This window comes from Capra hircus, chromosome 25 (assembly GCF_001704415.2).
Source record: "Capra hircus breed San Clemente chromosome 25, ASM170441v1, whole genome shotgun sequence".
In the NCBI taxonomy this organism is placed as follows: domain Eukaryota; kingdom Metazoa; phylum Chordata; class Mammalia; order Artiodactyla; family Bovidae; genus Capra; species Capra hircus.
In genome coordinates, this window is record NC_030832.1 from 24,629,144 (window position 1) to 24,772,736 (window position 143,593).

The window sequence follows — 143,593 nt, forward strand, 5'->3', positions numbered from 1 at the left end:
TCCAAAGAAATCCGCATCTCCTTCAGAATGGACTGTTTGGATCTCCTTGCAGTCCAAGGGACTCTCAAGAGTCTTCTCCAACACCACAGTTCAGAAGTATCAACTCTTCGGCACTCAGCCTTCTTCACAGTCCAACTCTCACAATCATACATGACCACTGGAAAAACCATAGCCTTGACTAGACGGACCTTAGTCGGCAAAGTAATGTCTCTGCTTTTGAATATGCTATCTAGGTTGGTCATAACTTTTCTTGAAAGGAGCAAGCGTCTTTTAATTTCATGGCTGCAGTCACCATCTGCAGTGATTTTGGAGCCCCCAAAATAAAGTCTGACACTGTTTCCCCATCTATTTCCCATGAAGTGATGGGCTCAGAAGCCATGATCTCAGTTTTCTGAATGTTGAGCTTTAAGCCAACTTTTTCACTCTCCTCTTTCACTTTCATCAAGAGGCTTTTTAGTTCCTCTTCACTTTCTGCCATAAGGGTGGTGTCATCTGCATATCTGAGGTTATTGATATTTCTCCCAGCAATCTTGATTCCAGCTTGTGTTTCTTCCAGTCCAGCGCTTCTCATTATGTACTCTACATATAAGTTAAATAAGCAGGGTGACAATATACAGCCTTGAGGTACTCCTTTTCCTATCTGGAACCAGTCAGTTGTTCCATGTCCGGTTCTAACTGTTGCTTCCTGACCTGCATACAGGTTTCTCAAGAGGCAGGTCAGGTGGTCTGATATTCCCATCTCTTTCAGAATTTTCCACAGTTTATTGTGATCCACACCATCAAAGGCTTTGATATAGTCAATAAAGAAGAAATAGATGTTTTTCTGGAACTCTCTTGCTTTTTCCATGATCCAGCAGATGTTGGTAATTTGATCTCTGGTTCCTCTGCCTTTTCTAAAACCAGCTTGAACATCTGGAAGTTCACAGTTCACGTATTGCTGAAGCCTGGTTTGGAGAATTTTGAGCATTACTTTGGTAGCATGTGAGATGAGTGCAATTGTGGGGTAGTTTGAGCATTCTTTGGCATTGCCTTTCTTTGGGATTGGAATGAAAACTGACCTTTTCCAGTCCTGGGCCACTGCTGAGTTTTCCAGATTTGGTGGCATATTGAGGGCAGCACTTTCACAGTATCATCTTTCAGGATTTGAAATAGCTCTACTGGAATTCCATCACCTCCACTAGCTTTGTTTGTAGTGAGACCATTCAGGTATGACCTAAATCAAATCCCTTACAATTATACAATAGAAGTGAGAAATAGATTTAAGGGACTAGATCTGATAGTCAGAGTGCCTGATGAACTATAGACGGAGATTTGTGGCATTGTACAGGAAACAGTGATCAAGACCATTCCCAAGAAAAAGTAATGCAAAAAAGCAAAATGGCTGTCTGAGGAGGCCTTAGAAATAGCTGTGAAAAGAAGAGAAGCAAAAAGCAAAGGAGAAAAGGAAAGATATAAGCATCTGAATGCAGAGTTCCAAAGAATAGCAAGGAGAGATAAGAAAGCCTTCCTCAGTGATCAATGCAAAGAAATAGAGGAAAACAGAATGGGAAAGACTAGAGATCTCTTCAAGAAAATTAGAGATACCAAGGGAACATTTCATGCAAAGATGGGCTCGATAAAGGACAGAAATGGTATGGACCTAACAGAATCAAAAGATATTAAGAAGAGGTGGCAAGAATACACAGAAAAACTGTACAAAAAAGATCTTCATGACCTAGATAATCATGATGGTGTGATCACTAATCTAGAGCCAGACATCCTGGAATGTGAAGTCAAGTGGGCCTTAGAAAGCATCACTACGAACAAAGCTAGTGGAGGTGATGGAATTCCAGTAGAGCTATTTCAAATCCTGAAAGATGATGCTGTGAAAGTGCTGCCCTCAATATGCCACCAAATCTGGAAAACTCAGCAGTGGCCCAGGACTGGAAAAGGTCAGTTTTCATTCCAATCCCAAAGAAAGGCAATGCCAAAGAATGCTCAAACTACCCCACAGTTGCACTCATCTCACATGCTAGTAAAGTAATTCTCGAAATTCTCCAAACCAGGCTTCAGCAATACGTGAACCGTGAACTTCCAGATGTTCAAGCTGGTTTTAGAAAAGGCAGAGGAACCAGAGATCAAATTACCAACATCTGCTGGATCATGGAAAAAAGCAAGAGAGTTCCAGAAAAACATCTATTTCTGCTTTATTGACTATATCAAAGCCTTTGACTGTGTGGGTCACAATAAACTGTGGAAAATTCTGAAAGAGATGAGAATACCAGACCACCTGACCCGCCTCTTGAGAAACCTGTATGCAGGTCAGGAAGCAACAGTTAGAACTGACCATGGAACAACAGACTGGTTCCAAATAGGAAAAGGAGTACCTCAAGGCTGTATATTGTCACCCTGCTTATTTAACTTATATGTAGAGTACATCATGAGAAGCGCTGGACTGGAAGAAACACAAGCTGGAATCAAGATTGCTGGGAGAAATATCAATAACCTCAGATATGCAGATGACATCACCTTTATGGCAGAAAGTGAAGAACTAAAAAGCCTCTTGATGAAAGTGAAAGAGGAGAGTGAAAAAGTTGGCTTAAAGCTCAACATTCAGAAAACTGAGATCATGGCTTCTGAGCCCATCACTTCATGGGAAATAGATGGGGAAACAGTGGGGAACAATGTCAGACTTTATTTTTGGGGGCTCCAAAATCACTGCAGATGGTGACTGCAACCATGAAATTAAAAGACGCTTACTCCTTGGCCAGAAAGTTATGACCAACCTAGACAGCATATTAAAAAGCAAAGACATTACTTTGCCAGCAAAGGTCTATCTAGTCAAGGCTGTGGTTTTTCCAGTAGTCATGTATGGATGTGAGAGTTGGACTATAAAGAAAGCTGAGCGCCAAAGAATTGATGCTTTTGAACTTTGGTGTTGGAGAAGACTCTTGAGAGTCCCTTGGACTGCAAGGAGATCCAACCAATCCATCCTAAAGGAAATCAGTCCTGAATATTCATTGGAAGGACTGATGTTGAAGCTGAAACTCCAATACTTTGGCCACCTGATGTGAAGAGCGGACTCATTTAAAAAGACCCTGATGCTGGGAAAGAGTGAAGGCAGGAGGAGAAGGGGATGACAGAGGATGAGATGATTGGATGGCATCACCAACTCAATGACCGTGAGTTAGAGTAAACTCCGGGAGTTGCTGATGGACAGGGAGGGCTGGTATGCTGCAGTTCATGGGGTTGCAAAGAGTCAGACACGACTGAGCAATTGAACTGAACTGAACTTGCCCACCCAGTTTTCCCCACATTCAGTCCCTTCCCTCAGGAAGTTTCCACAAGCCTCTTATTCTCATCTATCAGAGAGCAGACAGAATGAAGCCACAATCACAGAAAACTAACCAAACTGGTCACACGGATCACAACCTTGTCTAACGCAATGAAACTATGAGCCATGCTGTGTAGGGCCACCCTAGATGGACGGGTCTTGGTGGAGACAAAACATGGTCCACTAGAGAAGGAAATGGCAAACCACTTCAGCATTCTTGCCTTGAGAACCCCATGAACAGTATGAAAAGACTTAATGACTAAACAGCAACAATCAACCTGGTAACTTTCTTTTGGAGGAGCGTCATTCTCTCTGGAAGATCCAACGAGCATCTCCAAGGTCCCTAGGATGTAGACACACATACGGGCTTCCGGGGGGCACTAGTGGTAAATAATCTGCCTGCCAATGCAGGAGACATAAGAATATTTTTGATCCCTGGGTTGGGAAGTTTCCTTGGAGAAGGAAATGGCAACCCACTCCAGTATTCTTGCCTGGAGAATCCCATGGACAGAGGAACCTGGTGGGTTACAGTCCATAGGATCTCCAAGAGTCAGACATGACTGAAGCGACTTAGCATATACACACACACTCACACACCCATTGCCGTGACCATCCCTTAAGCAGTCCCGTCTGTTTTAAGCCTCGCTATCCTCAGAAAGACCGAATCCTCTTCTCCCTCCTCCCAGCGCCCCGCACTACTATCCGCCCTGGGCACTCATTCCAGACGCATTATTCATGGTGAATTCATTTGCCCCAAATGCAGATATAAGATGTAATTCCCGAAGAATTCAAATGTAATTTAAAGTTATTTTCCAATATCTAATTTGCCTTTTATTTATTTAGGGCAATATTTCAGCAGCCGCCTCCCAGCCAAAGTGCCAGGGTTCGTTTACAGTGTCAGGCCCGGCAATGGAGGGAAGCCACGTGCCCAAGACACAAACGTTACCAATTTAAAAAGTAATTACAACATTGAACACAGCCTTAGATAAAAGCGAAAAGGCCGGAGACAGGAGGGGAAGCAAAAGCATAAATTGGGAACAATGCCGTTTTCCCCAGACGTTTTGTCATATTTGCAGCCTGTCTGGAACTGGCGCCCTGCCTTGGATGCATCAGGCACAAACACAGCATCCGGCAAGGAGGGACAGGGTAGCTCCGTTCTGTAAAGAGGTGGAAAGACATTTCTAATTATGAGAAATCCTCTATCTGCCTGTCTGTCTTTTTGGGTAATATCTTTCTCTAGTGAGAACACTCTTACACCGGTTCTCAGGAGATAAATTAGTAAACTATACCATGAGAAGTGACCAAAACTCAGGCCAGCTCAAACGGACCTAATTAGAAAATGGGAGAAATGCAAATCAAAACCACAATGAGGTACCACTTCACACCAGTCAGAATGTCTGTGATCCAAAAATCTGCAAGCAATAAATGCTGGAGAGGGTGTGGAGAAAAGGGAACCCTCCTACACTGTTGGTGGGAATGCAAACTAGTACAGCCACTATGGAGAACAGTGTGGAGATTCCTTAAAAAACTGCAAATAGAACTACCTTATGACCCAGCAATCCCACTTCTGGGCATACACACCGAGGAAACCAGAATTGAAAGAGACACATGTACCCCAATGTTCATCGCAGCACTGTTTATAATAGCCAGGACATGGAAACAACCTAGATGTCCATCAGCAGATGAATGGATAAGAAAGCTGTGGTACATATACACAATGGAGTATTACTCAGCCGTAAAAAAGAATTCATTTGAATCAGTTCTGATGAGATGGACAAAACTGGAGCCGATTATACAGAGTGAAGTAAGCCAGAAAGAAAAACACCAATATAGTATACTAACACATATATATGGAATTTAGGAAGATGGCAATGATGACCCTGTATGCAAGACAGGGAAAGAGACACAGATGTGTATAATGGACTTTTGGACTCAGAGGGAGGGAGAGGGTGGGATGATTTGGGAAAATGACATTCTAACATGTATACTATCATGTAAGAATTGAATCGCCAGTCTATGTCTGATGCAGGATACAGCATGCTTGGAGCTGGTGCACGGGGATGACCCAGAGGGATGTTGTGGGGAGGGAGGTGGGAGGGGGGTTCATGTTTGGGAACGCATGTAAGAATTAAAGATTTTAAAATTTAAAAAATAAAAAAATAAATAAAAATTTAAAAAAAAAAAAAGAAAATGGGTATGTTCTGGCTCATGAAAGGACATCAGTATGAAGGAGAAGGGGATGACAGAGGATGAGCTGGTCGGATGGCATCACCGATTCAATGGACATGACTGAGCAAACTCCAGGAAGTGCTGAAGGACAGGGAAGCCTGGTGCGCAGAGTCGGACATGACTGAGCGAGTGAACCACACCAAGGGTTAGCTGCAGCTGCAGCTGGATCTAGGCCCTCCAAGTCTTCAAGAATCTCTTCATTTCATCTTTTGCCTCTGTTCCCTGCAGAGTTACTTCATTTTCAGTCAGGCTTTCTCCAGCCGGTGGCTGAGATAGTATCCCAACAGCTTCATGCTTACATCCTTTCAGCCTAGCTTTCTCAGCAGAGTGTGCTTCTCTTCCCACGGTTCTAGCGAAAATCTCAGGTCATGCTTTCACTGGTCGTCCCTGGGTCATCTGCTGATCCTGGAACCTGTCACGGTAGCTAGGGAGTTTCAGTGCTGTGACTGGCCAGGCCTGGGTCAGAGTCCTGCCCCTTGAGAACAGAGGAAGGACCAGTCTTGCCCAAACCACTTGGGCTGAGAGTGGGGAGGGAAGGGTGACTCCTGAAAGGGAAATTGGGGTCCTCGGAGAGTTGAAGAAGCAGGGGGACTCTGGACAGGCAAAGGCAGCTGGTTTCTACCACAGATATGAATGATTTCCATCTGTTTTTAACCCCTGAGCTCTTCCTACATCATCTCTGGACCATGTTTAGAGATATGTGAGTGTTGAAGAGGGTAATCTACGCTTCACTGTCAGGAGGATAACAGGACCATCCTGAAGAACATCATACCCCTAGTTTCCTCCCTCAATTTTACTTAAGTGAGTAAAAGTCGTTCAGTCACGTCCAACTCTTTCAACCCCATGGGCTATACAGTCCATGGAATTTTCCAGGCCAGAATACTGGAGTGTGTAGCCTTTCCCTTCTCCAGGGGATCCTCCCAACCCAGGGATCAAACCCAGGTCTCCCGCACTGCAGGGACATTCCTTACCAGCTGAGCCCCAAGCGAAGCCCCAACTTTACTTAAAGAAGCTGTCAATTACAGACAGCATGACTGGAACAGATGGCCTTTTGTGATCACTGAGCGTAGCCTGCAGCGTAAGGACAGGTACAAAACAAGTTGCCCTTGAAGTGGATTACCTTCAAGATGTAACAAGAGCTTTGAGGCTTGAATGCGCCAAATAATTGCTTGTTGTTGTTATTGTTCAGCTGCTAAGTTGTGTCCACCTCTTTGCGGCCCCATGGACTATAGCACACCGGGCTTCCCTGTCCTGTAGTACCTCCAGGAGTTTGCTCAAACTCATGGCCATGGGTTGGTGATGCCATCCAACTTCCTCATTCTCTGTTGCCCCTTCTCCTTTTTCCCTCAACCTTTCCCAACATCAGGGTCTTTTCCGATGAGTTGGCTCTTCTTCAAATAACCGCCAGTTGTCTCATAATTAGGTCAGAGGGGAAGCAGGATATAATGGTTATGAACTGACTCCAAACCAGTGACTGTGGGTCCATCTTTTACCCAAAGAGTGACTGTATATGTGAGGCAACTAAGTTGACCATAGAGCTGTAACCGCGGGGCCAAATATGTGTAATTCTCAGCCAAGCACAGCATTGAAGGAGTCAGATACCCAGAAACTAAACCCATGGTAACCACAGAACAGAGCATCCCCAAGACTGTGCAGAATTTCGCTTCAACAGCGACCCCTTTGGTAAGAAAAAGCAGCTGCAGCAGTGGGCCAACCAGACTCCTGCTCTTGCTATGAATGAACTGAAGGAAGACAAATTCCCTTGTGAACTAAGAAATTCTTTGAGGTTCAGAGAGCATGCAAGGGAGAGGTGGGCACCAGGAAAGAACCTTAACAGGACAGTGGTAAATGACCTACCAGTAAAGCAGGTGAGTGTTGAAATAATTGATCAGAAAGATGCAAGCAGTTATGTATGCCCCCACGGAGGTGGAACGCTCTTGCTGATGACACAAGAAATAGATAAGAGACTAAATCTAAGTGACCATTCCTGGTGTGTTTGTTGCTGTTTCGTTGTTGTGTCTGACTCTTGTGACCCCCATGGACTGTAGCCCCACCAGGCTCCTCTGTCCATGGGATTTCCCAGACAAGAATACCAGAGTGGGTTGCCATTTCCTTCTCCAGGGGATCTTCCTGATGCAGGGATCAAACCCTCATCTCCTGCTTGGCAGGCAGATTCTTTATCGTTGAGCCCCCAAGGGGGTCCTTCCTGGCACATAGTAAAGGCTATTATTGTCATTGTTGTCCAGGTACCATGGTCATCTTTCACTCAATACTACCTCATTTTCTTTAATCCTTTCAGACATTCTGTGAGGTAAGTCACCCTATTGCTATTCATCCTTACATTGAGTTCAGTTCAGTCGCTCAGTCATGTCTGACTCTTCGCGACCCCATGGACTGCAGCACGCCAGGCTTCCCTGTCCATCAGGAGTTCAGAAAGATGAGCAGAGATGCCCAAAGTCACATCATGGACTAAATCTGGACTTCTTACTTTCCACTCTAGTGCTTTCACTAACAGAAGTCTTTCTGTTTTTGAAGGGAGGGGACAAAAGGAGCCAGGAAACTTGTGTTTATCAGGCACTTATATTGCCTGGCCCTGTGCCCAGCACTTCCCCCCATTAGCCCATTTCGTCTTCCCCACAGTCCAGTGAGACCATTATATTATTTCAGCCCCATTTTAGGAATGGAAAGTGGAGACTCAGAGAAGTGAGGTACCTTTCCCTGCATTACTTTACCAGATTGGGCCTCTGGTGAGATTCAGCACTCGAAGAAACCTAGAAATTCTCTAGGAACAGAACTCCTCACTCACCAGGGCTGGCACAGCCTCGTCTCCACCCCAACTCCCAAGACATCACTGGGATGCCCTTGCTTCCCAAGAAACCAAGTCTGTGCACAACCCTGGGCCCACTAAAGAACCCCCCAGCTCTGCTAGCTGGGTGCATCCAAGAGGAGAGATGTCCAGGCTAACAGTGTGATGCCAGGCGATTCTAAGGTAAAGAGAGAGACACAGACAATCAGAGCCAGTGAGGATTGGCGGAGAACCAGGAAGAAGAGAGAAGAGGGGGATGTGGAAGCGAAAGGAGAGGAAGGAATTAAGAGGAGAGGAGGAGAATGAGGAATGGCAAAGTGGCAGAGGAGGAGGAGAAAGAGGAGGGGGCATCTGGGTGTAAACATACAGAGATTTTGTCATAAAGGAAAAAGGCAAGCTCTTTGTTAAACAGAGTCAACTCCTAACCTGTACCAACCATTGCCAAGATAAAGTCACCACTCTTGAGCGTGTAAATGAACAAGTGTAAGATGATGCACAATCGACGCTGTGATTGTGGAGGGACTCGATTCCCCTGGAGACGTGAAGTAAGTCTTCACTGAGCTGCTGACGGGGATGCCAAGAGCGTGGAGCAGTTTCCCATGTGGACAGGGGAAGAAAAGCATTCCAGACGATGGGAACAGCATAAGCAAAGATGCAAGGATGTAAGAGAGTGTGTGGAGTCCAGGAATGGCAAGGAGCTAGCGAAGGCTGCAGCAAAGAATGGAACAGGGCCCAGGAATGAGGCAGTGCCAGAACCTGCTAGAAACTGGGATTTTTATCTTAAGGACCGGTGTCTAAAGCTTTCATTAAAGAGTCCCTGAGAGCTGGCTGATTCACACTTAGGGATTTATGAGTGCCCAGCAAGAACCTGTAAAATGTTGGTGTGTTCACCGAACACTAGCAGGTTCTGATCATCTCCTTGGCAACCAGCATGGGATGTCAATGAACAGGTGATGTTTTTGTCTATGATCACTTTGAGGTCTAGTTACAATGTTTTAATTGTCCCAAGACTAAGGGAAAGGAACATAAATAGACCAGATACAGAAATGATGTGTTTGTAACAGATAAAAGCCAATGGATGGCTTGCCGTGACTATTAAAGGTTCTCAGAGAGAAAGGGTAGGAGAATTGAGTCTCCACTCCAAACGATAAAGGCAGCTGAACTCAAAAGAACCTTGGCTAGGACAGCAGTTCATCTTAGTAAGTGGCAGTTTAGTTTCACCAAAACGACATCACCTGTTTTATTAAGTAAATATACTAATTTGAATTTTATCACTTTCATTTGCACTTAGCTTCTCATTTTCTTTAGTCTTACAGCCATTTGTGAACTTTGTCATTGATTCTAAAACAACTATAAAATTGGGATGCATCTCAAAATTTAGAGCCTCTTACAATTACAATTGACAGCATTTTTCCCTCTTACTGCTACAAAAAGTAGTAACGTGTCTTCGTGCATTTTACTTTTTAAATTAATTTTTGGAGTATAGTATATATATAGTATATATATCAGAGTATAGTTGCTTTACAATGTTGTATTAGTTCCTACTGTACAGCAAAGTGAATCAGCTATACGCATACATATATCCCCTGTCTTTTGGATTTCCTTCCCATTTAGGTCACCCACAGAGCCAGAGTAGAGTTCCCTGAGCTATACAGTAGGTTCTCGTTAGTTTTTACATATTATCAATAGTGTGTATATGTCAAAACCAATCTCCCAATTCATCCCACTTCAGTGCATTTTAGATTCAATGAAGATAGCATTTGGGGAATGAGATCAAACTTAGTTTTGTTTGTAAATAACTAAGTAACATAAAAAATTTTAAGTCAATGTGGAGCCCATGGAATGTCTTCCATAAAAGCAATTTATATTGTTTTTATATAAATCAGTAGTCGATTTGGAATATCACTGATGACCATGAGGCAATAAGAAAAAGTTTTAATCACAGCAGTCAAATTCCCAGATTAGAAAGATGCCCTAGCACTGTGTTGGAGAGAAACAGGGAGGCCAGTTTTGCAGGAGACCAGCTGAGAAATTACGGAGACTCAGACTGAGAAAATATAAGGGAAGATGAGGACTTCACCTGAAAAGATATGCAGGAGGCAGAATTGATCAGATTAATGACTGATCAGATGTAGAAGGGTGAGGATGTGTGGAGAGGGAAAGAGGGAGAAGCCGTATCCAAGGATGAGAGGGAATCACATCCCCCGGCTGCAGAAAGGTCATGAAGGTTGGGCTGCTGCGCCTGTGCCAGTAATGACGCTGCTGCTGCCTGTCGTGTTGCAGGCTGCGGTGGTGATGGGGTGGCGACGGGCATGCCGAGAGTGAGGATGGAGGTGATGGAGGCGGTGATGTGACGGAGCTGACGGTGCGCTATTGATAAAACTGGCCTGGGTGGTGATGATAACGGTGCTGGTGCAGGTGGTGGTGGTGATAACGGTGGGGATGGTGATGATGATAGTGACGATGGAGATGATGGAGGCGGTGCTGTGACAGTGTTGATGGTGTGAAAAGTGAAAGTGAAGTCGCTCAGTCGTGTCCGACTCTTTGCTACCTCATAGACTGTAGCCTACTAGGCTCCTCCATCCGTGGGATTTTCCAGGCAAGAGTACCAGACTGGGTTCCCATTTCCTCCTCCAAGGGATCTTCCCAACCCAGGGATTGAACCTGGGTCTCCCACAGGTTGTGGGCGACGCTTAGCCCCCTGAGCTGCCAGGGAAGCTGATGGTGCGGTATTGATAAAACTGGCCTGGGTAGTGATAATGGTGAAGATGGTGGTGACGATAATGCTGATGGTGGTGGTGCTGGTGGTGCTGATGGGGATAAAACTGGTTAAAGAGGAGACCAAGGCTGTAGTGGTCGTGGTCATGGCAGCAGTGATGACGATGAGGACTATAGTAGAATCACAGTCAAGACGTTATATATGACCGTTGACCTCTCAGCTTCCCCATCGACACCAGGCACCTACTGGGGAAGAGGCTACCTTCTCCTGGCCTCATCCATGAAACAAAAATCACAGCTCTCTTTCCCCCATCACAAAGGTAGCTATCACTCTCCCGCTCTACTCACTCAACGATAAACAAATTAAAAGTGAGCCCTGGAACCAACGGATTCCCTCCACAGCAGGGAATATCCATTATTTACCCATAAAAATATTTCAAGGGTTATTAGCATGTAAACTGTGATTAATTAAATTCACAAAAATTGTTTCTCATGCATGCAAATGAGATGGTTCCTGCTGGGTGAGGCTGAGGTTTTACTCTATCTGCAGCTGCTAGCAGGTGGGGGGTGAGGTGGACTTTACTGAACTCGTCTCCCATTCCAGAAACCTCAGAAAAAGTAAAACTATAGGGTCCATCTTAAGTGAGGTTCCGCTCTGAGCTCTTCCCAGTCAGGTCTGCACAATTAAGGAGGAGATACATTCGGATGTTGGTTTCCCTATTTGGAAAATTATTCACACCCATGAATCTTGAAGGAGCCTGAAGGTCACGGAGCTTGAGGAAACCAGACGGAGAAAACCAGCTAGCATTGGTCCACTCTGACCACTGAGTCCAGGAAAAGGCCAAGACTAGCTCCAAGTTACATTGACTATTCTAGGGCTCTCTGTGTGTCTCCCTAAATTCTTATAGGATTTTCATGAACTCCTCAAGACCCTGACTGCATACCCAAATGAAACTGGCCCGGAATTTGTAGCCAGAAAAAAAAAGGGTGGGGGCAAAGGGAAATGGACAGACCAGATTGAGTTGAACTGCAGTGATCTCCAGCACCCAATGGGATTGTCCACTGTCTCAGTCTTTTAAGCCTCCAAGATCCACCTGGCTGTCTCTCTAGGCATTTGATGCCACAAAGGGCTCACGAGGGTTTCAGTTATCCAAGAATTCATCCAGGTCCCCAGCGCCCACCCTGGTACAGACAGTCCTCAGCAAAGGTTGCTCTTCCTGCAGCCTCCACGAGTTCAGTCTTCTTTTCTCCAACCCCAGCCATGCCCACCTCACCCAGACATCTGCCTGGGTCGGGATGTCTGGAGAAGAAACATACTGTGTGTGTCTGCATGGAAGTCACAGCGAGTCAGCACCTTGGGGACACTCCCTCTCCTGCTAGGACCCGCCCACATCCAGATGCGAGGAGGACTTGTCTACACCTATGGGAGGCCAGATGCTCTGATGTGTGCTTTCACTCACAGCCCTGCAAGTGATGCCATTACTCAGGTTTTCCTGATGAGGAAGTGGGGTCAGCCATGCCTGAGGGTACTAGAGGGTAGCCCCCGCTCACCACAACTAGAGAAAGCCAGTGGACAGCAACGAAGACCCAGCACGGCCAAAAATAGAAAAATTAAATTGTAGGTGGGAAAATAAACTGGTTTGGTATCCAAATCTCCCATGTTTTTTTTTTTTTTTCCCTGCTATTCACAAATAAAGGGATAAGTAAGAGATACAAATGGTAACCAGACTTAGGAGATGAGGGTTTGATCCCTGGGTCAGGAAGAATAGAAATGGCAACCCACTCCAGTATTCTTGCCTGGGAAATGCCATGGACAGAGGAGCCTGGTGGGCTACTGTCCATGGGGTCACAAAGAGTCGGGCATTTCTGAGCACAGAACAATTGAAGCAGTATCAGAGGGCGCAGAGTCAAAAGGTAATTTCCCCATCTAATCCAGTCACCCGTCCTCATTTTCAATCCCCACAAGCGACCACTGGAACAGTGTCAGGGGTATCCCTTCTAGGGAGGGTCGTGAATACACAAGCGGACATGAATACCTCCCTAGGCTTCTCCTCTCCCTTCCAGATAGAGACACGCCATCAAGACTCTCCCCATCTTGCTTTCTCCCCTTAATATTTATTGGAGACTATGCCATTACAATACATGCAAATCTGTCTCATAATTCTAAACAGCTATAGATAACCACAATTTATTTAATGAGTCCCCTTCTGAAGGGCCTTTAATAAATTATTAAATGCATCCCATTTAATCTTCACAATCACCTCTGAGACACATGTTATTCTTGTTGAACAATTCAGTGCAATTCAAAGGCCATCCTTGTACCATCTAAACTGATTAGGAGTCCTGAGATATTGTGATTATGATTTATAATAAGAAATATGTATATTTGGCTTTTGTCCCTGTTCCTAGCACAGAGCTCCTAAAACCCTTGGAATTTCCTGGGTGATAAGAGCAATAAAGGTGTCCTGATAATTATAACAAACCCCTTTTGATTGCATCTGAGTTTATGTTAATGAGATTACTTTTGGAAAGTACTTTTAAGGGGAACCAGCCACATGATTGGAGGGTTAGACCATTCAATCTGTCGACTTCAAAAAAGTATTCACAACCTAGAAGTTGAGAGTTATGTCTTATTTGGTGGGAATTTTTAGGACTTCAAGCCCGGGAGGCAGCATCTTAAGTAACCCTAAGAGAACTGCTCCAAGGAGGCAAGGAAGGGGAGAAGCCTGATTATATAGAAGCTTTGCATCAAAGCACAGGTAGTCTGAACATCAAAAGATTTACTGTTAGTTAAAGACAACCAGTGGAGAAGGCAATGGCACCCCACTCCAGTCCTCTTGCCTGGAAAATCCCATGGATGGCCTGGTAGGCTGCAGTCCATGGGGTCGCGAACAGTCGGACGCGACTGAGCGACTTCACTTTCACTTTTCACTTTCATGCATTGGAGAAGGAAATGGCAGCCCACTCCAGTGTCCTTGCCTGGAGAATCCCCGGGACGGGGGAGCCTGGTGGACTGCCGTCTATGGGGTCACACAGAGTCGGACACGACTGAAGCGACTTAGCAGCAAAGACAACCAGGTATCTCAAGTTAAGGAATTTAACACTTTCCTATGCATGGAAAGATGCAAGGGTCTGCGTCCTCTGAAATCAGTCCTCTCATATGCATGTTCCTATCTGGGGCCAGTACCCTGTGTTTCTCACATCGTAAGCTCCCTGGGGGCTCACCTTAGGGAGTGGCTGCAGGCTGGTGGCTATTAGAGCACAAGTATTCTTCTCCGTTCTCTGTGCCCTCAGGGTTTGCAGGGGTACAGTCCCGGTAGATCCAGGGTAATACGAAGTGGGGATGGAGTCAGCGTCCTAGGAATTACTTGCTTAATTAAAGATATAGAGGGAGATTAGAAAGAAATAGTGTAGTAGGAAAATTAGTGGAGAAAAAGAGGCTGAATAACTTGGTTTACGTGGGATACCAATAAAGCTTCGAGACAAGAAGCTTGCACCACCTATGTAGGCCACTGGCACCCACTTGAATATCGGAGGGTGCCCCGCCTTGGGCTCCCTCTCGCGTGGAACTTAAAAGCCAGGGCAAAATTAGCAGGCTTGGCGAGCACCCACGCTCCAGATGGGAATTCAGCCAGAAAAACGGAGAACAAGAAAGAACGACATGGGGGAATCAGTCTTCCCAGAAACTGATCCGTTTTCTTTATTTTCAGGTTTGCTTATATACCTTTTGTTACACATAGAGACAAATGGAAATTTTAAAGTCACAGGGGGGTCAGCAGTCCTGACCTTTATCAAATACAGGTGCTTCATATAAATGTATACAAAAAAGGTCTTAGGGGTTTTACATCATCTTATGGCCATGAGGCCTGCTGACATTTTATGATCCTTTCTTTGTGATAATTGTCAGTCAACCAAAAAACTTATTTTCCAGGGGCGATTTTCTTAAACCAGGCACCACCCTCCGAAAGTACCAAATAAAATTGCATTCCTATAGGGTGAAGGTGTAGTGGGTTACAATTTAAAAAGGAATTTACTTAGCCTAAGGTTAACATGATTAATCTTAAGGGTTAATACTTATTTCTTCTATATGTTAGTTATATTCATTATAAGGGTGGGGAATATGGAGACTTAGCAGCAAATATTGGCCCAACAAATGAAAAACCCTTCACCAATATAATTCCTAATCAACCCACTATACTAATAATTTCTAACTTCCTAAAAGAATCTGCCTTTATTAAGTCTAAAACATCTCGTGCCTCTCATGGTTGGGAGGCTGTAAACAATCACATGTGGCTAGACGAACCTGTACAGGCAGGCTAGGTAACCTTCAGAGGAGTTCGTAAGTCGAAACACTCTTGTCACACCCAGGAATTTTTATTAACTGGAGCTGTAGGTTAACTCCTTCTCCGAGAGAGGTGATGGGGGAGAGCCCCCCATAAAGTCAGAGGTGTAGGTGAGAGCATAAAACAGTAAAGTGGGCAGACTCTGGTTTTGGGGGTAGATGCTCGGGAACAGGGGGTTTCCTGAGGCTCGATCCCGCCTTTGAGTATGCCGAAGCCTCCTTTCTCATGACCTTTGCCATGGACAGAGTTCCTCATGCTGGCTCCCGGCAAGGGTTCACTGGCTCACCATTGGAGGGCTGCAATTGCTGATGACTGTGACATCCTTATTTATTGACAAGGCAGGAAATAATCCATTTCTCAAATCCCACCCCCTGACCTTCCAAGAAGGGAAAGGGGCTGGAAATTGAATCAGTCTCCAATTGTCACTGATGTAATCAATCGTGCTTATGTAGTGAAGCCTCCATAAATACCTGAAGACCTGGATTCAGAGAGCTCCCTGGTTGGTAAACACGTGGAGATTTGGGGAGAGAGGTGTGTTTCGGGAGAGCCTGGAAGCCTCACTTGCTTTCCTATGCCTTGCCTTGAGCATCTTTTCCACCAGGCTGTTGTTGAATTACACCCTTTTACAATAAGCCAGCAATCTATTAAATAGAATGTTTCTCTGAGTTCAGAGAGAGCTCCAGCAAATCTTTGAAACCTAAGGAGGGGATCTTGGGAAACTCTGACTTGTGCCCAGTCATTCAGAAACACAGGTGACAACTTGGATTTTGACTGGTATCTGTGGTTGGGCTGGTGTTGTAGGACTGAGTCTACCTCCAGGTAGATAGTGTGAGGACCAAACTGAACTGTAGGACACCCCACTGGTATTCAAGAATTGCTCAGTGTAGAGTTGGCATCAGAACCATAAATCCTCAGTCCTGGCTGGACCACAGAATTACCCAGGGAGCCAGGCTGCCCCAGAGGTTCTGGTCCTAAGGGGCCTATGCTCCACCCCATCCCTGGGCTCAGCTGCTGGATCCTGTGTGGGGCATGGTCCAGCTTTGTGATGATCAGTCCATCCATTTTTATTTGGTATTAAAGGTGCTATTCCTACTGACTGCCACTGTCACCAGGCTACTTCGGGACATTAACCTTTATGGCCAGCCCTCCTCTGCCGCTGTATCTTGGGTAGCATTTTACTCTTCTCAGGAGACCTGGAGACAAAGCAGCTGTGGCTACAGTAACTGGACAGTTAACCCTCCAGGGCCCTTGAAGGACTGCCCTTCCCAGCTGGGACTGGTGGCCTTTGGTTCTGTCCCCTACACAAATATAGTAAAAGAGCAGCTGAGAGGATGGAGACAAGATACCAAGGGAGGCAGAAAAACCGAGAGTTGTGCCCTTGCCTCAATTATACAACGGTGACTCGTATGAATTGGCTCAAGGGCATTTTAATATTTTTTTTAATCGTATATTCGTGTTTTGCTGTGCTGGGTCTTCGTTGCTGCGCTCAGCCTTTCTCTAGCTGTGGCGAGTTGGGGCTCCCCTCTAGCTGGGGTGTGCCGGCTTCTCACGGCAGCAGCTTCTCTTGTTGTGGAGCACGGGCTCTAGAGCACGCAGGCTTTAGCAGTTGTCACCTGCAGACTCTATAGAACACTGGCTCAGCAGTTGTTTCACAGCATGTGGGATCTTCCCGGACCGAAGATCAAACCCACGTACCCTGTACTGGCAGGCAGATTCTTAACCAGGGAAGTCACAACAGCATTTTAAATCAGATAAATCATCATTTATTAAGACACTACTATCAATAAAAAGCATTATTGGGAGTGCCCTACTGGATGCCAAAGGTAATACAGACATCACTTTGGGTTCTCTCTGAAATCCTACAAGGAGGTATTACTGCAAAGAAACTAGACTACAGCCCAGAGGATTAAGTGTCTTTACCCAAGTGCATCAGTCAGTGGAGACTAGGTCTTGCTGTGGTAACGAACAGTCCCCCACATCCCAGTGTCATGAAACACTAGCGAGCAGAAAGCTGGCTCCTGCTCAAGCTACGTGTCCAGCAAGGAATGGCAGTGACTTCACTCCATGTCACCTTCTTTTACGGACACTCTGCTTCATCCCCAAGACAGAGGATGAAGGGCCTAGTCCTCAGTAATGTCCTGGTACATGTGCAGTAACAGTTCTCTGGGAGAAAAAAAATACATAGATACACATACTTGTTATTTTGCTGATATCAAGACTGTATAGTATACAGTTTATATAAAATGATAAAATACGTAATATTCTTTATTGCAAATTCCATATAGCCCAATAATTCTCACAGAATGCTGTTGTTGGTTTTTACTGAACTCATACATCCACAACCTACCAACAGTAGCAATTCAACAATGATTTGACATATTTTTTACTATTCACAATGGAACAGCTACCCATAACACTTAGTCTGCTATTTTTTCCTATCACTTTCTCAAGTCTAGACAGTCAGCCAAACAAAAGACAACACCCTGACTGGTAGCATTTGCCAGTTTCGGTGAGATGGATTTCAAGCTGCTGAGGTCACTGAATGCAGAGCTGGAGTTGCGTGACAGGACAGCATGTAGTGTTTCCGCCGTCTGAAGATGTAAATCAGCTCAAGAGCTTCGGGAAAATAAAATGTAGCAAAGCAATTACTTCCTCAAGCGATGAGTTTTGAGTACTTATTACCTTTGTTTCTAATAAAAAGTATCTAACTATACACTTATGTAATTTAATTTTCAGTGAGGACTATATTTAATAACCGGCTCACCAAATTCCTGAGCATTTAATAATCGGTTCTCGTGGGCTGATAGAAGCCAGCTCCAGTGCATCGCTGTTATTCTCCAGCTGCTGGGAGCCCTGCCTTCCACCTGCAGCTGTCATTCCTCTCCAGGAATGGCTCTCAGCTGAGGAGCTCCATCTCCTCCAAGACTGCATCCCCTTCCTAAGGGTAACTTACATCCAGTGAGTGACTGACATGAGGTATGAAAGCTCAGACCATTGCCCCAATGTGGGACATGTCTGAAAGAATATCCCAGCTTCAGAGCTCTTTGCAGAGTCCAAATTCTCCATTTGCCCAACCTTACTTTATTTCTCTCACCCATGAGCATGGGCCCTGACAGCATCACTTCGAAACTTCATGCGGGTTATATACTTTTCAGAATCTGCTTCCCAGACAGCCCAGCCTTCTCTCTGAGGTCTGGGTTGGCAGATCAACACATCTGTAACATTTGTGTGGGTCATCATGGAAGAAGGAAAGAGACGTTTCTGAAGGGTGTCACTTCTGCTCACAACCCACTCACTGATCAGAGTTAGTCACATGATCCTATAACCATCCTATTTAGTTCCCCCCAAATGGGTGCTCCAGACTATTTGGCAAACAGCATTGGTGATTACTGCTGCACAGACACACAGCTGGGAAATAGAAGCTTTGGGATGGGACTCCATGTTTCTCTGGCCACAGAGCCTATGGTCCTTCCTCCAGAACCTTCAGCTCCTTCTTCCTCACTAGGTCCTGAGAATATGAAGATGAGTAATATCCATTCCCCACCCTGAACACCACTCTAAAGCACCCACAACATGAATGCTGATACATAGCTGTGTCAGGTCAGAAATTCACACACTGACTGGATCTTAGTACCCTCAAGAGACCCCAAGAGACCACCAGTTGAGGTGGGCAAATACACTCCATCCTCCCACCTCACATGATACATTGGTGACATCACTAGTCAATCGTGACACTTCCTCCCAATAAACGTGGATGTGGTGAGATCACCACTGATGGTTCCAGACAGACATTACTAATCAATCAGAAAGTGAAAGCGAAGTCACTCAGTCATGTCCAACTCTTTGCGGCCCCGTGGACTGTAGCCCACCAGGCTCCTCCATCCATGGGATTCTCTGGGCAAGAACACTGGAGTGGGTTGCCATTTCCTTCTCCAGGGGATCTTCCCAACCCAGGGATCGAACCCAGGTCTCCTGCACTGCAAGCAGACGCTTTAACCTCTGAGCCACCAGGGAAGCCCCAATCAATCAGAGGAAGCACATAATTTAAAACCACTTGCCATTCTGACATCCTCCGGAGAAGAAATGATTATAAACCACATCCATGATAAGTCTGTATGGCCACCCTGTCATTGCAGTGAAGACATATATCCTGGAAAGTCAGAGGACAGTCTGCCTGACATTTCCAGTCTCAGCCTACAGCTTTCTCCACTAATCCCCTTTGCTTGGTTGGTAATAACTAACAGCAAAAAAAAAAAAAAAAATGATGTTTGTCTTTTATTGGGCACATTCCCTGTGTGAGCCCCAATGGTAAGTCCTTGAAATGCACGAATCATTTCTCATCCTTACACCATCCCCAGGTTAGCCATAGGTAGCGTGATGTCTACCCATTTCGAAGATGGAGAAACTGAGACTTAGAGAGTGAAGGTCCTATCTCTCCTGCAGCGAGTGTTTGTTACACGGCAGATTCCACCTCTTTGGATCCTCAGAGCAGCCCTATGAAAGGGAGAGTATCACTCCCTATTTGGCAGACAGAGCACTGGGGCTCTGTGAGGTTGTGTCTGTGGCCTAAGGTCTGGGATCCAGAGAGTCTGACTCTATCATCCAGCTCACGGTGGTGCCTGTGTGCATGCTAAGTCGCTTCAGTCATGTCCGACTCTATGCGACCCTATGGGCTGTAGCCTGCCAGGCTCCTCTGTTCGTGGGATTCTCCAGGCAAGAATACTGGAGTGGGCAGCCATGCCCTCCTCCAGGGGATCTTCCTGACCCAGGGATCGAACCTGCGTCTCTTACATCTCCTGCATTGGCAGGCGGGTTCTTTACCACTAGTGCCACCTGGGAATCCCCTCCCATTGGTAGTGAATGAAGATAAACAGAGAAGTTAGGATCTGAACCCCCGGTTAGTCTGACGCCCTCAACCACTGAGCTTTACTGACTGCTCACTGCCCATCTGAGGGTGATGTTAAGGAGAGGCTTTGGGGCTGGATCTGGGGTGCAGAGACCTTGCAGTCTGCAGAGCAGGACAGGGCAAGAAAGTGGGATGGCCCACCCAAGGCAAGAGGTGACTGGCCAATAGGAAACTGATCCGGGCAACAGAGTGTTCTGATTGGCCAGATCTCCTGCCCACCACCACGCTATACATCCCCACTGCTCAGGGCAATGCCCGACCAAGATTAGGCACCCACGAAATACTCCTTGAGTGATTGTTTCAGTTTACTTTCGGTGCATAGAAACTACCCCTAGCTGCAGTGGCTTGAAACAACAATCACTTCATGTACACACTGGCTAACCAACAAGTTCCTACTATATAGCATAGGGAACTTTTCTCAATGTCATGTGGCAGCCTGGATGGGAGGGGAGTCTGAAGAAGAATGGATACATGGGTACGTATGGCTGAATCACTGTGCTGTGAGCCTGAAACTATCACAATACTGTTAATCGGCTATACATCAATATAAAATAAAAAGTTTAAAAACAGTCACTGCATTTAGCTCGTGGATTCAGCAGAGTTGCTGGGCAGGCTCACTGGAGGTGGATGGTCTGAAGAGGGTTCACGCACAAGTTAGCGGGCTGGTTCGCATCAGCCGGGCTGCTCAATTGAGTTTCGCGTCATCTCTGCTCATCCAGCAGGTCCGCCCAGGCTTCTCCACGTGGAGGGAACTAACAGCTGGCACTGCATTTGCCAGCATCCCATTGGCCAAAAGCCATCCCGTAACCAAGCTCAAATCTGCGATCTGGAGTAGAGTTCACTTCCTAGTGGACGAAATGCATCGCCAAGGGGCTGGATAATGGAAGAATTTTTGTTGCCACCTCACACAGTGATTAAATAAACAAAGTAGATGAGTAAATAGAAAGGCAGAAAGGAACTCACAAAAAGGTTATGTCCAGGTTGAGCCGCTGAATTCTGTCTGACCTCAGAAACTCTTATATTCCTCTGTCCATGGCAAGGAGCAGGGGGCAGAGCACCCACAGCTGTCCGATGGGATGAAGTGGCTGTGGAGAAGCCAGCAGGAGTGAGAAGCTGAGCAGGTCCAGGTGCTTGGCTGAGTCTGAGTTCCAGCAAACTCTCCTGTCCAGAGCCCAGGCCTCCTGCTAGCCCTGGGGAGGAGAAACGGGCTTGTGAGGTCACCAGGTCCCTGGGGACCATCCTCCCACCTTCCCCTGCCCCTCCCTGAAGTCCGCACCCCAGCCTCTTGTCCCAGCCACCCCTCTGCCCACCTGAGCATTCTTCCAAATCCCGCCGGTGCCCCGTGTGACGCACAGTGCAAAGGAGTGTAATTGCTGAAGTGATTACTTACAGCCATACCATTAAGTTTTAAAATGCTCCCTTCAAATTGAACAATGTTTTTTCAAAGTCAACAGCTGGTTCACAGCTTGAATGCAACCGTTAGTATAAATTAAATAAAAAGGGTAATAAAATCACAGCCTAAATTTAATTTCTGAAGAGTGCAGAGACTCAAAAAAAAAAAGGCATTTAAATAATGCCTTTAAAATACAGCCAGAAAAGCAGAAGTTAACTCACTCCCTGATTATGTCGGTTAATGGACACACTGTCACGATTAACAACAAAACTGCCCTGGTGTGGACAAAGTCCTGAACTCACTCTCAGGGTTCTGCTGTACAGCCCGCAGGGTCTTCGTGGGAAGGGGTTCTCAGAGAGGGGACTGTATATGCAGAGATCCCCACAAACTGGCTACCACAAACACACACCCACACACAGGTGAGCACATCATCTATAAGGGACCGACTGTCCCTTGAAACAAACTAACAGTGAAGGTAATGTACAAGGCAGGTCTCCACCCCAAAGCATCTTCCCATTACCTGCAGCTACCTGAGCCACCATCACCTGGCAGTATGGCTGGAGCCTCTTTGAATTTGCTTGTATGCAAGGTGCAAAATCCGGCTATAAAACCCTTTGGCTCTAAGACGCTGCAGAATATACCAGCCCAAAATATATCTCTTTGGCCTGAGGATTCTTTTGAGCTAAAGACAATTGAAAAAAAAAGGGGGGGATACAATAAAAGCTCTCCATCATCCCCCATTTGTCTAAAGGGAAGACATATATTCATAGAGGTGTCTCTCCTCTCTGCAAGAATGGACAGAGGTTCATCAGAGACAAGGCTAGACTCTCATCAGCATGGAAATGGCACCAGAGGAGGCCACAAAACAAACCTACTGACTAGCTCTCATCTGCCATTTTTGTTGTTCACTCAGTCGTGTCCGACTCCGTGTGACCCCAGGCACCCCTGCCCTTCACCATCTCCCGGAGCTTGCTCAGACTCATGTCCATCAAGTCAGTGATGCCATCCAACCATCTTGTCCTCTGTTGTCCCCTTCTCCTCCTGCCCTCTATCTTTTCCAGCATCAGGGTTTTTTTCCAGTGAGTCAGCTCTTTGCATAAGGTGGCCAAAGTATTGGAGCTTCAGCTTCAGCATCAGTCCTTCTAAGGAGTATTCAGGGTTGATTTCCATCTTCCATTAGTTTCCCCAAATAGTTACCTTCCCACTCTTTGCCATCCTGGATACTCAAAGTCCGTTTCCTTTTCCTGTCACTTCTCTAGCACTATCCTGTGCCTTCATTAAGACGCTATGTAAGGGCTTCTCTGTGGTTCAGTGGTTAAGAAACTGCCTGCAAATGCAGGGGACATGGGTTTGATCTCTGGTCCATGCACAGCAAGGGAATTCCCTGGTAGCTCATTTGGTAAAAAAAAAAAGTCTGCCTGCAGTGCAGGAGACCCAGAGTTCAACCCCTGGGGTTAGGAAGATCCCCTGGAGAAGGAAATGGCAATCCACTCCAGTATTCTTGCCTGGAAAATCCCATGCACAGAGGAGCCTGGCGGGCTACAGTCCATGGGTTTGCAAGAGTCAGACACGACTTAGCGACTAAACGACCACCATGCACACAGCAACAAAGACACAGCACAGCCAAAAATAAAGAAATAAATAAAAATAGAGAAATAAAAAAATTTTTTAATTTAAAAGATGCTATGGAAGCCCAAGCTCCAACCACCCCTTTGAGTTACATGACACTGTGTACTCTCCCGTGTGTATGCTGAACTTACATGTTAACTAACTTCTGTTTGCGTTCCTCTTGTGAATCTGGCTTCTGTGGGTCTAATTCACAGGGCCCCAGCCACTGAATCGAAGATGGGTCCAGGTTCGATCCCTGGTCAGGGAACTAGATCCCACATGTCACAATTAAGACCCAGCACAGCCAAATAAATTAATAAATATTTAAAATGAAAGAAAGAAAAGAAATCCCTGCTTGAAGGAACATAGATCCTAGCAGGCCAGACAAACAATGAAAATAAGCAGGAAGCAATATGCACAGACTGAGAGAAGGCAATTCGCGTCTGGGGAAAATAAGGAAGAGGAAGGAGGGGGAGTGGGCGTTGTAGTTTTAAACAAGGTGTTTGGGGAAGGTCCTACTGAGAGGGGGCAATTGGAGTAAAGCCTGAAGGAGGACAGGGAGCCAGCCACGTGGATATCAGCTGATGAGCATCCAGGCAGAGGGAGGAGAATTGCAAAGGTCCTGAGGCAGGAAGGAGGTTAGTGTGTCTGGAGCGGAGTGAGCAAGACAGTGGTAGCAAGTGACGTCAGAGAGCTGCCAGGGGAATAATAAGATCCAATGCAAAGGGCTAGTCCATTCATTTGATCAGTATTTAACACACACATCAGATAGGTTTGTTGTGAGAAGTAAATAAGATCAAGCAAGGGCAGTTCCGGGGGCTGACTAAGCTCTCGGTACATAGGAGACACTGACTGCAGAGAGGAGGACACCTGCATTCTGGGTCAGGGGAGGCAGACACACTGCTCAGGGCAGCCTGGGTCCTGGCTCTGCCCCCTGGTCAGGCTGTAGACTCACTCCCAGGGAACCTGGCTCCAGAGCCTGAAAGTGTAAACTGTCCTTTAATGGGCTGCCCAAGAGGTTGGGCTCCTCTGGTGCCTCAGACAGTAAAGAATCTGCCTGCAATGTGGGAGACCTGGGTTCGATCCCTGGGTTGGGAAGATCCCCCTGGAGAAGGGAACAGCTGCCCACGCCAGTATTCTGACCTGGAGAATTCCATGAACTGTATAGTCCATGGGGTCACAAAGAGTCGGACACGATTGAGTGGCTTTCACGTATACTTTTCAGGTGGCTGGGGGATTTCTCCCTGGCCTCTAGTCCAGGTATGGAAGGTCTGCATCACAGCAAGAACTCTGCTGTCCCCTCTGCCCTTAGAGGAGAGGGACACAGGAGCTGGTCCCATGGAGGGAACCAAGGGAGAGAGTGAGAAATCAAGAGAAGGTGCTCCTGCTCTGGAAACTGCCCTGCGCAGCCTTGGCTAAAGTGAGCGTGTGTGTGCGTGTGTGTGTGCGTGAGTGTGCGTGTGTGTGCGTGTGTGTGCGAGTGTGCATGTGTGTGCGTGTGTGTGCGAGTGTGCATGTGTGTGTGTGCGTGCGTGTGTGTGTGTGAGTGTGTAGGCAATCCACCTCTAGAGCACCCCTGCTACCCTGCGATTTTTCCCTCTTCCTTTACCTATTATGCCATCCAGCCTGGGCACCCAGGTTCACTCACTACCTGAGTTGGCCACAAGGGGGCTCTCAAGGTTCCCCTTTCCTCTCCCATGAAGGTTTCAGACCAAGCCCATCTCTCTCTCTCTCACACACACACACACACACACACACACACACACACACACACACACACACACACACACACACACACACACACACACACACACACACACACACACACACACACACACACACACACACACACACACACACACACACACACACACACACACACACACACACACACACACACACACACACACACACTTCCTTCTCCATCTTCTCTCAGTTCTTCCTCTTGAAAGTACTGGTCCCAGGGCTGGGCTGGTAAAGGGGAACTCAAGGTCTCCTCTGGCTTCTGAAGGACAGTCACCCTGGGATGGCCTGGTGGGTCACATGGATCAGAGTTCTACTGAAGCAGGGGGGCAATGGCCTCCTCTTTCCACTACTGTGCCCTAAGATGGTCTCTCCTCACCTGAGTGATATAAGACCTTAAAAAAAGAGCAGCCGATGCTTCCTCCTTTTAAGATGAAGATCCTAAAAGGATCTTTAGGTAAATGAGACTCCCGTAGGCCCCCACAACCTCCCAGCTTAGGCTGTGGCATAAAAAAGATTGTGCAGGGGAGTTTCACAAACACTTGGGCACCTATGGACTCCCTGGGCTTCTTGTGAAATTGCAGACCCTGACTCGGGAGTTCTGGGGAGGGGCCTGAGAATCAGCATTTATAACCAGCTCCTCCTGGACACTCTGATGCAGTCGGTCCAAGACCTCATGAGTGGAAAGGATGGGGGCTTATATGAAGTTTCCACCCCTATGTCTTTTGCTATATCCCCACTCTTTCCCTCTCCGGACAGAGAGCAGGGATTCACTGAAGCACTATTTACCTTTTAAGAAATATTTGATGTAACGCAAGTATCCATCTGTAGGAGTCTAGTTAGCTATTATCCTATACTAAATTTTAGTATAGCCCTACAATTAGTGGAGTACTTTACACATTCATGGCATCCAGCCCTCTGAGAGGGGAAGCCCTGATTGGTAGAGCTTGCCCGCTTCTGTGGAACAAAAACTTCCTCCAAGGCCAATTTCAAGCTACCAACATGGTGTCAGCCAGCTTACACAATTTCTGACAGTTTAACAAGCAGTTCTACTGATCCCAGCACAGCCCACTATGCAGCTATAGAAATATATATACAATAATAATAGCAGAATAGTTAGAAAGCTTCCTCTGTTGACAGAGGTCCAGAATATACTGGTAAGTGGGGGAAAAAGCAAGATATAAAACAGTACATACAGTTTGATACCTTTGGTGTAATAAAGGAGGGAAATACACACATGCACACACACACACACACACACATGCTTGATTGTATTTGCATAAAGAACTGTCAGGAAAATTTGCACAAAAGTAATAAACGTGGTCATCTGAGGAGAGAGAGAGAGAAAAAAATACAATGAACAGAGGTAAGAAAAAGAGTGATGCTGTTTTGTAAATATATCCTTATATTACTTTGCTTTTTGAATGATGTAAACACAATACAGCAACAATTCAAAAACTTACAAAAGAAGGCATATCAAAAAGGCAAGCAAGTGAATGCGACATTCTTATTGGGGCCACTTCTAAAACTCCCGAAGTAAAGATATGTCTCATTTCTTTAGATTTCTGAATCAAGTCATATCCCCATTAATAAACTCGATTGTAGTGGATTTCTGGAGCCTCCTCCTTTCTGTGGATCATAGGATGATTCTAGGGTTTGGTCCAACATAATTAGGAATGATCCTCTTTTCAGCTCCTGTAATCATCACCCTCACAGTTACTGCCTGTGGCTGTAGATCACAGGGGCCAAGCAAAGACTCTACAGCCTACTGCCTGTATTTAAACCCCAGCTCTCCTTTTCACTGGCTGTGTGACCTTGGGCAAGTTGCTAAACCTCTCTGTGCCTCAGTGTCCTCATCTGCAAACAGAAGTAACAAACAAGACCTATGACTTAGTGTATTTAATAGGAGACCAATCCAATGCCTGGCCCTAGGGAACAATTGATAAATGCTTGCTACTGACATTGTCACCATCGTGCACAATGCCTCTCTCAACAGCTGCCCTTTGGGATGGGTGACAGATGCTCTTCAAGGGTCCTCTTCACCAATGCAGGGCTGTTTGGGGCCCCACGGATCATATTCCCAAGACTGCAGGATGGAGAGTCCAGCTCCCAAAGCCCTAGTGGGCCCACGCCTCTGAGGACGTACCACTTGGAGGGCCCTTTGCAAGCAGGCCTCACCCATCTCACCATTACCTCCAGAACTTCAGCATCTCCTCACCCAGTCCCAGAGGCCAAAAGATATCTCTTGCCCCTCCAAACACCAGCCCCTTGCACCTCTGCCACCCAGAGTTGCATGCTCAGTCACTCAGTTGTATCCGACTCCTTGTGATCTCATGGACTGTAGCCTGCCAGGCTCCTCTGTCCATGGAATTCTCCAGGCAAGCATACAATAGTGGGTTGCCATTTCCTTCTCCACGGGATCTTCCTGACCCAGGATCAACCCCACCTTTCCTGTATTGGCAGGCAGATTCTTTACGACTGAGCCACCTGGGAAACTCTCTGCCTCCCAGAGCAGCCAGCTAAATTCCCCTCCAGGGAGCCTCAAACAGCCAGCATTCTAACCAACGACATCAGAGTCTCCTAAGTGCCTGTTTAAAATGCAGAGTCCCGGGCCCACCCCAGAACTGGGGGTGGGAGGGGGGTGCTCGGGAATCTGTGTTTTCAGCCAGCCCGCTTCATCCTGCACAGCTGCTCTTGAGGGTGTGGAGCCTCCTATTTTGCAGCAGGCCCTGGGAAAAGGGAAGAAAGATCTCTTTCATTGCTTTCTGATGAGCCTAAAGCAACAGAGGGAAAAGCGGGTGGAAAGACACCAATTAATTTTTCAATAATTCACACCGTTCCCTAGGAATAACTTTGAATCAGCTCTAATTCTGTTAATCATTCCTTGACATCGGTACTTTAACAGCTTTTAATATTAAATGACTGTGATCAGCCTCACCTCCAATTAGAGGCCCCCACCACGCATCTGGGAACCCAGTAGTAGGGTCTCAACTGTTTTAACACTCAGAAAACTTTTTGCCCACCAAATCTTGTCTGGAACTCCAAAGCCGAATGTCCCATTTTATGCAAATTTGCATCATGTGACTTAGAAATCGGGCGATTTAAAAATATTAATACAGACTCACCGTATGCTCCGATTTTGAAATCATGCAGATCTTGCTTTACGTTTATCCCTCTGGGAAATTTAGCCTTGAATAATGCATGGCTTCGGGAATGAGTCCCTCGCATAAATCTGATGAGAACCAATCTGCTCTGATGTGGGGAGGGGACCCCACACTTAACCATTTCTTCCCCTCTCTCACCCTCCTGATGTCTCCCACAGGAGCCTGTAGCCTGAAGTCAGCTTGGGTGTACATTCAGCTGTTTAGCTAAGATTTCCTGACCAGTCACCCTGCTGAGACCTGCCCTCTCATCCACTCAATCCTAATCCGTTAAGCGCCTACTGCCTGCCCATCCTGTAATGCCAGTGTATCATCTTCACAGAGTCTACACACTGGACCAGTCTTCCCAACAGGCTGAGAAGCCAGCATTATGATCGTCCCCAGCTCAAGATGAGGAAACTGAGGCTCAGGTCAAGGTCACCCAACAACTATGCTGTGCAGAGGCCACAGCTGAAAGCAGGTTGTCTGATTCCATCTGTCGGTTGAGGGGCAGGATACTGGGGTGGAGGGATCCCAGATCCTGGCCAAACACTGTTGCATCTCAACTACAGGTCTGCGTGGGGAGGTCACTGAGATCGTGATCATGCTTCTGTGGTCAACCCTGGAGAGGTGGGCAATGCCTATGTCACAGGACCCTCCTACCGCAAGGGACGTCAGGAAGGCATTTGGTGAGCACCCTATAAATATAAATATATATATACGAGTTCCGTTATCAGAAGGGGGAGTGGATATTGAGAAGGCAATCCAGAGTGTCTCGTGCAGAAAGGAAGCTTGAGGAGGAGTCTGGGAGAACGCTGGGAACGTTCCAGTTGAACAAAGGCAGGGGAAAAGGCTCTGCATACTGTAACATTCAGAGGCGGGAGAAGGCGGCTATTGACCTGGAGACCCAGAGACGGAAGAGAGGGCCCGGGGTCAGAGAACAGGACGGAAGACAAGACTCCGAGCTGCTGTGAGGAGAAATCACCAGACTCGCAGGTTCCAACAGGTAGGACCCCAGTGGGAAGGAAGAGGGGTGGGAGCTTCTCGTCACCCCCGTATGGATTCACGGAAGGACGGCCCATCTCCATGCGGATGTGTTTTGAGCTCCTGCAAGTTAAGCCTCTTCTTCATAAGACTGTGGTACTTTCTCCCTGGGAAGGTCTAGATTCTATGAAACGTTACATCTCACTTTGTTTCTGTAAAACCAGCCCAAAGGGCCTCACTCCTCTCACTCTGAATTCTGCATATATTTCTGCATATAAGGAGAAACTGCTGCACGGGGGGGGGGGGGGGGTGGGGGTGGGGGGGGGTGGGGGAGGGGGGGCGCAGGGCGGGGGAGGGGGCTGGTGCCTGGGAGGGTGGGCATCTCCTTTCTGTGCCTGGCATGTGGCAGGTACGGAGTTAATGACCATCTAACCTAGGGGTCCCCAGGCCCACTTGCCTGATTAATAGCAGTGACTCCGATTTACCTGCTTTGACAAGAATTTTTGGCCTCCAGAGTCCTGTCTCCCCATCAGCAGCATTTACGGGATTACTCAAAAGTACTCAGGTGCATGTACGCTCACTCACTGTTAGCTCAGTTGCTCAAAGGTCGTGTTCAACTCTTTGCGACCCCACGGGCTGTAGCCCACCAGGCTCCTCTGTCCATGGGATTCTCTAGGCAAGAATACTGGAGTGAAAAAAGAAAAAATACTGGAGTGGATTGCCGTTCCCTCCTCCACAGGATCTTTCCGACCCAGGGATTGAACTCGTGTCTCTTTCATCTCCTGCGTTGGCAGGCAGATTCTTTACCACTTTACCACCTGGGAAGCCCTTAAAAGGTAGCCACATAATACTCACAAATATTGGGTTGGCCAAAAAGCTCATTTGGGTTTTTCTGTAAATGTGATGGAAAACATGAACGAACTTTTTGGCCAACCCAACAGATCTGAGCCCACCAGGAACAGGTGCTTCCGCGCCAGGCATCAACATTCCCATCACCCCAGTCCTCCAGGTATCACTGCTGTGTACCCTGTGGGGCAGGGGGGAAAGCAGAGGAGGAACATGGATTTTTTTTTTAATTCACTGTTACAGCAGCCTCAGGTCAGAGTCCCTTGGGGCCAGTGTGTTCCAGAATGAAAGAGCTCTTTCTGTTTTGAGTGATCGCCAACCCCCCCAGGGAAAGGGCTGCCAAGAAGTCTGAGTGGCCTCTTTGGCTCCAGCCACAGAAACTTTCTAGACTACGTTTAGATCCTTGGGGATATGAGTACAGCTCCCAACAAATCCTCCTTCCTGAGGGCTGCCAAAGAGAGGGAGTCCAGCAAGAGCATCACCCGGCTCCCTGGACACAGCGAAGGGACCGGGCCTGGGCAGCTGACCCACGCTGAGCCAAATGAACTTCTCATGAGAACTGGATGCTGAGACCGAGAGACATGGGGTCCCTGTCTGTGAGGACCAGAATTTGCAACCATGGCCCCTCAAGAGGCAAAAATCTGAGAAACCTCACCCATGCTCAGGGCCAGGCAGAAACAGAGATAACAAGCACAAGAAAAAATCACATGGATGTTTGTCCTCTTCCCAGGTCCAGGCCTCTCCTTCCCCGTGACTTCCACGAGGCCTCTGTATCATCCACGCTGGCCAGGGCCCTTGGGTACCTGCAACCGGCTCAAGTCAGTTGAGGAAATAAAGGCATTCACCAGACAATGTTTGCTGAGTCTCCAGAAGAATTAGAGAATCGAGCTTGAAGTCCGCAAAGCCAGGAAGAGTCCCCAGGGGTCACTGCAAAGATAATCACAGCTGAGACCCTGCAGTGACCACTCACACTGTGGGGGCTGGACCCACGGCACTGCTGCCAGGACCTCCTGCTGTCGAAAGCATGGTCCACACCCAAGCGGCAAGGGGGGCTGCCAGAACACACCCCCCTGGCTTCTATCTTGAGGAGGAAGGGCTACAAAGAAAGACAGTCTCCCAAAGGTGTTCAAAAGAAATCGCAGATGTCCACTACATCACTGTAGTAGTCTCTATCTCTCCGCTTTGTCAGTGCCTGCTACAAAGTCTGATGATGAAACTCTGGGCTCAGCATCCTGACCTCGCTCTGACCACTGGAGCAGCTGAACCAGTCTGGCTTCTTACCAGGGTCAGGAGGGGTGAGACAAGTGTAGTGCTCAGGATGCAAAGCTTAAGGAGGTGCCTACTCTCAGGCTCATGGACGTGCAGGGCTGGCACCTGGAAGTGAGCATCTCCTTAAATGGGGTGTCTTTGCCTTGCCCTAGTCCAGCCCTGCCCCTTGCTGCTCCCCTGAGCTTTGCTCTTCAGGTTGTCTCAGTCTTCACATAAACACAGAGGGGGGAACCTACACCCCCACCATTCCCAGCACATTTCAACAGGCCCGGATCCACTTAAAATTCATAGGAACCACTGACACATTTGTTTGGTTGAGTGATTAATTAACAATGATAGAAATAAAGAAAAACGCTAATCACGCACTGATCTTGTGCCAAACGCTTGAGTATTTCATCAACCCCATAGCTCTTTGACCTGATACTTGGATTATCCCCATTTTACAACTTCTAAGTCACAGAGAAGTTAAAGGACATGTCCAAGGTCACACAGCTAGTAAACAGCAGAACCAGGAATCAGCCCCAAATCTCCACTCTGCCTCTTCCAAGCCCTCTTCAAGGAAACCACATGCCTGGCTGTGAGAGTCACAGAAACAGCGGAAATGAACATTCTGAGTTCACCGAAGGTGTTTAGAATGGCCACAAGGTAATTGAGTCATCACCTAAATCTACCAGCTATTGCTAAAATTAGTAGCATAAGTGTCAAAGCCACAACCATGACTATGGACCAATTCTTTTTTTTTTTTTATTAAAGATGCAGAGCTTTTGCACGTGCTGCGATTCATGGGGTCGTAAAGAGTCGGACACAACTGAGCGACTGAACTGAACTGAACTGAACTGAACTGAAGGGAGAATTTTTCAAACTTCAATTTTTCTTTTTTGTTGTTTTAGAACTACATTCACATTATTTACCATTGTCTCATCCTATCATTGTTTTTCTTTTTATTTATTTATTTGGCCACACTGGGTCTTAGTCACTGCTTGCAGGCTCCAGGGCGTGAAGGCTTCATAGCTGCACTGCAGGCTTAGTTGCTCCAAGGCATGTGGGATCTTAGTTCCTGCATCCCCTGCTTTGCAAGGTGGATTCTTAACCACTGGACCACCAGGGATGTCCTAGAGCAATTCTTTGTGTTGGATTTAGGTGGGTGATCCATGTAACCTTCACTACAAGTAGAAGAGATGTCATTATCCCAATTTTACAGTTGGGGAAACTGAAGCTCAAAAAAAATCAAGTGAGTTGCCCACAATCACACAGCTAAGAAGTAACATCAGAGCTCCATGCAGGCGGAGTGACGGGGTGGGTGTGGGTGCAGATGGGCAAGAAGAGCCCATGAAACATATCCAACCCGTCAACCACAGATTCTTGAAATGGACTGAAATCTGCCTCCTCCCAACTGCTCTTTGGGGGCCAAATTAAGGCCCCCAGGTGCCCCTTTCCTCCCCAGAGCCTGTTCAGAGGAAAGATCATTTTCCCCGGAATCCCCACACAGCCTCCAAAAGACCACAGCCTTCCAGAGGCCTCGCATAACCCTGGTGATGGGAACCAGGTCTCTCCCATCTTCTGCTGTCAGCCAAGTGACATTTAATTCAGGCTTATAAAACCCATATAACACGTGGTAATAATTATATCACCATATTGAGGGTGAGAAGCAGTAAAGTTCAGCATTATATCAGTCAGACGAGCACGAAGAGGCCTGGAAAAGGGTGGAGGGGGCAAGGGTCCTTTCTGGTGACTCCCAAGCAAAGCCAGCAAGAAATCGTGGGTGGGACTGGGCTAGGGGACACCAGGAGGGGAAGTGGGAGCTGGGTTCCGGGATGGGCTCTGGTATTGGGTGAACACACAAATTTTATAAGATTCAGTTCCGTTCAAAGTAGGGCTTCCCTGGTGGCTCAGATGATAAAGAATCTGTGTGTAGTGCAGGAGACCCGGGTTCCGTCCCTGGGTTGGGAAGATCTCCTGGAGCAGGGCATGGCAACCCACTCTAGTATTCTTGCTTGGAGAATCCGCATGGACCAAGGAGCCTGGAGGGCTACGGCTCATAGAGTTGCAAAGAGTTGGACGGGGGGCTGGTGGTGAGAGGGTGGAGCATGGTGAATGGAGCTGACTTAGCACACACAGCACATTCTTATCAAAGTAACTGTTTAGTCAGAGAGGGTGTGTAATACGGCATTCATGAGGTTCCACTAATAACTGATGTTGATACTGATTTGCACATGAATCACCGTCCCCTTCTTAGCCATGTTTACACCTTGGCATTTAACACAAGGTGCTTCAACTACAGGGGAGACTCATAAAGTATCTGTGACTTGTCCTGAATTGTATCGGTGGTGATGAAAACCGGAGTGATGGTCGCGGTGAAAGCTCTGGTGGTGGAGATGCCGGTGGTGCTGGTGATGTGGTGATGGGGAAAGTCAAGCGGTAGTGCCAGTGGTGGCTTGTGGGGAGTGGTGATGGTGCACAGGCTCACAGTGTAAGGATGGTGACGGGCAGCGCTGCTGGGGTTGACGACAGTGACGGCAGTGGTGACGAGGGTGTCACGCTGATGGCAGATGTGGCACCACTGATGGCTTGGTGATAGTGGCAGTGGTTGGTGATGGTGGCAGTGCCATGGGTGATGGTCATGATATAACACAATCCTAATGTAACAAGGACAGGCGGCTGGTGGTGAGAGGGTGGAGCATGGTGAACAGGGATATTTATAGAAGGATGATGATGATGGTGATGAAGGCTGTGTCGATGGTAAGTAAGTGAAGGAAGATAAAGGAGGATGGAGAAGGGGAAAGAATCTTGGGGCACTGATGTCATCAGCCCTGTTGGCAGGGCCTTTGTTTCATCCCCTTCAGTCACTGGAGGTCAAAAAGCTCATCGTCCTCCAGGCAAGGGACTTCTCCCAATACCACCACTTCCACCGGAAAGCACAGCCTCAACATGTGCATGCATGCTAAGTCGCTTCAGTCGTGTCTGACTCTTTGTGACCCCATGGACTGTGGCCCACCAGGCTCCTCTGTCCATGGGATTCTTCAGGCAAGAATACTGGAGTGGGTCGCCATGCCCTTCTCCAGGAAATCTTCCCAACCCAGGGATAGAACCCGTGTCTTTTACATCTCCTGAACTGGCAGGCAGGTTCTTTACCACTGAGCCACCTAGAAGGAGATCCCTTCCTAGAGGGAAAACTGGCCTGGACCAAGTTTCATAAATACATAGATGCCCTCCCTCCTTCCATTGTCTAAATCGTGAAGTCGGCTCCAGGAGAGTAAATACGGCAAGATGACTTGGCAGTCAAGAATCTGGGCTCTGGAGTTCTCCCGGCTTTGAATCCTTGCTTGTGTTGTTCAGTTCAGTTCAGTTAGCCAATCGTGTCTGACTCTTTGCAACCCCATGGACTGCAGCACGCCAGACTTCCCTATCCATCACCAACTCCCAGAGCTTACTCAAACTCATGTCCATTGAATCAGTGATGCCATCCAACCATCTCATCCTCTGTCATCCCCTTCTCCTCCCACCTTCAATCATTCCTAGCATCTGGGTCTTTTCAAACGAATCAGTTTGAATCAGGTGGCCAAAGTATTGGAGTTTCAGCTTCAGCAGCAGTTATGTCCTACTGTTTACAACCCCATGGACTCTTTGTGACCCCACAGACTATACAGTCCATCTCATTCTCCAGGCCAGCATTCTCCAAGCCGACCGGAATGGGTAGCCTTTCCCTTCTCCAGGGGATCTTCCCAACCTGGGGATGGAACCCAGGTCTCCCGAATTGCAGGTGGATTCTGTACCAGCTGAGCCACAACGGAAGCCCTGATGGTGCTGTGTGACCTTAAATAAGTTATTGAACCTCTCTGAGCCTTGGTCCCTTCATATGTAAAATGAAGCTCATAACAGCATCTATCTCCCATGATTGTTGTGAAGACGCTGGGAGACAACGCCTTAAAACATGTGATTCAGTGTGGGGATTCAATAATGTTAGCTATTAGTATTATTGGCTGCCACTGCTGTTAGACAAATAGAAGGGACTTCAACAAAGGGTCAGGTCCCCCAGATTCTATGGAGCAGGGGGACTGGCAACAAGAGGCGCTCTCTCCCGGGCTCTGCATGCTGTCTGGTGCCATCTGTCCATGGGAACCCATGGGAGAGGCAACCTGCTTTCCGAGCAGCAACGCAGAGGTCAGAGTGGGAACCCTGTAAGACTGGGTTGCCTCTGGCTGGGGATGGCAGGGATCGAGTCTCCATCAGAGCAGCCTGGTGCTATAATTTAGCTGTTCCTCCTGTCTGCACAGCCTCCAAACCTGAGTAACCCTCTGGAAATGCTGTGATCGACCCCTTCATTTGTTATTCCTCTTCAGCTTAAGACTGCTGGAGTGGCTTCTGTGGTCTGCAACAAAGAGACTTAACGGAAACGGCTGTGTTCCCTTGTTTACGGCCCATCTCCTCTGATCAGATGTTGTCCGAGCTCAGCCACACAGCTTCACTTTTGTCCCTCACCCTCTCCCAGGCACTGCCTGGAGCAGTTTTGCCTAAAGAGCCTATACCCCAAATCTCAGAGGACTGGGCACCAACCAATATTTCCCTCTTTCATCCAGTCTTAATGGATTAGGAGTCAGCTAAGCAGACTTCCCTGGTAGCACAATGGATAAGAATGCACCTGCCAATGCAGGGAACATGGGTTTGATCTCTGGTCTGGGAAGATTCCACATGCTGCGGAGCAACTGAGCCCATGCACCACAGCTACTGAAGCCTGTACGCTCCAGGGCCCGCCACAGAACTAATGAGCAGCTGTGCTGCAACTCCTGAGGCCCACATGCCCTCCAGCCAGTAAGCTGCAACTACTGAGGCCCACACGCCCTCCAGCCAGTAAGCTGCAACTACTGAGCCCGTGCACCTAGAGCCTGTGCTCCGCACGCAGCAAGAGAACCCACTGCAATGAGAGAGGCCGGTGCCCGGCAACAGAGTGGCCCCCGCTCTCCACAAGCCCACACACAGCAACAAAGACCCAACACAGCCAAAACCAAATAAACAAAAAGTAGTTTGTACATGTCCGAAAAATAAAAGGCAACAGTTAAAAAATAAAAAGAATCTGCTAAGTATCTCACAGTCCCATGGGAAACCGTTATCACAAGAGGAGTGTGCCAGGGCAGGAAGAGCAATGAGAAGGGTGTAATAACATGATTTAGCATGCACTCAGCCCTGGCCAGATAGCAAATGTTTTTCAAAGCACTGTAATTCACTTAATTCCCACAGCAACGTGATGAGATCGATCATAATATTCCCACTTTATAGATAAGGAAATCAAGACACAGACAGGCTGAGCCACTTGGCCAGAGTCTTAATGGCTTTAAGTAGAAAGTCAGGATCTGAAGCCCAACAACTGAACCCGTGTTCAGCTCATAACCACGCTGCTATCCTGTTTCTCTAGGGTTATTTAGGAACACGTAACAGAAGCACCAGACCGAGTTTTGTTTTATTTTGTTTTGTTTGGGGGCGGGGGCGCACAGGAGGAAGGCAAGGTAGCCTAGAAGCAGTGGTGCAGTTACCTCAGGGCCTGAAAGATTTGTAGGCGACCATGTGGTGAAGCAAGGGGGAAAGAATGTTCTTGGCAGAAGGGTTAGGAATTACTTGTGCAAAGGCTCAGAGGTGAAAGGAAGCCCAGTTCATGCCTCTGATCTAATAGTGTGCGGAGAGCTGTAACATGATAGCTAGTAAGAGGAAGACAATCATTTGTTGTTTGCTTTCTGTGTGCCAGGCATTGCACTAGTTAGGATAAGTAATTCCAGATGCTATAGCAAACCGCCCCCAGTAAAAAGTAACTTCTTGCTCACGGTGAATCAGTCCAACATGGCGACTCAGGGCAGGCATGCGGCCTTCTACCCGGTTACTCAGGGGTCCAAGCTCCTCCTGTCTTGCAGCTCTGCTATCTCCTAGGGCCAGGGTCGGCAAACATTTCTATCAAGGCGCAGATAGCAAATAGTTTTGGTTTTTTGGGTAATAGAGACTCTTTCACAATTACTTAACTCTGGCATTAGAGCACAAATACACGGTAATAGATGATAGATGATCTATAAGTGAATGGACATGGCTGTGTCCAAATAAAATTTTATTTACAAAAACAGGCAACACATGATTTCTAACTCAGTTCAGTTCAGTCGCTCAGTCGTGTTTGATTCTTTGTGACCCCATGAATTGCAGCACGCCAGGCTTCCCTGTCCATCACCAACTCCCGGAGTTCACTCAAACTCACATCCATCGAGTCGGTGATGACATCCAGCCATCTCATCCTCTGTCATCCCCTTCTCCTCCTGCCCCCAATCCCTCCCAGCATCAGAGTCTTTCCCAATGAGTCAACTCTTTGCATGAGGTGGCCAGAGTTTCAGCTTTAGCATCATTCCTTCCAAAGAAATCCCAGAGCTGATCTCCTTTAGAATGGACTGGTTGGATCTCCTTGCAGTCCAAGTGACTCTCAAGAGTCTTCTCCAACACCACAGTTCAAATCAATTCTTCAGCGCTCAGCTTTCTTCACAGTCCAACTCTCACATCCATATGTGACTATTGGAAAAACCACAGCCTTGACTAGACGGACCTGCAGGGCATTATTTGCCAACCCCCAGGTGGTGCTAATGGTAAAGAACCTGCCTGCCAATGCAGGAGACATAAGATACCCGGGTTCGATCCCTGGATCAAGAAGATCCCCTGGAGGAGGGCATGGCAATCTACTCCAATATTCTTGCCTAGACAATCCCATGGACAGAGAAGCCTGCCAGGATACAGTCCATATGGTTACAAAGCAACATGACTGAAGTGACTTAGCACACAGGCTTTCTTTCTTTTTTAATATTTATTTTTATCTGTTTGGCCGTGCTGGGTCTTCACTGTGGCGTGTGGGTTCTTTAGTTGAAGCATGAGGGGTCAGTTCCCTGACCAGGGATCAAACCCCTGCCCCCTGCATTGGGAGTCCAGTCTTAGTCACTGAACCACCAGGTAAGTTCCGCCAACCCTATTCTAAGTTATCAGAGCCTTCCACTGGGGCTTCACATTCAGCTAAGAGACAGGGAGAATAAGAAGGATCTTACAGTGGCCGGGGGAGTATAATAGGTCTGGCTTGGCATTAACAGCATCACTTAGGCCCACATTCCACTGGCCAGAACATAGTCACATGGCCACATTCAACAGCAAATGGGACTGGGAAACGTAGGCTATGTGCCCAGAAGAAAAAGGAAAGGGATTTTGGTGGACATACAGCTGTCTCTGCCACACACACTTTACATGCACCCTCTCACTAACTGCCGGGTAGGTAGCAAGAAGGTATCAGTGGTCCCAATATACAGCTGAGTATACTGAGGCTCAAAGAGGGCTAGAAACTGGCTGAGGTCACCTAGTCAGTGGCAAAGGCCTGACACTTCCAAAAGCAGTCTCGAGGGAGAAGAGGAAAAAGTAAGGAAGTCAGCCTTCAGCGAGGAGAGTATAAGTAAAAATCCTCCACAATGGAGGATGAATTTGGACTAAAATTTGCTCAAGCCAAAAACCGAGGCGTGGACTTCCCTGATGGGCCAGCGGTTAAGAATCTACGCGCCAATGCAGCAGACACAGGTTCAGCGTTGCCCACATGCCACAGGGCAACAAAGCCCAGGCACCACAACTAAGGTCCATGCCCTGGAGCCCATGCTCCGCAACAAGAGAAGCCACCGCAGTGAGCAGCCTGCGCCAACTAGAGAGTAGCCCCCATTCGCCGCAACTAGAGAAAGCTCATGCACAGCAATGAAGACCCCGCACAGCCCAAAAAAATGTTGTATAAATACCCCAAGCATCATTCCCTGACGTCTCCCTTGCCCTCACCTGCTACAGCTCCTCAATCCAGGCAAGAGAGGATCCCACACTTTGGAGAACACTGCCCCCATCTCCCGTGGCCGCCACGGAATTAACAGCATCACTTAGGCCCACATTCTACTGGCACAGAACCCCCCAGAAGTCACAGAAATCCTAATGTAAACCTGGCTTCCCCAGGCCTACGAACAGCTGTCTCCCAGGCCTGGACAGCAGAGGGTGTTTCATTTCATAATGGTGTTGGCTTGACCTCTAAATATTAGACACATATGGGGATCCCCATTGGTGCTCTTGCCCTGGTCCTACCAACAGTAGGGGTGGGGGGACCATCCTTACCCTGCAACTCCACTTCTTAACCATGGCAGGTACCATCTCTCTGTGCCTAAAACATTTCCTGAATTCACCCTCTTCACTCCAACTCCATTGCTTCCACCCTAGTCCATGCCATCTTCACCTCTGCCTGGGCTGGGGTGGTGAATGGCCTCCTAACGGGCTTCCCGGCTTCCCTTGGACCCCTCTCTGTCCTGTCTCCATACAGCAGCCAGAACCACTATTGCTTAATGCAGTTCAAATCCCATTACTTCTCTACTCAACATCCCCCAGTTTCTGCCTGTTGTTCTTAAAATGTTATCCAGATTCTCATCATGACAGCCATGTCTCCTGTTCATCTCTTGCTCGTTGCCTGCTATTGCCCAAGCGTTTGCCACTCCTTCAGCAAGCCAAGCCTGTTCCTACCTCAGGGCCTTTGCACTTGCTATGTCTTCTGCCCGGACCATTCTTCCTCTGGAGAGCCATGTCTTGTACAGGGTTCCTCCACAGTCTGAAAGTAAAAGTGTTCTAGGAAACTTTTCGTAACCTGAAATGGTACAAAGCAAAGAAGCAATTACCTCAGGACACATCTTGTTCACGGATGCACAAAATAAAACAAGGCAAAGCACAGATGCTCACAGACACAGTTCAGAGCAATGGTGGCTTGATGCTGAGCTGCTGGGTGTGGTTCCCAGGGCAGGAGTTTGGCGGGGCCACTCACTGCTGAGGGTGCTCCACACCTGTGTTTAACAGCGTGCAGGAGTGCTAAGTCGCTTCAGTCGTGTCCAACTCTTTGCAACCCCATGGACTGTAGCCAGCCAGGCTCCTCTGTCCATAGGATTCTCCAGGCAAGAACACTCAAGTGGATTGCTGTGCCTTCCTCCAGGGGATCGTCCCGACCCAGGGAGGTCTCCTGCATTGGCGGGTGGGTCCTTTACCGCTAGTGCCACCTGGGAAGCCTGTTTAAGAGCTTACTGCCAAAAAAACCCTGACTATGGCTGATTCATGTTGATGTTTGGCAAAAACCAACACAATACTGTGTTTTGTGCCTCTGTTTCCCTATATATAAAACGAGGATAGTAGTAGTTCTAACCTCATAGGGTTGCAGTGCGGATTTAATTGACTCGACATTTGCAAAGCACTATGCGAAACAGTACATAAGGGATGCTATGCCCGACACACAGTAAGTGCCCTGTTAAATAAATAACCTATCTCTCCCTTCACCTCAAGGGGAACACCAATTGAATAACCAAAATCATGAGCTTGTAGCTATTCCTCTCTCTCTGAGAGTAATAGCCCCGAGGTGGCACTTACTTGTCTCTCGCTGCTCCTGCGAAGCAGCTTGTTCAAATGCCAGCTGCCACGTGTCACCTCAGCTGGCGGAAAGTTGTTCCACTTGGTCACAGCCCAGAAATTATGACGGTTTGCTGTTCTGCATGGAAGTACAGGCTGGGGCAATTTGTAAATTTCAGCACCTGCCAGTCTCAGCAGAGCTGATGGGGGAGAGAAAAATCCAAGGCCAGGAGCAGGCCCTCGTGGCTTTTCCGCGGGGCTCCTCCGCTGAGATGCATGAAATGGGTCAGGCCTCTCCTTCTCTGAACCCTCCAGCCCAGCTAGCCTGATAATTCCCTAAAAGAGTCTCAAGGTCAACTCCAGCCCAGCCCTAAAGGCTTTCTCCCACTTAGAGACGCTGGACTGCTTCACTCCTTAAGTAAGGAGGAGGTAAGAACCGGTCCAAGGACTCCCCTAGTGGGTCAGTGGTTAAGAATCTGCTTGCCAGTGTACGGGACATGAGTTCCATCTCTGGTCTGGGAAGATCCCACATGCTATGGAGCAATGAAGCCTGTGTACCCTGACTACGGAGCCTGAATACCTAGAGCCCACGGCCCACAACTACTGAGCCTGGGGGCTGCATCTACTGAAGCCCACGTACCTAGCGCCCGAGCTCCTCAACAAGAAAAGCCACGGCGCACTGCAAGAGAGGGTAGCCCCCTCTCGCCACAACTAAGAGAAAGCCTGCACGCAGTGACGAAGACCAGTGCAGCCACAAATAAATAAAAGAATCGGTCCATTCTGATTGAAAGTCGGTGTCACGGAAGGGGGGCCAAGCTGGGCCCTGAAGGAGGGTAGTAGTAGCCCTGCAGCTCAGTCACAGACGGGGTTTCTCAGGAAATTTATCCATTGTTTGAATTTTTCAGTAACTCACTGAATCTCCGACTCTTGCCCTTCGTTTAGCTGTGCCAGCATAAGAGTCAAGTTCAGTCTACTTGACTTTCCCATTCCTTCCTGGGGCTGGGGCTCAGCTCTTGGGTTCCACACAGGGTTCAGATGTCTCTATCAGTTTCAGCAGGGTGTGGGTCACCATCCACATGGTTACCACTGAGACTTCTAGCCTTCCATCCACATGACCGCTTCAGAAGTAGAAGTTCTCTGTCACTTTCAGAACACCCTGGGGACCCCAGACACTTCACTGAAGCTGTGTCTGGCCCCATCATCCCAAGATCAAGACGTTAGATGCCCACAGGGGCCAGGCTAGTCAGAGACAGAAGCCAGGTGGACTGGCTGTGATGCAGGTGAGGCTTCTCTAGAAGCAGCAAGTTCAGGCCCGAGGGTTGCAGAGGGGTGAGCACAGGCCCAGCATTTCACAATCTCTTTTTCATGTGAAACTGCAAATCCAAAGCGGAATTTTCAAGCATTAGTCGTCGCTCAGTAGTGTCTGACTCTGCCACCCCATGGACTGTAGCCCACCAAGCTCCTCTGTCCATGGGATTCTCCAGGCAAGCATACTGGATGGGGTTGGCACTCCCTTCGGGGGATCTTTCCCACCCTGGGATCGAACCCAGGTCTGCTGCATTGCAGGCAGATTCACCCTTTGAGCCACTGAGAATTGGGAAATACCCAATCTCTTAAATGTGGACCAAAATAAATGGAAAAAAGTTAAGACAATTCTTGGGCCAAACCTAGCATCTCTGTGGGCAGGATTCGACCAGAGGGGAGGCTGAGCTGGGGTCTCCCGCCTTAGAGGCGGCCTTCCGGCTGAGACCTGGTGGGGGAGGTGCCCGGAAGTAGAGTTCAGCTCAGGCCCCAGCTCCCTTCATCACCCCTCCCCTGCCCCAGTCACCGGAAGTCTCTCTGCATCCTGGGGAGGGGACCGTTCTCCAGACCGTTATCCAAGACAGTTCCGCGGTGCCTCAAATCCCTTGCAGCCTCTTCGACGGAGAACGATCTAAAGTCTCCTGAAAGAGAAAACAAAACAAAGCCGAGAAAGACTTATGGATTATTTCCTTCTCCCCTTCTGCTGTATCTCTCCCCTGAGGCAACAGCTGCCTGCCCTGATGAGGAGGGAAAATGGGGGATCTGGAAGCAGGAGAAACAGAAAAGATAAAGTCGTATATCAAGATAGGATGCAGCTTTGCGTACAAAAGCGAAGGGGAGGACGCGGGGGAGGGGACGGAGCGGAGAGGACTGAAGTCCCCGGGACCAGGACAGGACTCGGATGGAGGCCATTCCTCCCCGTGGGGCAGGGGGGTGGACTGGGTTACTGGTTGAGATGAGACAGTCAGGGCAGGCCTCTCCTTCTGAGAGGTGACATTTGAGGTGAAACCTGAAGGATAAAGGAGTCGTGGGTGTGAAACTAACCAGAGGGAAGGCTTTCCAGCAAGTACGAAGGCTGCGTGAGTGCTGCGTGCTAAGTAGCGCCGGACTCTGCGATCCCCGTGGGCTGTGGCCCGCCGGGCTCCTCTGTCCATGGGATCCTCCAGGCAAGAATCCTGGAGCGGGTTGCCATTTCCTTCTCCAGGGGATCTTCCTGACCCAGGGATCAAACCCCGGCTTCCTGCATTCCAGCCCGATTCTTTACTGACTGAGCTACGAGGGAAGCCTCTGTTCTGGGTCTTTTTACAAATTTTCTCTCAGTCTGTGACACCCTCCTTCCCTTTATTTCCTACTCAGCTGTCTGCATAGAACTCAATTCAGACCCAGGGATAGAACCTGCGTCTCCCGCATTGCAGGCAGATTCTTTACTGCTGAGCCACTGGGGAAACCCCAAAAGAGCAATGGGTCCCCCCAAAATGAAAATCTTTAAAGTGAGCCAAAAATATTTCCTGAGCACCTACTATACGCCAAGCACAGTTCAGCAGGGAACAAGGCAGGCCAGTTCCTGCAATCAGGAGCTGCAGTCTCCAGAGCAGACCGGAAGTAATCACTGAGGACTTCCCTAGCAGTCCAGGGACAGAATCTGTGCTTCCACTGCAGGGGGCACAAAGTCAGTCCCTGGTCGGGGAGGATCCTGAGCTGTGCCAGTGCAGCAAAAAAAAAAAAAAAAAAAGATTATTTAAAATGCACATCATGCGGATTTGCCTGGTGGTCTGATGGTTAAGACTCAGCTTTCCAGTGCAGGGGATGCAGGTTCAATTCCTGGTCGGGGAACTAAGATCCCACATGCCACAGGTCAACCAAGCCTGCCTGCCACAACGAAGAGCCCACCTGTGGCAACTGCTAAGACCCGAGGCAGCCAAATAAATTAAAATTTTTTTAAAAAAACACATGTCATGTTAAGAAGGCTGTGAGTGTTAGGGAGAAAGACAAACCAGCAGAGAGAGGAGAGGAAGGCCAGAGCTGTAATGTTAACTAGTAGGTTCTGAGAAGGGATGTCGAGCATGGCTGTGAGAACAGTGACCCCTGGAGACTGGAGGTGGAGGAGGAGCACTCCAGGCAGAGGAAGCCAGAGCCTCAGAGGCCCTGAGGACCAGGAGCATCTGGAATGTTCTAGAAGCAGGAAGGAGCTGGGCTGGCTGGAACAGACAGTGAGGCAAGCAGGAGGACCACATTAGCAGGGCCCTGTGGACCATGGTAAGGACTCTGGGTACCCCCCGAGTGAAATGGGGAGTAAGCAGAGTGTCCAACTCACCAAGGTCCACTCCCCTTGGCTACTCTGCTGCCCTCCCCCACATACCCATCGACCCCCTAGAGTCCTAGGGAGGGCCAGACATAGCCCCCTCTTCTCACAGGCTTTTCTAGCCCAGTTGTCATCTCTGGGGCCAGCAGTATATGTGATTTACCAGTCCCTCCCTGGGATGCTGGATTTGGGGGCATCTGGTCTGTTTTTATTGCTTCTGGACAGGGCTTTGGTACTCCTTCACAGATCAAATCACTGCCTGCCTTCCCGCTAATTCAAACAGCTGGTTACCGCTCACCGATTCCCCCGTTCTAATTGCCAAGGGAAGAATTATAAATAAATGTGTACAAGCAAACAGATGCTGTCATTTAAAAAATCGATCCATCTAGCAAAAATGCCCCACTTAGGATTGAAGTGGCAGACTGCAGAGCATGTGTCTTGGTGACATTTTTAATGAAATCAGAAAAACAATGGCGCTAATGGGTTCCCAAGGAGGAAAAGACCAAGGACGGAAGGAGGGACGAGGGGGTATGAACCCACTTTGCAGCTCCAACACACGAGACTCAGAGCCGTAGCAGAGCCCCAGGACCCCAGTGCTGTTCTGAATGAGCATCTCTGTTTTCCCCTTCTCCCAGCCTTCTCCCGCCTCTTCAACCTGTTGTGACATCAAGTCAGATCATTTGTTACTGCTCTGTGAGTCTCACATGCAACTGGTGGTCCTCACTTGGTGGTTTCCAGGAATCTCAGTCCAGGATGAAGTATCATCCCCTTTGCTGTCCTGAACACGCAGTTAGACTATCTCCCACCCTTCCTTGTGGCCAACTTTGCCCTGAGAGGCCCCTGGAACCCAGAACAGAAATGACTGCTGTCAGACATGGCCCATAAAAATCTCCCACGTGAAATCCACCACCATCTTTCCCATCCTCAGACAGAAGGGAGAAGACTTTGAGAGCCCTGCAGAGGGTGGAGCCTTAACTGGAAGGAGGGCAGGTCCTTGAATGACTGTATGGAGCAGAGCCTCCTTGTGTGTCGACACTGGGATGTGGTGAGAGGGAGAAATAAACTTAATGTGTCTGGCCAGAATGTTGGGTTAGTTTCTTCCCGTAGGGATCCTACCCTGACAAATACAGAAATCATTTATTCACTCACTCACTGAGCACATAATAAAAATAATATCTAATTGTTTCCTTCAGACATCACAACAATCTGGTGTAATGAATGTCATGAGCCCAGTTTTCAGATGGAGAAACTGAGGTTCAGAAAGATTAAGTAATTTGCTAAAAGACACAGAGCCAATAATAATAGTAACAATGGCTCTCATTAATGGACACTTTATATGTGCCAAACACTGTACTAAATGCCTCATCTGCAGAAAAGATACTTTTCTATTCCTCATAAAAATTCCCATTGCTGTTCAGTTGCTCAGTCTTATCAGACTCCGCAGCCCCAAGGACTGCAGCGTGGCAGGCTTCCTTGTCCTTCACTATCTCCCAGAGTTTGCTCAAACTCATGTCCATTGAGTTGTTGATGCCATCCAACCATCTCATCCTGGCTCCCCTTTCTCCTCCTGCCCTCAATCTTTCCCAGCATCAGGGTCTTTCCCAATGAGTCAGTAAGGAGATCAAACCATCAATCCTAAAGGAAATCAACCCTGAATATTCATTGGAAGGACTGATTCTGAAGCTGAAGCTCCAGTACTTTGGCCACCTGATGGGAAGGGCTGACTCAATGGAAAAATTCTCATAGGTATTTTTATGATCCCTGTTTTACAGATGAGGAAACTGAGGCTTAGCAAGATTAATCAAAGGGAGGAAGGGAGGAAGGATGGGATAGAGGAAGGAGTAGGGGAATAAATAAAAGCAGAAAGATTCAAGCTTTCTAGTTTGAACAGGCTAGCTAACACTGCGTGTTCTTGCAATCCCAAGGAGTCTCTAATAAACGAATCACACTGCATCTTAAAATACCAGCTTATCTCAAATCAAGTCAGCCCCAGAGAAACACACACACACACTCCATAAAGGTTAAAACAGTTACATCAAAATAAAACATATGGCCACCCAAATCTGCATTTATTACATCTAATTGGAAGAGACGCAGTCAAGTACATGAATATTTTAGCAGTTTCCAACATGCAAATCACCGTGCCAGGACCCAATTACTCTCTAATCTGCACGTGGCCGGCTGCTGGTGGTGCTGAGTTGGAACGGGCTCCATCCTTCCCCTCTGGGGACGCGGTGTTTGGGTGGTCTCTCATTCTGAGTCAGTTTGCATTTGTTTCTGCCTTTAAAGAGCACCCCAGGAACAGAAAGAGTTGAAAAGCTCCCTCTCACCAGGTTTATACCCTTGATTAGTGTCTGGGGAACACTATCAGCAAGCTATTTGGCTCTAAAACCAAATAGAAAATTCAAATCTTTTCATGTAATCTCTGACTAATCAGCTTTAATGAAGAGATTCTAGTGATTGTTGTTTAAGCCATTGGACATACAGGGAACAAATGGGAATTAACAGAGATTTATTTTTCTGGCCAATCCTGATAAAGGCCAGAGTTCCCATGCAGAGATCAAGATGAGAACATGACAGCAGTATTTCCCCAAATGCTACTCATTTAAGTCCTTGCCCTGAGGATTTCCACTGTATCTGAGTATCATGTAGCAAGTGAGTCACTTATTTTTCTTTGAACTAATTCACTTTTTATTTTGGTAAATTTTGCATCATTTTACAAATGAAAACCCAGTAACACTCTATTTAAGGTGTATTAAGGAAGGAAAGTTATGACCAACCTAGATAGCATATTGAAAAGCAGAGACATTACTTTGCCAACAAAAGTCCATCTAGTCAAGGCTATGGTTTTTCCGGTGGTCATGTATGGATGTGAGAGTTGGACTGTGAAGAAAGCTGAGTGCCAAAAAATTGATGTTGTTGACTGAAGACTCTTGAGAGTCCCTTGGACTGCAAGGAGATCCAACCAGTCCATTCTAAAGGAGATCAGCCCTGGGTGTTCTTTGGAAGGAATGATCCTAAAGCTGAAACTCCAGTACTTTGGCCACCTCATGCGAAGAGTTGACTCATTGTAAAAGACTCTGATGCTGGGAGGGATTGGGGGCAGGAGGAAAAGGGGATGACCGAGGATGAGATGGCTGGATGGCATCACTGACTCGATGGACGTGAGTCTGAGTGAACTCCGGGAGTTGGTGATGGACAGGGAGGCCTGGCGTGCTGCAATTCATGGGGTCGCAAAGAGTCGGACACGACTGAGTGAACGAACTGAACTGAACTGAACTGAAGTGATGCAGCAATAAGATTTGATCCCAAGAGTTCAAAGGTTTCACATAACGCTTGTTTCATTTTCAGAGTGGGTTGGCAGAAGACCTGCTTCACTCAGTCAATGAGTCTTGGGCAGAGAAAAGCAATATCATCTTAGAACAGCCAGAGAGAATGGGAGGGTTGCTCACAGGCTTTTAAATCTTCTACGCACAGCCCATTGGCCACGGATAGTCACATGGCCCTGTCAAAGCGCAGGGAACTGGGATACGGGTGTGGTGGGGGTGGGTGGGGGCGGGTGGAGATGAGAGTGCATGCTGATAAGCAGTGAATGTCTCTGTTCCAAAGAGTAACCGCCAAAGTAAAACAAATAGATACAATTAAATTCTACCTAGAAGTTTGTGCTGTAAGAATGCTCTGAACCAGAACATTAGAAAAGAAAAGAAATGAACATGTGTTAGAAATGTGTTAAAGACATTTGTAGCACCAAACTGAGACCTCCTCCTTGACCCCAGGAGAACTAAGAGGACATGGAGAAGGCAATGATTATCTCACAATGTGGCTTTAATGTTATTTAATGTACGTCCCTCTATCCACTAAAACCATCATCAAGAAAAACCACACCATGGAAAGAGTTTCTTTGAGGCAAAATAGAAACCAGACAGGAGTGAAAGACATTTTGAATAAAATAAGAATCCTTGGTTGTGTAGCAGCCTTGCTAATGTGACAGATATTTTCCAAAAATGATGGCACAAGTATATCCCAACTCATAAGCTCTTACCATATGATAATAACAGACCTCCAACCAACAGGCAGAGAATCTGCGGTCTCTCCCCTTCATTCTGATTACAGCAGAAGGGAAATCCATGACTTCTGAAGCTATGCTTAAAAAAGTGATACACCCCAGTGACAGTGAGCACACCTAACACCCGGATCTTGGTTTCTAATACCATCCTTCAATAAAAAGGAACCAGGGCTCCTTTGAGAAATGGCTGATTCTAAACAAGATCAAGAAATAGACACAATGAGGCTGGAACATCTTGTAGAACCAAAATGTAAGGAAGTGAACACACACACACACACACACACACACACGATGGGAGGAGTGAAAGGGACACAGGAGTCAACCTGAAAGGGCTCCCAGTGGGGGCCAAAGCTAGAAGAATTCCAGCGACAAAAAAAGAACATACCCTGAGCGCAATACTGAGCCTGAGCCAATACTAACATAAATCAATGGTTGCACACATAAATAAACGAGGGAGACTAGACAAATCTCCCAGGCAGAAGAATTTCACATAATTTATGTTTGATACTCTACCCTTAAGAAAATGGAGCCCGACTCCCCACTCCTGAAGTGTGGGCTGTGAATACTGAGTGACTTCCTTCCTCGAAATACAGTATGAAAGCAGCGGGGGATGGGGGGGGGGAGTGATTTTACAGTGGAAAAAACTCACAATCAGCTCCTCAGCCACCTGATCAAGATTAACATCAACAGTGAACAGTCATGCTGACGGTATATGCCCTTGGTATGATGTGAGAGGAACCACATTCACCACTGTGGTTTTCTACAGCCACCCCCCACCCAAACCCATAACCCCAGCCTATTCATGATTAAAAAAAAAAAAAAATCCAAGAGATCCCAGTTGAGGGACTCAAAATTGTCAGAGTCATCAGAAACTAGGGAACTATGAGACACTGTCACAGCCCCAGGGCACCAAAGGAGACTAAATGTCCTGTGGTACCCTGGATGGAACCCTAGGACAGAAGGGGATGTTTGGTAAAAACTTTCATGGCAAATAGATGAGGAAACAATGGAAACAGTGACAGACTATTTTTCTGGGCTTCAAAATCACTGTGGACAGTGAACTGCAGCCATGAAATTAAGAGACTTGCTCCTTGGAAGAAAAGCTATGATAACACTAGACAGAGACTACAAAGCAGAGACATTACTTTGCCAACAAAAGTCCATCTAGTCAAGGCTTTGGTTTTTCCAGTGGCCATGTATGGATGTGAGAGCTGGACCAGAAGGCTGAGCACTGAAGAACTGAGGCTTTCAAACTGTGGTGTTGGAGAAGACTCTTGGGAGTCCCTTGGACTGCAAGGAGATCAAACCAGTCGATCTTAAAGGAAATCAACCCTGAATATTCATTGGAAGGACTGATGCTGAAGCTGAAGCTCCAATAGTTTGGAGCTGACTCATTGGAAAAGACCCTGATGCTGAAAAAGATTGAGGGCAGGAGAAGGGGGCGACAGAGGATGAGATAGTTAGAAAGCATCACCGACTCAATGGACATGAGACTGAGCAAACTCTGAGAGATAGTGAAGGACAGAGAAGCCTGGCGTGCTGCAGCCCATGGGGTTGCAAAGAGTCAGACACGACTGAATGACTGAACAACAAAGGAGATCCCAGCAAAGTATGAGCTTTAGTTACAGAATTGTATCGATATCGGTTTATTAATTGTGATACGTGAACAACACTAACCCAAGAGAATAGGAGAGACTGGGCATCGAGTATTCGGGAACTCTCTATGTTATCCTGGCAAGTTTTCTGTTAAATCTAGAGCTATTTGAAAATTGCTTTGAATTTTTTTAAGTGACAAAGCTTCCTTCTGGTACTCTTACGTGGGGCATACAACTTGGGTGCCCTGCATGGACGTGTAGAAGTCCAGCACCCTGACACCATCCTGGTGCATAGACTGTATAGCAGCTGCCTGAATTCTCCCAGCCCAGGGACCAGATATGTGGGTGGGCAGCCTTCCAGCTGCCCCAGGTGACACAAAATAGAAACATAGGCAAGCTATCCCCACCCATATCCAGTTCAAATTGTAGACTGGGGCACAAAATTAGTGTTAGAAGTTCTAAGTCACTACCTATTGTGGTGGTTTGTTGGGCAGCATTAGATAAATGGAACCACGGTTCTGCAAAATTGACTTTGATGACTGATTGATTGATTTCTTTTACACATATGTGTTGACCTTTGATAGGTGCAGGGCAGTGGAAACAGCAATTCACAAAACCTGGTCCCTGCTCTTGAAGAACTCACATTCCAGAGAAAGAAGCTGAGCTCTAGGAGAGTGAAAACAAATGAGAAAAACAGCAGATTTGATCGAAGAGATGGATGCAGCGTTTCAGACAGAGAGAAGATGGTAAATGACTCTGAGAGATCCTGAGATGTAAGCAAAGAGGAGAAAGAACAAGCATTTACTGAGCACACAGTATTATGCTGTTCTAAATGTGTTACAAGAGTCATGTGGATTAATCCTTCCAGTTAACCCTATATATATACACACACACACATATACCCACACACACATGTATTATATTATACAGATATATTTAAGAGACTTCCCTGGTGGTTCAGAGGGTAAAGAATCTGCCTGCAATGCAGAAGACCCAGGCTCATCCCTGGGTTGGGAAGATCCCCTGGAGAAGGAAATGGCCACCCCCTCCAGTACTCTTGCCTTGAGAATCCTATGGACAGAGGAGCCAGGCGGGCTACAGTCCATAGGGTCCCAGAGTCAGACACAACTGATTGACTGACACACACACACACGTAATCCTTCCAATTAACTCTATATTTTAAAATATATACATATATATATGTATGTATGTGTATGTATGTATATATATATTGCTACCCCACACAGAAGGCAGAATGTTAGTCACCCAACCAGCAATCAAACCTGTGCCACCCACAGTGGGAGTTCAAAGTCTTTTTATTTATTTAATCAATTTATTTACTTATGGCTGTGCTGAATCTCTGTGGCTGCTTGCAAGCTTTCTCTGGCTGCTGCAAGCAGGGGCTACTCTCTGGCTGTGTGCTTGAGCTTCTCACTATGGTGGCTTCCCTCATTGTGGAACGTGGGCTCTAGAGATTCAGTAGTTGCAACACTTGGTCTCAGTAGTTGTGGCACATGGATTTATTTGCCCCAAGGCATGGGAGATCTTAGTTCCTGGACCAGGGATCGAACCCATGTCCCCTGCATTGGCAGGCAGATTCTTAACCACTGACAATGGGGGGGAATCACAACCAATGCCAGTGAAGTCCCTCCAGTTAATTCTATGATGTCATTGTTCTAGTCGGTTTAAAGATAAGGAAACTGAGGCTTGGGGGAGTGAAGAGATTGCTTAGGGCCAGTCAGGTGGCAGAGATGGGATTTGAAGTTTCTCCCATCTATAAAATGAGGGTATCAGATAATGCACACCAAGGCCATTTCTGCCTCTGAGGTTGTGTTATGTATGGGTTTTGCCTGCTCAGCATCTGCTTCCTTTCTTCCAATAACAGCATCCCAATTTTCGACAGCAGAACTGCCCAATCCCGACTCTCAGTTAAGGGGGAACGCATATCCAGTCTCAGCCAAGCACAGTATCACAGCCAGCTTACACAGTGATTGGTTCAGGCATATACATGGGGACCCAGGCCACCCAATAGGAGTTTTCTTTAGGACTTTTGTTACAACTCTTTGGAAAGAGGCACTTTATTCCCCTGGAGTTTCTAAGCCCAAGTTGTAAACTTGTAGCTTCCAGCGGCCACCATAGGAAGAGAGTCTGCCTAGAAATAAAGCCAATCAATTTAGCAGAAAGAAGAGAGACCAACAGACGTTGCAATACCATCTGAGCGCCTAGATCCAGCCTTGCCTGAAGCCGTAAATCCTTAAGATTCTCTGTGATGTGATTGAGTAAATGTGACCATTTCAGCTAGATTTCTACAATTTATAATCAAAATGTCTAACATAAATCAAAAAGGATGATATGTGCTAGTCTGTCCTTATTCTTACTCTCCCTGCTACTAATGTTAAGTTGCCAGGGACATAAAATATGCCTTTTCATCTTTGTAGCTTCATCCTCGCTGCCCCCACCAGAGTCTAACAGTGCCTGGCTTATCAGAGCACTCAGGAAGTTATTTGTGGAATTGCCCTGATGGGGATCACTGATCAATTTCACTCCACACTTCTCCAGCTCCTTCACTAGAGGCAAGCCCTCTGAAGGTCTGGGGTACTCAAGATTTGGTCTGCTCCCTTAAGGAACATGAGGCTCTGGGCAATTAAAGTGTCTTCCTGCATTTTTTGCAATCAACCAGGACTAGAGGACTAGGGGACAGCTGTGCCCCAGTAATTGTATGACCTTGGGTAGGTAACTGCTTCAAGTTTCCCTTTTCTCTACTTTATAATGGACATCTAAGGACTTCCCTGATGGTCCAGTGGTTCAGTTCAGTTCAGTTCAGTTGCTCAGTAGTGTCCAAATCTTTGCGACCCAATGAATCACAGCACGCCAGGCCTCCCTGTCCATCACTGACTCCCAGAGTTCACCCAAACCCATGTCCACCAAGTCAGTGATGCCATCCAGCCATCTCATCCTCTGTCATCCCCTTCTCCTCCTGCCCCCAATCCCTCCCAGCATCAGGGTCTTTTCCAATGAGTCAACTCTTCGCATGATGTGGCTTCAGCATCAGTCCTTCCAATGAACACTCAGGACTGATCTCCTTTAGAATGGACTGGTTGGGTCTCCTTTCAGTCCAAGGGGCTCTCGAAGAGTCTTCTCCAACACCACAGTTCAAAAGCATCAATTCTTCGGCGCTCAGCTTTCTTCACAGCCCAACTCTCACATCCATACATGACTACTGGAAAAACCATAGCCTTGACTAGACGGACTTTGTTGGCAAAGCAATGTCTCTGCTTTTCAATATTCTATCTAGGCTGGTCATAACTTTCCTTCCAAGGAGTAAGCGTCTTTTAATTTCATGGCTGCAGTCACCGTCTGCAGTGATTTTGGAGCCCCAAAAAATAAAGTCTGACACTGTTTCCACTGTTTCCCCATCTATATCCCATGAAGTGATGAGACCAGATGCCATGATCTTCGTTTTCTGAATGTTGAGCTTTAAGCCAATTTTTTCACTCTCCTCTTTCACTTTCATCAAAAGGCTTTTTAGTTCCTCTTCACTTTCTGCCATAAGGGTGATGTCATCTGCATATCTGAGGTTATTGATATTTCTCCCAGCAATCTTGATTCCAGCTTGTGCTTCTTCCAGCCCAGCGTTTCTCATGATGTACTCTGCATCTAAGTTAAATGAGCAGGGTGACTATATACAGCCTTGATGCCCTCCTTTTCCTATTTGGAACCAGTCTGTTCTTCCATGTCCAGTTCTAACTGTTGCTTCCTGACCTGCAAACAGGTTTCTCAAGAGGCTGGTCAGGTGGTCTGGTATTCCCATTTCTTTCAGAGTTTTCCAGTTTTTTCCAGTGTACTGTGATCCACACAGTCAAAGGCTTTGGCATAGTCAATAAAGCAGAAATAGATGTTTTTCTGGAACTCACTTGCTTTTTCCATGATCCAGCGGATGTTGGCAATTTGATCTCTGGTTCCTCTGCCTTTTCTAAGTCCAGCTTGAACATCAGGGAGTTCTCAGGTCACGTACTGCTGAAGCCTGGCTTGGAGAATTGTGAGAGTTACTTCACTAGCATGTGAGATGAGTGTGAGGTCCAGTGGTTAGGGCTCCACAATTTCACTGCAGAATATGTGGGCTTGATCCTTGGTCAGGGAACTAACATCCCACAAGCTGTGTGGTGTGACAAGTAAACAACATGAAATTAAATAAAAGAGAGTTTTAGTATCAACATCTCTAGAACTACAAGCAAAGAGAAAAGGTAACAGTGTGTATACAAAGCATCTGGCTCCTAAACACTCTAGAAATGGTAACTATTTCCACTGTTGAAAACAAAGGTAGTCACAATCATGATGATGATGTTAAATGGCTCTTCCCGTGCCCCCCCCTCCCCCGGGAAAAATCAATTAAGCTCTTTGTCCATATTTGCCCCCTTACTGCCTCTCCCAATGGACATGGGGATGAACACAGGCGAGGACAGGGCGTCCTGTCTGACTCCTGCTTCTGCTTCATCCTCAGAGGCATCATTACACCAGGCTGAGGGCAGCTCGCAGAAACCTCCTGCAGCTGGGGGACAGCAGGGCAAACAGGCAGCCAGGCTGAGAGAGATGCCTCAGCAGCAGGGACTAGAATGTTCTGTGAGGAGCAGAGCCCACGCTGTCCCCTCTCAGGACAGCCCAGAGTCTCACACTTCTTCCCTCCCCTCTTTCAGTCTGCACTGAAATTCCTGGAGGAAGGAAGACAGAACAGCGAGATCACAGGTGAGCACTGGAGATGTAAGGAAAACAGAGCAATCGCGCTGAGCCCGGAGCCAGCAAGACCTGGTTCGGTCTTGGCAGAACCAGGCCAGAAAGGGCCACCATCCCGCCATCTCCCTGGCCCCTTTCCCCGCGCCCTCTCACAAGCCACAAACCGAGAGTCCTTCCCAAGCAGCTCCCATTCTCCGACTCCCTTTGCCAGTTTTCCCATATTCTGCCAGCCCCTAGTGTTGGTACTATTTTCTTACCCCTCTTGATCTATTCCAAGATAAACGCGCATTTTCACATTTAGCACCTGAAGCCAGGATGCCTCTTGCAGACAATGTCTTCGTGTAATCGCTGCAGAGCAGGTGGCACTTGTGACCAAAATGTTATTGTCTGTACCTGTGCAGACCGGGCGGCTACTCCTGATGGAATGAATGCGACGGTGACGCTTCAGCGTTCCCCAGCGCGGGAGAAAATGTCTCCCCAGGCAGTCCTTAATCACCAGTGGGAGCACCCACACTTTGGGGGTCTTTGCTCTAAATCACCCCTATGATCTCTTCTGCCCCCTCGCCCTCCAGACAGCCTGTTTACTCTGCCTGGAACAGCCACCCTCCTCATGGAAGGTGTCTGAATTACTCCCCTTCCCCTTATTTAACTCTGAACTATCTCAAGCTCATTCATTCAACCATTATACCAGGCTTGCAGATTTGATGGGGTGGGAAATGGCATGGCAGAGGCAGCTTCTCTCTACTCCATCATAACCAGGGTTCGGCTGGGAAGACTTGCATGCCTAGGGCTAGAATATTCAGAAGCGCCCAGTACCTGGGCTTCAGGGTGGCCAGACGTCTTTATATGGCCACTCTGGGCTCTGAGACTTCCAGCGAACAAAGCAGAAGCGTCATCAGTTTCTAAGACTCAGCCCCAGAACTCCCATAGCATCACTCCTGCCATATTCTGCTGGTCAAAGTAGTCACAGCCCTGCCAGAGACAAGCAACTGGAAGGGGAAGGGGAACCTGGACCAGTGGGTGAAGCTGGGACACACGGATTCTGGGACAAACAAGGGAATAGGGGATATAGTTTGAGACATATGATTGTCTTATTAATACTCACCATGTAGTAGTCACAGGTATGGAGGTTCTCATACCCATTTCCTGGAGAACACTAGGGCTCATAAAACCAGTAAGTGTTCTGGCCTGTCCAGCTAACAACACACCATGTTTTTTCCTGCCCAGACTTCTAAGATCGTCTTCAGTTTACTAACACCTTGCTGAGGCAGTGAAGGTCACATGCCAAAGTGGAATGAAGGCACAGAACAGGCAAGTGACCAGCCCCAGGTCACACAGCAAACCATTGAAGAACAAGTATATGGGAGGTTTCCACACCATCTTTAAACAATGGGAGTAAATTAAGCGTCTCTCCTGTTGCCAGGCTAAGTGTTGCTTTCCAGTTTGAGTTTTGTTTGCATGTGTATATTTTAAATAAATGTGATAATTAAGCCACAAACATCCCCAGCACACTGGGGTATATTAAAATTACAGGCTGCTGATCAGATGGAGAGAAATCACAAAGAGGGACATAAATGATGACTTTTATTTGCTCAGTGCTTCTTGAAGCACTCAAATGGGTCTGTCAGCTTGATGGCCAATTCCAAGGCTGTGGGAAATGAGGGGAGGTGGGGTGGGGGTGAATTGGTGAGGCTGCAGGAAGTGGAATCCCATAGTGAAAGACTGTGGTTCTTTTCTTTTCTAAAACATTTCATCTGTGCCCCTACTTCACCTCAGCCAGTTTTGAAAACACAAACAAGCTGGCAAAAGGGGTATTTATCATTGCCTGACTGGCAGCACTTCCCACTCAGTGTTAAAGACCAGAATCTATTTCCTGATTGTTGAAGAAAATCAGGGTACCCTTCTAGAATTAGGGGGTCCTGGTTTCAAATCTCTTCTGGCCCCTGCAGTGGGGTCTGTCTGGGCTCCTAGAGGCCAAGTGCCCCCACTACTATAGTCTCTGCCCATCCACTGTCAAATAAAAGTAAAATCAGACTTAGTAAGGGGAGGCTTTGATTTGAAAAGAGGATTGCAAAGGGGAAAGGGGGCTATTGTATCAGACAGTGCTGTGACTATAGTTCTGCAAGCGCCTCAGTGAAAGCGAAAGTGAAGTCACTCAGTCCAACTCTTTGGGACCCCATGGACTGCAGCCCACCAGGCTCCTCCATCCATGGGATTTTCCAGGCAAAAATACTGGAGTCGGTTGCAGGCTCTTCTTGACCCAGGGATTGAACCTGGGTCTCCTGCATTGCAGGCAGATTCTCTACCATCTGAGCCACCAGGGAAGTCAGGGAATATTTTGTCCTGAGGCCAGTCTCTTCTCAGGAGGGGTTAGGCTGAGAGTGGGCCAAAATTAAGGGATTTGGGGGAAGGAGAGAATTTAACCATAGTTTAGTTAACAAGCGTCAACCAAAAAAAACCTCACAACCTAAACACTGAGAGTTATGTTTTGTTCAGACATTACTGAGGACTGGAGTCCACGATGGGACTTCCCAGGTGGCTTAGTGGCCAGCGTTTTGCCTGCCAATGCAGGAGCCGTAGGAGACATGGGTTCAATTCTTGGGTCGGGAAGACCCCCTGGAGGAGGAAATGACAACCCACTCCAGTATTCTCGCCTGAAAAATTCCACGGAGAGAGGAGCCTGGTGGGTTGCAGTTCCTGGGGGTCTCAAAGATTCGGACACAACTAAGCATGCATGCATAGCTCAGGATACAGCCTCTCAGATAGGAACTGTTCCAAAGTAGTGAGGGAGAAGCCAAGATATAGAGGAGTTTTTGCAAAACAAGCAACAACCAAAAACCCATGAAGTGGAACATCAAAAGATTATTGCTAATTACAATATCAGATATCACAAGTTAACAATTTTAGAGCTTTTCTATGTTTGGGAAGATACAAGAGTGTGAACTCATAAAAATTTTCCTGGGGATATGCATCTTAACTATGGAGGGCCAGTATCCTGTTTTTCTATATTCTGAATTCTCAGGGCTCACTGACAGGGGTGGTTCTAGTGGCCCATGGCTTGATGATGGGCAACATTTCTTGTTTACTGAGATGGTGGGCAACATTTTCATTTGTCCACAAGAAAATTTGGTTCAGATTGACTGCTGGAGACAAGCAGTTCAGCTAATTACTTATGAGGCAAAGAACAGGGATTCAGAGAGTCTGTGACTGGCCTTGTCATAGGTAAACAAAGTAGGCATCCATGAGTTTTCCCCAGGTCATAAGAGGAAGGGTGGTTCTTTGCAGCAAGTGGTTTTCCAGAACGAAAAAAAAGGGTAAGGGGACTTTCTTTCATCCTGTTTCCCAAGAGCATAGGGTACAATTGAACCCTATCATCACTCAACTGGGGATGATAATTAAAATAGCTATCTACAATTTTAATATTTTTAAAGTAACTTGGAAGCACTGAGTGCACAGTAAAGGCTCAATAAATATCCATGACTCTCATTGTGAGGTCCATAAGGGCCGGGTAAGTTGATTCAGTGTGTTTTCTCAAGTGCTAGCACAGTTGCCAAAATCCACTGATTAGCTGAAGTGGCCTTCAGCAAGCTTCAGTATCCTGGACTATAAATGAGACATTTATAGTCTATAGGACTATAAGACCATCTATAGGAGATAGACGGGCCTCAGACTGAGCAGCTGAAGTTTGTCCCGGTGGACAGATATTCCAAGATGAAGAGTTAGAGGAGATGAGCCCTGCCCAGTCAAAAGATAGAGACCACGTATTTCTCATTCTCAAAGTCAAGGAGATCGTCCCAACTATACATATGCTCAGAAAGCTCCCTTGGAGGTCAAAAAGAGAGTGCTGTCATCCAGCCCACAAGCCTCTACTGGAATCCACCTTGGCTAAGAGACACATGTGCATGCAGGGAAGGACCGTGAGTAACCAAATAGGGACTCAGAGCCAGGCAAAGCAAGATGATTGGTCAAAGGGAATCCGGAAGAAATGCCCCATATGTGTGATTCAACTTACCATGAGGGCATGACTCTTTCTCTGAGTCCACCCGTGTGTCTATCCCCAAGCACTCTTTTCCCTCCTAATAAACACCTTATTTGCTTCACTACTCTCTATGTGGAAAAGCATTTCGATAGAGCTTACGAGCCAGGGCTTTGTCACTGGCCTCTGCCCTGGCGGTCTAGGGGCTAGATTTAGCACTCTCATTGTCAAGGCCTGACTTCAGTCTCTGGCCGGGGAACTGAAATTTTGCTTAAAGCTACTGCCAGGTCAAGGTCACTGAGATCAACATGATAATCTTGACTGCACAGGGTTGTGGGAAAAGCTGGTTTAAAACATAACATTCAAAAAAATGAAGATCATGACATCTGGTGCCATCATTTCATGGCAAATAGACGGGGAAACAATGGAAACAGTGATAGACTTTATTTTCTTGGACTCCAAAATGACTGCAGATCACGTGACTCCAGACATGAAATTAAAAGACATTTGTCCTTGGAAGAAAAGCTATGACAGACCTAGACAGTGATTAAAAAGCAGAGACATTGCTGACAAAGGTCTGTCTAGTCAAAGCTATGGTTTTTTCAGTGGTCATATATGGATGTGAGAGTTGGACCATATAAGAAGGCTGAGCTCCAAAAAATTGATGCTTTCGAACTGCGGGGTTGGTGAAGACTCTTGAGAATCCCTTGGACTGCAAGGAGATCAAACCAGTCAATCCTGAAGGAGGACTTCCCTTGTAGCTCAGTCGGTAAAGAATCTGCCTGCAATACAGGAGACCTAAGTTCGATTCCTGGGTCAGGAAGATCCCTTGAAGAAGGAAATGGCAACCCACTCCAGTATTCTTGCCTGGAGAATCCCATGGACAGAGGAACCTGGCAGGCTACAGTCCATGGAGTCCCAAGAGTCGGACACAACTTAGCAACTAAACCACCACCAATCCCAAAAGAAATCAATCCTGAATATTCATTGGAATGACTGATGCCGAGGCTGAAGCTTCAATACTTTGGCCATGTGATGCGAAGAGCCGACTTACTGGAAAAGACTCTGATGCTGGGTAAGATTGAAGACAGGAGGAGAAGGGGACAGAAGAGGATGAGATGGTTGAATGGCATCATTCGATGGACACGAGTTTGAGCAAGCTCTTGGAGATGATGAAGGACAGGGAAGCCTCGGGTGCTGCAGTCCATGGGGTCACAGAGAGTTGGACATGACTCAGCGACTGAACAACACAGGGTTGTGGAGACAATTATGTAATTTTGGGAAATCCAAGGGGCCCAGACAACGCCTGACACATCCCTAGTAACCAGTGACAAAGACTCTCTCCTCAACTTAACTCTACTCAGACTCTTCTGAAGAGTCCTCTTTGTAACTAGACCATGCCCTTGGGCTCTGTTTTTAATCTGTTTAGTCTAGTTTCACCAAGAATTCTGATGGGTCAGTTTAGCAAAAATCCCCGACCCTTCATATCTGATCACAATCCTTATCCTCCGCCCTTGATATCTTATCACCCTGGCCTGCCATCAGCAAAAATTCTGTGAACTTGGTTCAGTTAGAATTCCCCTTACCCATGACACTTCCTCTTAGCAAGTTTCTGTCCACTGAGCCAGACCTTGCTCCTTGGCTATCAATCTCCACTTGTCCTTCCTGTGTTCAGAGCTGTACTTCATCTCTACCCTATCACAACATAGCGCGCCCCCACCCCACGCTCCACTGCAGCAGTCTTCCACAGATAAAGCCTGCTTTTAGGGCTTCCCAGGTGGCTCAGTGGTAAAAAAAACTCACCTGCCAATGCAGAAGACCGGGGTTTGAACCCTGGGTCAGGAAGATCCCCTGGAGAAAGAAACGATAGCCCCCGCCAGTATTCTTGCCTGGAAGATCCCATGGACAGAAGAGCTTCGCAGGCTCCATTCCACGGGGTTGCAAACGGTTGGACACGACTTAGCGACTAACAATACCTTCTTTAAAAAATGTCACAAAGGTTTCGTTAACACCAGCAAATGAGTTTCCTTCCCATTTCTACCTAGCCTCCAAAACTAGTATGAGCCAAACTCTCAGCGCTTCCAACGGCCTGGTCCTTTAAGGCCATAGGGTGAATGATCAAAACCAGACGCCCTGGGGTGATGCCCACACCACCCAACCTCAAGGCAGCAGGGGCAGAAGTGAAGGCTCTGACCCCCTGCATGCCATTCCACACTGACACCCTGGTCCTCCTCACTTCTACAGGCCATGGATGCAGGACTTGGGGGTGAACTTTGAAAAGTCAGCATCTGCGACTTTCCTAAAGTACAAATATTTGGCCACTTTATTTCACTGAACCTTGATTCTGCTGTTGTTCAGTTGCTCAGTAGTGCCCGACTCTTTGCAAGCCCATGAACTGCAGCACACCAGGATTCCCTGTCCTTCACCATCTCCCGGAGCTTGGTCAAACTCATGTCCATCCAGTCGGTGATGCCATCCAACCATCTCATCCTCTGTCATTCCCTTTTCCTCCTGCCTTCAATCTTTCCCAGCATCAGGGTCTTTTCTAGTGAGCCGGTTCTTCGCATCAGGTGGCCAAAGTACTGGAGCTTCAGCTTCAGCATCAGTCCTTCTAATGAATATTGAGGATTGATTTCCTTTAGGATGGACTGGTTTACCTTGATTCATCTCTCTGAAAAAAACGACTGACTGATAAAATGTGGGTGAGAAACTGCTTTGTATACGGTACCGTTACAGAGGTAATCGCGCGTGTCCCCATTCCACAGAGGAGAAACCAAGGGAAAGGCCCAACAACCCTAGGCCACAGCTCCACCCTCTTTCCTTTAAAATCGGGCGGGGCGGGGCCACGGCATCGATCACTCGGCGCTTCGCTAGGAATGCCTTGGTGGGCAATCGAGCTGCGAGTGATCGATACTCCGGCAAGCTTCTGACTACTCGGAGAGGGCCGGAGCGTTCGGTTTTCAAAGGACAAGTCGTCGCCAGCCTCCGGCGTGTCGATACCGTCCAAATCTGAGCCAGGTAAGTGAGCAACTCGAGAGGAGTGAACAGCTCTGGCTCCTTAGAAACGGAGGCCGGACTAAGGGGGAGGACTGCGCAGGCGTCGGATGTAGAGGGAAAGCGGGCAGGGACCGTCTCGCGCGTGCGCCTTGGAAAGCCCGGGGCAGCCCTTCAAAGCCCGAAACTCAGCGAGGCCTTGGGGAGGGGAAAACCAGGGCGGCGCATGCGCTCTGAGAACGCAGTTTAGCGGGTCGACTCTCCAAAGCCGCCGAGGAGAGGGCCTAGGTTCCGCGCATGCGTAGTGCTGTCCTTATGACAGGTATTGCTTTTTGCGCTTGCGTGCGACCAGGCTGTTGTGCGCTTGCGCTGTGTTTGGTGTCTGATTGGTTCGCAATTCACCTCTACCCTCACCCCTTTCGAAAAACAGCCATCTGTAACCAACAAGACATCTTTTAAGGCCAATGCCAGTTAATCCCAGGGAGACTGACTTTAAGGTGAGTTTAGAAGGCCACTCAGGCTTTTTCGTATGGCAGCATTCAGGAAACTAAGATCATGGCATCTGGTCACATCACTTCATGGCAAATAGATGGGGAAACAGTGGAAACAATGACAGACTTTATTTTCTTGGGCTCCAAAATCACTGCCGATGGTGACTGCAGCCATGAAGTTAAAAGACGCTTGCTCCTTGGAAGAAAAGTTATGACCAACCTAGACAGCTTCTTAAAAAGCAGAGACATTACTTTGCCAACAAAGGTCCATCTAGCCAAAGCTATGGTGTTTTCAGTAGTCATGTATGGATGTGACAGTTGGACTATAAAGAAAGATAAATGCTGAAGAATTGATGCTTTTGAAACGTGGTGTTGAAGAAGACTCTTGAGAGTCCCTTGGACAGCAAGGAGATTCAACCAGTCCATCCTAGAGGAAATCAGTCCTGAATATTCATTGGAAGGACTGATGCTGAAGCTGAAACTTCAATACTTTGGCTACCTGATGTGAAGAACTGACTCATTTGAAAAGACCCTGATGCTGGGAAAGATTGAAAGCAGGAGGAGAAGGGGATGACAGAGAATGAGCTGGCTGGATAGCATCACAGACTCAGTGGACATTAGTTTGGGAGTTGGTGATGGACAGGGAGACCTGGCATGCTGCAGTCCATGGGATCGCAAAGAGTCAGACACGACTGAGAGACTGAACTGAACTGAACTGATGATTTGGGGGACTGTGGGTCTCAATTTGCCTGGAATAATGCCAGTTTATGACTTGTCCCTGAAAGCTACTTCCAGTATTCAGAACTTCCAGTATTTGACTTGTGTAAGGTGAAATTCCTACATGCAGAAATGACAGTCCCAAGCAGTAAAGAACAGAGAAAGTGATGAAAATAAACAATTTTGAAAGAGAAAAATAAATGTATATTTTACCAAGCTTAGGCTTATAAATGAAAGGCTTATATACATAGCATCCTGCTTCCCAGGTGAAGAAACCACCTGCCCGCGCAGGAGACATGGGAGCCTTAGGTTTGACCCCTGGGTCGGAAAGATCCCCTGGAGTAGGAAATGGCAACCCATTCCACTATTCTTGCCTGGGACATTCCACGGACAGAGGAGCCTGGTAGACTACAGTCCATGAGGTCACAAGAGTTGAACATGACTTAGCAACTCAGCACTGCCTGGCGTCCCGGTTTGTATGGTAAATTCTGTGGTTAACCGACCTATAGCTAATTACCAGAGGCTGTTTGTGCAACGCGCATGTCCCTTTTATGTGGAGCTCTTGGTCAGGCGTGGGGGGTGGGCAGATGGGCAGTGTAAAGGCCAGTCCACAGTCCCATTCTGAAAGACTGTTCATACAGTTTACCCTGATTCCCTCCTCTGGAAGGCCCCCTTCATTTACTACAACCTTTTATTAAAAAGGAAATTCAGTGAGGAACTCTGGGAAGCAAATCAGCAAAGCCAGGCCATGAGGCTATTCAGGCTGATACCTTTCTCCAGAAAATTGCTTGGTAACAATTGTCAAGAAACCGTTCTGTCAGACCAATGGGGAATGCTGGAAGCCTGATCTGTAAAGCCGGGATGTGAGGCCTGAATGAGCTTCCCAGTGGTGCTGCTGGTAAAGATGTGAGAGATGCCTGTATGATCGCTGGGTCGGGAAGATCCCCTGGAGGAGGGCCTGGCAACCCATTCCATGGGTTGCCTGGAGAACCCCATGGACAGAGGCACCTGGCCAGCTGTGGTCCGTGGGGTCGCAGAGTCGGACAGGCCTGAAGCGACTTAGTGCACACATACGCACGCACACAGATGGTGGCCAGCATGGCACCTCACTGTGGCTGCCACGTGGTGCCCTCGTAAGGCTCTCTGGGAGGCTAGTGTTTAAGGTCAGTCATGAGACCTGCAGGGCCATTTCAGTGACTCATACAGAGGCAACCTGTAAAACCATTTTGAAAACGAACTCGGCTCTCCTGAAGCTCCCACCTCTGAAAGGCTGTGTCGTGCAGTGTCAGCATAAGATTCTGAAGGCCTGGTTGTAAGACATTTGCTGAGGAACTCTGGATTCAAAGTAAATTCCTCCGGCTATTTAATGTGGCCAAGAGGAGGCTGTTTTTCACAACCGTCTTGAGGCCGTCTGTCTCAGAAGGGTGGTCCATGTGGCCATCCACCTGAGGCTCTCCCGCGACCAGTTGGCAAAGCAGCCATTCAGCCACCTTTCATTTGTATTTATGAAAACCAAATGCAAGACCACCTTGGGAAGCCATTTTGCAAAGCAGCACATAAGGGCACCTTGAAGGCTGGTTTTGCCAGGCCTTTGTGAGCTCTGTGACATCACCTGGGGAGGCCGGTTTGCAAAGGTTAAAAGTCTGCATCCCAGGGAACTAGTTTATAGGTCATTTGAAACCCTCTAGGAGGCTATTTAATAAGGCCACAAGAGACCAATTTACAGAGCTGGTACATAGGCCCAGTAGAAGCCGTTTTTCCATTAAGGCAAATAAGTGGTCTTCTGGGAGACCTTTTTATAGACCTTTGTGAGAAGCCAGAATATGAGGCCTCTGAGGTCTTTGCACACCGAGATGAGATTTTTCAAATACCACTTAGGGAGCTCAGACCAGTGCTCTGTGACAACCTAGAGGGGTGGGATGGGGGTTCAAGAGGGAGGGGACATATGTATACCTGTGGCTGATTGATGTTGCTGTATGGCAGTGAAAGGCGCTCAGTCCTGTCTGACTCTTTGCAACCCCATGGACTGTAGAGTCCATGGAATTCTCCAGGCCAGAATACTGGAGTGGGTAGCCTATCCATTCTCCAGGGGATCTTCCCGAGCCAGGAATCGAACCAGGGTCTCCTGCATAGCTGGTGGATTCTTTACCAACTGAGCTATCAGGGAAGCCCCGCTGTATGGTAGAAACTAGCACAATATTGTAAAGCAATTATCCTTCAATCAAAAGCAAATAAAAATGTTTTAAATATGGAAAGCAGAAAAGAAAGAAGAAAATTAAAATTACTCATGTTTTGCCACTTGAAAAACAATTGCTTTATAAGACTTACATGAGACACTCAGGGAGATGAGCCCTGAGGCCACCCAGTTGGTGGGTCCACGTGCTCTTCTGCGTGTGGCTGGTGGATAAGACCACCAGCGCTGGAAGGCTGCACTGTGAAACTTTTCTAAGTTTGCTATTAACGAGGCCAACGCAAGGTGTTTAAGAATCTTCTAGGAGCTGGAGACAGGAATCATCCTGGCAGGCTTGGGCAGGCCCTCAGGCTGTCTGAGTCCTGTCATGCAGTAAGCCAGCTGGGAAGGATAACCACTGTGAACCAAGGCCTGAGCTGGGATCCAGAGCTCCAAAAGCTGACACAGTCCTTATGCCTGAACACAAAGCGTGTTCTGGGTACACACTGCCACTTGCTATAAAGTTTTGGACAAATTGCTTATTTTCTCAAATCTCACTTCACTCACCTGTAAAACCTCACATTGTAGAGTTGCGAGGGATATGTTAGATAATGTACACAAAGCAGGCAGCATTGGAGACTCCCTGGCGATCCAGAGGCCCGGACTCGGTGCTTTCACTGCAGGAGCGCGGTTCAGTCTTAGCTGGGGAGCTAAGATCTGCAAGCTGGGTGACGAGCCCCAAGAGACAGACAAAGCCTGGAGCATTGACGTGGCACAGAGGAAAAGGGCTTGGAGGTTGACCAGAATTTTTAAGTCCTGTCTCTGTGCCCTTGATTGACTGGTGTTTTGGTTGAGTCACTTCATTTTTTCTCCTGGACTTTAGTTTCCTCATCAGCAAAATAGGAGGGTGGGGTTTCAGGGGAAATGACCACATACATCCCTGTTCACTTCCCAATATTGTGAGGAGCAAACTCAGACGGGGATGCTAGGGAAACCATAATAGACCGCTCTTACTTTTGGACAGGACCAGGATGAGGTCCCTCAAACGCAGTAACAAGTGGGAAAGGTTTGCCCTTCTCTTATGGGAAGTGATAGGATTTTCTCATCTGTAGAATGAGGATAATAGTAATTCCTCAGAGTTTTCTTCAGAGTTAACCTAGGGAATTCCCCGGCGGCCCAGTGGTTAGGACCCTGTGCTTCCATCACAGGGGCCATGGGGTCAATCCCTGGCCTGGGAACTAAGATCCCACATGCGGCATGGTGCGGCCAAAAAGAAAAACGGAATTAACCCAGGTGTCTGGCTTCACCATGTGTCGGCTCGTGGTCTTGCGGCTCTGTTCCCTCATCTATAGGATCACAGATTGGGGGACTAGACAGAGGTTTGGGGTTTTTTTTTTTATATATTTATTTATGTTGGCTGTGCTAAGTTGTCCTTGCTGCGTGTGGGCTTTCCCTAGCTGCAGAGAGCAGGGGTTACCCTCTTGGGGATTCCCATTCAGGTGGCGTCTCTTGTTGCGGAGTGTGGTTCCTAGAGCGCAGGTCCATAGTTGCGGTGCACAGGCTTAGTTGCGCCGAGGCATGGGGGATCTTCACGGACCAGGGATCGAACTGGTGTCCCCTGCACTGGCAGGTGGATTCTTAACCACTGGACCACCAGGGAAGCCCTGCCTGAGTCTGAAATCTCTGCTCCCCCTCTTAAACTAGCTGAATTGCTTTGGGAAGTCATTTAACTTCTCTGCTGCAGCTTCCTTATCTGTCAGATGGAGATGATAATACTTTCCTCAGAGTTTCTGTAAGAACTGAGTATATATAAAGTACTTGGAGCATTCCTGGCTTACAGTAAACACTTGATGTACGTTATCAGCTTTGTAGGGTCATCATTTGGGGGAGGGAATGAGGCAATTCATATCATACTCTTATGGATTCTACCTGCTGAATACAAATATTCCTGAGCTGGTGGGGAGTGAGCTGGAATGAGGCCCGGAAATAGGAATGGCTTGCCTGGCGCACCTTCAGGGGCCATATCTCTAGCATCCTGCACGCAAGTTTGCTTCTCTATCTACTGCTGACCTCTTCACACACATTAGGGCCGAAGGGAGCCATGTCTGTCTTCCTGTTCTCTCTGAGTTATAGATAGAGTCCCAAGGTGTCCAGGAAATCTCGTAGAAGTGCTTACTATCTTCTGGTGTTCTGTCACTAAATCGTGTCTGACTTTTTGTGACCCCATGGACTGCAGCACACCAGGCCTCCCTGTCCCTCACTATCTCCCGGAGTTTTCCCCAAGTTCATGTCCATTGAGTTGGTGATGCTATCCAACCATCTCATCCTCTCCCGCTGTCTTCTCCTTTTGCCTTATAATCTATGGCGTATTCCATGGACAGAGGAGCCTGTATGCATGGATAGTAGCCTGCCAGGCTCCTCTGTCCATGGAATTCGCCAGTCACGAATACTGGAGTGGGTTACCATTTCCTACTCCACTAAGCACCTGTGGTTGTTGGGAAAATTCAGTTCCTGGAGGGCTGTTGGATTCCAGGAGGGCCCTCAGTTCCTAGTTTGCTGTTGTTCTAAGCCACCCTGAGTTCTTTGTCATATGGGCCCCTACAGCAGGGCCACTTGCTCATCAGTGCATGCAAACCAAGAAGGCAGTAGAGAGAGTCTGCCAGCAAGATGAATGTTCCAGTCTTGTGGAACCTGATTCCAGAAATGACATCTCATCTCTTAGGCCAAAAAGTTAATAGCTACACATGGCTCAGACGGTAAAGAATCTGCCTGCAATGCAGGAGACTTGGGTTCCATCCCTTGGTTAGAAAGATCCCTTGGAGAAGGGAACAGCTATCCACTCCAGTATTCTTGGAGAATTCTATGGACAGAGGAGCCTGGCAGGCCACAGTCCATGGGGTCACAAAGAGTCATACATGACCGAGAGACCAACACACTTAACACACACCAAACCTACACAGCTGTTGGTTGCAGGCATGTATTAATAGTTTTCTATTGTTGATGTAACTAATTGTCGCAAACTTGGTGACTTAAAACAATAAGAATTTATTAGCTTACAGTTCTGTAGGCCAAATGTGCAACATGCAATCAAAATCAAGGTCGCAGGAGGGCTTCATCCTCTTCTGAAGGCTCTAGGGGAGAATCTGTTTCCTTGATTTTCCACCATCTAGAGACTGCCCGCGCTCACTGGCTTGGGACTCCCTTCCTCCATCTTCAGAGCAACACTGCATCTCTCTGACAGTTCGCAGTCACATTCCCCTCTGACCCTTGCTTTGGCCAGGAATGATCATGTCAAGGACTTCCGTGTTAGGTGGGGCCCAGCCAGATAACTCAGGGTAATCCCTTATTCTTAGTCACATATGCAAAGTCCCTTTTGCCATGTTAGGTAACATCCTCACAGGTTCTGGGGTTTAGGATGTGGACATCTTTGGGGGACATTATTCCGCCTACCACTCAAATTACAGGTCCTGCCCATACTCAAGAGAAGGGGGATTAGATGGGGGATTGATAGTAGCAAGCAAGGATCACTGGGCTCTCTTCCACCAGAGGGTGACTGGCTTTCTTCCCTCACAAGAAGTGAAGCATCTGATGGGGCTTGATCACAAGCAAGTCTTCATTTTTGCCTTCACCATCCACCAGTGGCTCCTGAGTGTGAAGGGTTCTTTCATTATGAACCTCAGAAACCAACCCTGGCTGACATAATAAGCAAGAGGAAATTTCTTGGAAGGCTTTTGGAGCCCATGGAATAGACAAAAAGCTGGAGAACTGGACTTGGAAAAGACAAGAACTAAAATGGTTCTGCATCCTAGGACTAGTAGACCATGAGGGCGAGACCCTAGCAAAAACAGTCTGGTCCAGAAGCTGCCACTAGGAAGAATGAAATGTCAGCTGCCTCTGGTCTAGCTGATCTCCTTAAAGTTTACATCCAAAAGGGGCAACTCATTGACTAGCGTGGGTCACATACCCACCCCTTGGCAACATCCCACCACACTGAACTCAGGGGGCATGAAGGAATCTCTCAAAAGGAAGTGGAGATGTGTTGTTAAGAAAGAGAAAAGATTTCAAGCCACCGACACTCAACAAATGCCCCCTGTGTTCTCTGCCTCTCTTTCCTCAGCACCAGAAGGAAGTTACTGATCAGTCAGTTCAGTTCAGTCGCTCAGTCGTGTGGGGTAACTTACAGCAAGCATCACGCTGCAGTGGCGAAACACATGTTTATTTTTTGTGCATGAAGCATTCCGGCCTGGACATTCCTGGTTAGGGGGCTGTCTTGTGGCTCTGCCATCCCCTGGGGCCTCAGAGTCCTTCCCTTCCAGTCAGTGGGTAGGGGTAGTGTGGAGGTTCGTATAGGAAGTGTTTATGGACCAGGCCTGGACCCTTCCATGCCCCGTTCCATGCATTAGCTGGAACATGGTGTCATGCTCACATCTAACTGCAACTGAGACAGAGAAATGGGGTCTAACTGTGTGCCCAGGAAGAAGATGGAACGGACTGTGGTGAACTTTAAGCCAGAGTTTGTTTTTGTAAATCAGGTTTCATTGGGACACACCATACGCATTTGTGTACACGCTGTGTAAAGCTGCTTTCATGCTGCCGTAACAGAGCAGCAGCAACAGTGACTGTATGGCCTGCAAAGCCTAAACTGTTTGAAATCTAGCCCTTCACGGGTAAAGTTTGTTGACCCAGCAGTCTCTGCAAAAGCATGACGGTCCCTATTTCTTAGTTTCAAATGTGATAGGGATATGACAGCTGTTAGTGTAACACCTACAACCTGTGTGCGTGCTCAGTCGCATCCAACTCTTTGCAACCCCATGGACTGTAGCCCACCAGGCTTTTCTGTCCTTGGGATTTCCCAGGCAAGAATAGTGGAGTGGGGTGCCCTTGCCTTCTCCAGGAGATCTCAGCCCAGGGATCGAACTGGCATCCTTTGTGTCTCCTGCATTGGCAGGCAGATTCTCTACCACCGAGCCACCTGGGAAGCCATCACCTACAACATAGTAGTGCAAATAGATAACCATAAGTGTGAGCAGTACACTAGTCACTTATTAGTAGTTTTTCCTGGAGACTGGCCTGCCATCTGTGTATAATGTCCAGGCTAAAATTACTAAAGGCATCAACTGTGATAAACCTTTTTGTATAGGATTTATGTATTTCCAGGTTTCTTCCTGAGACGGTTAAGGTAACATTCCTTCAGTAGTCTGAATTTAGTGCCCACTATGAGCCTGACTGCAAGAAACTCAAGGGCCATTCAAACCCAAAACACTGTCAGTGAATCTTGGCTGGCTTCACATAGGGGATCATTTAAGTTGGGCCTTAAAGGTGGGATAGGAGTTTGTCAGAGAGGAGGGGTGTTGGAGGCATTCCAGACAAGGACAGTTGTTCCCCTCTGAACAAACATGGGTCTAGTGACCACTGCGTGCCTAGTATTATGCCAGGCCCTGAAGATACAGTGGTGACCCCAAACAGACAGGGACCCTGCCCTCACAGGAAAAGACCAGTGCTGAAGAATCAGTGCAGATAAGATGTACATTACACGGGACAAGTAGGGAAGCTTTGGGAACCTGTAGGGGACCAGGTCTGTGTATGGTCTCCAGATCTCTTTATCTAGGAAAATTCTTTATATATATTGGGTTGGCCAAAAAGTTCATTTGGGTTTTTGAAAAATCTCAGTGGTTGACATTCTGGCCACTGGATGTCATCACAGACCTAGCTTTGAAGAAAGCTTATTTTTTGAAAATATAGAACCACAGGTATATAGGCATAGAACATGTTTTGCTGTAACTTATTTTTCCCCGTGTGTGCATGCTAAGTCGCTTCAGTCGTGTCTGGCTCTTTGCAACCCTGCAACCCTGCAACCCTGCCAGGTTCCTCTGTCCATGGGATTCTCCAGGGAAGAATACTGGAGTGAGTTGCCATGCCCTCCTCCAGGGGATCTTCCCAACCCAGGGATCAAACCCATGTCTCTGACATCTCCCGCATTGGCAGGTGGGTTCTTTACCACTAGCGCCACCTGGGAAACCCATCTATATATCTATATATCTATATAGATGGGCTTGTTTTATATACATATATATTTTTATATGTGTATATATTTGTTTGTTCATATATATTTTTTTCCCTCTAGCACCCCTTAAACTGAGCTGCCTGGCCCGATGGCGGGGCCCAGCGCGCTCTGGGAGGCCCTCCAGGCCCTCCTGCCCCGCACCAAAGAGGAGCTGAAGCTGGAACTGGGAGAGAAGGTGGAGGGCAGCGTGGTGATGCTGCTGCAGGAAGCCGCCGAGCTCTTCCACGGGGGCCAGCGGCGCGAATGTCTGCAGACCTGCGAGGTTCTCCTGGACTACTCCTGGGAGAAGCTCAACACGGGGCCCTGGCAGCACGTGGACAAGGACTGGCGGCGGGTGTACGCCTTCGGCTGCCTTCTGAAAGCCGTGTGTCTGTGCGAGCCGCCCGGGGACGCCGCCTCCGTGGCCGCCGCCCTGAAAGCCTGCGACATGGGCCTGCTGATGGGGGCGGCCATCCTCGGAGACATCCTCCTCAAAGTCGCTGCTGTCCTCCAGAAGCACCTGCTGTCCGGAAAGAGGCCTGCCCCCGGCCCGAGCCAGGAGCTCCTGGGCACAAAGGCATGGGGGCGGGGGCGGGGGGGCGGGGCGAGCGGAGGGGCGGGGCAGCCAGTGGCCACGCCCAACAAAAATCCGTCAGCCCTATTTTCCTAGAAGTCAGGGGTCAGCTCTCCCCTGGGGGGAAGCCCCCTGGTGTTCTGACCCCTGTTGAAAAATGGCATCTGCATCAATTTGGAAACAGAGCAACCTCTTTACTCAACCTTTTTTTTTTTTCAGCTTGTGCAAAAGCCATGCTCCTTGGGGAGAGGGAGGGTGGGAGCTTTGTGGCTCCTGAGAAAAAGGACTCAGAGGGTTGGTGTGGCCAAGCCCCATTTCCAACAGGAGCCTGTCTCATTCAACTTCTTCCTGGCCCCTTGGTGGAAGTGTCACCAACTTTTCTGGCTGCCTCTGTCTCTGTGGCCGAGTTTGAGATGCTACAACTTGTGTGACTGATTGGTCCTGCCCTTTAGATCCTTGCCTGTGTCCTCATGGGCTTCCCTGGTGACCCAGTGGTAAAGAATCTGCCTGCAATGTGGGAGGCCTGGGCTAAATCCCTGGGCTGGGAAGATCCCCTGGAGAAGGGAATGGCACCCCACTCCAGTATTCTTGCCTGGAGAATTTCATGGACAGAGGAGTCTGGCAGGCTTTAGTCGTGGAGCTGCAAAGAGTCGGACACAACTGAGTGAGTAACACTTGTGTCCTCGCTGGTGTTTACCCCACAGATCCTGGGGGTGGTGGCCAGTCGCTCAGTCGTGTCCAACTGTTTGCAACTCCATGGACTGCAGCACGCCAGGCTTCCCTGTCCTTCACCATCTCCCAGAGTTTGCTCAAACTCATGTCCATTGAGTCGGTTGATGCCATCAAACCATCTCATCCTCTGTCACCCTTTTCTCCTCCTGCCTTCAGTCTTTCCTAGCATCAGGGTCTTTTCCAATGAGTCAGCTCTTCCCATCAAGTGGACAGAGTATTGGAGCTTCAGCTTCAGCATCAGTCCTTCCAATGAATATTCAGGTTTGATATCCTTTAGGATGGACTGGTTTGATCTCCTTCTAGTCCAGGGGAACTCTTAGGAGTCTTCTCCAGCTCCACAGTAATACTGATAATAAAGCTTAACTGTTACTATTGTTACTAAGCACACCTCCACTCTCCTAGCATTGATTCAAATTCCTGGTGAAATGCCTCGAATTCTGACCTTTCTGTGGTTGTTGCCATCTTGCTTTTCTGAACAGAAAGCGAGGAGTGACCACATGCCGATTCCAGATGTGATGACAGAAAGAACAGTGCCCCGGCTTCACTGTCCATCCCTCCAGTATTTCAAGAAGCATTTTTTGGTTCCAGGGAGGCCTGTGATTTTGGAAGGCGTGGCCAACCACTGGCCGTGCATGAAGAAGTGGAGGTGGGTGTCTGCTGAGGGCTGTAGGGTTCCTCTTCCCAGCTTAGCATCCCCAAAGACGCCCAAATTCCTCCTCCCATGGCCCCCCAAGAGAATACAGCCTCATAGATGCTTAACTGCCAATTAAGTGAGACGGACTGCTGAGGGGTTAAACCAACATTGAAGGCACCGTCCTCTGAAGCAGTGCCAGAGGTTATAAGGTCCTTACCAGCTGCAGTCTGTTTGCCCTAAGCAGTTTTTCATGAGCGCATCATGGCAGTCCAGTGTTAAGTGTATTATGCCATTTTGCAGGATCTCAGGAATTCTGTGAACTTTCTCAGGGGTCCCCGAAGCTTGAAAGTAGAAATAAGAACCCAAGACAGCCCCACCCCCTCTCCACGGGCTCCTGGGTTTGCTGTCTCCTCATGGCTGCTTTGAGTCCCTCCCCAGGTTCATGGTGGAGGCATCAGATCAGGCAGCTGGATGGTGGCCTGGAAACGAGGAGGTGTGTCTCAGCCAGGTGACAGAGCCAGCCTGAGTCTTGGCAGTGGCTTTGTGGGAGTAATCGTTTTCCCTGACATGGGATGGGCACTGTCGTCACCTGCGTTTTACAGATGAGGAACAAGGGCTCAGAGAGGTGAAGAAACTTGCCATGGGTCCCCTGGTGGGTGACAGGCAGGGCTGGACATGGCACCCGGCCACCAGAGCTGAGGACTCACCAGGCACCTCACCACCCTGTACTGTCCGCCACTGGCCCAAATAAGGTCTCTCTGCTTGTGACAAGGCATGCGAGAGAGAAGTTAGGAGGCTAGGCCAGCTGGAAAACAGAGCTGCCCAACAAGAACCAGATTCATCGGTTTTATCTGCAAACAGCTGCCCAGTGCCAGGCGGGCAAGTGACCTCACCTCTTCGCACCTGCATCTCCTCTGCAGTGAAGTGGGGTCTCCCTCCACCTTGTGAGCTTTTGAGCCAATGAAAGGAGCCCAGTGTGAAGCACGATTAGCAGGGCGCCCAGCAGGTCTTAGCATAACGATGACAGTGCTGACCCCTGTCTTCCGAATAGTCTAGAGTATATCCAGGAAGTCGCTGGCTGCCGCACTGTCCCCGTAGAGGTCGGGTCCAGGTACACGGACGAGGAGTGGTCCCAGACGCTCATGACGGTCAACGAGTTCATCAGCAAGTACATCAGGAATGAGGTGTGTCATTCGACTCCGGCCCCCTAATACTCCGGAGGGAGGGAACACATTACATGTCTGGGCAGAATAACTTCCATATGTCACCAGGGGAGGTTTTAGAGGAGTCAAGAAACCATACTTGAAGGGCCTGTGGTCAGTAGGCTGGCCAATGCAAGGAAGGCAGGATGTATGGGTCCCCATTTCAGGTCCTTTTGTTTTTTGGAGGGTTTTAATTATTTATTTTTGGGTTGCAATTCAGTGCTTCTTGGTATATTTACAAGATGGTGCAACCATCACCGATTTGTAATTCCGGAACATTCTCATCACCCTAAAAAACCCCACACTCATGAGTAGTCACTTCCTGTATCTCCTCCCCACCTATCCCCGGGCAGCCATGAATCTGCTTTCTGTTTCTGTGGATTTGCCAATTCTAGATATTTCACATAGTTGGAATCATACAATATGTGACCTGTGTCTGGCTTCCTTCATTTAGCATAATGTTTTCAAGGATCATCTCTGTCACAGCACGTACCTGTTTATGGCCAAATACTGTCCCTTTGACGGATAGCCCACGTCTTGCTTATCCATTCCTCAGTGGATGGCCATTTGGGTTGTGTCCACTTTTCAGCTAGTATGAGAAATGCTATGAACATTTTTGTGTGGACATGTGATTCCTCTTTCAGGTCTATACGCAGAGTGGGATTGCTGAGCAGGTGGCCACGCTGTGTGTAACCTTTTGAGGAACTGCCAGATTGTCTTCCATTTTGTCATGTCTTAGCAGGGAGGACCTTGGTGTCTTCCTCTTCCTGATACCTGTTGGCCGCTCTGGCCGCTGTTGGGGTCAGGGGCGCCCAGCGTTGTATCTAACCTGCCCTCATCTGACCCTTGCAGAAGCCCTCAGGCATACTCAGAGAATCCCTCAGCATCCAGGAGCCAGGTTTGAAAAGCACTGATCTTTTCTTTCTTCTGCTTGGCAGAATTTTTCACAAAATGATCATCTCCTGTGTGATCAGAGATGTGGGAAAGTGGGTGCTCCCATTAACGGCTGGCGAGGGCATAAGATGTAGTGTTGGGAAAATAACCTGGCAGAAGCTGTTAAGATCTAAAATGTGTAATGCGTGTGCTCCTTGACCGCACTGTTCTGCTTTTGGAGGCATATAAACAGAAGGACCAGGGCATTCGGCTGTTTGGGCTTCCCAGGTGGCGCTAGTGGTAAAGAACCGCCTGCCAATGCAGGAGACATAAGAGACGCGGGTGGGGAAGATCCCCTGGAGGAGGGCGTGGCACCCCACTCCAGTATTCTTGCCTCAAGAATCCCATGGACAGAGGAGCCTGGCAGGCTACAGCCCATGGGGTCGCAAAGAGTCGGACACAACTGAAGCGACTCAGCACGCACACTCGCGTGCATTCAGCTGTTTACTGAAACAGCATGGTAGAACCACGTGAATGTCTACCAGCTGGGGAATGGTTGAATGGATAATGATGCATTATCTCTAAAACATGCATCCATCAAAAGAATGAGTCACACATGCATGTATCGACTGGAAGAGATAGTCACGATGTATCATTAAATTGAAAAGCAGACTTCAAAGTAATGCATATTGTATGATTCCATTTTTATTTTTAAAAATTCCTTATGTGTGCGCAGCCCCCTCACATTTCACGGAAAGTGAGCCCCGGGGCTCCGGGTGACTTACTCAGGCCCACCTCTTTAGCACAGGCAGTACCAGACCCTGAGTGCCCCCATCAGCCCATTCCTGCTGGCTGGCAAGGGATGACATTGGCCCTGGGCTCAGAGGAGGGGGTCCAAGGGGAATGAAGAGGAGGGCCCTTGGGTGGTTGCTATGGGCAGGATGCTGAGAGCCAGCTGAACTGGCAGCTCCAGGGACCTCTCTGTCACAACTAACAGGGCTTCCTGTGTCCCCTCTGGTTTTTCTCCCGTGGAGCAGCCGAAGGACATCGGGTACCTTGCTCAGCACCAGCTCTTTGACCAGGTGAGTCAGACCACTCCCCTCCATCCTTCACCCTCTCACCTTCTCCCACCTCCCTCTGGGGCACTAGCCCCAGGGGGCAGGAAAGGGGTAGTAACCTCAGTTGCCTCCTCCTGGTTCTGCCTCCTGCTCTGAGTAGGGAGGCACACTCACCTGATGCCCTTCTCACCAGCAGGCAGCAGGGGGCAGGCCAGGCCCCGGGACTGGGTTGAGGGAAGAGGAGGCCACCTCCGGGTGGCCCCCAGGGGATGGAATGGGAAACCCAAATGTGGTCAGAACTGGGAGCCAGGTGAGGGTGGCAGGCTCCAACCTGACCCAGAACAAGTGAGTTCCTGCTGATCTTGACCCCTAGCCCCAGTTGGGACTCTGCCAGCCTCTGGGAGCTGCAGGTCCAAAGTTACAGCGGGGAGGCGGCGATGGGGCCAGGAGAGCTATGATCTCCTGCCTAGGCCTCCCCGTGTGAGGACTCGTGGGTCCTTTCCCCATCCTCTCTTGCTAAATGAGGAAAAGGGGGATTTGAGTTGATCAGGCCTCTGCTGTGTGATCTCAAGAGACTGGCCTGTCCCATCCCCTGGCCTCAGTCGTACCAGGGCTCAGCCCTCAGCTTGGCTCCCTGTCCTGGAGCAGCTAGTTGCCATTTGACTAGAATACGAGGAAGCACATTGAGGAGAAGAAGGCAAAAACATGATTATTTTTAAGATGGACAAAGGCTTTGAAGCCGTTTTTGTCTTAGGCCCCCAGAGATGTGTTTTCTCCTCTGTTGTTCCAACTACCATGGGGACAGTCTGAGCAACCAGAGCCCTGGTGCCACCATGCAGCACAGAAGGGATGTCTGGCTGGCTTCTGCACGGCTTCTGGGGCCTTCTCCACCAAGCTCAAGGTCTCCCACCCAAAACCTTTTGCCCCAAAACCTCTTACTGACTTTCCTCCCAGTGACCCCATGTTTCAGAATATTTTGTGCTAGGCCTGTCTTCAAGTCTCAGCCCCACCTGAGACAGTTTCTCCTCTTAGGGTCTCTGAATCCTTGGCCCATGCCCCCAATTACATCATCTGGCCAACCAATCACCTCTCAGGAATCCTGATGATGTCATCAGGGACCAGTCAGCTTCCCAGCATCCCACAGGGCCAGGGTCTGGTGTAATCCCAGCCAGAAACTGTGTGGTGTGATGATGAGCCTGGTGGGGGAGAAGCAGGTGCTTCCCAGAGGCCTTGGGGATCCTGCATGTAGCTTGAGGACCCCCCCACCCACAGGACAAGGCACCTCAGGTCATGAACTTCTGCGTCAACCCAAAGCAGTGGACACAGCAGCTTTTTTATGAGCAAAACAGCCCCAGCTCCCGGCAGGGAGAGCATCCCAGCCTTCCCTAGCGGTGTGTGCACTAAAGGAATGGCCAGTCCGCCTGCAGACGTCCCTTCAGACCTGGAGAGCTTGCTCTGAAGATCCCTGATTAAACTAGCAGAGTGGGTCCCCTTTGCAACATTTGGGGGACCAAACTTGATTCTGTGTTTAATTTCCCAGAGTCCCAGAGCACTTGCCAGTATGGCAGGCAGTCTTGTCAGTTGGGGTTCGGCAGGGCTACGATAGATTGGCCTCGTTTGGAAAGAACCAGAGTCTCAGAGGAAACCACTCACACTGGCTGAAACCACTTCCTGACCAGACCTGTAGAGGCAGCTCCGGCCCCTCCCTCTGGGCGATGGATTCTGCGCCAGCCCTGGCCGTGGAGCCCCAGCTGCATGCGGTCTGGTCGGAAAGTAGGGTGGGTGTGGGGTATAGGAAGACATGAGGGGGCTGCACGAGGGTACTTGCTGTTTTAAAGTACAGACGGTCCCCAAATGATGATGATTCCACTTTATGGTCGTACCAAAGCGATAGGCATTCAGTAGAAACTGTACTTTGGATTTTGAACCGTGCTCTTTTCCTGGACTTAGTGGTATATTTACCATACTATGTGATGCTGGGCTGAGTCTCCCGGTCCCTCGATGCAGTCCATCACACAGTCACACCAGTAAGCACTGGATACACTTCAGCCACTCTGGACCTGGATAACATTCTGGTTTTCACTTTCAGTACGGGATCCAATAAATTGGGTGATATCCGTCAACACTCCGTTATAAAATAGACTTTGTGTTTGATGCTTTTGCCCAGCTGTAGGCTAACGAAAGTGTTCTGAGCACGTTTAAGCCAGGCTAGGCTCAGCTATGATGTTCTGTTTCCAGCTTCTGATATTTTCAAACTACCATGGGCTTATTGGGACGCAACCCCACCATAAGCTGAGGGAGAATCTTATCTCATTAGAGATGTTCACTGATGATGCTGGGGCAGGTGAGCCCACCTACCTCCTCGTGCAACCTTGTCTGCCTGCCCCCCACCTGCCCCGGAGTCCCAACTTCACTCCTCCTGGAGGACGCCCCCACCCCAGGACACCTCCACACAAAGGCACAGCACAAGCTCACTTCCAACTGGGTCAAGGTCTGCACAGCTTTAAGACTTCCACATATGATCACTTGATGCCACCAGCAGCCTGGCATGGGGCTGCCCACTTTACCACATCCTCAGCACCACTGGGTGTTATCACTTTTTCAGTCTTTGCTAATTTGATTAGTAGGAAATGATGACAGTTTTTAATTTGGATTTCTTTGCTGATGGGACTGAAAGCCTTTTTATGTATGATGATTTTTGTCCTTTGCTTATTTGTGTAACTTTACATATTGGGATCCTTATTATTTTATATGAATGCTCTACATTAACCTTCATTTACCACAGTTCAGATATTTTCCATTTTATTGGAATACACTTATTTTATATTAATATACTTATTTTCATTTACCTTAAATGTACTGATTGTGATTGCTTTACCATCAGTAAATTTTGGAAAAACCTTCCTCTCCAGAGATTTGATAAATAAATACTTAGTCTCATCTTTTTTCTTTGACTTTCTAAAATGTTGTGATAGATTTATAGTGGTGTCAGGTTTTTTAAAAAAGGAAATAAAGATAAAATGCATGTGACATGGAAAGAAATCTGAAAATTATAACCCTTCCCTAGTAATTATATATTTACTTTTTAAAATTGATTTAAAATTCCTATGCAGTAAAATGTGGCTAGCGTCATATTACACAGGAAGACAGTACTGGCCTTCTGCTTAAGAGTCAGTTGACATCTAGGCTGCTGAGTTGCACAGGCCTGGCCTTAACCCACCTCATATGCTCTGTCAGATCCCCGAGCTGAAGCAGGACATCAGCATCCCCGATTACTGCTGCCTGGGCGACGGGGAGGAAGAGGAGATCACCATCAATGCCTGGTTCGGTCCACAAGGCACCGTCTCCCCACTCCACCAGGATCCCCAGCAGAACTTCCTAGCCCAGGTTGGAGCCGCTCAGCCACACATTATCCAAGTTTAAACACCAAGGAGATGAACCACAGACAGGGGCATGGACCAAAGTGAAACCAGAGACTCAGTACCGGGCCTCAGGGAGGGGAGGGGCTGCTTCCAGACTCCTGTATCGTCTGGGATCCCATTGGATGCCTCACACAGGCAGAACAGGGCCGGGTGCCATCTCAGCATGGGGCAAGTGCCCCAACGGCTGCCGCCCCCCTGCCATCCATCAGAGCCAGGTCAAATACAAGGAAGCTGCTCAGCCAGTGGGTGGTTTTCCTGGGACACAGACAGGGGAGCCTGCGTGTGTTGTAAGGGGAGGGGCATGGTGGGGAGCGGGGACATCTGTTATAAAACCTTCCGTCATAGGCAGAGAGGTTTGACAAGCCAGAGTGTCCTTCCAGTCCAGGGCCCATTCCCCGCCCGGGATGCGACAGAGAGGCTGGAAGCCCGACCACCTGGTGTGAACACAGCTGTCCCCTCTTTGTGAACGTGGGCAGCTCGGCCTCTCTGTGCCTGCATGTCGGGGGGGATGATAAACCACCTTGGAGGGTCATGGCGAGGATTAGCCAACACACACAAAGCACTTCAACAGCAGTGGCCACAGCCAAGTGCCTTCTGATGGTTCAGGACAGCAGCAAAGGCACTCAACCTAACGCATCTGCTGGGAGTGGGGCAGGCTGGGCAGGGAGGGCGTGCGCGGGGACAGCGGGCACCTGCTCATGGAAGGGTCTCTTCCCTGCAGGCAATGGGCAGGAAGTACATCCGGCTGTACTCCCCGCAGGAGTCGGAGGCGCTGTACCCCCACGACACACACCTTCTTCACAACACGAGCCAGGTGGGCCTGGGGGCCCCGGTGGGACCCCCACCCTGTCTCTTGAGACCAGACAGGTGACTCCCTTCACTTTCTCAGGTTGACGTGGAGAATCCCGACCTGGAGAAGTTCCCCAGGTTTGCTGAGGCCCCCTTCCTGTCCTGCGTCCTGTCCCCGGGCGAGGTCCTCTTCATCCCGGCGAAGCATTGGCATTACGTGAGGGCCCTGGACCTGAGCTTCTCCGTCAGCTTCTGGTGGTCGTAGCTGAGAGCAGGGGGCCGGGCACACACAACATGCTCATGGTCACACACATCCTTCACACTGTGCCCAGCCCAGGGACCAACTGCCTGAGGACACCTTTGTCAGAGACACGTAGGCCCAGGGGTGGCCCGGCCACTGTGGGTGGCGGAGGCAGGCAGGCAGGCCCCCAGGAGGACAGTCCAGGTCCTCAACCCACATGGAAGCTCCTGGGCTCCGAGCTGGGCTGCCTGGATTCAGGCCAGGGGCCCATCGCTGAACTCCTGTGTGGTTTGGGGCAGGCAACTCCGCTGTGCACGTCTGTCTGAAACACAGGGCAGCGCTGGTCCTCGCCACAGAGGGCTCCAGGGATGGGCACGGGCAGAGCTGTGCTGCAGACCTCAGCTGCTGTCACCAGGCCGCGTCATTAGTCCGGCTGTTAACACCATTCCGTGCTGACTGGTCCATCAGGACAGCCGCAGCCTGCGGGCTCTGGAGCACAGTGGCCGTGGCCCGGTCACGGGCGGGGGGGGACCCTCAGTGTCTTGCTCAGCTCAGGCCTCTGCTGGGTGGTGAGGAGTCTGGGGTGGTTTCTGTCTTTGTTACCCAAGTGTAACCTGCCTTCAGAGAAGTGCTCACCCCTGCTCGCTTGGTGGATTTTCCACTCTGCACGCCCCCGACCAGTTTCCAGTCAAAAAAGAGAACATCTGGTAGGCCCCCCTCCTGCGCCTTGCTGTCTCCATTACCCAGGGGTTACTACTCTCCAAAGAGGGTTTTAGGTCAGGAGAGACCCAGGCTTCAGACTTCACATAAACACATTTGTTTCATTTGTATAAAACATGGCTGGTTTTCTTCTGAGTTTGGACCAGCTGAGGATGCTGGGGACGGGGGTATCACAGACCTACAGGAAGAGCTGCAGAGGAAGCCCGGGGCCAGGCCTCCACCCGCCAGGCCTCCTTCCCTCCCTGCCACGCACACCTGCTGGTCTGGCCTTGGTTTCCGTCTCTCCTCTCTTGCAGGCGGGTAGCTTTCTCCTCTGGGGGAGATGGCCCCAGCAGGTCAACTCCAGATCCCTGCACCTTGACCCACAGCTCAGAAACCCCAGGGAGGGTTCTGACCAGTGGGCCTGGGACCTGGGCCCACCCAGGGGAGACGTCAGGATGCCAGGGTGGCCGCTCTGATTTGTGAGGCCCGTCTCGCAAGCCTCCCCCTGAACCCCCCTCCAGTTACTGGGAGAAGCGGGGATAGAAAGCATTGATGGACAGCCAAAACTAGCTCCTAATGTCCTCTGTAATCAGGCCAAGGAATTTCAACCTCACCATGTGGGTCTTGGGGCTTCAGAGTTTTGAGCAGAGAGACCTTAAGAATAGGTCCTAGAGGAAGCTGCCTCTTGACCAGGAAGAAGAGGGGCTGATGGTCAAAGCTGTGGGGAGGCCGAGGGGCTGATTCTGAGTGAGCCCGCGCCAGGGCCTGGCCTGACAGACGGGGAAATGAGAGCCATTTAGAAAGGAACCGGGGGCTCTGAGCAGGTGCTCATGAGGTTGTTTATCCCCTACCTGGCAATGTCAATAGTTATTTACCTGACTTTTCATATGAAGAATTTATAGTAAATAGCTCCACTGAAGGTAGTGAGGCATAAAACAGGAGAGCCACCATGTCCACAGGCTCACCACCAGTGAGGAGCGTGGCCACCAGGCCACAGACGAGCTGTTGCTCCAGAGCTGCCCATGGAGCCCTCACCCCTCCCCGGCTCCAGCTCCCACGGCGGCCCAGGCCTGCTCTGAGCCGCGGATGACGGACGAGGAGCAGGTCATCTGGGCTCTGGTTCTGAAGTTAGGGACTAGGGGAATGTTCTTTAGAACATACTGCAGCCTGGCCGCCTGAGCAGATGTCCCTGGTCAGATGGGGCTGTCACAGTAGACATCTGAGTAGAAGCCTGACGGACCTGGAATCCGGAACTGACAGACTTGAGGAAGGTGCTCCCCACAGCAGGGGCAGGGGCCCTGAGGCAGGAACACCTTGGTGAGGAAGGGGCCCGCGCAGTGCTGGAGAGGGCGTGTGGGGTCAGCAGGGCCTGGATGGTCCCAGGACAGGAGGACAAGGTCTGCTGGAGCTGCCCTGTGAGGAGAACAGAAGGGGGAGGCTCGAGAGCGGATAAGCAGTGAGTGTCCCTGGTCCAGTGACCCCTGGGGTGACACGGTCAGGGTACCAGTGGGAGCGCTGGGCAGTGGAGGACAGGCTGTGCTGGGGGACAGGTGGAGGGGTCACAGGGGCCCTGAGGGCCTGCCAACTGGGGGTTGGGGTACCCAGGAAGTTCACACTGGTGGCCACACAGGGGAGAGGGCAGCAGGGCGGCACCCAGCAGCAGGTGCTCAGAGCCTCCTCTGCACCGGCTGGGTGCGACCCTGCCGCCTCGACCGCCCAGCCTCCTGCTCGGACAGGCAGCAGGCCGCAGGGTGCTGCTCTGCTCCAGGCCCCCGGCCTCCTGCCCCCTTGCCTGGAACAGCACTGTGGAGGACCCCCTCTCCCCAGGGGTGCAGCCTTGAGGAGTGCAGCAGCTGGGGATACCTGCATCTTGAGGGCACAGCAGAGGATGGACGGAATAGTGGGAGCTGCTGTTTGGTGCCCACTGTGGCTAGGGAAGGGGTCTTACCAGCCAGAACCCCTGAGTCCAAGACTGTCTTTTCTGGAGCAGCTCTCCTGACTTGCTGTGCTTTTAGCGACCTTCCTCAGAGCCTCGTGAGAAATCCCTTTTCTGGGTAAGCTGATGGGGGTGGTTTCTGTGGCGTGCCTGGCACACACACCCACCCCCACTAGTCAGGGCTCCTACAGGGCTTCACGAAGGCTTGCATTTGCCCTCAGAAGGCTGGGCCAAGGTCCGGCCTGGCTCACACGGGCTCCAGCTGAACACCTTTCACCGCCTGGGAAGCGGGCCTCAGGGCCCAGGCTGGACCTGGGTCATACTCCATACCCGTCGACAAAGGTGAATTGGGCACAATGTCCCTCCCTGCACGGGTGGAGGACACCCCACTCTTTCAGTGCCCACTGCTTGTTCCCTCTCTGCCCGTAACATCATACTCAATTTGCTGAAACGACTTCTTCCTCACTCAGCCATGTGGCTCAGGAGGGGCTCCTTCCTGTGGCTGAGGGGAGACCCAGGTCACCAGTGCCCCCTGGACTCTCCCACTTCACTTCCACAAGTATGCAGACTGGATGCTTGCTGAGATGAGGGAGCCACTAAATCAGACCTGCCCTCTTCCTCCAGACGGTGGGGACTGGGTGCGCGGGTCCTGGAAGTATGGTGGCCATTTTGTTACCATGAAGAAAGAGGCTGATTTGCTGAGACCGTGTTTTAGCCCCAGCACGAGGCCAACACATAACAACAGGGTGGGTCAGCGATGCAGACGCGTGGGCGCCCTGGGCCCACTGCATCAAACCTCTTGAAGGGCCCCCTAGCCTTCTGTGCTGAGGCCAATCTGAGTTGGGTTTTGTATCATGACTGAAGGGGTCCTGATTGATACTGGGCTGGAAGGGAGGGGAGTCAGGCAATTAAAGTAGTGTGGCAAGTGATGGTCGAGAATGTACGGGGAGGTGGGGGACCGGGCATGGAGGTGGTGACCACCTCGCCAAGATCTAAAGGGTGAATAGGTGTTGGCAAGGGCAGGACACGCGGGGAGAGAGCAGGCAGGCGGAGGGACCGTGTGTGCAGGTTGCAGGGTGAGGAGCAGGAAAGTTCATCCAGGAACAGAGAAATACCACGCCCTGGAAAGTGGGAGGGGGGACAGTGAAACGCACAGGGCCCCTGCGTGGCGTCAGCCTCAGGGCAACGGGGGCCATGGGAGGGTGACCCTGAGGGAGAATCTGGAAGCAGTGCGGAGGGGAGGGGAGCTGGGCCAGCCTGGGTGGTGGCTGTGGGGCTGAGGGCCATCTGGCAGGTGGGCTGCACAGGATTTGGTGGTAGGCGTGATGCAGGAAGCCCAGGGGAAGGCGGCACCCAGGCCAATTTCCTGGGTCAGGCCTGGGGCAGCTGCAGGCGAGGCAGAGCGCCCAGAGATGACACACAGCCACAGCCCCTCCCGCAGCCTCGTGCCGTGCAGGCCGGTGCACCTCGGGCCAGGGAGAGTGTGGGGCGTGGGGCGGGCCCAAGGCCAAGGCTCCCACACATCCAGTAAGTCGGGCCGGCCAGTGTGAGTAGGACCAGTGACCAGAGCTAGGGACTGAAAGCAACGCTGCCCTGAGCAAGTGGCCTCGGGCCATGCTGGGCAGGAGGCGCTTGGCCAGCCTCAGCCCAGACCCAAGCCCAGGCCCCCAGCTCTCAGTGAGTGCCAAGAGAGGGGCGCGCCACCAGATGAGGCCGCAGAAGCTGCTGAGCAAGTTTATTCCAAACCTGTTAACAAGCAAACGTAAAAGGTAAAAAGGTGATCCACGTGAACCGTGAAACTGATGCCTCTCTTCCAAATGGGGCAGGCGGTCACTCCCCCGAAGGCGGCGGCCTGGCTAGTGCTGCCGGGACCGCAAGGACCTTTTGTTCGATCTGGACATACCGGTCTCCCTCTCCTTCTCGGGGTCGAAGACTTCTGCACAGAAAAGCCAGAAGGCACTGTGAGTGGCGGGGCTGGTGGGCGCCCCCAGCCATAAGCCTGTGCCGAGGACTCTGTCCCACGGAACAGTTCACCCCACAGGGAGGCAGGATGAGCCCGTCTGGGGATGCGCTTTCACCTCCCCTCCAGAGACAGCTGCAGGGGAGCGCATCTACTATACCAGACCCTCTCGCGTCTCAGGGTTTCTGCTGGGTTCCAGAGCACCTTGCGGAACCAACGCCAGCAAGCAGGCTGGCCTCCAATGACCACAGAAGGTACTTCAGTACACGGGGCCCGGGGCCCGCACACACATGGAGCCCTTGTTGGGGTGCCCTGTCTGCCCCTCGCCCCGGTGCCCCCTCAATGCCGGGCACTCACACTCTGGCATACACACAGCCCTGCCATAGGCCAGGAGGAAAGCAAGTGGCTGGGGGACACAGACCTGGCACCTCGTGGGGCCAGTAGTCATTACAGTGGGGACAGTGCGGCTCCGAGTTGGACTGGAAGTACTTAGCCACACAAGGTAAGTGCATCCTGATTCCACACGTCTCGCAGCTTTGACCCTGAAATGAGAAAGTGATGGCTTGAGAACACATCTCTGTGTTCATAACCCTTCAGCGGACTGCAAAGAAGGCATCCCACTGGCTTGGTAATTTTGTCTTCCAGGCCCCAAACGGACAATGAGAACAACTCTGAGTCTTCAGTGCAGTGGGTTTTAGTAAAGCAGCTGACAAGTGAGTGCAAAGGGAAGAAGCTCAAGGCTCCAGAGGCCAGAGGAGGGCAGAGTGGGTGGCGGTCAGGCCCTTGGAGCAGCAAGGCCGCCCCCAAGCCTGGACTCTGAGCACGAGTGGGCCCTGGAGGGGGCATGAAGACGACCACGGCTTTCAGAAGGCACTTCAGCAATGTGGGGCAGAGCTTTAAACAGCCGTGTGCACATGCTGTTCTAGAAATTCCACTCTTGGGATTCCAACCCAGGAAATATAACCACTAGGTGCCCAAGGATGGATGTGCCAAGAGGCCCAGCCCAGTGCAACTGATAAATGCAAAAAGAGAATGAAAAAGGAGGAAACACAGGGGCTTCCCTGGGGCTCCTGTGCCTTCCAGCACAGGGGGTGCAGGCGCGATCCCTGGTCAGGGAGCTGACGTCCTACCTGCCTCACTGCCGAAAAACTGAACCATGAAAAACAGAAGCAACGCTGTAACAAATTCAATGAAGGCCTTAAAAAAGGCATCAAAAAAATCTAAAGCGAAAAGGCAAAAGCAGAATCATCCAGCACTGGTCCAGCTGCTCTGCTCTGAAGCTGTACAATGTACTCAGAGGCCAACAGACGACAGGAATCTGTGGCTGAGACAGAAAGATGGTTGGCATGTTGCTGCCATGATAATAGGAGACACAGACTTCTGAGAGCACGCGTTGTAGCCCTGCGGCGACAGTGGGGGTCCTGGGCAAAGGCGCACAGCAGGGCGGGGGGCAAAAATAAAAAGAGCCTGGGACAGAGCAGAAGGACCAGGGAGAAGCAGGCCTTCGTGCACTTGTCGTCAGATGCTTCTGAGGAGATGCCCGTGGTCAGAGGCCTGGGCCCTGAGTGAGGCCTGGGCCCTGAGTGAGCCCTGCAGAGTGCGCCCCACCCGGCCCCGAGCACCTGGATGAGCAGGCTGCGGCAGATGTTGCAGACCTTCACGGCATCAGGGTACGTCTCCCGGATGTACTGATCCATCTCCAGGATGGCCCGGCCATGCAGGGTGAACTCCCCTTCCTTCTGTGGGGACACAAGGTGGGGGCATCTTTTATGAACTGGCATACCCAGCCTGCTTCCCGCCCAGGAGGTACCTCTGTTCCCATGGCCCAAAGCCAGGAAGGGGCAAAGGTCCGCACACCCCTTGCCCCGAAGGCGTTCACACCGACCCCTTGTACAGCCTAAAGTGGGGAAAACTTAGGTGAGACCTAAAAGAAAAGCAAGGCGAGGACCACTGCCCCACATTTCCTTAGCACCATCCTCGTGCCTTCACAGACAGGAATCCTGGAGCTGCCCCAGCACTCCTGGATGAGGACAGAGGCCGGGAAAGGGAGCCGTGACCCCACGGAGTGAACCCCACAGCCCTGAGCCAGGCTCTTACTCCTTCCTCTCCCTCCCCCAGTGCCTCCCGCCCCGACCCCAGGGAGCAGCACCGCAGTGCCTCCCAGCACCACTGCCTGGAGCCTCTGCCTGGACCATCCAAGATCACTTCCGCCCACACCACTTCACAGATGATGCCGGACGTGGTCCAGGAAGGCCCCAGACCAAGTGGCATGGGGTGTGGTAAGGCCTTCTGGTTCCCATATACAGACAGTCCACACGCTGTGTAACCCCAAACCATGGGAAAGCCAGAAATATGGAAAAACTTGGCTGACCCTACGGCCAACTCACAAGGAAGAGGCAGGACGGAGACCTGACTGGAGACAAGTGTCACAGAAGCTCATGGACGTTTACGCATCCAAGTCAACTAAGGAACTGGGATGGAACTTCTTGAGCACGTGTTGTAGCCCTGAGGCTACAGTGGGGGTCCTGGGCAAAGGCACACAGCAGGGTGGGGGGGCAAGCCTTGCAGGGGCCGCCCCCGGAGCCTGCGGCACTGGGTTGGTTCAGTGCCCCTGCGCCCGCTTCTCCACCTCACATCACACAAGAGGGGCTGCTGCTCCCACCCCACACCCCATCCCCATGACTCCTGCCTCCATCCAGTGTGTGCAGTGCCACCCGGCCAGGGAAGCACATTCATCCTGGGCCTCCAGTGTCGGGCAGGTGACCACCCAGGAGAAGATGGGCATGGGCACAGAGTTAGAGAGCCACAGCTCTGACCGTGGGGAGCAGGGCAAGCAGGCAGGACAGAGCCCAAGGACTCCCGCAATGGAGGGAGGCCCAGCACAAGGCAGCAGTGCCCTGCACCGAAGAGTCGGGCCAGTCAGGAAGGGGACAGGAGCTCTGTGCCCCGTGGTGCTGGGCACGAGAGGGCGGGGCCCAAGGCCGTCCTGGGCCCTGTGGCCGCTACCTTCTCAAAAGCCCCAAGTCCACAACGAGGCTGTCTCCACAGCCTCCACCCTGATCTACCCTCCCCCTGCTCGCCCCTCTGGGACCCTCTTTGGAAACCTGACCTCTGTGAGGCCCAGCCCCTGAGGCGCCACCATTCTTGGGCTGAAGAACCGAACCCCTGTCTGCCCACCTCCAGGCTCACCTTGTGCCCCTCCCCAGAGCACCCGGCCCCTCTCAGCTCCTGAGCCCACCCCGCCCGCTTGGGTGCAGGCCACTCCCTCTGCCCTGGACTGTCGTCCCCACCCCAACCAGCTGCCTCCTCCCCAGCCTGCAGCGGGGTGCCACTTCCTCCGCTGAGGGCAGGTCCCCTGTGAGCGATGCTTCCTCTCTGTCTGTGACTCTACTTCAGCGAGAGTGGGCTGACCTCCAGCTCTCTCCCCAGACTGTGAGCCAGGCCTGGTTTTGCTCGCCCTGTGTCCCCAGCACCTGACGCGTGGCCCAGCACTAGGCCGTGTCCCGATAGACATCTAAGGGAAGAGTGTGTAACAGCCCTCGCATCGATCCCGAGGAGGAATGCCAGGGCTGGAGTGAACAAGTTCAAGTTCAGAGTTAGGCTTGAGTCACGTTTACTGAACGCCTACTAGCTGCCTAGTGCCCCACGCTCATCACTCACGATGGCGCTCAGTCCTCTGTCACTAGGAGGGGCGGACTGCCCTCCATCTCCAAGGAAGATCCAACCCCAAGAGACCTCCTAGGCCTGACAACCATCCTGAGCTGGGGCCCTGTGCTGGGGCACTGGTCCCTAGGCTGTGCGGACGTGCAGCTGCCAGCAGATGCCCAGGTTCCGAGCATCCACACTTCTCTGAGGCAGCCTCTGTCTCAAAGCCTCACCCATTGATCCCAACCACCCCCACCCCAGGGCCCCGAGGGGCTGCACAGCTGCCTCAGCAGCTCTGTGCCAAGGCAGAGCCTTGCACAGGGCAGGGCTCTCCCAGTACTTGGCTGGGGGGGAAAGGGGTCCCATCATAACGAATACAGTGCTTCTGAGGAAAGCCCCATTTCTGAGAGGCCAAGGGGGAGACTCAGACACGGTCCCTCCGGTCAAGGTGCTGCTCCAGAAGGCTGGTCAGAGCACTGGCCAGCACTCACCCCGTGGCCCCTCAGCTGGTCCTTCAGAGTGACTCAGAAACACACAGCCACGGCCGTGCTGACCAGCCTGGGGAGCACTCCTCCCGCAGGACCGACACTGGCCAGCCAGCAGGGTCCTCATCTTCCAGATGGGAACCGGGCTCAGAGGCGAGAAGCCACCTCCAGAGGGAGCAGCCAGGCCAGAGGAGGACCCTGGGGTGTCTCACCACCACGCCCTGCCCCTCCCTGGTCTGTTCCTTCGTCTACATGAGGCCCAAGGGATCAGTCAGCAAGGAGGGCTCCCTCAAGACTTTGGAGCCAGGCCTCAGGAAGGCAGCACCAGCACCTCCAGTTCCCCGAGGAGGAAGCACAGAGGACGGGAGCTGGGGCCAAAGCCAAGTCCAGCAAACCCCCAGAGGCGTTCTTTGCTCCAGTCGTCCCCGCTCCGGGCAGCAAAGCGCCAGTCCTGATCAAGTCGGGCACCCAGCCCTGCATCGTGATGTGACAGCATCTAAGTACGCTGGACCCGCACGGCCACCCATGGGCCCAAAGCTGGGCACAGAGGCTGTGCCAGGGCGGCAGAGGGTGAGCCCCGGGGAGACGACAGGTGTTCATGCCAACGTGGACTGTATGAGTGCTGGTACCTTCTAATCTACGAGGAGTTCTTGTATCATCTGGGGGGTAAGTGTGAGATACACTCTGTTCCTCTGGAACTTCAACTACCTGCCCAGCCGCGGTTCAGTAAGCAGCGCCTCCAGGAGTGATGAGGTACAAAGATGAGGTCACAGTCCCCGCCCTTAGAAAGCTTGGCCCGAGGACAGAGTGCAGCCAGTTATGACCCCTGAGGTGTCCGAGAACATTCCGTATTGCCAAATCCACCCAAGAGAGGAAGAAAAACTATGACGAAGCAATTGATAGGGGCCTGCAGTCACGCTCGCTGGAGCCTGGACACGGCTCAGCCACTTGCCGGGTGGGGGACTTCATCCAGATCAGGGAGCTGCAGTGGGTTCAGCTACAGAACAGAGTGAAGGGCTCCCCGTGGTCGTAGGGGCTGAGCACCCGAGCACACGATGTGCAGACGTGCCCAGAGGCGCTGACCCCACTAGCGGCTCCCACTATTCCTGCCCTCACCACTGTGGCCTCTCCAGACAGTTCCTCCCATCCAGAAAGCACCGCAGGAACTGGATGTTTCTGGTCAGACTGCCAGGGCAGCCCACCCCAAGATCAACAACTCAGAGCATGGCTGCCACAACTCCAGAGCTGAGCTCTCCCCAAAAAGGAAGTGAGCATCATGTCACCACAGCAGCGGCCTCCAGCCACAGGTCTGACCACCAAGTGAGGAAGTTGAGGGCCCCTCTGAGCAGTCCTGCCCAGACACAGCCCAGAGGGGCAGGAGCAGGACGCGCAAGGCGGCACGGAGCCTGTCTGGCTCGGGTTTCTTGGAAACAGTGGTGCATTTGTGGAAAAAGAACTGAAACGTCTGACTGTTCCAGCCAACAGAAATAGACACAGGGCATCAAGAAACTCAAACCTTTCACAGATTGCTACAGCTCCTCTCCAAAAGCTTGTCAACACGTCCTCTTTGCTCTTTGAGGGCCACCACCTAAGTGAAAGAATCCCAACAGCACTGGCCTTGGAGTACATGACAGTGATAATCACGATGGGGACAGTGACTCCTGTGGGCGCCCGGCACCGGGGCCTGACTCCCACCCCTCGTCCTGCTCCTCACTCACCTGGAGGTGGAGCTATTCCTCCTCTCACAGACGAGGAACGCGGGGGCACCTGCGGCGGAATCTGGCAGCAGCCCCATGCTCCTGCCGACCGCACACCACCTGCCTGGGGACCAGAGTCCGGGGCCCGCACAGCTGCCTGAGACCCTGGCTCTGCTACTTCCAGTTGGGGCTCCCACCCAGGTCACTGGAGTAAACAGGGTTCTCCTCGCAGGGTCACTGTGGGCCTCAACGCAGACAGCAGGGGCTCCTGACCTCCAGGATCTAAAGCCCGACAATCTGAATGTGGAGCTGACGTAATAATACTACCAAAAAAATGCGCAATGGGCTTCCCCAGGGCTTAGATGGTAAAGAATCCACCTGCAGTGCAGGAGACCCGGGTTCGATCCCTGGGTGGGGACGATCCCCTGGAGAAGGGAATGTAATGCAATGCAATGCGCTTGAATCATCCCCAAACCATCCCCCCTCCTCAGTCTGTGGAAAAACTGACTTCCACAAAATCAGTCCCTGGTGCCAAAGAGGTCGGGAAGTGCTGAGATAAAGGAACCTGGACAGGCTCAGCTCAACAGAGACCCATTAAATACAACACAATTCTGGAGGACACAGTGAGACTCACGGTAAAAAGTGAGCCAAGCTGGACCTGCAGCGAGAAATACCTCAATCAGCCACTTGTTTTGTACGAACTTCTGCAGCACGTGCTCAGCTTCCTTCTTCCTCATCTTCTTGCCTTTAAGCTGATCAACCAGGTTCAAAATATTTGTGGAAGACGCAAAGCCAGTGTCTGAGTCAATAATCAGCTCCAACTGGAAGAGACAGGAGCCATGTCCATCTATTAGACTGGGGAGAACAACTCTTAGGCCATAATGCCGATTCTGGCGGGGTGCAGTGAGACTACTCCTATCACAGGCAGAACTGAGGGGCTCTTCAGGAAAACAGCTTAACAATATGCATCAAAAGCCATAGATATGTTTTGACCCAAGTCGCTCCTGTAACACCATTCCAAATGAAGGACCTTAATGCCCCCTGAATCAGGAAGGATCACTTCACCTCCCTGAAGATGGAGAAGATGAGGAATGAATGAATAAGGAAATGGGGCAGCGCCCCTTCTACGCAGAGATGGGCAGGCTGGAACCGGGAAGGGAAGGCACCGGGGTGGCCCAGCGAGAGAACACACCTGGGAGCCACAGGGCTGCTGTGGACTGGGGCTGGGAGAAGCTTGCTGGAGGCTGCCTTAAAACTTCTGCCCACAGCAGAGCAGAGGAACTAAGAAGATGGGCTGCTTGTGTGCAAACACATGCACACACACACACACAGAGCCGTGTATTTACTGTCTTAGAATCTGATTCTCAATCCTGGCTGCTAATCAGCCCCAGAGGCGGCTTAGGAAGGAATGATTCTAGGACTCAGACCTCAGAGACCTGGACTCGACAGACCTGGAGGGAGGCCAGAATGTCTGCATTACTTTTACCTCCTCAGTTACTGCGGGGCACCCAGGGCTGAGAACCAGTGTCCTAACCAGGTGCTCACCCAGGTGAGTGGCAAGGTGGCTGAGTGAACAGCTCTGAAGCCGGGCAGGCAGAGCAGCGCCCCTCAAATGATTGGGTAGGCGGATCACTGGGCACCTTCTCAGAATTCAGGCTCGGATTCAGCAGTCTGGGTGGAAACTAGGGTTCAGCCTTTCTGGCAAGGTCCCTGGGGATGCTGTTGAACCCTGGGACTCGAGCAGCAACACCCGCTCACCTGCATCCCACACCCAGGAGGTCCACTGTTATTCAACCAGTTGGAGTCAAACCCAAACCAGCTCTTCTTTCCCAGGCGGCCATGGCAACCTCCCCAGCAATTACCTGGCAGCTATGAATTCTGAGAGGGGCACTCGGTGACATGCCCCTGCAAGGGCTTTCTCAGGCAGCAGGGGGACCCAGTAAGGTTGAAGTTTCCATTTCTGATGAAATACGGAAGTTTTCTGTAAGAAGCCTGGCTGATGGGCAATGGGAGCTGCTGTACTTACAGCCTTTCTAAAGAGATCCAGCTCATTCTCGGCAAAATCTGATGCCATTTTGGAAATTGAAGTCGTTGCAAGATTCACCTAAAAAATAAGTTAGCGTGAGAATCAGGCTGTGCCCTTCACTTGTCACGGTTAATTCACCTGCAGGCTCTTCCTTCCTGCCCTCTCCCTCCCCACCTCACCAGTCCTGGAGCACTTTGTGTCCAGGCACTGTGGGCCACGGGGATAAATTTAGAATCAGTCTTACATGCTTAAATCTTTAGCTCAGTCAATATGTCTAATTTTCAGAGATTTCAGAACTCCCAAGGTTGTGCGATAGCTTCCAAACTCGGAAGAATTCGGGAAACTTGTCTACATGCTAGCAGGGCTTCAAATGCACAAGGCATTGAGAACTCTGGCAGTAAATAATACTGATTTACCGACTTAACCCAACATTTCCACAACCCTTTCTTCCAAGCAACAGGGTTTGGGAAACCCTGGGCTAGAGCCCCATTCTGTGTGGGCCTGGCGGTAGGAGCCTGGTCTCTGAAGGCCTAAAGCAATTCCCTACCCAAAGATGGGGGCTTGTATTTCACATCCTTCCCTAGCCAGGAGGGAAAAAAAAAAAAATCTGAACACAGCAGGAGGGCCCAACAAGGTCTCAATCCTTAGTGACCTCACGTTTCTTTCTTTCCAAAGCTTCTATGTCTTGTTCTAAATGAAAAGGCATTTTTATCCCTTTATCCCTAATATTCCATTCATCTAGGGTGACCTGCAGATGCCTGGCAACAACCAAAATAAAACTTAAGGCATGCTGCCCAGTCTCAGGGTGGAAGGGGCATTCCATGTGGGGCAACAAAGCAAGTGCTGCGTTGAGAGCCAGGCCCAGGTTCTATTACCCCCAACCCTGATGGCTGCAGAGGACACTACAGACCAGGGGGCCGGCAGCGAGCATGGAGAGACGGGACTGGGTCAGGGAGGTGGCCAGGCCTGGTGTCTTTCGCCCTCCAAGCCCCTGGTGAGGTGGGTGCGCCTTCATCCACACCCCAGGAAGGAGGGCAGAGGCTGTCTCCACTGCAGTTCCCCAGACACCCACCAGGGGGCTCTGTCTGCTCTCACCAGCGCGTAAATGGGTCTCCCATCATCCTCAGTGACACCTTTCTTTATCTCTATGTACAAGGATTCCAAGACACTGTTAATGTTGTTGATGAAGTCCTCCAGCTTCTCTATGGTAGCATTACCTGGAAAAAAAAGAGGAGAAAGAAGAAACGCGGAGGGTGCTGCATCAAAAGTGTAGCTTGTTTCAATCTGCCATCAACCCGAACACGAAGCAGCAAAGCCACAACTGGGCGAAGGCCCCGGCCCTGCCGGGTGAGTGCCGATGCCTGCGGCTTCTTCCTTCCTGGAGCATTCAAACAGACGGCGCTGTGAGGTGGAAAGCCCGCCGAGGTCTTCCTGTCTCGGGTGGCAGCCCCGGCCTCCTCACCCCCTCAACCCCACCCCTAGTTCCCCGCTGCCTGGTCACCGTCCCCACCCAGCACCACGGTGCAGTGGGCATCACAACCCGACTCCTCCACAGAGCCTCTGTCCCGCCTCACGCAGGGATCACGTCCACCTCTATCCCTCCTCCTTTCAGGCAACATGTAAGCCCGGACTGAACAATGACACACAGGCTCTGTGTAATGGCCCAGGGCTGCAACAGTGAAGAACCACCCCATGGCAGGAACAGCTGCTCACACAGAGCACCCATCCCGGGGAAGGCCCTGATTTGAGCACTTTTCACACAGTTATGAACCCATCCTGCCTGCAGAGGGGGGTAGACTTGCCCAGGGTTCACTGGGAGCCCCTGACCTGAGTGCCAGCCGCCTCCTGCTGCCCCTGATGGCAGGAGGTGCTGCCCAGAGATGTACAAGGAAGCCAGCACCCTTCTCCAGGGTCATCAGTCCACCAGCCCGGGACAAAGCCCGTGGAGCACTGCAGGGGCGGGGAGGATGGACAGCAGACTGGCGGGGGAAGGAAGGACGGCCGGGAGGGCTGCGGAGGCTGCAGTGGAAAGTGGGAGCCAGATGGCCCAGGGCCCCATGGGCCGAAGGGTACAGAGGTGTGTGCCCGTCCTCCTGGGGGCCACGGGAGCCTTTCAGATCTGGGAGCACAGGAGGGACATGGTCAGCCTTGTGTCCTGGAATCACCCTGCTGAACTGAGAGACATTTCTTTTGTTTTTGTTTTTTTTTTTGGTCTCATCTCACTGCATGCAGGATCTCAGTTCCCTAACCAGGGATCAAACCTGTGCCCTTGGCAACAGAAGCGCAGGGTTTTAATCATTGAACCACCAGGGAAGTCCCTGTGAGACTTTTAAACCCAGAGCATGTATTACTGTTTTCACTTACTAAAATAACAAATTTCAAAAAATTTGTGCCTTAGAAAAATAATTACTCTAAGGGGAAAAAAAAAAAGCAGTAAAACAGACAATATAACATTTATGAATAAAGCAATAATAAAACAAACAAAACAAAATGCTCCAGGCAAAAAGGGCAGGAAGGTTATCTACCACACTGATGACCAAGGCCACTGCTAGGAAGGGAACTAAGGTGAGCCGGGGGTCATCCCAGGGCACTTGATATCTGGCTTCTTACAGAGAGAGGTATGTGTAAGCTCTTTGAATTGCTAAATACTACGAAAATCTAGAAAAACAAAAGGTCACTCTGGTGGCAGTGGAGGTCATGGCCAACGTAAGGGCAGCAGCTGTGTCACAGGCACAGCTGAGGAGGCCCGGGAGGCCCGGACAGAAATACCAAGATGCACATCACAGCGGGGTCTAACCTTCCTTGGTTTAAGTTGCTTAAGTTAAAAAAAAATAACTGAAGAAAAAAATCATATTAATAAACATGGTACATGGACGTGGCAAAATTGTAACAGTAGTGTGATGATGTGGCCACAGATGCTGTAAAACTGTGATCAGAGGAGTGAGACACGCTCACATTTCCTGCCTCTGTGCCTCTGAGCAAGAGCCCTCCTTCTCACTAGCTACGAAAGCCAACTCACAGGACACTTTTTTCCAAAAGCTGCTCTGGTGCTCTCCTCCTCTCCCACACCACGCAGAGCACCTCCACCGTGGACTCCTCCACCCAGAAACACTCGGCCGTGGGGAGAGGAGGCCCAGGCACCAAGACCCACCTTCCGCTGATGGACAGGAGCTACCCCATCTACCCCAAGTGACACAGCGGCAAGTCCCACCTCCTCTGAAAGTGAGAATTCACTTTTTCCACTGAAAAGGCCTCTCCTGGGTGCCATTCAGAAAAATGTACTCTGGGGGCGGATCAAAAGCCTTCTGCTGCCTTGGACTTTCCAGAAAGCCTGTCTGCAGAGATGAGCTAATAGCCGCCCTGCGCTTCCCTTCGCCCACCGCCTCTGGTTCGTTGTCCAGCCTCACTTTTCAGAAACATGAATGTTTTCAAAATATTTTCATCTAAGGGGAAAAAAAACCCCACTTCCTATCACTGTCCTTCTTGCAGCAGCCCACCCCCTGCTCAGCGGCTCCTGTGCACTCTACTCACCCCGCCCTCCGTGAGTGTGAGCGTCCGTCAGGGCTCGGCCACAGTACTCACCTCGGCTGACCTGCATGTGGTTCCCACAGACAGGCTGTACCATGTCATTACCTGGGAATAAGCTTTCCTCCTGCTCAGCAGCACCCCCTCCCCAACTGGACTTCTTGGGGGCAACCAAGGCAGCTGGAGGGCCAGCCCAGGCCCGCCCTGCCCCTCTGGGGCCCCCAAGGCCCGCCTCTCCCTTCCTCTGATCCCTGAAGGCCACATGGTGGCCTCAGAGCCAGCCTCACACGTATCTAGGAACCTTCCCTTCACCCTCTCTCCTCCACTGCCCCCGCTCCAACCAGCCATGCTCCGCCTCTCAGGCGTCCCAGAACCGCCCCTCACTGCCCTGCCCACTAGACAAGGGTCCTGGGCTCTGCCTTGTTCTCCCAGAGTCCTCAAGCACATCCTCCCCTCTCATACTTTGTTCCAGGCACCAGAGCTGGCTGCCCTACTCCTGGAGTTTTTCTGTCATATGTGTGACTTTTGCGGGGAGAAGAGACCCCACAACCAGAGAACCGGAGGGCAGGAAGCTGGGGGGGGGGCGGGGTCGGCGGTCAGGTCCCAGGTCAGCCAGCAGTGGGCCCAGGACCCGTGTGCAGCCTGTCAAACGCCCTCTCAGTCCGAGCGAGAGGGGCTGTGGCCGTGAGGCGCTGCTGTGCTTCCCATGCCTGGTAACCGTGGGCTCCCTGTGCCCGTTCCCCAGCCTGGCCTCGAGCCCTCTACCAGTCCTGCGTGCTCCCTTCCCAACAGCCTCCCACACGTTTCTTTCTAAGGTAGCCAGAATTGGGAACTCTTGCTTGCTACCAAGATCCCTGACGTGCCCATTAACGGTCAAGGTAACACAGATCGGCGCTTCCCAAAATCAAGCCTTCAAAGCAGCTACTTTTCACTGCTCTGGCCCCTCTCCCTGGAGCCCACAGTAGAGAAGCTACAGCTGGCAAGTCTGGGCTACATGAGTGTCTAATGATCCATTTGGCCCCAGTATCCCGTGAGTCCAGGGTCATGATACCGGGCATGAGACACCGAGCGTATCACATGATTCTGAAGCAACTATTTCTAGTCTTGGTTCTACCACTTCCAGGGATTTTAGCAAACTAACAAATAACATGGCTCTTCCCTTCAGATTCCGAATCAACTAAGGAAAAACGACAGGCTTTAGGTATCAGTGTATCAGGTTTCTGTGGGTAGCCCTGGCTCAGAGGCTGGGTCCCTCCACACTAATGACCGGCAGTCAGCAAGGTGGGATGCCCATGCTCGGCAGCATGGCTGGACCAAGCAAGGGTCTGTAGCTCCCCGGCGGCCCTGTGCTCTCTCCCTGTATGCACAGCGTGTGTGCCCACACCTTGTGGGCTGTGGTGAAGTCCTCCTGTTGGGTTGGGAACAACAGGCCTGTAAATGCAGGGCTCATTTCATCACTGCAAGAACACTAAGTCCGTAAGGTGAGTTGCTATCATCAGCTTTACATACCAGAGTTAAAGCACTTGCCCCGAGCTCCTCCAAATGGAAATGAAGCCCAAGTCAAGCATGGGCTCGAAGAAGAGCCCTCGGGGCCTCTGGGGAGCAGAGCAAGCGTCCCCTAGGAACATTCCCTACCCCAGACCCCACCAAAGTCACATCTAATTCCTCTAGAACTTGCCCTTAAGAGTCACAAAGAGAGAGGCGGCCAATACAGAAAGACAGTGAGTGTGCAGGCAGGCCCTGGGAAGGACGTCAGAGGGCCATGCCCAAAGGATACACGCTGAGCCGGGCCCAGCCAACATCTCATCCATCTGCCAAGAGAGGAGGTACAGACCCTTCGGCCAGGTCACAACTACGGGAGGAACTGAACTAGAGGACTCAGAACAGAACAGAATTGCTCCTTCTGTAGCAGGAAGTGCCTCCCCGTAGGGGCAATTAAAAAACGGGACTCAGGGCAATGGACAGGCTGGGGCAGCAGAGAACCAACGGGATGCTTCTCTGAGGAGTAAGGGCTGGTTCAGTTCCTTTTGAGAGACTTTTTTCTGGCCATCACTGCATACATTATCTCTTTTTCTTTAAAAACAAATTTTAATTTACCCAACAGAATTCTTATTCATCAGTCTCTGCTCCCAGAAGCCTACGGGAGCCCAGGGTTCACTGCATGCTTGGGCAGCAGGAAGTCTGCTGCCCTAACTTCTGAGCAACAAATAGTTTTGTTCCAAACTAGACGCCACGGATAGGCCATTTTTAGGCAGAGGAAATACTATTTTAGGCAAAGGAAATAACAGCAAAAAATAAGACCCCAGGGGACTGAACCACGCATGGGCCAACTTGCCCCATGGGAACCCTCTCATCTGGTGGGGCGAGCTGGGTGGTCCTCCTGAGTGCCACACTGAGGACAGGGCCGCCCAGGCCTGGGCCAGACATGGGCGCTGGGGCGCAGCAGGCCGGGGAGCAGACCCCCGGGCTGAGCGGGGCCAGCAGGCAGGCACACTGGGCCGCAGAGACGTGCGAGGGGTCATGTCCCGGCCTGGGGCTTTCGTATTAACTGCCTGGGGAAGATGGTCCTCTTGACCAACAGTGCGATGGGTGAGTGGGAAGACGAGAGCTGACAATGTCACTTCCGTGGAGCAACTAGTGAACAGTGCTGGGAAGAGCTGGCATGAAAGGTGGACAGCCTTTCATGGGGCAGAGAGACTTGAGAAGAGTTCTCTCCATCCGTAAAGCACCTGCGACAGTTTCATTCCCTCAGGATCTCATAAAAGGCCCCCACAAACAACTGCCAAGAGGATACAGTAGAGTCTGTTTTCCAAAAGAGAATACCAAGGGTCAGAGAGGTTAAGGACTTAACCAAGATCACAGGGCAGGTGACAAAGTCTGGACCAGAAACATGTGGCCTTCAGTGACCAAAGGACTTGAGCATCATTTTTTAAAAAAAGGAAAAAATTCTTACTCAAATACGCAATGAGGTCTGAGAACTACGTCAAAATGATACGGGGGTGAGCAATTAGGAGCACAGATAAAATAAGATTAGTCATGAATTGTTTTAACCGGGTGATGAGTACATGAGGCTGCATTGTATTATTCTCTCTCCTTATCTCTCTTTTTCCATAATAAAAGGTTTAAAAAATATTTCAATGCTCAACAATACACCCTGGTGCCATTAACCCTCAGGAGTCTGAAACAAGGGAAAAATGACAGTGTCCTGTGACAACAGAGATTAGCTCAGGGCTCTGATGGTGCAGAGGGAACAGGTTTTTAATAATGGGCTCTTTTAAAAAATCTATTGGTCAGAGATTTGTCTCCAGGTATAGACATCATTTTTTTTTTTCTTTCCCCAAAATCAAGAGGTCATTTCGGTTAGGAAGTCTACTCTTGGGCCTAAACAACAGGGCATAAACCTTACCTGATAGCCCTCGGCACAGTTCCAGCATCTCAGCCACAGGCATTAAGTGCCATAAAACCCATGAGAACATTGCTGGAGTGGCGACAGGGACAGACGCCCACTGTCCATATGAGTGCAGGAAGCCTACTCGTCAGCCATTCCCCTGGCCGAGGCCTACTGTTCAGCACTTCTGGCAACAGAGCAACAGGACTCCCATCATGATGGTGCTGAGATGGGGCAAAGTCCAGATTACACGGTGAGTCATCCCAGGAAACCCAACCACTTTCAGCAGAACTTCACTGCGGATGCTCTTCATGTGCATCTCATTTTCATCTCGCCCTCTGAAAACAAGTGGTCCACCCATCACTGAGATGCGTGGCAGCCCCCACCCGCAACCATCCAAGCAGTCGAGGAGCTGATGAAGGCTCTGCAGGGCTGGGCTGCCACCCCTGCTGGACCGAGCAGCTCAGCTGCGTCCCCGAGCTTCTCCCTCAAGCTCATCTGAGCAGAGCTGTGGAGACTGACAAGCCAGATGTCCACGCAGACCAGGCGGGAAGCTAGCAGTGGGCACAGAGGGTGAAGTGGACAGCGAGCGTCCCGTTGAGAGAGGCAGGGCTCTTCTGCTCCAGGCATGTGCCCAATTTTTAGATTTTTATTAGAAAAATTGTTTTTTCTCATGTGAGAAAAGTTTTTAAAAAAACAGTTTTTAAAAATTAGAATTACTATAGGGTAAAAACTACACTTGCAAACTAGATCCCAATGACAGCACCAGTTTTCAAAATGTGGTTTGGGCTGGAACCCTGCCATAAAGACAGAGGGAGACTGCAGAGGTCACGGTGTCCCAGGTCCACCAGAGAAGCAACTGTGGTTTCTCAGGGGAAACAACTCAAAGGAATTGACTGTGTCACACACATTCATCTGATAGACTGAACATACAACGGACAATAACCATGTATAAAAACAGGGCACTGATCCACAATTGGCATCAACCAGCCCAGGAAACCAAGCTATCACCCACAGGAAGCCACCAGTAACCTCTGTAGAATGACCAAGTCTTGATTAATAACTGACAGCTTCCCTGATTTCTGCTTTGGGCCCAACCAGAGAAAGTCAGGAATGTTCCCCCAAACCCATCACAGGCTGTCCTGCCTCTAGTTAGCCCACCTCCAGCTTCCCGAGCCGCAGCCTCCAATTGGGCCCGCTGAGGCCTTCCCTCTCCCCCACCATGGAGCTTCCCCACCGTTCTGCCTGCCATCAGATCTCCAAAACACAAGTGCCTTGAGAGAGCAAGCTCTGAGTAAACAGCCCTCGCCTGTTCTCACCTGGGTGGTCTTTGCTTATGCCCACACCTCATACACGTGGGAATTGGCTCAGCGGCCCGTTCCCAGCAGGGCTTAGGAAGGGGCTGAAAGGCGTGCAAGCCTGCGGTGCTGTCAGAAGAGGACTGACCACTTCTATCCTGCTCACTGTAGCCCTCCTCTGAGTCCCCACCGCCTAGCCCCGTCCTCCACGTGCAGCTGGGGTGCGACCAGATCCCGGCACTACCACCACCCACCTGGAAGCCACCCGTGACTCCCACCACTCCCGGCCACACTCCCGTGTGCCTGCTCGCTCTCCACTCAGCTAGCCTTCCCCTGGCGTTCACAGCCCCCTCAGCATCTGCACTCGTCATCTCCTTCTACGAGGAAATGATGACCACACTGTCTGGATTTTCTAAGAAAACCCCTGTATCAGCAAATAAGCTTATAGAGGGCTTCCCTGGTGGCTCAGTGGTAAACAATCTGCCTGCCAATGCAGGAGATACAAGTTCCATCCCTAGTCCAGGGAGATCCCACATGCCACAGACTAGCCAAGCCCATGCACCGCAACTACTGAGCCTGCGCTCTACCGCCCAGGAACCGAGAACTACTGAGCCTACGTGTCACCACCACTGAAGGCCACGTGCCCTAGAGTCCATGCTCTGCAACAAGAGAGACTAACGCAGTAAGAGGCCTGTGCACGGCAACCAAGAGCAGCCCCGCCCGCCACAACTAGCGAAAGCCGTGCAGCAGTGAGGACCCAGCGCAGCCAAAAATAAATAATTTTAGGAAAAAAAAGAAAGAAACTGAGCTTACGAATTCCTATTGGAATTCCATCGCACTAAGGACCAACATCACGGACCTTCTGGGGCTCAATTCCCCACCCCCAGCCCCGGGATCTGAGAGTGGACGCTATGGGGAGGGACGTGCAGGAAGGAAGGGGCCGCAAGGAGCAGGAAGTACTCTGAGCCAGGCACGTCGCCTAAGCTCCCTGTGTGACCCTCACAACTTTTCCATGAAGTAAATCAGATTTCCTTTACAAAACAGAAAGCAAAGACAGAAAGTGAAAAAAACAAAAAACCAAAAAACTTTTCCGAGTCCCCGATTTGAACTTGCGTCTTCAAGAAAAGGCTTCCTTGTTCCTGCCAGTGGCGTGTGTGGTGATCCTGCTGAAGAACTGACTCTCCGTCCTCCCACACACCCACAAGTCCACCCTTCATGGGGGGATGCAATGCAAAACACATTCCGAACCTAATGAGGCCCACGCTTAGGAGAGCGTGGAGCACACAGAGGTCCCAGCTCAGCAGATCCACGCTGGCCTTGGAGGGACCGTGCCCACCCTGCCCCCACCTCACCCCACAGACTTGGACACAATGAGTCTTTCAAGAGCCAGAGATGTGAAAGCCACAGCATTCATTCCCTCCTGGATGCAGAACTTCCAAAACCCAAACGCTCCAGCCTAACTAAGCACACATCACAGCTGCCTGCTGTGAAATTCCATATGTTCGAAAATTCATCAAGTCCCGTCGGAGATGTTACTTTTCATGCTAATTTTATGCCACTTTTCAGTTATGGGCACACGCGTAATCCCCCCTGATTAACTGGAAAGGCAAGCCGGCTGACATCAGTAAGGTTATTATCACAGCAAAAGGAGGGGAATGTGCAATGAGATCATTAAAAGCAGGAGGAAAACTTATTTGGAGCCAGCATCTGATCATCGCTGAGTCCTCCGTGGAAAGAGAAGGTGCGTTTAAATGTGACTGCAGACACAGGAGGGAACACACAGCAGAAAGGTGGGCAGCATCACTGCCTCGCCACTAACACAGGCCACGCACCATGAGCCGGAGCCCTGAGTGCAGAAATGGCCGTGTAAACCCACATGAGAAAACAAAGCTAGGAGGAGAGGTTTGACAAACACAGGAAATACCCATCACTCCCAGCATCCCTCTGACAGTGTCCCCTACCCTGTTTTCGGTGCACGCATTTCAGTTCACTAGTTTTTTCCCTAAGCATCCTATTGCTTATTCTACTCACTGAAATAACATGTCAATTTTTTAATCTAAGATTTTAGACATTCTACCTAATTTGTCCTTTCGACAAACTGTATATGACAACTAAATGTAACATGTGACACTGGGGTGGCTCCTTTGCTAAAAAAGACAATGTTGGGACAACTCGAGAAACTCCAATGGGATCTACGGACCAGATGATAGTGATGATCAATGTTAATGTTTGGGTTTTAATGGTCGTCCTGTGGTTACGTAGAATGTCTTTGCTAGAAGGAAACACATGCTAAAGAACGTAGGGGCAACAGAATTTCAAACTGGTAACCTACTCTCAGATGATTCAGGGTAGGGGAAGTTCTTACAACTCTCCTGTGAGTTTGGAACTACTTCAAAATAAAAAACGAATTTAAAAAGCAAGGCTAGGAGCTTCAAGCAAGGCAGCTAATGTGGAAGGCAGCATGGGGCAGTGGAGGGGGAAGCCCAGAGCCACTGTGTGAGAAGAGGCCGCACAGCAATTCACACTCCAGGGGTTTCTACTTCCTGCTCTGTAAGACAAGGAGGCTGCACCCAATGATTCCCTAAAACCCAACACGTTCAACCACACAAAACCAGAAAGACCAGCCCCCAGAGTTTAATAAGGCAAATAACTTTGAGAGACTTGTTACCATGAAACTGTGGACCTGGCAACATTTTGCTTCTGCCCTTAAAGCCACATGATCAATGACACACATTCCATCCAAGAGTCAGGTTCAGGTTCAGGGCCCCCTCAGTCCCCCAAGGTGGGCAACACCATTCCCTGACAACACCATCAGGAAGAAATACCTACTTCCCAAGGGCTCCTGGGACTCTTACAAAGGCTTCAAAATTCAGGTTTCCATGCCTGTTTTGTTTTTCAGAAAATTAACACCAACTGTCTTGGGAGTCATTTTGAGGAGGGGGCCTCTCCAGGTAAGCAGAAAGAATATTTCTCCTGAATGCTGTATCTATTTTCATTGAGTCCCACACTGATGACACAGGGCCTTATGAGACCGAGAGAATGAGCTGCATTGTGGAAACCTGCTGACTTCCCTACACGGCACTGACAGGCCACAGATCACATGCCACATGTTCCATTCATACAGCTCTGGGGTTGAGTGACGTCATCAAGGTTACACAGCTACCAAGGAGCAAAGCTGGTTTAAATGCAGAATTTTTTTTAAACAGCTTTGTTCAGATATAATTCACCTGCAATTTTAAAGGGCACAATTTAGTTAGTTATGATACATGTTACACCCTTGAAACCACGACGATCAAGATACTAAGCAAACCCATCACCACTGAAAAGTTTCCTCGTGTCTGTGTGCAGTCCCTCCCCCACTCCTCACTACCCTCCCCTGTGCCACATCCCCAGCAGACCGCTGAACTCCTTTCTCTCACTACAGCTAAGTATGCGCCGTCCCGAACTGTGTCTATATGGATTCATACAATATATACTCTCCTTTGCTTGGCTTCCCCACTGGGCATGACCATGTTGAGATTCATTCATAATGTAGCACATAGCAATGGTTGGTCCCTTTTTAATGCTAAGTAGCACCCACCATCAGATGGATAACACCACAGTCCATCTACCAGTTCACCTGTCGATGGGACAATTAGTTTTTTTCATTTTGGGGCCATTACAAGTAAACCTATGCTGAAGACTTAGGCATGAGCCTTTGTGTGGACACATATCTTCATTTCTCGAGACTAAAAACAAATACATGAGAGAGAAATAGCTGTCATGAAACTGCTGCACTATTTTTCAAGATGGCTATAGCATCTGATACCCAAGAGGAAGTGAGTGCTCCAGCTCTTCCGCTGTCTTGCCAGCACGCGATACACAGTCTTGTAAACCACATATATTCTGATAGGCATTTGGTGGTCCCTCACTGTGGTCTTAGTTTGCATTTCCCTAAGGTCTAATGAAAGGATAAGCATCTTTTCATGTGCTCGTCTGCCATCCACAGAACTTCTTTGGTGAAGTGTCTGTTCAAGTCTTTTGTCCCTTTTTTAACTGGGTTGTATGTTTTCTAATTGTTGAGTTTTGAGAGTCCTCTATATATTCTGGATACAAACCTTTTATCAGATATGTGATATACAAATATTTTCTCTCGGTATTTGGCTTGTCTTTCCATTCTCTAAGCAGTAAGTATATTTCAAAGAGCAGAATTTTAAAATTTTGAAGTGCAATCAACAATTCGTTCTCTTATGGATCATATCCAAGAAATCTTTGCCTAATCCAAGGTCATGAAGGTTTCTTCTTTTATTTTCTTCTAGAAGTGTGACAGTTTTAGGTTTTATGTTTAGGTATGTGATTCATCTTAACATTTATATACGGTGCAAAGTTGGCTCAGGTTCACTTTTTTTAATATGGATATCTAATTATTTCAGCATTGTTTTTTGAAAAGACTATTTTCCCTGAGTTGCCTTTGCATGTCTGTCAAAAATCAGCTGTCTCTTTTCTATTCCACTGACCTGTAGATCTTTCTTTATGCCAATACCACACTGTCTAGTTATATAATGTCTTAAAATCAGGTCATCTTAATTGACCTAATTAACCTAATTAATCAGATAATTTATCAGCATTAATCCTCTAAGTTTGATTGTCTTCTTCAAAACAGTTTTTGCTCTTTCTGGTTCTTTGGATTTTCATGTGAACTTTGGAATCAGCTTTTCAATTTCTACAAAACAAAACAAAAAAAAGACCCTGCTGGAATTCTGATAGGGACAGAGTGAAGGGGAAAGTAGGTAATTAAACAGTTAATCCCGCTCAGGGACTGTAGGGCTTCCCTGGTGGCTCAGACAGTAAAGAGTCCACCTGCAATGTGGGAGACCTGGGTTCCATCCAGGTAAGATCTCCTGGAGAAGGGAACAGCTACCACCCACTCCAGTATTACTGCCTCGAGAATTCGATGGACAGAGGAGCCTGGTAGGCTACAGTCTACCAGGCTAGATTCGGACATGACTGAGTGACTTTCACTTTTCAGGGGACTGTAAGTAAAGCAAAGAGTATGGGAGACCCCCGAAAGTTAACAATCACTCAAGAAAGCAGGTTTGCTTAACCACAAAACCAAGAAGGCTTGCTTAGCAACAAAACCATGGAGCAGGAGCATGAGACACGCCCTACAGCAATGAGACTACAACAGTGGGGGCGCGAGACCCGCATCCTGCCCAGTGAGCTAATGACTCCTAAGCACCCCTCTGCTTGCACCAAAAATAAAAGTCTAAGAAAAAAGTGACAGTATACTAAAACCTGAAATGACTTACAATTTTTAGCATATGTTACTACCTTTTGCTCATTTCCACTGTGCCATGACAAGTCCCAGCTTGACCATGTAGCAACAAGAAAAACTCCCCTGCCCAACCTGGAGGAGCTGATAAGGGAAGCATGATATCTACTCAAGAATGAGGAAGAAGGTGGTCTTTCAACTCCTTCCCACTTCCCCTGTGATTATAAAACTGTAGCCCACTAGGTTCTTGGCACATGCCACCCTCTTGCTGGCCCATCTGTAAGCCTCACAAGCATCCTATTCTCATAAATCACTTCTTACCTATCACTTTGCCTCTCACTGGATTCTTTCTGTGCTGCGACATCAAGGATCAGAGTTCCCTGAAGCCCCCTGAAATGCCACCAAATCATTTCAATCTGAGTGATATTGAGTTGAATTTATTAACACGTATCATTTTGAGGAAAACTGGTATCTTAGCAATACTGAGTTTTCCAGCCCATGAACATGGTGTGTCTCTCCATTTATTTAGCTCTTTTTAAATTTTTCTCAGCAGTATTCTGGGATTTCCAGTTTACAGGGCTCCTTACAAACTTTTGTCAGATTTATTCCTAAGTATTTCATAGTTTGATGCTATATAAATTTGGCGTTTTTAAAAATTTTTTCAGTTTCTGATGATTCACTGCTAACACATAAAAAATGCAAATGATTTTTTGTATACTGATCTTGCAACCTGCAACTTTACTAGAGCCACTTATCAGTTATGGTAGCTTTTTCAAAGACTCCATCTGATTTTGTAATACACAGATGAGCACGTCTGTGAATAGACAATTTTACTTCTTCCTTTCCAATGTGGATGCCTTTATTTTATTTTTCCTTGCCTGAGTGCACTGGCTAGAACCTCTAGTACAATGATGAACAGGAATGATGAGAACAGACATTCCTGTCTTGCTCCTGAAATCAAGGGGAAAGTATTCAGTCTCTTACAATTAAGTATATTAGCTGTAGTTTTACATAGATCCCCTTTATTGGGTTAAGGAAGTTCCCTTCCTTTCCTATTTATTTGTTGAGGGTTTTTTTTTTTTAATCAGAATAGACTTTAGATTTTTCAACTCTGTGCAGACAGTTGATTCCTCTCTCCTGCTCTAAGCCCTGAGATCCTGTTTATCTTGCTTACACCCTGCTCAGGAGGATCTCATTGGTTTTCTGTAAGAGACTCCTGCTTCATCGTGCCAGGGTAGATAACTGGATTTTGTCAAATGCTTCTTCTGCACCTGAGATGATCTTTTAGTTTGCTAACATGGTGAATTACTACACTGACTGATTTTCAAGTGCTTACCCCTTGCATTCTTGGGGTAAACCCTACTTGGTCATTTTATATCATCCTTTTTATATATTGCTGAATGAAACTGGCAAAAATTGTGTTTAGAATTTTAACACCTACAGGGATTTCCCTGGTGGTCTAGTTAAGAATCCGCCTGCCAAGTCAGGGGACATGGGTTCGATCCCTGGTCTGGGAACTAAGATCCCACAAGCCTCAGGGCAACTAAACCGCAACTACTGAGCCCACGCACCACAACTACTGAAGCCCACGTGCCCTGGAGCCCATGCTCTGCAACAAGAGAAGCCATGGCAATGAGAAACCCATGGACCACAAGTAGCAAAAGCCCACACACAGCAACAAAGACCCAGTATGGCCAAAAATTAATAGATAAAAAGAATTTTAGCATCTACATTCAGGAGGGATCTTGGTCTTTAGTTTTCTCTCCTTGCAGTATCTGTCTGGTTTTAGTATCAGGATAATGCAACTCTTATAGAATGACTTGGAAAGTGTTCTCTTCAAGTTTCTGGAGGAGCTAAGGTAGAACTGGTATTACTTCTTCCCTGAATGTCTGATAGAATTTACCAGGGAAGCCATCTGGGCCTGGAACTGGCACTATTCCCAGCCCCATGTGAAAATCCCACACTGCTTCCCTAATGCTTTTTCTCAAGTGTTTCTTAGCTTCAGGGAGTTCCCTTGCTGATCAGTTCCCAGCTCAACCCTTGACAGGAGTGGAGAGGAACTCTACAGATCTCTACTCTTCTCTCCGTGCACCTCTCTTCTCCAGGACCCTGTCCTGCAAACCCTAGCTGCTTTCGTCTCCTGAACTCTCAGCTCCATCTCCTCAGCTCAGAGAGTCTGTCTGGCTCTGCCTGGCTCCCCCCGTGCCATGGCCTGAAGACGCTCTCACGGCAGTGAGTGGAGGCAACTGTCATGCTCACCCCCCTCTTCCCTGTGGTGTAAGAAGATCCTTGGTCACTGTCCCTGGTTCCTGGTACACAGTTCCTAAAACACTTGGCATTTCCCGAGTGACAAAGTGACAGGCAGGTCTTCTGTTCTGATGAGTTAGGGACTCTTGGCAGGTCCCTAACTAACTTCAGGATGAGGGCCGCTTGCAGAAAGAACAAGCCTTGACTTGATGCTTGGAACTTTCAGCCTCATCCCACAAATCTGGGGAGCAGAAATTGAGCTAATCACCATCAGCCAATGATTTGATCAATCACACCTATGTGATTAAAACTGCACTAAAAAATCCCTAAATGCTGAGATCTGGAGAGCTTCTCTGACGGTGAACACATCAAGGCCCCAGGAGGGTGGAGCACCCAGAGAGGGCGTGGAGGTTCTAAACCACCCCTGCCTGCCAAAGCCTGGCTTTGCGTCTTATCTGCACAACTATTCTTGAGTTGTATCCTTTACAATAAACTTAGAAAGCTTCCCCAATGGTGCAGTGGGTAAAGAATCCACCTGCAGCAGGAGACACAGAAGATGTGGGTTCAATCTCTAGACTGGGAAGATCCCCTGGAGGAGGAAATGGCAACCCACTCCAGTACTCTTGTCTGGAGAATCCCATGGACAGAGGAGCCTAGTGGGCTACAGTCCCTGGGGATACAAACAGTCAGACAAATAATAAACCAGCAAAGGCAAGTAACATGTTTTTTTAAGTTTTAAGACCCATTCTACCAAGGTATTGAACCTGAGGAGGGTGTCATAGGAACCCTTGATTTACAGTCGGTCAGTCAGAAGAATGGGTGGCCCAGGACTTGCAACTGACACAGGAAGTAGGTGCAATCTCACAGGACCAAGTCCCTCCCTCACTGGTGGGATCTGACACCTAACTCCAGATCCACAGTGTCAGAACTGAACTGAGTTCTTGGACACCTGGGTGGTATGTAGAGAACTCGGAAGGTAGTGTTGGGGGGAAAAAAAAAAAACAGCGAATATTTGGTGTCAAGATGGAAAAAACCCTCATTGCTCACCTCTCAAGAGATCACTGTCCTTCACTGACTAAAGTTCAGGGTTGCAAGGATTTTGTCCATTTTTCAATTGTTTCAGTCAGGAAAGTAAAGAGTCCCTGTTGCTCTAACCTGGTCAAAAAGGGAAATCCTCCAGCACACGTCTTCACCCGCACTCCACGGGCCTCCTGTACTCACGCCCATCAAGGGGGCTTACACTGGACTTGTCTGATTGTGTGTACATGACTCACAAAACCCAGAGCAAAGTTTATCTCTGTGTCATCAGCCCTTGCCCAGAGGCCCGGCCCACCAGGGAGTCTCAGGAAGTGTTGCCGGATGGCCACATGCTTGCACACAAGCCCTGGGCCAAAATCGAAGGTGTTCCAGTGCCAGGAAGAAAGGCCAAGGCTTCATACCAGGATGTCAAAAAAAAAAATTCTTTCCTAGCCAAGAGATGTGGGGAACTGGTCTTCCCCCAGTGACAGTAACAGGGGAGCCCAAATTAGGAAGCATTTTGATAAAAGGGACGAACGCGCGGGAAATGGCAAGGAGAAGAACTTGCAGTTTCAACAACTTCGTTGCTTCATCCTTCTCTGAGGCCCTGAACATTTTTCTAGTTGGTAAATGGGGAATTTCCTAGGAATCTCTTCAAACGATAGGAGATTAATAATCTTAGTCTTCTACGCTTTTACTTAATTTTAGATGATTTCTTTTTATCATCCCTTGGGGATATTAATCTCTCAAATAACACTGACACTTAAAAACAAGCTTTTCTCTCTCACTCTCCTTTTTTTTAACGAAGGATGGGAGAAAACATCTACAGTTCTATCCTGACTATCCTAGCCATAACCAGATCTTGATGAACAGAAACGGTACATGAGATGTGAGGAATAAATCAATTCCTAGACACATTTTACAGGACTTTCCTAAATTAGGTCATGACAACTTTAAAGGTCAGATAAAGGCAAAAACACTTTCATTCTTAGTACTGAGGCATCATACAGCTCCTTACAGTCAGCTCTGAAACTTCCCCATCAACAATAAAGCTCAAGGTCAGAACTTAGGTAAGAAACTAAAAGAGAGAAGGAACTGTCATGTAAGTAAGATTAAGAAAAACATGACCCTGCCTATCGCTGGAGGACACTGATGGCCAGGGTTAAAGTCCTGCTGTATTTTTTAAAGAGCAAGAGAAGGTAGCTTGACAGGTGTAATATTCCATTTCTATAAAGGAAAAGCGAAAAGTGAAAGTATGAGTCACTCAGTCATCTCTTTGCAACCCCGTGGACTGCAGCTGGCCAGGCTCCCCTGCCCACGGGATTTTCCAGGCAAGAATATTGGAGAGGGTTGAGGCTCTCACCAAAGACCCCGACCCACCACAGTACAGGCAATCAGAGCAGATATATTTTCACCAGGAGGAAAGTCTCAAGCACAGCAATAACTATGTCACTGTCTTGCTTCAAATCCTTCCAGAAGGTCTGCAATGTCCACAGAGTCAAAAAACAAAAACAAACAAACAAACAAACCCATGACTATGGAGTACAATTACGGGCTCTTCATAACCTGTAAACCTACACACCACAAGAACACGTTCTCTTCCCACAGAGCATATGTTCTTGTCCAAAGTTTCCCAAGGTTCATATGTCAATTAAGTTTGGACACAAAGGATCGAGGGGAGTTTAAAGGGATTCCTTATTGAGGGCCCCGCCAAGCTTTTAACTTGTTGCCATGCACCATCCAGCTCCCAGAATTTCCCATGAACACATCAGCGGACCAGACACTTCAAACCTGCCTCCTCTCTAAACACCACCCTCTTCTGTCCGCCTCCTCCTGCACATCAGGAAGGACACTGCTCTGTATTTGCCGTCTCCCCTTACTGCTCTTCCCCTCTCAGCTCCTGGGGACCTGGCTTCTGCCTCCGTCACACCACAGACTCCAGTTCTCTAACAAGGCAGCTGGTCTCAGGTCCCTTGACCAGTGTCCCCAGTGCCCCGCTCATACCTTACCCCAGCCCTCTTGGCTTAGCTCACTACTTCTTTTGAAAATTAAAAATACCAAAAGAGGGCCTTCCTTCGTGGTCCACTGGTTAAGAATCTGCCTTGCAATGCAGGAATGGAGGAGGGGGCATGGGTTCAATCCGTGTTCACAGAACTAAGATCCCACAAGCCGCAGAGCAACTACGCCTGAATGTTGCAACTATGCCTGAATGTTGCAACTACTGAGTTCACACACCATAACTAGAGTCCACGCATTACAATGAAAGATCCTGCATGACACAAGGAAGCGCCTTCATGCTGCAACTAAGGTCTGATACAGCCAAAAAAACTCACAAAACTACAGAAAGACAAAAACATACAATAAAAATACACTTATTCCTGTTAATCAGGACAACGACTACACTATCCTAATAATGTCACATTTACTTCAAGTCTTTTTCTTTTTCAAAGAACAAAATAGACAATGAGGTGTCCATTGATTTCTAATGACAAAATGATCCCCCTCCTCCTCTCCCCAAAGATAAGCACCGCACAGCGCACCCCACATCCTTTAAGAGTCCACTTTTAGATTTCTACACGCAGACGTATGTATTCACGAACAGTAAAGATCATTATGTTTTACAAAATACTTAGCACAATGACATTGTACAATAAGTATAATTTACCAACTTTTTCACTCAATGAGATCTACCCACACTGACATTCAGCTGAGTAAGATCTACGAATGTGGATTTCACTGATCTGTCCAAATGGATCCTCTTGCTTCTCCTGAGCCCTCCAGTTACTGAAACCAGGTCCTGTCTCTAAGTGCTCCACGTGTGTTATCTGCACTTCTCCCAACAACCCACTAAGAAGACGCTCCCAATGCCCACAGCTGGCACAAGGCAGGGATGAGCTTTACCAGCTGGGCCAAGTCTAAGGCTGTGCCCTTCACTGCTGTGCGAAGCTGCCCTCTTACGTCAATAGCCAAGGAAGCACCTTCCATGCCAGGTGTTTAGCTCGTATCATGTCTCTTAAGCCTTTGAGCCACCTCGGGTGCCAAGTACAAATAAAAATCCTCATTTTAGAAGTGAAGGAAAAAAAAAAAAAGTGAAGAAACTCAGACTAGAGAAGGCGCTAGAGCTTTAGTGTGAACCATAACTATCCAGCCATCAGAGTCCAGATTCTTAGCCACTGGGCTAAGCGTCACATTTACTTTAAAAAAAAATCAAGAGTTGAAGATGAGCAAGATGGGCTGGTGTGAGACAGTGACAGACCTGAACGCCGAGGTCGGGAGCATCGGTGGACTGGGTGCGCGGCGTCAGCCCAGCATCACTAGCCCCCGATCATACAGCGGCAGAGCAGCCTGGGAGCAGGGCAGGGTACTCACAGTCATGGACCTTATAGCAGTGCTTCTGCAAGCGCTTGACGTCGCACTCTTCCAGCACACCATGAGTCATCAGCAGCTGCAGAAATCGCCGGTGGACATCGGTCATGATGCCCGTTCTCCTCGTGCTGCCCTGCATGGATGGAGAAACTAAAAAAGGAAGCAAAGGAAATCCAGTTACGTCCGAGCACACCAGAAGCGATGCTCCATGCTGTGTTCCAATCTACAAGTTTGTGATAGTTTCTAGAATCAAGTTCATCACGCTGATTAGTACAAAGATGAAAAGGACACAAGTCAGGGACAAGGCACATTAGCACTGTGCAGAGGTAAGCGGCTTGAGCTTCCCTGGTGACTCAGTGGTAAAGAACCTGCCTGCCAATGCAGGAGACGTGGGTTCAATCCCTGGATTGGGAAGATCCCCTGGAGGAGGAAATGGAACCCACCTCTAGTGTTTTTGCCTGGGAAATCCCATGGACAGAGAAGCCTCACAGGCTACCGTCTATAGGGTCACAAAAGAGTTGGACACAACTTAGCAACTAAACAACAACAACTGGTGAAAATAATGGACTCTGGAAGCAGCCAGAACGCCGGGTTTCACAGGTTGCTCCAACACACGGGTGCGTGAAATAGGGAAATGGACCCTCTACACGCTTCAGTTTCTGATCTGTTAGGTGAAAAGGACAGAAACATCCTCCTTAGGATTACTATGAGGAAAAACGAACAAAGAACATAACAGCCTGTGACAACTATAAATGGAGTATAACCTTTAAAAACTGTGAATCACTCTGTTGTACCCCTGAAACTTAAAATATTGTGTAACAACTATACCTCAATTAAAAAAAATACATATAGGAGCCTGGGGGTAACAGTCTAAATGCTTGTTAAAAAAAAAAAAAAAGTTAGCTATTTTTACTAGTAGACAATTCTGAGTCTGAAAGTTGGCTCAACCTCCCACCAGGTCTATGGTTTGGGATAAATTTAGCTGAGGTCCCATTTCTCACTGTAAAATTAGAATAACGTTCACTGAGAGATGAGAGGAGACAATAAGAGCTGGTTTCCCTCTCCTCTCCCACACCACTGATAAAACAACTGTTGTGCTAGGACTGCAGGGTGTTTTGAAAATCTCCTTGCTCTCTACTAAAACGCTATCTTTCCACAAACCACAAAGATCAGAGCTGATAAAAGGAGCCTTGATTTTAAAAAAAGCACAAGTCTGATCTAAAGGCCTGCTTCTGCCACAGAGAGGTGGTGCGGTGCAGGGGTAAGACCTGGGGTTTAGAACTAGACAAAAAGATCCGAGACCAGTGCGTGCCAGACTCGCCTGATCTTAAGAATCACCCAATTCGTGTATTACAAATGCAGATCTCCAGGTCTTTTCTGGAAGTTCTGACTGCAGAGGGGCTTGGAATCCTGAGGTTTTAACATCCACTTCCCATGATGCCATGATCTCATCAGAAAGTCACTATTACCTTAGAGAAACATAACACAGAATAAACACAGGTTTAGCTAATATGCTTAACCTCAGTCTTTTCATCTATAAAATGGGGATGATACTATCTTTAACACATACAATGAAGTTTAAATGAAATATGACTACCAAGGGTTTGTCAAGAACTAGCACCAGGAGATATGCAAAAGGTTACTATTCTTTCTAAAGGCATCATTGGCTGAGCCTCAGAACTAGGAAGACACACTATCTCACGACCAGCCCCTCTGCCTGCCTGCTAGCTACCCTCGAGTATATCTCACCAGCATCTCAATCTCAACCAATCCTAAACTGGACCCACCTTTTCCTTCCTCAACCCTTTTCCTCCCTGCAGTCCTCCTCCTTCCGGAATCACTGGTTCGGGTGTTACAGTCCACACAGACATTCAGACACCACAGACCTGATCTTCAAACTCTGACCCTTCTCTTCTCTGGGGTTGACTCAGCTCCAGCCAGTGCTCAAGTCCGGCCAAGTGTATTTCCTATCATTAGGATAGAATATCTCATTCATTCATTCTATTTTTAGGTACTGTGTGTGCATGCTCAGTTGCTCAGTCATGTCTGACTCTTTGCAACCCCATGGACAGTAGCACATCAGGCTCCTCTGTCCACGAGATCTCCCAGGCAAAATACTGGAGTGGGTTACCATTTCCTACTCCAGGGGATCTTTCCAACCAGGGATCGAACCCACGTCTCCTGCACTGACAGGTGGATTCTTTACCACTGAGCCACCTGGGAAGTCCGTTTTAGTACTGAGTACACCCTTAATTGTCAGTGGTTGTTCCAGGGACAAGAACAGAATATTCTGCGGACTTTTATCCTAGAGACTATGGAAACTCAGGTTCTCCAAATTAGGGGTCTTTAAATACATGATGCAGCCAGGCTGTTAAATCAGATCAAAAACTTGCCAAATTGAATAATGAATAAAACCTAGCTATATGACATAGAAGTTACTTCTAAAACATAAGAATGCCAAAAAATTTACAGTAAAAGGATAGGAAAATACACACTCTGCCAACTAACCAAATATTAATATGACACAAAATAGACTTTAGGGCAGAAATTATTACTAGAGATAAAGATGGTCCCCATAAAATGATACAAAGGTTCAGTTCCAAAGAAGCTGTAACAATTTTAAATGTTTAAGCACCTAGTAACAGAGCCTCCAAACAGTTAAGGCAGAAATAATCAGACCTACAAAAATAAACACATAAATCCATAACTATAGTGGAAGATTTTAACATAGCCCTCTCAATCACTGATAAAATGAATAAAAAGAATCTGTAAGTTTATAGAAAAAACTTGTAAAACGCAGCAAAAAGCTTAATCCGATGGATATGCATAAAACACTGCACCCAACAGCAACAGAATACAGAATCTTTAAGCATACTCAGAATAATTTTGCAAACTGCCACATACGGGCCAGAAAGCAAGTCTCAGCAAACTGTAAAGGACTGGTCTCATTCAGAGTATGTTCTCTGACAGCAATGCAATACAGGTGGAAACCAGAAATGAAAACTAGAAAAGTTGTTTAGAATTTAAGAAACATACTCCTAAATAAGCCATTATTAAAGAGGAATTATTAATGGAAATTAGAAAATATTCTGAACTGAAAATAACAAAATATTACACACAGAAACTGGTAGAAGGAAACTAAAACAGAAGAAAGAAATCAATAGCCTTAAATTTTTATATATACTTGAGGAGGGAGGGCATGAAAATTAGTGAGTTAAGATACCCATATCAAGAAGCTATAAAAATAATAACAGCAAATTAAATACAAAGAAAGTTAAAGAATGAAAAAACCAAAGACCAGAAATTAATGAAATGGAAAATAAGCACATATCTGAAAAGGTCAACAGAACTAAAATTAATTCTTTGAAAAAAATAATTAAGTGACAAACCTCTGACAAGATTTTTCAAGAAGAGAGATAAAATTTATAAATAAATAACATTTGGAATGAAAAAGGGAAACCAAACATAAACAATTTTATATATCCATTATAGACATTTTATGGGAAATTTATCTTCCCACAAAGAAAACTTCAGGTCCCAATGGATTTATCAAGAAGTTCTACCAAGTATTCTAGAAACAAATAATTTCAAATGTTACACAAACTATCACAGAGCCAGAAAAAGAGCAAGCTGTCCCCAAAGCATCTGATAAGGCCGACATAAGTTGGGCACGGAAACCTACCAAAGACGTCAAAAGAAAGTAACATGAAAAGTTCAATATTTTTCATGAGCACAGATGCAGTAGGCCTAAACAAAAAAATTAACAAACCGAATCCAGCAACGCAAAAAGAATGATAGGTTGTGATCAAGCAAGAGTTTAACACTGAAAGTCAATCAAATGGCATCTGTCAATAATATCTCAATAAAGCTGGAAGGGTCAGGGGACAAAATCAATGTGAGCGACCTGGATTGGGAAGATCCCCCAGAGAAGGAAATGGCAACCCACTCCAGTACTCCTGCCTGGGAAATCCCATAGAGAGAGGAGCCTGGCAGTTCATGGGGTCGCAAAAGAGCTGGACATGACCTAGCAACTAAACAACATCAACAATCATATTAGTAGAATAAAGAAGAAAAAGCACACAATCATCCTAATAGATGCAGAAAATAATAGCTGATAAAATTCAACATTCATTCATATAGAAACTCTTTTAACAGACTTGGCATAAAAGGAAACTTCCTTTACTAAATGACATCTACAAAAACCACAGCACACAGAACACTTAAGGATGAAAAGTTAAAAGCAGTTACTTTAAAATTCAAAGTGATCCAATGTAACTGAATCAAAACAATTCCAATCAAAATCCTAACAGGCTTGGTGGGCATGACTGTGTGTGATTTGACAAGATGATTCTAAAATGTATATGGAAAATGTAAACACAAAACGGCAAAGACATTCCTGGAGGACTTGTCATACCAGGTACCAAGACTTAATATACAGCTAGAGTAATGAATACAGTGGGATAATAATAATAAAGTTGTGATAATAGTACAGAAATGGACAAACAAGGCCAATGGAATAGAACAGACAACTAAGGAATAGAAAAGGGTATATATATGGATACTTGGCATGCTGCAGAAATGGAACTTCAGGGAAAAGCACTTTTCAATGAAAGGTGCCAGGACAGCCCATTATACATACATGAACAAAATAAAAACAAAATTAGACACTTATTTCACAGTATCCACAAAAATCAATTCTTGAGGGTTAAGGTCATAAGAAAGGAACATTATAAAACTTTTAGACAACACAGGAGTTTGTCTTTAGGACCCAAAGGTAGGAAAGGACTTCTTTAAAAGATATGAAAAAAACAAACCATACAATACACTGATAAATCGACTTTGTTAAAATTAAGAACTTTGCTCACCAAAAACAGAAAGCAGGGGAGTCAGAAACAGAAGACAAGCTCAAACTAGAAGATATTTGAAACACATTTAAACCACAAAAGATCCATAATGAGATTAAAAAAAAAAAAAAAACTCTTACAAATCAGTAAGAGGAAGACAACTGGAAGAATGAACATGGAGAATTTTATGAAGAATGCACAAGTGATTAATAAATTAAGATAAGAAACGTTCAATCTCGCACCAGGCAAATAAGTGTTAAACCACAGTGACTAATGCCTTATCCATCACCAGACAGGCATACATTCTTAAAAATGGTTGAGGCCGAAACTTGCATCAACTGCTGGTAGAGTATAAGCCCTTCTAATTACTTCAGATGTTTATTTGATACATTAGCAAATCTGATATCCCCACAAAACCACTCTTAGGTATATGCCTTACAGAAACTTTCACATTTACCTCAGGAAGTACGTTTATAAACTTCCTAAGGGAAAAGTAGCATGCTGTAATAGCAAAAATCTGGCAACAGTTTCAACTCAAGAATATCTACATAAAGGCATTTACAAACATACCATGGAATTCAAAGCAGCAATGAAGTAGAGCTACTCATGGCAATATGGATGCATCTCTTAGACGTAACATTATGTGTAAGAATCAACTCACAAAATATATACCTGGATCCCATTTATATAGAATCTAAAAACTAGCAAATCCGTGCATTGCATTAATGAGATAATACTAAAAACTACAAAGAAGAACAAGGGAATGATAACACAATATTCAGGGCAGTGGTTATCTTCCGGGAGGGAAGAAAAGAATTCAATGTAGGCTTTGAGAAAATGATAATGTTCTATTTCTTAACTAGGTGGTGGATGGTCATTGTACTTTTGTTCTTCAAACTTATAGTTGTTACTATCTTAATAAAAAAAAGGCTTGTTTGTGCACTGAAGTCAGTTGCCTCTATGAAGGGGGCAGGGGTTAACCATGGATATGTATTACCTACCCAAGTAATTTATAAATAGAAAAGTTTGTGGAATAAGAAAATCTCAAACATAACCATCTGTGCCAAGTGCCGGACACAGTGTAAATGCTTCATGTGCAGTCTCATTTTATCCTTGTCAGAATCTTATGAAGAAAGCATGATCCTATTTTACAGATGAGGAACCTAAGGCTGAGAGGGTAGAAGGCAACAGAATTAGTAATGGAGACAGGGAGTGACCATACAAAAGCAGAGTTAGGAATTCTGACACCCTCGGTTCAAATATTCAAGAAATATGAGTGAACAATAAAATTATCATCCAGGTCCCTTCTCTGCAATTCTCAAATCGAACACACTCTCAAAACCAACCCTTTTAAGTTTGAAAACCTGATCTAACCTAAGGTGAGGTTATTTAGGGTTGTTGCTTACCCCCTATATATATGTGTACATACGCATATATTTAGCTGTGAAAAAAGTATCTGATTACAAGACACTGCTCAAGACCCTGCTGAAGATATGACAGGACCTACAATGCACGTACATTACCTTTGGAAAACTCGAGAAATTCGGCATTCTGAACACATGTAGCCTCAGGGCTTTGAAATAAGGAGCTGCGCACTTGTACAAGGTAAGAAGTTCTGTACCCAAAACAATAGGGAAGCAGAGGCTGTCAACACTGAAAGCATGGTCAGCGGAAGGCCGTACTTATTCAGATTGGTCAATTTTGTATTTCGCTTTTACAGCTAATATTCTGATTTAAAGTATTTCTTCACCTAATATTACGACTTTAAAACGTCTGTCTCCGTGTAAGGGCCTAGCTTCCAGCCTGCCCCTCTCGGGGCCTCAGTTTCCCCACCAGGAACTGAGAAGCCCCAGGCCCCCGGACCCCGGCGACACACTGTGCCACACCACGGGACCGACCCCGGGGCCTGACCGCACCTGCTGCCCGCCCCTCGCCTTTCGAGGCGGCCGTTTTCTTTTCCCTTCAGCCTCCCGCCCGGACGCCCAGATTACCCACCACAGCGCCCAAGCGCAGTCCACACAGACGACGACGAAGGCAGAAAGGAGGGTTCGGCCCCTCCTTCTAGGCGGGGCGAACACGGATATGGCGCTCCCATTGGTTGCCATCGCAGATCTAGCCCTCCCATAGGGTGACGCACTTCCGTTCTGCAGCCCGCGCCGTTGCCATGGTGCCGCGGGATCTGTCAATTAGGTCCGGAGTTAGAGCATCCCAAGCGACTCTCTGTACCTTATGGGAAAGGGCTTCCTCTTCTCGTCCTCCGCCTTCCACCTTACAGTGGCACCCCGCGGCCCAAGAAGAGGAAGGAAAAGAGTGCTGTGTGCCCTACGTAGTGGGTTCGATTCCACGGGCACAACTTAATGCTCTGTCGTGGGGCAGTTTCCCATCTTTAGAACAGATAGTGTTTGCCCCATGGTCAAGAACGAGGCCTCTGTTGTCAAATAGCCTAAACTAGAATCCTGGCTTTGCCACGTACTGGTTGCCGGATCTTGTGCAAGTCACTGAGCTGCACTGAGCCTCAGTTTCTTATTCTGTCAAATGGGGATAATAATAGTACCAATAAAACTGTGTTTGTGAGGTGTAAAAGCTATAATGGCGCACTGCTACTGCTACTGCTAAGTCACTTCAGTCGTGTCCGACTCTGTGCGACCCCATAGACGGCAGCCCACCAGGCACCCCCGTCCCTGGAATTCTCCAGGCAGGAACACTGGAGTGGGTTGCCATTTCCCTCTCCAGTGCATGAAAGTGAAAGTGAAGTCGCTCATTCGTGTCCGACTCTTCGCGACCCCATGGACTGCAGCCTACCAGGCTCCTCCGCCCATGGGATTTCCCAGGCAAGAGTACTGGAGTGGGGTGCCATTGCCTTCTCCGATAATGACGCACGGAAGTGATTAAATGTTAACTACTGTCTTACCTGGGGATTGTTGGGAGAAGTAAATGACGTTATTAACAGAGGTGAAAGGACTGTTTTGCATCTCCTGGACACTCATATTTACAAATATTTGTATTCCTGTCCCTGGTCTCAGTGCTAGCCGCAGTCTAGCAGGGGCATCAGGTAACTAATGACAGACCAGTAGAAAGTACAAGTGTCTATCCCTGTGATGATAGCTTCAAGTCACTTCTTGAGGGGTTTCCACTCCTGTGATCTTGGACAACTCAGTTTCTCTGGACTTCAGTTCCCTCATCTACAAGGGGAGGAAAGCAGTAAAGTATAGTGGTTAAAAGCTTGAGCTCCAGAGCTGGGCCATCTGGATTTGAAACCTGCTTAAAACCTCTTGAGACCCAGGGCAAAGTACTGAAGCTCTCTCTCCACCTCAGTTTGCTCCTTCTATAAAGCAGGATAATAACAGCACTTTGTTGATAGGGTTGTTGTGAAGACTGAATGAGTTAATAATGCAAACCACTTACAAGAGTGTCTGGCACAGAGTAAATCCTCAATAAATGTGAATTTTCATTACTAATAAAGCATACCTTATAAATTGCCTTAGGGGCAGTCGAATAAGAAAAGAACAACCCTCATGAGACCATCTACGCTTTATTTACTCTGCAAAGTTTTTGGCAAAGTTTCAGCTCATCATCCATATTTAAAGTAGAAGCATTTCAGTTAAAACTCTGAGGTATCTGACAGCTCTTGAAAAGTGGGGCAATGTGGTGACAATCAGCCTGCACTTTCCCACGGCAGTGTTTGTGCAGAGCTTGGTAGAGACTATACCCGTTTGTAATGAATCGTGTGCTTCCTGGTGTGTGGAGAAATAAAAACTGAGGACCAGGAGTAGAAAACGCTGGGGATGTTTCAAGATCAAAGAGCCAAGAAAGGAGGTCAAAAGAGAAGAAAAAGACAGTGGTGTCAGGGCAAATAGGTAGGAGAGAGTTTTGAGAAGTAGGGCATAGTCAGTATCATCAGCATTCTGGAGAGATCAGGAAAGAAGTGACACTAATTTAAAATCAGAGGGCCAATAAGAGCCCATAGAGAGGGGAGGAAGCTTGTTGGCCTCCAAGAGAAGTGGCTGCATGGAAGCTGAAGTGGGGGTTGCTGACTACTTTTAGGAAAGATGGTTTAGGAAGAGGAGATGCAGGAGCAGAGGGAATAAAATAGAACAAAAACAGGGGAGACAGGAGAGGATGGGGTCAAGGACATAGAGAGGATTACTTTACCCTAGACAGGAAGAGAGACACTCTGAAACAGGAAGAAAGGGGGTGAAATGACTTGACAAAGGCTCACCCCTGATATGTTCTATTTTCTCCAAAAATTAGCAAACTGTCATTCTGCTGAATAAAGAAGCTGGGGAAATGCGAGGGGACTTGAATGGAGTCAAAAGGTTTGCTGAAGAGAATACAGAAGTGAGGTTTCAGCTAAGGTTGAAACGATAAATGTGTAGAGAGGACTGGTCCTTCCCGCAATCTCCCATCCCCATGTCAGGAGCCTCAGAACAGAAGCTCGGCATGGATTCATCCTGGGGTGGGTCTTGGTTGGGCCTACGCAACTGACTGTGGAAGGCAAAGGAACTGGAGGGCATTGGTGGGAGGGCCTGTGAAGTGATCCACGGTGGTGGGCAGGCAGAGGCAGGGAAGAGGGAAAGGGCTGAGAAATTGACATGGAGAGTGCCATAACCAGAGGTCTCATGAGGCAGGCTGGTTCAGGAGAAGCAAGCAGAGAGTAAGGATTAGAGTTGATAGGGAGTGACCACCTCTCACTGGGTGATCTTCCTGTCTAAGTGTGACTCCATCCTCAGAAGACAGTCCATTTTCTAGTTGGCTCAATAAGCCTTTGCAGTGCCAGACTTTGGACTGTCTGCTACAAGACAAGCGTCTTTTTGAAAGATGAGCTTCAGAGGTTACGAGTCCCATGTCCGTAAATGTGTTATACCAAAAGAACATGACTCAAGGTTTGGCTAACGAGGAAGCTGGGGGCAAAATCATAGGCTGGGGCAGTAGGTCTTTAACCTGAGGACCATAGAAGCTATCAGAGAGGAAGTGATGAGGTCAGGTTTGTATTTTAGACAAAGAACGTTGCACATCTGTTCTTTTCAAACACAGTGGCCGCAAAGGAAGCCTCAATAAATTCCAAAGAATCTACAGACTGTATTCACAAACCACAATGAAGTAAAATTAAAAATCAACAACAAAAAGAGAGCCAAAAAGAAACCCATTTGATTCACAGAATATACCTTAAATAGTAACTGCAGTTACTTCTCAGGAGGGAGCCAGGAAGACAAAATGATTTGGTTTTTATCATGTGCATCTATTACTCACATAAAATAAAATTGAAAATCATCAGCGTACATTTGAGTTTTATTTCTTAAGCTTGTTTGTTTTATTTCTTATTATATATCATTTTTACTGTAAGATTTTATAAGACATCTTTAAAAGAAAAAAAAATACATTTTGAAACAGAAAAATACACATGAAAAGAAAACCAATACAGAAATTTAAAAATATTTAAAAATAAATGACAATAAAAGCCTGACATAAAACTTGTGAGATCTACCTAGAACAATTAGAGGGGTATTTATAGTCTTAAGGGTACTTATTGCAAAGCAAGAAAACAAAATTTAAGTGTTCCATTTAAGAGGTAGAAAAATAAAACCTGAAGAGACAATAAAAGGTAAGAAATTTTTAAAAAGCAAAGAAAGAAGAGTAAAATGAAAAAAGGAAATGAAATTGACTATGGAAACCAAAAACTTGTGTTCTGTTAAAGACAAAAGACAATCTCCTTGTAAAACTGATCAAGAAATCACACATGTAGGCAGTATTATAAATGGCAAAGGGGATGCACCAGATAGAGTGAAAATGTTAGAAAACATTAGAGTATACAATGAACAGCTTTATGTCAATTTTAAAACCTAGATAAAAGGGGTAATTTTTGACAAAAACACAAATTACAAAACTTGGTCCAAAAAGAATAAAAGTAGACCGACAATCATCCATGCAAACTGAAAAAGTAAGATAGAAGATTGATTCCAACTGCCAAAATGCCTAGATCGAGGTAATTTTACCGGAATGATACGTACACACACAAAAAATTGTGAAAAGCAAAAAACAAAACAGAGCTGTACAATGCAAACTACAGGGGAATGTGAACAGTAGTCCATCCAACACATTCCATGAGGCTAGTCTAATCTTGATACCAAAATGAGAACAGCAGAATTAAAGAAAATGTCAGTTCCATGTATATTACGAATATGGATGCAAACAGTCTTGCAGTGTATCTTCCCAAAGAGGAAATTCAAATGGCTGCAGAGTGTGTAGAAAGATATTCAACCTTACCATTACTTGGAAATAAAAGCAAAGAGATGCCGATTTCCCCCCATAAGAATGACAAAATGTTGCCAAGGTTGAGAGGAGACTGACATTCCAGTACGTATATGGTGAGGTTGTAAACATTACAGCTGCTCTGGAGGGCAATTTGGTGTTACTGAAATTGAAAAAGCTCATCTAGCAACTCCACTTCCAGGAAATTAAGTGGAGAAAAACTCCCTTGTGCTCTTGAAGAGGGTTGCTGCCACAGTGTTAGCAACAGAGGAAAAAAATGAAAATATCTTTAATAGGGAAATGAAAATGCCAAATATTCAGGTACAATAGGCAATCGTGTAACATTAAAAGGGATGAGTTAACTCACAAGTATTTCCGTGGATGAATCTCAGAAGCATAGAATGGAGTGGGGTTTAAAAAAAAAAAGCAAGATACAAAAATAATGCAGCAGAATTACCATTGGTGCAAAATTGGCAAAATGCATGATGGGAATAGTTTATATTTCCAAGAGATACATTTGCGTATGCAAAAATATTTTCTTTTGAAGGATTGGAAATATATTCTCACAAACCTGAACCTAGAGGGCCTTTAGGAAGGTGGAAGGGGGTTTAGGATGGGGTAGAAAATAAAGAAATCTTGAAGTAGATCCATAATATGCTAACCTTAAAATGATAAAACCATATATGCATGTATTGTTTGTACAATATTCCAAACATTAACTTTAAAAAAGAAGATAAATATGCCAAAACGTTAACAGTGGTTAAAGCTGGATTGTGGGAAAATGGATGACTGTCAGTTTTTTTTTCTTTCAATTTTCTGTACTTTCTTTTAATTTCTCATAGGAAGAGTGAAAATAAGAAAAAGAACAAAAACCATAGTTTTATTTTTAAAAATATATAGCAATCAATGGAGACTAGAAACTGTTTTCAAAGCCTTTTCATTTTTTCGTGACAGTCCTCTTTAGCATCTGTTATTCACATAATTTGGGAATTCATTACATTTGAAGTTTGATGCAGTGGAGGTCATGGGTATGAGTTGATGGGGCAAAAAGGCAAAGTCCCCTCTCTACTCATACCTTATCTTATAAGGATGGAGACAGGCCCCAAAGGTCAACTTTTATTATATTTTACTTTTGTCTGTACTACAGCAGGCGGGATCTTAGTTCCCCGACCAGGGATTGAACCCTTGCCCCCTGCAGTAGAAGCCCAGAGTCCTTCTAAAGCGCCAGATCACCAGGGAATTCCCTTTTTTCCCCCTCACGGGTCAACTTTTAAAACAATCCCTGTTTAGAGTCTGAGGAGGACTCCGGCAATGGATTGGGAACGCTGCGCACTGCTGGAGGCAGAGTAGGCTGTTCAGTCTTTGTAAAGGGCATCTTGGCTGTACTCATCACCAGTCTAGACATACCATGCTCTTTGACCTCATAAGTCCACTTCTGGAAATCTATCTGAGAACACAATCAGAGACACACACAAAAGTTAATGTACAAAGTGTATCATAGCCTTAATTCCATCAGAGGAAAATGGCAACAAGTTAAATGTCTCCATAAAGTTCAAAAGGAGAATGACTGGCATCGATTAAAATTCTGCAGAACATTTATTTACAGCCTAAAAATCATGCTTTCAAAGAATACTTGAGGTCGGGGAAAAACCATAAAGAAGATTATTTTAAGAGAGTGAGAGAGAGAAAGCTGGAAAACAAGAAGATATACAAAAATATTATCAATGGATATCCCTCATTAGAGGGATTACGAGGAGGGCATGGCAACCACCCCAGGATTCTTATCTGGACAATCCCCCGGACAGAGGAACCTGGCAGGCTGCAGTCCATGGGGTCACAAAGAGTCAGATACGACTGAGCGACTAAGCATAGAGGGATTATAGATAAACTTTTTGTTGTCACTTTATTATATTTTCCAACTTTTTTCCAAAAGCCTATCTTGTTTTCTATTCATGAAGAATATTATTTTTGAAAGTAAATTGATTCTATGTGATCATAAAGATTTTGGATATAATGGAACAGGTGCTATAAAAATCAGGATATAGTTACAGCCATGTTTATCCAGCGTCATCCGAGAATCGTTACATAGAAGGGAATTTTCAATATAACTGGATTATCCCTTTAAGCACAGATATTTTTTAAGGTTTTTCTATATTTTGTATTAATATTAATTAATTTCTCTATTCTGTATTCTATATCAATAATTCTGAAATACTTATCTGCTGTCTTAATCTAACAATGATTTTTCTTGATGAGTACAGGGAAGGCTTTGAGGACAATTACTACTTCTAGGCCTTTTTGCTTTTGCATAAAATATCCCAAGTTTTTAATTGTAGCATCATCTTTTTATAGTATTTCTATCTTCTTCCCTCTGTCAAGCTACCAGCAGTCCTAGTTTCTTCTTGTAATTGCCTTGTTTCATGTCTCCTCATCTGAGAAAATCAATGGTCAGTTTTGTTGGAAAAATGGCAAAAAAAAAGTAATAATAAAGCTAAATATTAGTAAAGTAGCCACATTTAGTGGAGAAGGCAATGGCACCCCACTCCAGTACTCTTGCCTGGAAAATCCCATGGATGGAGGAGCCTGGTAGGCTACAGTCCATGGGGTCACGAAGTCGGGCATGACTGAGCGACTTCACTTTCACTTTTCACTTTCATGCATTGGAGAAGGAAATGGCAACCCGCTCCAGTGTTCTTGCCTGGAGAATCCCAGGGATGGGGGAGCCTGGTGGGCTGCCATCTATGGGGTCGCACAGAGTCGGACACAACTGAAGCGACTTAGCAGCAGCAGCAGCAGCCACATTTAGAATTTGCTACGGCTACTTTCACTTCTCAGACCTCTGTTTCACCTGCCTCTGTGCGCCTCTTTTCTAAAGAGTGAAATTACCAGAAGAGCGAATTTCAGATAAGATGCAAGGTCATAGTGATTTCCTAACTGACTTAACAAGAAAACTGATTAAAGTTTGAATTCGGGGCAAGCTGACGAAAACTCCAAATTCAGTGTGATCTCAAGCTGGCCTTTTAAGAGCTCTTGAATTTCAATGACTGTTCTCATCGCATCAGAAGCATTCTGCATTCACTCTCCCAAGGGTGATCCATGGACTAGCAGCATCAGCATCACTTGGGAGATTCTGGGACATCTCAGGATGCGTCTGAGGCCCTCCCCTGACCTATTGGAGCAGAATCTGCATATTAACAAGATCCCCAAGTGAATCACAAGCAGGTCAAAGTTTCAGCAGGACTGAGTTAAAACAACACAGCTTAAATTTATTCATGTATCGCACGGCCCATGCTCTTAAAGCTTATTCAAATAAAAGAAGTTTCTCTCTCTCCTTTCTCTTTCTCATTGCGAGCAGGCTGTAAATCATTTTCACTTACACGTATTTCTTGTAAAATAAAGAAAAGTGGAGAATTCTTTCTTCTCCATGTTTCTTATTCTTGAGTTCGGCAGCTTCCGAGGGCACTTTTTTCCCCTCTGATTTGAAAATTATCAATTCCTTTGGGAACGATAGACACAGAGCTCCAAATTGCTGCTTCTCTCTTGGTCTACAAAATAATATTAAACATCAGAGTTGGGGTGAGGTGGGATGGGGAGATGAAAAGCAAAGTAATCAACATATCGTATCTGTCATGAATTAAGAGCTTAGTGAATATAAATTTTGTTCTGGTATTTCAAAAGTATTTTATTCTTTGGCATTTAACAAATTTTTTGAAATTATGACAATCATAATATGATTGAAAACATACATATGTATATATTGCCACTATTATTATACAAATAGAGATATAATCATATTTTTAAATCTCTTAATTAAAACTCATGTGAAAATAGACATGGAAACCAAGATTGAAAAGAACATATCTAGTTGACTCATCAAACTTTTCATTTTCATTCAGCTTTTGACTTCATCCTAACAAATAATTATTGAGAGTCTTATAAACGTACAGCAATGTGGTAGGATGCAAAAATTAAATCTTAGTAGTCCTTAGCCCAGCTGCTTGTATATAAAGATAGCTGATTAAAAAGATAAGATAGATCCACATTCATGCATGTGTGCTGAGTCATGTCTGACTCTTTCTGACCTCATGGACTGCATCTCACCAGGCTCTTCTGTCCATGGAATTTTCCAGGCAAGAATACTGGAGTGGGTTGCCATTTCCTCCTGCAGGGGATCTTCCCAATCCAGGCATCAAACCCTTGTCCCCTGAAGCTCCTGCAGTGGCAGGAGGAATCTTTACTGTTAAGCTACCTGGGAAGCCCAGATGCACATTAATAAGGGTAATCAGAGAAGAAACTGCCAAGTACTGTAGAGTTTATCAGTTAAGATATTTTAGGTGTAATAAACTGACTCTGGGAATTTAAGCAAAAAAATTATTGAAAGGATATTGGGTGTGTATTATTCAGGATAGGATAAGCTACGGTGCTGTAACAAACATCCCCCTAATCGTAATTTCTAGGTCATGCTACAGTCCTTGTGGGTCAGCAGAAGTTCTGCTTTTCACCGACTGGGGACCCAGATGAACGGAGGCTCCACAATCATTTATAGCCACATCACCTGAAACGTGTAGCCCCCTTGGTGACCAAGCCAGGATCTCTAGAGACTGGAGATTTGCACAGGGGTTTTTTCACTGCCTCAGCCTGAAAGTGACACGTGTCATTTCTACTCCATTGTCATCGGTAAGAACTAGTCACATGGTCTGCCCTAACTGCAGGGGACTGGAAATTGAAAGGGGAAAATGGAATCACTGGTGATCTCCCTGTCTCTGCTACAGGTTGGGTTCAGAGACTCAAAGAAAGAGCTGAAGAATCACGTCTTACGCTGAACGGGCATGACAGCAGCTCGGGGGACCCAGCTGGCAGGAGCTGTGAGGATGCGGTCAAGCTGCCATTCCTTTGCGGTTGCTTGTCACCCATCTCAGGATTTGTACCGGAAGGAGAGAGCAGCTGATTGGCCCAGTCAGGTTTTATGTCCCACCCAAGACAGAGGTAAGTGGACGACGTGATTGACAGTTCCACCCAAAAGAAGGAGAAATCATCCATCCAAACAAAATCGGTCTGCTGTTACAATGGAAAGGGAGGGTGAAGGCAGGTGGGCAAAAACACACACCTGCTCCAGAGCTGATCCAAATACCTAAGTGTTCAGGATTGACATTATTGAGAATTTATAGAAGAGGTGACATTCAAGCTGAGCCACGAGGATGGGATAAGTGTGATGAGGAGGAAGCCTAATCTAGGCAAAGTGTGTGATGCAGAGGAAGAACACCACCTGTAAGAAAGAGGAGATTAGTTGAGTTTGACCAGAAGAAATGGTTTTCAGGCACCTTTTCACCCCAGCACTCCCAGTTTGTCTTTGCTCCACTGGGTATCAGCTCAGGGGACACAAGGGAGTGGGGGCTGGTGGTAATGGCTCAACCTCCATCACGAGTTGGGGGCCTTGGTCTTCTGTCCTGGCCAAGATTCTCATTTCTCCTTGTGGCCTCTCCTAGGGTTCACTTACACTTCCTTGCGTGTGGTGGTCTCCTGGTGGTTAGATGGCTTATCTGATGGCTTAGGGCTCCTGAGGAGGCCCTAAGTGGAATCTGGTGCATCATCCTGACCCAGAGTGACAGCATCAGGCCCTCTGCAATCGAAGAGCTAAAGTTTTTGACAAGACCTGTGCAGATTCAGAGTGGGAAGGAGCTGCACAAGACTGTGGCTTGTGGATCATGGGAGATGGGCTCCACTGGGGGCCATCTTTGGAAACCAGGTACCATGGAGGATATACTTACTCTTGGGCTTCTTACTCCCAGCCTCCAGTAGGAGGTATGTGGTGAGAAGTGAGAAGTGGGTAATGTTGCAAGAAAGGTAATTAGAGAGCTAGGTTGTCTAGGCACCAAATGTCAGCCAAAAGATTTGACACTTGTTTTTCATTTTTTTCCCCCTATTCTTTGATTGAGCAGCCTGCAAGATCTTAGTTCCCCAACCAGGGGTCAAACCTGGGCCCCCTGCAGTGGAAGTGCGGCATCTTAACCACTGGACCTGCAGGGAAGTCCCCAGAGTTTAAACTTCTAAAATATAAATGAGGTAATTCCCTGGTGGTCCAGTGGTTAGGACTCCACGCTTTCACTGGTGTGTGTCTGGGTTCAGTCGCTGATCGAGGAACTAAGATCCCACAAGCTATGTGGTATGGCCAAAAATTAATCAATAAATAAAATAATAAAATATAAATGAAAATGATAGTACTGGTGGGGATGAGGGAAGAGAGGTTTTCCTTTTCAAGAGCCTCTTTCCAGATCTCCCCTGTATGTTTCATTCACCAAAACTGAATCACATCACTACCCTCTTGGTGCAAAGGCGCCTAAGATAGTGAAATCTGTCCAAGAGGATTAGAACTGCTGTTTCTGGCTTCAGTCAACCATGATTCACTCTCTGGGTATGAGCCATCGCAGCCTAAATGAAGTGGGAGGGGAGCAAGCATCCAACGGCGGTGGGGAGGCTAAATACAGGCGCTGCCAGCAGCAGCAGAAAGCAGTGTGTTGCTTTAGTTCTGCTGACAGGGAGCTAGGGCTTGGACTAGGGCAGAAGCAGCAGGGAGAAGGAAATAGGGCAACTGTGAAAACGAATCGAGGAGTGGAGTGGGCAGACCGTGGTGGCTCATGGCTGTCTTTCATGAGAGAGCAGGGAAAAGAGAGAGACAGACAAGCGGAAGTCAAAGATGGCGACAGGGTTTCCAGCTTGCTTCATTGGATGGTGACACCATGAACTGAGGCTGAGAATACAGAAGGAGAAGTCGAGTTTGAGAAAGATGATGAGCTTGGCCTTCGGCAATTGGAGTTTAAGGGACAATGAGGGGGAAATGTATATAAAGAGTGGGTTGTGAAACATTACATCTTGGGAGGACAGGCAGGGCTAGATGTAGAGACTGCAATTATAGTCAAAACCACACTATCAAATCATGTCTGTACAAACTCCAAAAGAAGGCACATCTGAGCACTCATAGAGGTGTCTTCTGGTAAGAGGGATTGGGCGGATGGAGTGCAGGGGAGTAGATCCAAGGAAAAAACATTAACTGACTTTACATCCTTTTGTGTCCTCGAAGTTTTGATAACAGACATCTATCCAATAAGGGAAATGTAAGTTTGTAAACGAGCTGAACAAGGAGAGTGCTGGAAGGAAAAGAAGAGGATGTGGTGAATGATCCCATTTTGAGGGCAGGATGAAAAGAAAGAGGAAAAGATGGTCAGAGTCTCTGTATGGAATCTTGTGGGCTTCCAATGCTAGAGACCTAGGTTCAATCCCTGGCTTGGGAAGATCTCCTGGAGGAGGAAATGGCAACCCCCACTCCAGTATTCTTGCCTAGGAAATCCCCTGGACAGAGGAGCCTGGCAGGGCTGCAGTCAGCGGGGGTCACAAAGAGTCCGACATGACTTAGCGAGTAAACACCAAGAGCATGGAATCTTGTAAATCCATGCAGGAGAACATTTGAGGAAGAATGGGAGGTTGCAGAGGTGAAGGAGACTGGGTAGGGCCTGGGGTGGGAAAGGCCTTCATGTTGAAGCTACCACTGTTGACTCTAGAAAGTTCTACAAGTGTGGAGGTGAAATACGGTCACACAGAAATGTGGTGATATAAGGCGAGAACACAGCAGCTCAAGAAAGTGCTGGGGGAGAGAAACGATACTTCTTAGCGACAGGAGATCAATCACACCCTTAAAATGCATTATCCCATCCCTCTTCCCATTGTCGCTAGTTTTTGACCCGTGGGGCCCCCCGCACCCAGTGTAAGTGCTCGGCGAGCCTGTACCAGGCCCCCACCAGTTATTCCTGTAACATCCTGCAACACCATGGGACCGGTAGTTGTTGTGGTAAAGGTACGTTGTGCATTTGTCTTTCCCACGAAATTTTTTCTAGCCACAAAATTAACCAGAAACAAAAGAAGCATAACCCCTGCCTCCCCCTCCCCCTTTTCTCAGCAACAGAAAGACAGAGTCTCTGATACAAGAGAATGAATAGCATGCCAAAACTAAGTTAGAAATACCACCGAAACAAGGTGAGGATAGGCATGGGTTTCTTTGCCAGCCCCCGGCAGGCTGACCCCCGTGTTGCCATTCCAATTACGGAATGCCTCAGATTGAATAAACAGGGCTGTGTGATCAGATGGAGGGCAAACTAAGGCCGAGGGGTTGGATTGTTCACTCGTACGGGATTCCTCCCTGCCTTGTGTGTTTTCTCTGGCTGTGTGTTCACCTGTTCTCTGATGGGTACACTGCAGAACTGCCTATGAGGCCAACACATGTATTCGTGGAACAAGAAACGTTACCTATCTATGACCTCCATTGGCAGCCAGCTCTTGTGTTAATATGAGTCTGGCCGAGGGAGTGGGGGCTGGAGAGTGATGCTCAGTGAAAGCCCTGACCAGGGCCCCAGGAGCCCAAGATTTCCAGCCTGATACTGCCACTTTCTTTCAATAGTAACTGAGCATAAATTTCTATAATAACGGATTCAATGGAATGACTTTCCAGGTGGCACTAGGGGAAAAAACCCGCGTGCCAATGCAGGAGGTACAAGAGATGCAGGCTCAATCCCTGGATTGGGAAGATCCCCTTGGAGGAGGGCACGGCAATCCACTGCAGTATTCTCACCTGGAGAACCCCATGGACAGAGGAGCCTTGCAGACTACAGTCCATAGGGTTGCAAAGAGTTGGATACGACTGAAACAACTTAGCATGCACACATTCAACGGAATACTTTCAGCTGCTAATACCAGAACCCTCAACTCAAAGTAACCCTCATAAAAAGGACATCTCAAATCTACCTTAACAGTGTTCTAAGACAGGGAGTTCCTAGATTGGGGCAGCAATTCAACAGTGTCATAAAGCTCCCTGACCCTTGCATCTTTCTGCTCTGACAATTTCAGCATGTTGACTTTTGATTTTATCTCTGCCCTCATTGTCACAGCATGGCTGCCGCAGCTCCAAGCATCACCTCTCTCTCTTTACTAGTGTCCAAGGTCTCTATCTTTCTGTCTGTTTATCAGAGAGGAAAATCTTTCCCAGAAGCCTCTTGCATACTTTTATTCAAGTCCTGTTGTTCAAAATTGGGGTACATTTTCATATCCCGGCTTCAAGCAAGGCTGGGAAGGTGAGTACTTTGCATTTTCAGTTTCTAGAGCAGAAAAAAAAGGAGCTGAGAATGACTGTTGGGTAGGCAGCCAAACATCCACAACAAATAACAATAATGAGACAAACAAGTAATAGTAACTAATATTAATCAAGTTTCTGGTATGAGACAGGCACTCTTCTAAGGAATTAATATATTTTACCTTGGTTCATCCCAACCAAACTACTATGAGACCAGTCTCATTTTAGAGAGGCTGGGAGAGGTTTCAAAAATTTGCCTTGGTTTCATCATTAGAAAGCCCCCTCTCGGGGTTTTGGAGACCAAGGTCAGTGAAACATTTCTTGATCTCAGAAGACACAATTCAGAGGACGATCCAAGCCAGAAAGTAAATCATTGCAATGTGGTGAGGTAGGTGCTGATAGATGCATAATAGGGTGTGAGTTAGTAAGAAACCGTCTGGCCTCAGCATCCCTTGCCCCCTCCCCTAGGCAAGCAAGACCACCCTGTGTTTCCAGTGAAAGCTCCCAGGGAGGAAAGGATGAGAAAGAAGAGCTTAGAGGAGATGAGCAGAAGCAGCCAGTTCTCCAACTGGAAAAAGGGAAATGAGGCATTTGGGGATCATCTGACAATGCTGTGCAGACTCAAGGTACCCAGGGAGGTGACAGGATCCCAGATGGCATAACGATGTGATGCTATGAGGGGACGCTTCACTCAGCCACTGCCAGACACTCATGCCCCACTGCTGGGAGGGACCCGGAAGGATACCCACCTTCCAGGGTCTGGCAGGATTGGACAACAGCCTTTCGGTGGTACCCAGAGGGCTCTGCATAATTGTCTGCACTGCAAACATGCCTCCACCCTCTGTCTCAGCCTGGAGGTTGAAAGAGTCTACAGCAACTGCTTAGAGTGATTTACTATGCTCTGGGGAATGAGCTCTTAGCACCAGACTTAATTTTATTGTGGGACAACAAATTCCTGTGTTGTGTCGTACCTCCAAAGAGAGAGCCAGCCTGACTTTACAACTACATGCACAGATAGATGGAAATGTTAAAAAAGGAATCTCTGTCTCTGCCATGGGAGAAGGGATCCAGGAATATCTCCACAGATGAAGCACAGGTGAAGCAGGGTACTGAAGGACGAACATTAGGTGGGGACAGAGGGGCTTCCCTGGTGGCTCAGATGGTAAAGCATCTGCCTGCAATGCAGGAGACCCAGATTCGATCCCTGGGTGGGAAGATCCTCTGGAGAAGGAAATGGCAATCCACTCTAGTACTCTCGCCTGGAAAATTCCATGGACAGGGGAGCCTGGTAGGCTACAGTCCATGGGGTCACAAAGAGTCATACACGATTGAGCAAGGAACAAGAGAGGAAAAAAATCTAGGCAAAGTCAAAGAGGTATGAAAGACATTGCTCCTCCTCAGAACTGTCAACATTCTGCTGCTGCTGCTGCTGCTGCTGCTAAGACGCTTCAGTCGTGTCCAACTCTGTGCGACCCCATAGACGGCAGCCCGCGAGGCTCCCCCGTCCCTGGGATTCTCCAGGCAAGAATACTGGAGTGGGTTGCCATTTCCTTCTCCAATGCATGAAAGTGAAAACTGAGAGTGACTGAGCATTGGGCAAATGGCATTGAAGTCAGGTGATGACTCTGGTGAAGAAGACATCGGGGTTTTACCTTTTTTAAAAAACTTTTTATTTTGTATTACAGTATAGCCAATTAAAAATGTTGTGGTAGTTTCAGGTGGACAGCAAAGGAACTCAGCCATACATGTACATGTATCCATTCTCCACCAAACTCCCTTTCTATCCAGGCTGCCACATAACATTGAGCAAAGTTCCCTGTGCTATACAGTAGGTCCTTGTTGGTTATCCATTTTACTTATTTTATCTTTGGTTGTCCTGGGTCTTCCTTGGTGCTCTTGGGCTTTCTATAGTTGCTGTGATTGGGGGCTACTCTCTCGTTGCCGTGCGTGGATTTCTCATTGCGGTGGCTTCTGTTTTTGCAAAACATGGGCTCTCTAGGGACATGGGCTTCGACAGTTGCAGCGTGTGGGCTCAGTAGTTGTGGTGCACAGGCTTAATTGCTCCTTGGCATGTGGAATATTCCTGGACCAGGGATCAAACCCATGTCCCCTGCATTGGCAGGTAGATTCTTACCCACTGTACCGCCAGGGAAGTCCTGATTATGCATTTTAAATATAGCAGTGTGTACCTGTTGATCCACTGGAGTTTTATCTTAATCTCCAAGACCATGAGTAGGTAAGCCCACCTCTTAAAACTGCAGAAACGAGTTTGAATGATAATTTTCCAAACCTGCACTTTTACATAGGAGAACATTTTCTTATTCAGGAAACCGTCCATAAGCTGATATAAACTGTAACTCCAACATAAAAATCAGATGTAATAGGGACACATTCTTCCTTGACCACAACTGTCTTGAACATGATTTCACTAAAAAAATTAAATTAAGCCCCACCCTGTACGTGCAGTGGCAAGGCTGCTGAGAAAGCGAAACTTCATTGGAATGGGAGAACTCTATTACATCCTGAGTCGAGTGAAAATCCAAAGTCAAATCCAGTCCATATGGGAGATGAGAGCCTTGTGGTTTTCATCCACACAGATGACTTCCAGAATGTTGGCTGCCTTCTGCTGTCACCCCCAAGCTGACTCCCTGATGGAGGAGATAGGATTCTTCATGTGGCCCAGATTCCCTGGGGACACCAGGCAGCTGTTTCCCACTGAGCTGGCCAGGACCTCCCACCAGCCCTGTTCCCAGAGTGGAGAACCAGCCCAGTTCAGCCCACTTCTGGAGACTCTGACCTCCCCAGGCAGGCTGTCTCCAGCTAAAACCTGAAGTACCTTGAGATTTCCCTATTGGTCCCGTGGTTGGGTGTCTGCCTTCCAATGCGGGTCACGTGGGTTTGATCCCCGGTTGGGGAAGGGAAACTAAGATCCCACATGCCTTGGAGCAGCTGAGCCCAAGCGCTCCAGAGCCCATGTGTCACAACTAAGACTCAGCCAAATAAACAAATAAATACCAAAAAAAGAAAATTTAAGTGCCTTGTGTCTGTTAGTCACTCAGTCGTGTCTGACTCTTTGCGACCCCATGGACTGTAGCCCGGCAGGCTCCTCTGAACACGGAATTTTCCAGGCAGGAATACTGCAGCAGGTTGCCATTAAGTGCCTTAACTGGGTCTAAAGCAGTGTTTTTTCAAACTGAAGGTCATGACCCATCAGTAGCTTATAAAGTCAATTTTTTGAGTCATGACTTCTAATGCTTTCACCATTATATTTATTATTTATTATCATTTAAGATTTGAAGGGTGGAATGACTCATTTTTAAAAATTTTCTTGATTGATTTTGTGGCTGAGCTGGGTCTTCATTGCCGCGAGGGCTTTCTCTAGTTGTGGAGAGCGGGGCCTATTCTTCCTTGCGGTGCTTGGGCTTCTCATTGCAGTGGCTTCTCTTGTTGTGGAGCACGGGCTCTGGGGCAGGCAGGCCTCAGTATTTGTGGCACAGGGGCTTAGGTGCCTCGAGGCATGTGGAATCTTCTCAGACCCAGGATGGAACCCAGGTCCCCTGGCATGGCAGGTGGATTCTCAACTATTTTTTATTTAATTAATTGTCTGTCTGTTTTGATCATGCACACATTTATTTTATCAGTCACTTATATCTTTTTGATGACTTTTGCCAAACATCTGATTATGAACTTATTCAAACATACCAAACGGAGAAGGCAATGGCAACTCTCTCCAGTACTCTTGCCTGGAAACTCCCATGGACGGAGGAGCCTGGTAGGCTGTAGTCCATAGGGTCGCTAAGAGTCGGACACGACTGAGCGACTTCACTTTCACTTTTCACTTTCATGCATTGGAGAAGGAAATGGCAACTCACTCCAGTGTTCTTGTCTGGAGAATCCCAGGGATGGGGGAGCCTGGTGGGCTGCCGTCTACGGGGTCGCATAGAGTCGGACACGACTGAAGCGATTAGCAGCAGCAGCAAACATACCAAAAAGATGTAAAAAGACATATTTCCACCTTCAGATTCCACTATCTAAATATATTTAAAATTTTTAGATGAAGATTATTTAAGTTTTAGATTCATCTTTAGACTATGTTTTTGGACTTCCCTGGTGGCTCAGACAGTACAGCGTCTGTCTACAGTGCGGGAGACCTGGGTTCGATCCCTGGGTTGGGAAGATCCCCTGGAGAAGGAAATGGCAATCCACTCCAGTGCTATTGCCTGGAAAATCCCATGGACAGAGGAGCCTGGTAGGCTACAGTCCATGGGGTCGCAAAGAGTCAGACACAACTGAGTGACTTTCCTTTCTATTTTTAGATTAATTTTTTACATTATAGTTTGCCTACCATAGGATTCACCTACTTCAGCGTACAGTTCAGTGAGTTTTGACAAATACAGTCAAGCAGCCACAATCACGTCTCAGGGCGGTGCCTTCACCACAAGAAAACTCCCCCTCCCCTTTTGCAGTGATCCTGCTTCCCACCTGGTCCCTGGCAACCACTGATCTGGTCCCTGGCAACCACTGATCTAGCATCTCTCCCTAGAGTTTGTCATATGAACAGAATTATACAGTCAGTGGCATTTTTGAGTCTGGCTTCTTTCATAATACATCGTGTTTTGGAGATTTTTCCATAGTGTTGCGTGTATCTGAAGATTCCCTTTTGATTGTTGAATAGCGTTCCATCGTGTGGCTTAACTGAGGTTCATGTACTCATTCACCAGCTGGGGAACATCTGGTTTTTGGCAGTTATAAATAAAGTCACTGTAAACATTTCCAGACAGATTGCTGTGTGAGGCTGAGTTTTCATCTCTAGGATAAATATCTCGGAGTGGAAAAGTAGGTCATAAAGCGTGCTTTATTTTATGAGAAACTGCCCAATTGTTTTCCAAATGACTGTAACATTTTGCATTTCCACCAGAGGTTGTAAGAATTCCAGTTGATTCACTGGCACATGAAACTGTGACATATTTTTTTTAATTTAATGTGAAAACACGAGCCATTCTAATGTGTGTTGAGGTACCTCATTGTGATTTTAATTTGTAGTTCCCCAAAAAGTTGGCTTAAAGCTCAACATTCAGAAAACGAAGATCATGGCATCTGGTCTCATCACTTCATGGGAAATAGATGGGGAAACAGTGGAAACAGTGTCAGACTTCATTTTTGGGGGCTCCAAAATCACTACAGATGGTGATTGCAGCCATGAAATTAAAAGACACTTACTCCTTGGAAGAAAAGTTATGACCAACCTAGACAGCATATTCAAAAGCAGAGACATTACTTTGCCAACAAAGGTCTGTCTAGTCAAGGCTATGGTTTTTCCTGTGGTCATGTATGGATGTGAGAGTTGGACTGTGAAGAAAGCTGAGCGCTGAAGAATTGATGCTTTTGAACTGTGATGTTGGAGAAGACTCTTGAGAGTCCCTTGGACTGCAAGGAGATCCAACCAGTGCATTCTGAAGATCAGCCCTGAGATTTCTTTGGAGGGAATGATGCTAAAGCTGAAACTCCAGTACTTTGGCCACCTCATGCGAAGAGTTGACTAACTGGAAAAGACTCTGATGCTGGGAGGGACTGGGGGCAGGAGGAGAAGGGGACGACCGAGGATGAGATGGCTGGATGGCATCACTGACTCGATGGACTCGAGTCTGAGTGAACTCCGGGAGTTGGTGATGGACGGGGAGGCCTGGCGTGCCATGATTCATGGGGTCGCAAAGAGTCGGACACGACTGAGCGACTGAACTGAGCTGAACGACATGATGCTGAGCATCTTTTCGTATGTTTATTTGCTGTATGTCTACATGTGTTGGTCTGTTCAAGTCTTTTGCCCATTTAAAAACCTGAGTTGTTTTTCTACTGAGTTTTAGAGCTCTTTAGATTATAGACACAGTCTTTTACTAGATATACAGTTTGTAGATATTTTCTCACTGTGTGTGGCTTGCCTCTTTATTTCCTTAGTAGTATCGTTTCAAGAAGAGAAATGTCTCATTTTGGTGAAGTGCAATTTGTCAGTTTATCAGTTGTTTCACTTATATCTACATTCACATGTTCAAACAGCTTTATTGAGGTAAAAACCATACAATTCAGCCATTGAAAGTATATAATTTAATCACCTTAGCGTATTCACAGATTTGTGCAGCCTTCAGCACAATCAAGTTCATTACCTTTTCATTAGCCCAAGAAGAGACCCTGTATTCTTTACCGTTGGGATCCTGCCCTCTCATCCCCACGCCAATCTCTGGGCAACAGGATCTACATCCTGGCTCTTTAGAGTTGCCTGTTGTGGGCATTCTGTATATACAGAATCCACAACATATGGTCCTTCACAGGTGGCTTCTTTCACTTGGCACGTGTTCAAGGTTGATCCATGTTGAAGCATGTATTGGTACTTCATTTCTTTCTATTCCCAAATAATGTTCTCCTGCATGAATCTGCTCCTTTGCGTGTATCCACTGTCAGTCAATGAACATCTGCGTTGTTTCTGCCTTTGGGCAATTATGAATAAACTTCCTGTTGTGTGTGTGCAAGTTGTTTACGTATTCTAGGTACAAGTCTCTTATCGGATCTATGATTTGCAAAAATTTTCTTTGATTCTGGGGATTGTCTTTTCAGTTTCTTAAAAGCCCCAAAGCTTTTAAATTTGATGATGTCAGATTTACTTTTTTTTTCCTCTTGTTGATTATGCTTTTTTGTGTCATAACTTAGAAACCATTGCCCAATTTAAGGTCAGGAAGATTTACATCTATGTATTCTGGTGGCTCGTGGTAAAGAATCTACCAGCCAATGCAGGAGACGCAGGTTAGATCCTGGGTCAGGAACCCACTCTGATATTTTTGCCTGGAGAATCCCATGGACAGAGGAGCCTGGTGGGCTACAGTCCCTGGGGTCACAAAGATTTGGACATAACTTAGCAACTCAACAACAATAACAATTCTTCTAAGAGTCTTATGATTGAACTCTCACATTAAGGTCCTAAATCTGTTTTAAGATAATTTTTGTATCTGATGTGAAGTAAGGATCCAACTTCATTCTTTTGTATGTGAATACCCAGTTCTTCCAGCACCATTTATGAAAAGGTGGCTCTTTCCTCATTGAATTGTCCTGTTGTGTGTTGACAGTTTATATTTACTTCGTCACTTACCCGTAAACATTTCCATTCCTCTATCCACCCACCAATCTATTTTATTTTCTGATGCATTTCAGAAAGTGCGTTGCAGACATACTTTCTCCTAACATTTCAGCATGCATATCATCAACTATAGTTCACTATTTGTCCATGATTTTTTCTTTTTTTGTAAAATTTACATACAGTGAAATACACAAAGCTTAAGTGTACCACTTGATGAGTTTTGACAGATGCACTCGGCTGTGCATGCAAATTCCTTATCAAGATATAGAACATCAACACCAACCCAAGAAAGTTCCCTCCCATGCATTTATTTTTATGTATTTATTTTTGACAAATGCATGTGCCCATGTAACCACCACCTTAATCAAGATACAGAACATTTCCATCTCCTAAGGAAGCTCTTTCAGTTCTTTGCTTTTAATCTTGCCCCACCCCATCCGCAGCCCAGACAGCCACTGATTTCATCTGTACCACTGTAGATTAGTTTTGTCTGTTACATAATTGCATATAAATGAAATCATATCATGTGTACTATTTTGTGATAAGCTTACTCCATCCCTGACCAACATTGGAAAAACGAAACAGAACAAAACACAGCAGAACGACTGGCAAGTTGCTTTGTGAAATATTGCTTTGTGGATCTTTGTTTCACACATACACATATGCACGTGTGTGTGTGCGTGCGTGATTGTACTGAGCCAAAATAGAAAATGCATTTCTTACTGTGGGTTGCAGTCAAAATGATTTAAAAGCGACTGTACTCCTGAACTAAAACTCCCGCGTTTCTTTTCTACCTGTCTTGTCACTCTGCTTGCCCCGTCACCTTCCTTGATCTCCTATCAATTACCCCAATAATTGGCCTCCTCTTAATACCTCTGCAAAATCTGTTTCTTCCCTCAGGCTACTGTTCCCACCTCATTCTACTCACGCTCAAACTGGAGAACTCCTGCTCACCCGTAGGTTGCTCCAGGGTTGGCCCTTCTTCCTGAAAACTTCGATTTTCAAGCTTCCCTCTTAGAACTGGTATAACATTGTACCCTAATTACTTGGCCACGCTTTCCTCCAGCAGACCACAAGGTCCCTGGGGACGGGAACCATATCTTTTTAACCTTCACAGTCTCTAGCTCCTAGGATGTGAAGACGTACAATAGGCATCAATAAATGTTCACTGAATGAATGAATAAACCCCAGGGTTCTGGGTGACAGGGTTTGTTTTTTTTCATAATTGGAGTATAATTGCTCTACAATTGTGTTGTGCTTCTGTTGTTCAATGACATGAATCAGCTATGTGTGTAGCTATGTGTGTATATCCTCTCCCTCTTGAGCGTCCCTCCAACCCGCCTCCCCACCCAACTCCTTTAGTCATCACTGGGTTTGATTTTTTTTTTCCCAAGGGCCCACTCCTGCCTATTTTATTGTCCCGTATGTCTCTGATTTCTTAACCATCATTTTTTATGAATTCCTTCAATCAACCTGAGACCTTAGTCTTTCAACTCTCTTCTCTCCACGCCCCATGCTAGCCCTTGCATCCTTGTGATTTCTTTCCAGACATCCTGAGGCAAACAACTCATTATGAGGATGACATTGCATCCTTATCTTTGGGGCTTTTGCCCCAGCATGGCCCCATCTTCCAAGGAGACGTTAATGCTGTGACTGCAGATATGGGTACAGGTATGTAGGATGTAAAAGCACCTGTGCGTGGAGAGATGATCATAGCCAGGAGACTCCCTGGCTCATTTTGGTCTGGGTCCTGCTCGCAAGGAAAAGGAGCCCATAGCTATAGCTCCCAGATAGAATTCCGGAGGGGAAGGATAGCAGATTGGCCAAGGGTACAGGCTGTGGAGGAGAGATACAGGGTACGGTCCGTTTTTACCATGTGCTGGCTGTGAGATCCTGAGCAAGTTACATAACCTCTCTGAGCCTCAGTGTCTTCATCTATAAAATGGGAATATGCAGTGTTGTTTGAAGATTTAGTGGGACAATTGATTATATATAACACTGGGCACATGGCAAGTTTCCAAGAAATGGAAGTGAATCCGGTCTGGGGAAATAACATTCCCAACGGGTATGTCTGAGTATCCAAATAACAAGAGAGAAGACCCAGCTGGAGGTAAGCTGAGTTAAAGACCAAAGACACGGATAACTTCCCTGGTGGCTCAGTGGTTAAGAATCCGCCTTCCAATGCAGGGGACGTGGGTTCGATCCCTGGTCCGGGAATATCCCACATGCCATGGGGCAAGTAAGCTCGTGCATCACAACTGCTAAAGCCTGCATGCAGCAAAATGAAGACCCAGCGCAGCCAAAAATAAAGAAGTCTGAAGACACAGACAGCACTAAAGGACGTCACCAAGGCCAAACAGCATTGATTGTGCAGAGGCTGAACATCCAGGAATAAAGTCTGGAGCCAGGAGGCCACTCCATTTAGGAAATGGACTCTAGGAAGGCAGGGCACATGCTGGCTTCTCCCGTGTTGGAAGAATCTGGTGCTCTAGTGCCTCCTTCTTGCAAAACAGCTGGAGGGCAGGCGTGGGTGCCATCCTGTCGACAGCTTTGCAGTGGCACATTCTTCCTTCCTTCCACCGGAGATTAACCACTACAAATATTTCCTTGCACGGGCTGAGCATCCAGTTTAGGACTGCAAATGTGAAGACTGGAAAGATAACAGGTAAAAACAGGGTTTGTCACCTGGCAACAAGGGGACAAGTATGTGCGGTGATAAACCACTGATATCCACAACAAATAAAGCCGCAGTTCCTGCAGCTTCAGCTGACTAGGTGAAGAGGACAGAGCCACGCCAGCTGACAGGTGGTAGTCCTGCTGCCAGGGGAGGCCATCCTGGGAACGCAGAAACATCCCAGGACAGCATGAGATATGGAGGCCCCGTGTGTCGAGAGCTGGTTTGCTTGTTCTTTAACTGTCCAAGCTTCAGCTCCTCCTTGGTCACCCACCCCCGGACAGTTGAGGGTGACTCACTGAAGCTTTCTAGGTCTCAGCCGCCTCAACCATCCCATTGGCTGCACCTTTGTTCATTCATTCACTCACTCTCCAGGCCATCCACGGGTGCTGGGAACACAAGACCATTGTTTGCA

General features: G+C 48.0%; 2 protein-coding genes across 4 annotated transcripts; one reads left to right on the top strand and one right to left on the bottom strand.

Annotated features, from left to right (window-relative positions):
* Positions 61,561-81,479, top strand: KDM8 (lysine demethylase 8). 2 transcript variants are annotated; one of them, XM_018040743.1, is made up of 8 exons: positions 61,561-61,702; positions 71,181-71,676; positions 72,885-73,051; positions 74,091-74,223; positions 76,152-76,196; positions 79,410-79,559; positions 80,316-80,408; positions 80,484-81,479. In XM_018040743.1, the coding sequence occupies exons 2-8, from the start codon at positions 71,209-71,211 to the stop codon at positions 80,646-80,648; spliced, it is 1,221 nt and encodes a 406-aa protein (XP_017896232.1). In that variant the 5' UTR covers positions 61,561-61,702; positions 71,181-71,208; the 3' UTR covers positions 80,649-81,479. The 2 variants fall into 2 exon arrangements, with proteins under 2 accessions (XP_017896232.1, XP_017896233.1); XM_018040744.1 differs by lacking the exons at positions 80,316-80,408; positions 80,484-81,479 and having other exon boundaries at positions 78,490-79,559.
* NSMCE1 (NSE1 homolog, SMC5-SMC6 complex component) lies at positions 84,981-120,074 on the bottom strand. Of its 2 annotated transcripts, none has more exons than XM_005697624.3 (8): positions 120,007-120,074; positions 113,171-113,317; positions 94,171-94,292; positions 93,076-93,153; positions 91,724-91,870; positions 86,845-86,961; positions 85,644-85,764; positions 84,981-85,198 (listed from the first exon to the last, which is right to left on the bottom strand). In XM_005697624.3, the coding sequence occupies exons 2-8, from the start codon at positions 113,304-113,306 to the stop codon at positions 85,119-85,121; spliced, it is 801 nt and encodes a 266-aa protein (XP_005697681.1). In that variant the 5' UTR covers positions 113,307-113,317; positions 120,007-120,074; the 3' UTR covers positions 84,981-85,118. The 2 variants fall into 2 exon arrangements, with proteins under 2 accessions (XP_005697681.1, XP_017896234.1); XM_018040745.1 differs by lacking the exon at positions 120,007-120,074 and adding an exon at positions 119,535-119,552.

Excerpts from the sequence above, each read along its gene's own strand:
- NSMCE1 (XM_005697624.3), bottom strand. The coding sequence starts at position 113,306 with ATGCAGGGCAGCACGAGGAGAACGGGCATCATGACCGATGTCCACCGG. Across the intron at positions 94,293-113,170 it reads CTGCTATAAGGTCCATGACT|GTAATGCTACCATAGAGAAG; the intron begins GTGAGTACCCTG and ends TTTTTTTTCCAG. Across the intron at positions 85,199-85,643 it reads CTGGCCCCACGAGGTGCCAG|AAGTCTTCGACCCCGAGAAG; the intron begins GTCTGTGTCCCC and ends TTTTCTGTGCAG.
- KDM8 (XM_018040743.1), top strand. The coding sequence starts at position 71,209 with ATGGCGGGGCCCAGCGCGCTCTGGGAGGCCCTCCAGGCCCTCCTGCCC. Across the intron at positions 74,224-76,151 it reads GCAAGTACATCAGGAATGAG|CCGAAGGACATCGGGTACCT; the intron begins GTGTGTCATTCG and ends CCCGTGGAGCAG. Across the intron at positions 79,560-80,315 it reads AGCAGAACTTCCTAGCCCAG|GCAATGGGCAGGAAGTACAT; the intron begins GTTGGAGCCGCT and ends TCTTCCCTGCAG.